Genomic DNA, 144,179 nt, shown 5'->3' with positions numbered 1-144,179 from the left:
CAGTTAAAGTGGTACAAAATATCCGGAGTCCTGCTCCATCTACAACAGCTGGGGATAGATGCGTCTTTCTGTTGGGTAACAGGGCACATGGGTATTGTGGCGAATGAAAGTGTAGATGTAGCAGCCAATGTTATGTCACTGTGCCATCCCCTTGCATCCTATCACCTCACTGTTAAGATACAGAGTCATGCGTCGATGGGAAGACGAGTGGCTGGAAGGAACAGATCATAAGTTACGTCTAGTAACGCCCACGACGCGGCCGTGGCCGCACCTTTTAGCCACCAAGATGGGATGAGGTCCTACTTACTCGTCTTTGCATTGGCCGCACTCCTCAGATGCATGGCTTACTACTCCAGCGAGAAGACCCTCCAGTGTGTGGTGCTTGTCGCGTAAGATTAATGTACGCCACATCTTACTACATTGTGTTTTTTTCTCGAACGAGAGGGTAGTGGCAGACTTTCCGGCATATCTGACCTCTGCTTTAAGTGACATTGGAACGAATTTGGGTAGAGTTTTAAGGTTTTGTGATCTGTTTGTTTCCTAACACATTGTGGAGATGTTCTTAATGTGCCATCGGTTTTAGCCATTTTACCCACAATCATTTCTTTTGATATCTGCAAGGACGCTGATAACTTCGTGTTGAGCGCCTGTACACCCCAAAAAACATCACCACCACCAACAAAAAAAAAAAAAAAAAAAACAAGGAAACATGCCCCATTCTCCTTACCATGAAATCCTCAATGAAGTCACCACTCATGATCATACTTTATTTAACAAACATAGGTGTGGTACTGAGTCAAATGCTTTTTGGAAGTCATGAAATACTGCAGAATAAACACTCACGAGAACAAGATAGTAGAGTTACTGCAATCTCAAAAACAGTTCCCAAATACACTACTGGCCATTAAAATAGCTACACCAAGAAGAAATGAAGATGATAAACGGGTATTCATTGGACAAATATATTATACTAGAACTGACATGTGATTACATTTTCACGCAATTTGGGTGCATAGATCCTGAGAAATCAGTACCCAGAATAACCACCTCTGGCCGTAATAACGGCCTTGATACGCCAGAGCATTGAGTCAAACGAGAGCCTGGATGGCGTGTACAGGTACAGCTGCCCATGCAGCTGCAACACGATACCACAGTTCATCAAGAGTAGTGACTGGCATATTGTGACGATCCAGCTGCTCAGCCACCATTGACCAGACGTTTACAGTTGGTGATAGATTTGGGGAATGTGCTGGCCAGGGCAGCAGTCGAACATTTTCTGTATCCAGAAAGGCCCGTACGGGACCTGCAACCTGCGGTTGTTCATTATCCTGCCGAAATGTAGGGTTTCGCGAGGATCGAATGAAATATATCGTTCACTGTTCAAAGTGCCGTCGATGCAAACAAGAGGTGACCGAGACGTGTAACCAATGGCACCCCATACCATCATGCGCTTTCAATGTGCGTTCACCGCGATGTCGCCAAACACCGATGCGACCATCATGATGTTGTAAACAGAACCTAGATTCATTTAAAAAAATTGACTACTTGTCATTCGTGCACCCAGGTTCCTCGTTGAGTATACCATCGCAGGCGCTCCTGTCTGTGATGGAGCGTCAAGAGTAACTGCAGCCATGGTCTCCGAGCTGATAGCCGATGCTGCTAAGTTCGTGCAGATGGTTGTTGTCTTGCAAACGTCCCCATCTGTTGACTCAGGGATCGAGACGAGGCTGCACGATCCGTTACAGCCATGCGGATAAGATGCCTGTCATCTCGACTGCTAGTGAGTGATACGAGGCCGTTGGGATCCAGCGCGGCGTTGCGTATTACCCTCGTGAACGCACCGATTCCATATTCTGCTAACAGTCATTGGATGTCGACCAACGCGAGCAGCAATGTCGTGATGCGATAAACCGCAATCGCGATAGGCTACAATCCGACCTTTATCAAAGTCGGAAACGTGATGCCACGCATTTCTCCCCCTTACACGAGGCATCACAACAACGTTTCGCCAGGCAACACCGTTAACTGCTGTTTGTGTATGAGATATCAGCTGGAAACTTTTCTCATGGCTGCACGTTGTAGGTGTCGCCACCGGCGCTAAACTTGTGTGAATGCTCTGAAAAGCTAATCATTCGCATATCTCAGCATCTTCTTCCTGTCGGTTAAATTTCACGTCCGTAGCACGTCATCTTCGTGGTGTAGCAATTTTAATGGCCAGTAGTGTAGTTAAGTGTGTGAAAGAATTTCGAGTAACCCTCCATGTAATTTGTAGACGAGCGAACAAGAACATATGGAAAATCCAGTGAAAAACAGTAGGTACGTGGACCGAATTGTATGTCGATCAAAATTTGTGACCAACTGAATGCCTCGCCCAACGTGGTAGCAGCGTTTGTCGCTGCTGAGCAGAGATAGGAGACATCAAGATGTTGGTGCTGGGACGCCAGTTGCTGCTGAGGGCCTCCATAGTAATGCAACAGGCCCCCATTAGCACGTGGCCCTCCAGCTCTGGCCGAACGACGTTGTAAGGTAACTGACAGCGCTATGAGGCAAGCAGACTTTTGTAGCAGATGGCTCATCGGCTCTGATCAACTACAGAGATATCAGGTAGCTGCCAACAAAATGAGGCAAGGGGACCTTTGTAGGAGGTGGCTCTCCAGCTCTGACCTAACAACGACATCTTCAGGTGTCTGACAGCACAATGAGGCAAGTGTACCTTGGTAGCAGGTGGCTCTCTGACACTGTTCGACAACGGCATCATCAGGTACTTGCTAGCATCGTGAGGCAAGTAGGGTTTAATGTAGATGGCTTATCACCTCTGACCAAACAACGGCATTATCCGGTACCTGACAGCGTAAAGCTGAAATACTAAACACCTTTTTCAAAAGCTGTTTCACAGAGGAAGACCGCACTGCAGTTCCTTCTCTAAATCCTCGCACGAACGAAAAAAAATGGCTGACATCGAAATAAGTGTACAAGGAATAGAAAAGCAACTGAAATCACTCAACAGAGGAAAGTCCACTGGACCTCATGGGATACCAATTCGCTTCTACACAGAGTACGCGAAAGAACTTGCCCACCTTCTAACAGCCGTGTACCGCGAGTCTCTAGAGGAACGGAAGGTTCCAAAAGATTGGAAAAGAGCACAGGTAGTTGCAGTTTTCAAGAAGGGTCGTCGAGCAGATGCGCAAAACTATAGGCCTATATCTCTGACATCGATCTGTTGCAGAATTTTAGAACATTTTTTTTGCTCGCTTATCATGTTATTTCTGGAAACCCAGAATCTACTCACAAGGGGAAGGCCTCAGACGCGGCCAACCGATTCGGCTACAATTTGGCAGGTCGCTTGTGTACAACCTAAAACGAAGGAATCTAAGATATTTTGGGTCAACACTCCCGCGTTTTTGAGAAAATCCCACCTAAAGGTTATGACGAGCAATCGACTGAAAATTGGAGGGATCGATGGATAATTGTAAATAGAGCATTTTTCATCATCAGGTATGGGGTCCGAAAACACATACTTTTTCAGAAATTGAGGTAAGAAACCTTTACAACTGCCGTTTCTGTACCCACATGGTAAACGCTTTTTTGCCGACAGCACCGATACCGCAACGGCTAAGGTAGCTGACTGGGAATTTGAGAACCTGGGTTCGAATGTCGAAGAATCGTAGCGGATGTTCTTCTTTTCGTTTGTATTTTTCCATATGTCAAGGATAGGAGGGTTAATAAGGTAAGTAAATCAATAAGGAATAATTGTAATAAGGTGGGCAAATAAATTTCTCAAACCTCTTGGGATAGCAAACAACTAAAATGCTACTCCAGGTCACTCTACAATGGCTCTTCCAGTCATTGTTTCGTGTCGTCACTTCTCTTCGAACAAATAGATGGATGGTACTTGTCCTATAAACATTCGAAACAAATGTACTCACGGTGCAAAGAACATCTAATGAATGCAATCTTTCGACAGCTGCACTGCTCCTTCCGAAGAGTAGGCGGAAAACAAACTCGGTTTCCATTTTAAAATATGTCTTTTTCGGGAATTAATTTTGATGTGTACCACGCATACGATATCATTGCCTGAAAAATCGGTGCTGAATGTTGGTTATGAATTATGCTGTGAATAGTTATTGCATCCGTGCGAGTGTGCAATTCTCGCTAGGTTTCCAGAAGCACACTGCAATTCTGAAGCTTGGAAATAAAGTTTTTAACCTGGCGATAGAAGTAAACATCACACGGCTGGCACACAGGTGTGCAGTTTGGCGGTATTACTTTTACTGTGCACGTCGTTTGACCCTCGCCATCTACGAACATTGTGTCATGTATTGTAGTATTAATTTATCAAATGGTTCAAATGGCTCTGAGCACTATGGGACTTAACATCTATGGTATGTTTGGCGTCTCGGTTTCGAAGGTGGAATAGGCATCACGTGGAACATCCAACGGATCGCGTTCAGCAGCACTCCTTGTTATTTAGGCGTCGCCCTTGATCGCACACTTACTTATAGACATCATGTAGACAAGGTCAGGGTCAAACTATCAACAAGAAACAACCCCCTGAGTAAGTTCACCTCCACAAAATGGGGTGCCGACCCATATACTTTACGTACGTCGGCACTTGCACTCTGCTACTCGGTTGCTGAATACGCTGCCCCAGTTTGGGAAAGATCAGCGCATGCGAAACGAGTGGATCCTCTGCTGAACGATGCCTGTCGCGTAATTACGGGATGCGTAAGACCCACCCCGGTTAGCCAACTTTATTTGCTTAGTGGCATAGCTCCACTCAACATCAGACGAGCTATAGCAAGCGAAGCAGAGCGCCTCAAGCAGCTGTGCGACCAGCGCCATCCTCTTTTCGGACAAAACCCTCCACACACACGTCTAAAATCAAGACGGAGTTTCCTCACCTCAGTTCAACCGCTCGAAACCTCAAAACAAAAGGCCAGATTGTCAAAATGGAAAGCAACACTGCCTACGGGAGACCAGGCACCTCTAATCTCACCCAACGAACAATTGGCCTCTGGAAATGAATTAAAATGGCCATTATGGAGAACCCTCAACCGCCTACGAACTGGGGTGGGCAGATGCAACGTAAACATGTGTAAATGGGGATACCGAGACGGGACGGACACGTGCCAGTGCGGACAGACCCAAACAATGGACCACCTCCCGGAATGCAGCAACATGTGGGAAGTGTGCAGGAAAGAAGATCTGGCAAACGCTTCGGCAGTGGCAGTTAAATGCGCTGAATTTTGGCGGGACGTGATATGATATATGTACTATGTTTGTCTTCATATTGTAATGTGACTCCCCATTTTGGGTTTGTTTTACTTATACATATGTGTATTGTATTTATATTTGTGTGTATATGTAATATGTTGGTTGTCTATGGCTTGGACACGATTAAATAAATAAAATAACATCTATGGTCATCAGTCCCCTAGAACTTAGAACTACTTAAACCTAACTAACCTAAGGACATCACACAACACCCAGTCATCACGAGGCAGAGAAAATCCCTGACCCCGCCGGGAATCGAACCCGGGAACCCGGGCGTGGGAGGCGAGAACGCTACCACACGACCACGAGCTGCGGACCTATTAATTTATCCACTCCAAGAATCGAATATTAGACAAAACTCGTTATCAGAAACGTATGGTTTTAAAACATTCTCAAGAAATGTTCTGTAAATCGTATTCGTTAGTTTCCCGGATTTGGAGCAGGTAATGTAAACATTTTTCAACGAGTCGGTTAAACGATTGACCTCTTCTATAACCCGAGGACCAAATGTAACATTCGTTTCTTGTAAACACAGAAAAACTTTGGGTAACACTTTTCCAGAGGCTGTGATGGCATATTCCGCCGTGTACGAATGTGTTAGTTTGTTTTTACTACCAGCTACGACAAGGGTTCGTTTTTCTCCCTTATGCGATGACGTGCGTAGAATGTTCACCCGATACTCGCATCCTGTTTGATCGGTGTTGATCACGTAATCACGATTAAAACCGGTCATAAGTGACGCCGTTTACGTGCTGAAAAGAGCCGCCACATTCTGTATATCTTCTGTATTTTGTACATCCTTATGAGACAAGTATTTAGTGACGTGCCGTTGACGAATTTTATGCTCCGATTTGAAATTTCTCGTCCAAGGTAATGATGCAGCAAACGTAAAATCCTTGTTGGTCGTATATTGAAGCGCTGCCCCTGCAGCCCACTGCTGAAGTATTCTCGTTGTTACATTCTCGTTACGTCAACGAGATTAGACAAATCGGTCGTATGTCCACTTATTTATTGCCTGGTATTTATCGTATCTTGTTCCTCCTTTAACGATATCACTTTCTCACAATTTCAAGTCCTTCTTTCTTTTCAGCGCTGTTGTTTCTCCATTCGTTTGTAGTGTTTGTAAGTTCCAATGTGGATGATTCCTGGCTAACGCTACCGCCTTTACTTTTACTTCAAGGGGTATAGCGCCGTAGTTTAAGCGTTTAGTAACCGGTTCGTAATACTCATCGGGAACAAATGAAGCACATATTCCAAGTGACGTGGAGATTTCCAAAGTATTATGACCATTTTGCGATTCACTAGTCGGTATATCTTCCACTGAATCACCTTCTGCTTCGTCTTCATGGTATAGTTCTTCATTATCAATTAAAATCATTTCGTTCGTCAGCTCAAAAAATCGCTCGACGATAGCCGCTCCCATCAATCTGGAACGCCAAGAAACAGAACTGCCTGCTTCCGGTAGTGCATTGATAATGCATCTGTGTTGCAACACTTTTACAAACCAAAACACAGCGTCGGTAACTTCCCGCTTGCCATCGTCTGTGATAGGCTCCCAACTACATATTACAGCGCTAGTCGAAGGGTGTACCTCTTCCATTATTCAGATTATGCACCTGAAAGTTATGGCACGACAAACAATAGCTAGTTACTATGGCATAAACAGACGAGCTAATTACTACAAACTACATACAGTACTCGTCGTATGTTACTTACGGAAGAACACTGTATTCATACACAAAACGTATTTCATTCGGCGCATTAACGATGGAAAAATCAATACATGTATCGGCGAGGTTCGCGGCAGCCTAATGACGGAAAACAACTCTTTCCGATTGACTTTTATAAGGCTCGTGCTGGACACTTTCACTCTACCAGGTTCACAAGTATGATATGACGAAGAGGCACCCGGGACAACATAACTCTCCCCGCGTGCATTCTGACCCCGTGCCGCGCTGTAAACAAGCGTCGCGCGTTTGGCTATCTGTGATCCCTCGTGAGGAATTTGCAGCACTCTTACTCGGAGTTGTTTGTGTGTGACAAGCCTTAAAAGTTTGATACTTTACGTTTGGGAAATTAGTTTGCCTACCTTATTATTATCATTCCTTATTTATTTACTTACCTTATTAACCCTCCTATCCCTATCAATTGAGATATGGAAAAATACAAACGAAAAGAATAACATCGGCTAGGTGTAGTCGAGATTCGTACCCGGTTTTTCCGACTCGCAGTCAGCTACCTTGGCCGTTGCGCTATCGGCACTGTCGGCGAAATGCGTTTACGATGAGGGTGCAGAAGCGGCAGTTGTAAAAGTTTCTTTCCTCGATTTCTGGAAAAGTTTGCGTTTGCAGACCGCATGCCTGACGAAGAAAAATGCTCTAGTTACAATTATCTATCGATCCCTCCAATTTTGAGTTGATTGCTCGTCATAACCTTTAGGGGTGATTTTCTCAAAAACGCGGGGGTGTTGACTCAAAATATCTTAGATACCTTCGTTTAGGTTGTACACAATCTATCTGCCAAATTTGAGTCGAATCGGTTGACCGTGTCTGAGGCCTTCCCCTTGTCAGTAGGAATCAACGTGGATTCCGGAAACAGCGATCGTGTGAGACCCAACTCGCTGTATTTGTCCATGAGACCCAGAAAATATTAGATACAGGCTCCCACGTAGATGCCATTTTCCTTGACTTCCGGAAGGCGTTCGATACAGTTCCGCACTGTCGCCTGGTAAACAAAGTAAGAGCCTACGGAATATCAGACCATCTGTGTGGCTGGATTGAAGAGTTTTTAGCAAACAGAACACGGCATGTTGTTCTCAATGGAGACAAGTCTACAGACGTTAAAGTAACCTCTGGCGTGCCACAGGGGAGTGTTATGGGACCATTGATTTTCACAATACATATAAATGACCTAGTAGATAGTGTCGGAAGTTCCATGCGGCTTTTCGCGGATGATGATGTAGTATACAGAGAAGTTGCAGTATTAGAAAATTGCAGCGAAATGCAGGAAGATCTGCAGCGTATAGGCACTTGGTGCAGGGAGTGGCAACTGACCCTTAACATAGACAAATGTAATGTATTGCGAATACATAGAAAGAAGGATCCTTTATTGTATGATTATATGATAGCGGAACAAACACTGGTAGCAGTTGCTTCTGTAAAATATCTGGGAGTATGCGTACGGAACGATTTGAAGTGGAATGATCAAATATAATTAACTGTTTGTAAGGCGGGTGCCAGGCTGAGATTCATTGGGAGAGTCCTTAGAAAATGTAGTCCATCAAGAAAAGAGGTGGCTTACAAAACACTCGTTCGCCCTATACTTGAGTATTGCTCATCAGTGTGGGATCCGTACCAGGTCGGGTTGACAGAGGAGATAGAGATCGAAAGAAGAGCGGTGAGTTTCGTCACAGGGTTATTTGGTAAGCGTGTTAGCGTTACGGAGATGTTTAGCAAACTCAAGTGGCAGACTCTGCAAGAAAGGCGCTCTGCATCGCGGTGTAGCTTGCTGTGCGGGTTTTGAGAGGGTGCGTTTCGGAATGAGGTATCCAATATTTTGCTTCCCCCTACTTATACCTCCCGAGGAGATCACGAATGTAAAATTAGAGACATTCGAGCGATCACGGAGGCTTTCCGGCAGTCGTTCTTCCCGCGAACCATACGCGACTGGAACAGGAAAGGGAGGTAAAGACAGTGGCACGTAAAGTGCCCTCCGCCACACACCGTTGGGTGGCTTGCGGAGTATAAATGTAGATGTAGATCATGAGGTAAGCAGACGTTGGTAGCAGGTGCCTCTCTGGCTGCTTTTAACGATGCTGACACCATGAGGCAAGTGGGTCTTCATAGTACGTGGCTCTCCAGCTCAGACCCACCTTCAGCATTGTCAGACACCTGACAGCATTATGAGGTAAGTGGAACTTAATACCAGGTGGCTCCTCAGCGCTGATCAACAACATCGTCATGAAGTAATTGTTAATCCCGCAAGGCAAGTGAGTCGCTGTAGCATGTGGCTCTCTAGCTCTGACCAAACTGTGGCGTTATCAGGTTACTGACAGCACCATAAAGTACATGTTCCTTGCCAGCCGGTAGCTCTCAGGCTCTGATCAAACAACAGTATTATCAGGAAGTTGCTAACACCATGAGGCAAGTGAGTCTTTGTAACAGGAGGCTCTCCTGCTCTGACCAAACAATGGCGCCATCGCGTGCCTGACAACAGCGTGATGCAAGCTGAGCTTAGGCGCAGGTGGCTCTTTGGTTCTCACCAAACAACGGCTTTATCAGTTCTTTGCCAAAACCATCAGGCAAGCAGGTCTTTGCAATCGGTTGCTCTTCAACTCTGACGAAGCACTAGCGTCATCAGGTACGTCAGTAACACCTTGAGGCAAATGGGGTATGTAGCTTGCTGCTCTCCACATTTGACCAAACAACCGCATAATCAGTACTGGACTCTTTGACTAAAGCACACTCACAAATGAACACACACCACAGCAAGAGCTAGATTGTACGTTCGGAGCGCTACGGAGAAAGTAAGGAGTAAATACGGCCGATTGCTGTCGCTGCTCGACGGAACTACTGCTAGACCACCACACCAAATGTGGTTTTGGCCACGCTTCCTGCTCTCTCAAAGCATTGCCAATTTCTCGAGTTACAGCGCCTGTTCGGTAGGTGGCAATGCAATCGTTTTCACAACTTAACTTTAATTCATTGTAATTCAGAAAATTTGTACAAAATGTTTATAAAGCTTGCTGCTCTCCACATTTGACCAAACAACCGCATAATCAGTACTGGACTCTTTGACTAAAGCACACTCACAAATGAACACACACCACAGCAAGAGCTAGATTGTACGTTCGGAGCGCTACGGAGAAAGTAAGGAGTAAATACGGCCGATTGCTGTCGCTGCTCGACGGAACTACTGCTAGACCACCACACCAAATGTGGTTTTGGCCACGCTTCCTGCTCTCTCAAAGCATTGCCAATTTCTCGAGTTACAGCGCCTGTTCGGTAGGTGGCAATGCAATCGTTTTCACAACTTAACTTTAATTCATTGTAATTCAGAAAATTTGTACAAAATGTTTATAAAGCTTGCTGCTCTCCACATTTGACCAAACAACCGCATAATCAGTACTGGACTCTTTGACTAAAGCACACTCACAAATGAACACACACCACAGCAAGAGCTAGATTGTACGTTCGGAGCGCTACGGAGAAAGTAAGGTGTAAATACGGCCGATTGCTGTCGCTGCTCGACGGAACTACTGCTAGACCACCACACCAAATGTGGTTTTGGCCACGCTTCCTGCTCTCTCAAAGCATTGCCAATTTCTCGAGTTACAGCGCCTGTTCGGTAGGTGGCAATGCAATCGTTTTCACAACTTAACTTTAATTCATTGTAATTCAGAAAATTTGTACAAAATGTTTATAAAGTACACACAGAAACTTTCCTTGTGAATCAGTGTATCTATTAGTCAAAATTGGATCAAAATAGGCACAGAAGATCCTGAAAGTAGCCTGCGTATACAAACGGATGCGAACAAGCAACTTCAATTTATACACACTCTAACAACCCTACCACAACAATGGTCAAAAATTAATTATGATTGTAGTGTTGCTCACGCTGCTAAATATTGCATTTTCGGGCAACAACAAAGTTATATTATGTGGCAGGTGTCATTAGAGCGCAGTTAAATAATGTCATTTCTTGAAATAATGGATAAACTAGGCACTCATCTTTTCGTGTTTCCCACGCTGGTCTCGTTGTGAACTCATGGCTCAATCGTCGAAAATCTAGGTAGTGATGATTCCATGCTCGGATGCAAAGAAGCCCAGGTGTTATTCTGCGACATTCAGACGTTTTATAGATGTGTTTCATAAACCATTCTTGAAGATTAAACTTTTTCAAGTTAGGACAATGGTGATGTAAAATAGTAATCAGCACTCCGAATTTAATTTACACTTTTTTTTTTTACTTTTGTTGCAACATCACTTCACAATTTAAAACATACTTGAAAATATCTTCCTCACTGTTAAAGTTCACATTTCATAAACTGACTACAATTTGCGTCTTTTCAACATGACGACTAAGACATGACTCTCTAATAACCGCTTACGCGCCCAAAAATCAGAGTTACAAGTACGTCAAATATTATAGTGACAAAAGAAAGAATACACATAAGAATAATATCATTGCAATATAAACATATCGATGTATCAAAGTACCTATACGTTAATGAAATCAAATCTGAATGTTGTCACAGAAATATGTTAACTATTTTACAGAAATACAGTAGAATATTGCTGGTATCGAGAGGATGAGGTGAGGTGCCGTAATGGTTACGTAATTCAAGTACCATTACAACACACACACACACACACACACACACACACACACACACACACACACACACACATGTACACGGTTTGCATTTGGAAGTCTTGTTGCGAGAGTGTGTCATTTTGCCAAATACACATAATATATACACTGCAGTAAGTAGTTATAAGGACGAGTATTAAATGAAAACAGAGACTGACACATAATTTCTGAAAATAGATCTGGATTCAGCGGCTAATTACCAGAAGCAATGTATATTTTTCTTGTAATTGAGAAATAATATTTTGGCAATACCTAGCAAGAAGCAAGCTTAAACGGTACAAGTAAAGCAAAAAAATTCACGTAATTGCTAATTTGTAATTATCTCAGAAGAAGAAATATTTCTCCTGGGATTCTCGAAAGTCACACAATTCCCAGGCTCGATATCTTGCCAGTGTCGATATCTATAGCACGCAAAAATCGTAGAGATTCTCGATTCCCGGGAGAATCTGTATACAAAATTAAGTTTGTACTTGAATCCCCCTCAGTGCACCAGTCCTACTGACACTTATCCTCATTTTTTTAGTCCGTACTTTATTACAGACAATGACATCATCCGCGAAAATTATTGATATTGAATGCAAATCATTAGCATACGACATAAACAGCAAGGGTCCAAACACACTCCCCTGAGGCACACCTGAAGTTACTTCTACATCTGTCGACAACTGTCAATACATGGAAACATACTCCGTTCTTCCTACCATGAATTCCTCAATCGAGTCACCCCTCATGGTTGTTCTTTCGATTAGGAATGGAAGTGTGGTACTGAGACAAATGCCTTTTGAAAATAATGAAATACTGCAAGAAAGCACGCTCACGAGCTACAATCTCTAAAACAGGGTTTCGAAATAGTTAAGTACGTGGAAGAATTTCGGAAATTTCGATGTACCCATCACTTCCTATTCAAAAACTCATTCTGCGGATGTGCTAACACGAAAATAATGAAAATCCAGTGAAAAACGGGAGTGCTTGGAGCGAACTGTACGTCTTTCAAAATTTGTGGCCAATTGAATGCCTCAGCCAACGTAATTGCAGCGGTTGTGATAACTGAACCAAGCAAGGAAGCAGAAGGACTTGGGTTCTAGAGCGTCAGCTCCTTATAGTGGTCCCTTATAGAGAGGCGAGGCAACTCCAGTTGCAGTTGGCTGCGATCAACAATAGCGTCATCAGGCAGTTACTAACGTAATGTAGCAGGTGGCTTTCCACCAGCTACCAGACAACGGTGTCATCATGAATGTGACAGCACCATGAGGTAAGTGGAACTTGATAGCAGGTGAATCTCCAGCTCTGGTAAAGCAACTGTGTCATCAGGTACCTGACAGCACCATGAGGTAAGTGGACATTAGCAGCAGATGGTTTCTGGTTCTGATCAACAACCATCAGGTACCTGGAAACACCAGGAGACAAATTAATCTTCCTATCACATGGTTCTCTGGCTATGATCAACAACAACCTCGTGAGGTAGTTGCTAAGACAATGGGACAAACAGATCTTCATAGCAGGTGGCTTTCCAGCTCTTACCAGACGATGGCATCATCATGTACTGGGTGATCAAAAAGTCAGTATAAATTTGAAAACTGAATAAATCACGGAATAATGTAGATAGAGAGGTACAAATTGACACATATGCTTGGAATGACATTGGGTTTTATTAGAACCAAAAAAATACAAAAGTTCAAAAAATATCCAACAGATGGCGCTTCATCTGATCAGAATAGCAATAATTAGCATAACAAAGTAAGACAAAGCAAAGATGATGTTCTTTACAGGAAATGCTCAATATGTTCACCATCATTCCTCAACAATAGCTCTAGTCGGGGAATAATGTTGTGAACAGCTCTGTAAAGCATGTGCGGAGTTATGGTGAGGCATTGGCGTCGGATGTTGTCTTTCAGCATCGTTAGAGATGTCGGTCGATCAGATACACTTGCGACTTGAGGTAACCTCAAAGCCAATAATCGCACGGACTGAGGTCAGGGGACCTGGGAGGCCAAGCATGACGAAAGTGGCGGCTGAGCACACGATCATCACCGAACGACGCGCGCATGAGATCTTTCACGCGTCTAGAAATATAGAGTGTTTTTTTTGTTCTAATAAAACCCCATGTCCTTCCAAGCATGTGTGCCAATTTTTACCTCTCTATCTTATTCCGTGGTTTATTAAGTTTTCAAATTTATACTGACTTTTTGATCATCTGGTACATGAGAGTTCCCTAAGGTAAGTGGATCGTAGTAGCAGGTGGATCTCCAGCTCTGATCAAACAACAGTATCATCGGGTATCTGTGAACACCATGAGGAAAGTGGACCTCGGCAGCCAGTGGCTGTGTAGCCCTGATGAGTAATGAAGCCATCAGGCAGCTGGTAACACCATGAAGCTGTTAGGTCCTCTAGCTCTGACTAAGGATGGTGCCATGAAGTAGCTTCTATCACCATAACGCAAGTGGATCTTCATGACAGCTCTCGCCAAACAATGGCGTCATCAGGTACTTGGCAGCACCATGAGACAAGTGGACATTGGTAGCAGGTGTCCCTCCTGCACTGATTGACAATGGCATCATCAAATAGTTGCTATTCACATGAAACATGCACATATTCATAGCAGGTGGCTATCCAATGCGATCACACAACAGCTTCATCAGGTATCTAACACACCACGAGGCCAACTTTTCTTGGTAGAAGGTGGCTCTCTGTCTCTGATTAAATAATGGCATTATCAGGTGGCTGCTAACACCATGAGACAAGTCGGTCTTTGTAACAGGTGGCTCCTTTGCTGTGATCAAACAACAGCATCATCAGGCAATTGCCAACTCCGTTAGGGAAGGTGGTTTTCGTAGCAGGTGGGTCTCCAGCTCTGACCAGACAGTGGCGTCATCAGGTACCTGACAGCAACTTGAGTTAAGCAAAACTCGGTAGCTGTTGGCTTTCTGGCTCTGATCAACAATGGCATGTTAAGTAGTTGCTAACACTATGATGCAAGTGGGTTGTTGTAGCAGGTGGCTCTCCAGTTCTGACCAAACTACTGTGTCATTAGGTACCTGACAACAACGTGAGGTAGGACCTCGGTGGCAGGTGACTCTCTGATTCTGATCAACAGCTGTGTTACCAGGTAGCTGCTAACACCATGAGACAAGCAGGTAATCATTGGAGTTGACTATCCAGCTGTCACCAAACAACTATGTCACACATACTTGACAGCAGCATAAGTGGAGCTGGCCTTGGCAGCCATTTGCTCTCCAGCTCTGATCAACACTGGCTCATCAAGTGACTGCTAACATGATGAGGCAAGTGGGTCTTTGTAGCAGGTGCTCTGCAGCTCTGACCAGACAACGGCGTCATCAGCTACCTGCTAGGAACACAAAGCAAGCAGGGCTTGTACAAGATGGCTAATTTGTAATAAACCAGACAAAAGCATCATCAGGCGCCTACTAACTCCATGAAGAATGTTTACCTTGGTATTAGGTTTGTCTCTAGCTCTGGGAAAGCAATGGCGTCACTATATAAATCTGCAGGCTTTCGTGGCCGTTGTGGTTAAAATATTCTTGGTTGTTAGGCCACGTCATACTTCCTTCTAAAATAATCGACGTTCCCACCCCTCTGCTGGGATCTCCTTCAGGATGTTTATGTGTCCACTATTGCTAGAACACTTTTGCTCAGCAAAAACGCAGGAAAACGCCCCCTATATAAGAGAACGCGTCACTGGTCTCTGACACTGTTCTAGCAATAGTGGACACCGAAAAATCCTGAAGAAGAACCTGGCAGGAGGGTCTAAAAGTCGATTGTTTTAGTTGGAAATATGACGCGGCCTAACAACCCAGAAGATTTCTAGCTGCTAACATCATGTGGCAAGTGTTCCTTTGTAGCAGGTGGTTGTCAGGCTCCGACAAAACAACGGTGTCAGCAGGTTCCCCCTAAGCCACACGGAAAGTGGGCTTTGGTACCAAAGTTCTCTTTGCTCTGACAAAGCTACGAATCATCAGGTAGTTGTTAAAAGGCAGCTGCCATGAGCTGAGAATTTGGTAGTAGGTGGCTCTGTGACTCTACCCAAAAACTGCGTCGTATAAATCCGGTAGTTTCCAACGTGAGTTGAGTGAGTGATGCCTCTTTGGGCGAATGTGCGAACTATCCTTGATCCCAGGATCACCAAAAAATGTCAAACATTTTACGCTTGTGCAGACTGTGTTAAGGTGGGATGCTGCAGGTATAATCAATTCGTAAAAGCCTTAACAGCGATAAGGTCTTGTTACCCAGAGTAACTGTAGTGTTAGGAAACTGTGTTAAAGTATGTCAACACAGTTCAGGTCTAAAACAATGCAATCGATAAAACACTGCTATAATTACAATGTAAATGAACCATTTTCTTATCCCTTCGTATAATTACTGTGTTTAAGGGTTACTGTCAGTAAGTATGGTAGTCTATGTCCACTAGAGGCCAACAGCACATTGCCATCAGCAGAAGGGAGATCTTTCAGAATAACACATCTACCTCCTTTTCTTTCCAATTTTAGCGATTTTAAAACTCGTCTGCTGAGAACGGTCTTAGCGACATGTAATCTTCTGTTATGGGTCCTCCTTCAACTCTGAGTTCCCCACTAAGCTAATAAGGTCTCCTATACTAGCTGTAACGTAACTATTAGCAAGAACTCACGTGGGTGAAAGCACAAATTTTAAGAAAAAGGGAACATGGGTTGGAAGACGAGTAATTTGCGAGAGAATTCGATATGTGATTGAAAATGGCTTGACTTCAGTAATGTCGTAGCTAGCAAAAATGTATTTGAAATATAAACTTATCAATCAAGTCTCCATCTTATTGGCTTCAAATTTCATGCGTAGTCCATTGTCGGGAAATGTGGTAGATAAATGATGGGGCATTGGCCTCATATTTTGCTGCTGATTTAGGACGACACCTAATGTGTCAGTACATTTCAGTGTGGGTAGACATGTAACTTGGCATGATTCTTACCAACCGAAATCGGGACCCTTCTGACCAGACCACAGTTTTCTAGACGTCTAGGGTCCAACCGATATGGTCACGGGCCCAGGAGAGGTGCTGCAGGCGATGTCGTGCTGTTAGCAAAGGTACTCACGTCAGTCGTCTACTACCGTATCCCGTTAACGCCCAATCTTTCCGCATTGTCCTAACGGATACGTTCGTCGTACGTCCCACATTGATTTCTTCTGTTATTTCACGCAGTGTTGCATGTCTGTTACCACTGACAACTCTACGCAAACGCCCCTGCTCTCGATCGTTAAGTGAAGGTCGTGGGATGCTGCGTTGTCTGTGATGAGAGGTAATGCCTGGAATTTTATGTTCTCGACACATTCTTGACACATTGGATCTCGGAATGTTGAATTCCCAACCGATTTTCGAAATGGAATGTCCCATACGTTTGTGGGATGAGAAGTTCCCCCTTTATAAGACACCTTTCCTGTTTCGGTTCACCCATACGTGTTTCAGCACTTTGGTTCTATCGTCAGTGAGTCTGAATCACGTTTTTTGTGGGTAACTTACAATTTTGAAGTTGTGGTTCGTTCTGCTGTGATGTTGGCAAAGTAAATAGGCTTACTTCTTAACCTATAGTCGCTTGGCACTGCACTTTTTTCAATTTCTCAAAACATAGGCGGTGTTTTCGTTGCCATTATGTGTTGTTGTTGCTGTGTGGTATTCATTTGTTTCGTAGCGTGTTTTGCTGAGTGAGGCGCGCGAGTTTGAATTGTATTTGTTGTCAGTGGTGTATGGTTCGCGTGGGTTTGCGTGTGTGTGTGTTGAGTACTGGGGCAGGGAGATAGATAGATAGATAGATAAGGAGAGAGAGAGAGAGAGAGAGAGAGAGAGAGAGAGAGAGAGAGAGGTAGAGAGAGAGAGACAGAGAGAGAGGGAGGGAGGGAGGGAGAGGTAGAAAGACTTTATTTTCCCATGAGTAGTTTTGGTGTGGTTGTTACTTGTATAGTTCTTATATTGTGGCGAAGAGGGTTCTGCTGCACAGTGATGTGTATTCATTGAGTACTTTCTTTGCTTGGGCTATTGATTTTTGGATGTGATAGTTTTCTTCTATCATTAATTTTTGGTATAGGATGATACTAGTTTTTAGGATGTGTAAGTCAGTTTCAATGTCTGTTGTGTGGTGATTGTGTGCTACCAGGTGGTCAGCAAATATTGAGTGTGAGCTATTGCTTTTCAGTGCTCTGAGCTGTTCTGTGTACCTGGTTCTGAAATTCCTACATGTTTGGCCCACATATACAGATTGACAGCAGTTGCAAGTATGTTGGTAAATACCGGACTGGCTGTATTTCTCAGTGTTGGAACTGACACAACGGACACAACAAGAAGATCTGCACCACAAGATGATTACCCATACGTTTGCCTCCAAGTACCATTCCATGTTCAATGCTAATTCAGGTCGCGCGCCCATAATCACTTCGAAAACCTTTTCACATGAATTTCTCAATATAAATAACCGCTCTGCCAATGCACTGCCCTTCTGTACTTTGTGTACATGACACTCCCGCATCTGTGTATCTGTACATCGCTGTTCTATGGTTTTCGCCACCTCAGTGTAACGACAAATTTCGCAGTTTTCCTATCTGTGCACCTGTAACATCACATCAAGGAGGCCTAAGATCTAAAGTAAATAAAAAGGTACATAACGTAGACAATAATATCAATTATGTTTTTCTACTGTAGAATGTCATGTGTTGTCTCCTTTGCTCCTGAAATGATGCTTGATGAGGTGGAGCTTTACTGGAAAACTTCTGAAAAGATCAGATTATGAAACGTTATGTATTGAGCCACAAGAGGAAGACAACTTAAAGTACAACTAAGCCCAAAAGTAATGAGTTATATTAGCTGGACAATAATGTCGATTGCGTTTTTCTAGTGCAGAACGTGACACGTTATCTTTGTGCCTCCTGAAATGGCGCTCAGTGACGCGAAAAATTACTGTTAGCGTATTTATCTCGCGTGTTATGAAAATATGCAATTTAAGAGATTAAATCACATTAAAAATCTTTCCATCGTTGGATATTATGAGTGCCGATGTCTGTGTGTGTGTGTGTGTGTGTGTGTGTGTGTGTGTGTGTGTGTGTGTGACGTGGTAATAACATTGTGACATTTAATCTGAGGACCTACAATCGTGTTTTACGCAGCAGATGTACTTTACCTGTAAGTTACAGAAATAATGTCAACAAAATGAGCCAGACGTGTTTTGTACTGTTATAGAACAGAAGTATCGACAATTTAAACGTGGGAACAACGTTGTGGCAAGTAGTTTTAGAGTGCGTTTTGCTTTGCACGAGAGTGGGTGCAAGAGTTGCACTACAGTCGTATTTTAGAGTCAAATGCGGTACCGAGGACAATTGACCAACTGCACACGGTACACACTGTTGGCTGTTTCCTTCTTAACTGCCAGTAATGTTCTCGTATTGGTTGTGAGAGCAAAATGTGTGTGTGTGTGTGTTCAAAAATGGCTCTGAGCACTATGGGACTTAACTGCTGTGGTCATCAGTCCCCTAAAACTTAGAACTACTTAAACCTAACTAACCTAAGGACATCACACACATCCACGCCCAAGGCAGGATTCAAACCTGTGACCGTAGCGGTCGCGCGGTTCCAGAACCGCTCGGCCACCCCGGCCGCCTGTGTGTGGAAGGGGGGGAGGGGGGGGGGATGCACCAGCTCCGCTTCCTTGAGTCTCGTTTCGTTATCCAACGTGCTTCTGGAACTAGGCGTCCGGGGCATGTGGCGTCACAAGTGCATGGGAGGTGTTCAGGGGTATAAATGCAGATATTTTCATGATGAATGAATGAGGCCAGTGCAATGAACGACATTACATCAGTATTTAATTCATTTACAGACTAATAATTACAGCTGTTCCGAATGGTATGTTTTTAGGTTGGGTATACCTCCGAGTAATGGTGGCACGAGCAAGCATTAATGTTTATTTTTTCCTGGGCAGCACGTTGGGCAGTAAAGTGCGGACGTGTGGAAACAAAACTGATAGTCTCAACTGACAGACATAGTGCATTTTGTGGTGCAGTTACTACCATGCAGGAAACGTCGGATATTAAATTATATGATGTATTTGTGGCAAGACTGTTAGACGCAGAGATAAAAAACAACTAACACATGAAGTGGGTACATATTAAAGAAGCAATTATCAAAATAACTGCACTATACCGCTAACATATGAGCCAGATATACTACTGCTGTGCCATCCTCTACCAATAGTGTCATTTGGATATGGCAGAGACAGAGAGCTGTGGGGGCAGCACACGGTTCTCCCGGCCGTTGCCAGCGTTCCACATGTTGGAAGTGATCCTTCTCACTCCGGTAGCTCCTCAGTCAGCCCCTGGATACTGGGTGCACCCTATTTGACTCCTACCGTCGCTGTGGGGTGAATCTGGCTTCTCTGTATGGCAGTCGAACACGCTGTCCATTTAGCTGTGGAGGTGGACTGCTTTTTCTGTGTGTTTCGTGACAACTTTTGGTGAATATCTTGTATGTTACAAAGAGCATGCTGATAACCTTCCTGAGTTTTATGTTCTGTCTGTCCAATGCGTCCTCTCAATCTATTATGACAGCATTGACCCATTATTGGGTTCGAGCTGGTAAGTGCTTTACTTTTTAAATTTCTTTCAATTTTCTGTGTATGGCACGCTTTTAGGAAAACAGCTTCTGTAGTGTCCAACACAGCCGATAATTTTAAGTACTAGCACTCTACTCGTGCCTGTAACTACGTCAATAATAACAAGGCGGATTAGTCTTCCACAGTTGACGCAACTGGAACAAATACACTCCTGGAAATTGAAATACGAACACCGTGAATTCATTGTCCCAGGAAGGGGAAACTTTATTGACACATTCCTGGGGTCAGATACGTCACATGATCACACTGACAGAACCACAGGCACATAGACACAGGCAACAGAGCATGCACAATGTCGGCACTAGTACAGTGTATATCCACCTTTCGCAGCAATGCAGGCTGCTATTCTCCCATGGAGACGATCGTAGAGATGCTGGATGTAGTCCTGTGGAACGGTTTGCCATGCCATTTCCACCTGGCGCCTCAGTTGGACCAGCGTTCGTGCTGGACGTGCAGACCGCGTGAGACGACGCTTCATCCAGTCCCAAACATGCTCAATGGGGGACAGATCCGGAGATCTTGCTGGCCAGGGTAGTTAACTTACACCTTCTAGAGCACGTTGGGTGGCACGGGATACATGCGGACGTGCATTGTCCTGTTGGAACAGCAAGTTCCCTTGCCGGTCTAGGAATGGTAGAACGATGGGTTCGATGACGGTTTGGATGTACCGTACACTATTCAGTGTCCCCTCGACGATCACCAGTGGTGTACGGCCAGTGTAGGAGATCGCTCCCCACACCATGATGCCGGGTGTTGGCCCTGTGTGCCTCGGTCGTATGCAGTCCTGATTGTGGCGCTCACCTGCACGGCGCCAAACACGCATACGACCATCATTGGCACCAAAGCAGAAGCGACTCTCATCGCTGAAGACGACACGTCTCCATTCGTCCCTCCATTCACGCCTGTCGCGACACCACTGGAGGCGGGCTGCACGATGTTGGGGCGTGAGCGGAAGACGGCCTAACGGTGTGCGGGACCGTAGCCCAGCTTCATGGAGACGGTTGCGAATGGTCCTCGCCGATACCCCAGGAGCAACAGTGTCCCTAATTTGCTGGGAAGTGGCGGTGCGGTCCCCTACGGCACTGCGTAGGATCCTACGGTCTTGGCGTGCATCCGTGCGTCGCTGCGGTCCGGTCCCAGGTCGACGGGCATGTGCACCTTCCGCCGACCACTGGCGACAACATCGATGTACTGTGGAGACCTCACGCCCCACGTGTTGAGCAATTCGGCGGTACGTCCACCCGGCCTCCCGCATGCCCACTATACGCCCTCGCTCAAAGTCCGTCAACTGCACATACGGTTCACGTCCACGCTGTCGCGGCATGCTACCAGTGTTAAAGACTGCGATGGAGCTCCGTATGCCACGGCAAACTGGCTGACACTGACGGCGGCGGTGCACAAATGCTGCGCAGCTAGCGCCATTCGACGGCCAACACCGCGGTTCCTGGTGTGTCCGCTGTGCCGTGCGTGTGATCATTGCTTGTACAGCCCTCTCGCAGTGTCCGGAGCAAGTATGGTGGGTCTGACACACCGGTGTCAATGTGTTCTTTTTTCCATTTCCAGGAGTGTAGTTAGATGTTTAATGTTTCTCTGTGGATTCCCTTCTTAATGATTCATCACTACTGCGTTTCAGAAAATATACGCAACATTTCTGTGTGACTCGCCGTGATGGAGACGGCTTTACTCGTACGCCGTATTCTACCTTAGGGAAGCATCTGCCAACCTTGCACTCACAAGAAAACAAGCAACTTTAGAAGTGCCTTGCCTGTGTTCGTATTAGGGGAGAGTTGGGTAAAACCCGGTACAAGCATCAAGCCGACTATCTCCTGATCTCTGTGGCTAATGCTGACATAGGTCTGATACCGCTCTGCAGTACTAGCGGCCGCCACCTCGGGGATACGTAGATACTCTTCATTAGCAGATGCCTGTTTCTTTTCCCTCTACACTTTTTAACGTGTTTGCTGCAATTTTTTCCAATTTTTGGGCTCCTTGAAGCGATGTTTTGAAGAGGAACCGTACCTAATTAAAATAGCCAATTAATTAACTCGATTAACAATGTTTTTCAGTGTATTTCAATGTTCGTGTAATGAACACAATGAGAATGCTAACTTTCTAATGCCATTTTTTGTTCAGTTTTGTACTGTGAGGCAAAATCTGGTACACCAGGAGGGGCGAAACCGGGTTGGCCCGAGGCATAGCGCCACCAGAGAAAGTATCGGTAGCTGCGACATTTCAAGAACACGTCTGTCAGGCCATTGTGCTCCAAGACAAGTTTGTCGATTTTATACAACGGAAATATTTCCAGACCCACAAGATGAATTGGTGGCTGTTCTTGGGACTTTGGAAATGACATCGGACTGATTGGTTGCTGTTGATCCAGCTTCTGGTACGCCATCGCCATTCTCTTACTTAGCTAAACTAGCAAAAGGTTGACTTGGTAGAAACCTTCTGGTACGCCATCGCCATTCTCTTACTTAGCTAAACTAGCAAAAGGTTGACTTGGTAGAAAACGCAAAGAAAATCACCAGGAGGAAAAAGCGCGAAACAGTGATAATGGCCTCCCCTTTACACAAAAATTATTTGGGAGCACGAAAGTGAATGAGCTCAAATGAAAACTTTTTTATGTCGAACAACCAAAAGGGCTAAACGGTAAAAAGGCGAAGAGGTAAAAAACGACAGTTGAAAAGACTTGAGTGGCTAAAATAAAAATAAAGACAAGTTTCTTCGATTTCGTTAGGTGAACAAGACTGAGAGAAGCAGGCATATTTCTAAATAATTTATATTGAGACCCATTAGCAAAAGATTAGTGGATCCACTATGTGAAGAAGAGAACTACTTCGTCTGCCATTTCTATTCTTAATAACACATGTTTTTGTTCTTTATTACGACCGATTATTTTGACCTGGGCCTATATTACTGCAATATTTTGAAAATTTGAAGTCCTTTATCAAAAACCAGTTTTGGTAGTTAAAGCAGATTTATTGTATCCCTTGACAGTATTTTGAAGGATTTCTATGTTTTCATAACATTTTTTTCAATAGGCTAAAACTTTTTTCTTGTTTTCAAGATTTTTCCATTCTATTAAATAGGTGCTGTAGTAAATTAGTGTATATAGAAAGGACAGCGATCCAGACATTTTGAGGTTCTACCTAACCCGTATCGTTGTACTGAATGTATCCGTGATCAAATTTCGATTATCCTCTGTTTTAAAACAACATAAGAAGAGTAGCCTGCTTCGTGTCAGTCTCTTGTCTCACGTCTTGCAGAGTGTACGCCATTTTGTTCCTCTCTGAAATGCTTTCATTAATTATAGAATTAATTAGAAAGAGCTATGTTTTTCTTTATTAGAAAATGTACCACTATCCTTTACTAATAACCTGTGTGGTCTCTTTCTATGTATCAGTTCTTAATAACGCTGAAAAGCGATTGCGTCACTGACGCATCGATAGTGAGCGATCCGCACGCCACTGCGTGCACGTTCGTATTTTTCAGAAGTCGAAACTTGCAATGTAAATTTCTTGTTACGAAGCCCGATTAATGTTTTTCTTGATGTCATGCACACTATTCTGCTGCAGTATACAACGTATTACCTCTATCCGCCGTCACCAAGCGTTTCTTGTCTCCATTAACGACTCAGCACCCGACTACAAAGAAAAAATGATCCAGCAGGTAATAGCGCCATTTTAGTCCAGTAGGATGCTTCAGAATTAACGAACCTTGACAATCAAATGATCAGGTTCTTTTATTGTACTTGTGCTGTGCTCACTCTGATGCATCCCATTTCGCAACAATTAGCTTTCGGAAGAATTAAGTACAATCATTTCACTTCATCAATTATTTTTAATTGCATACGTTACATACCCCATATTACCCCACAGCTACGTCGAAATCAGGTACTTTGAACCTGACGACATTATTTTTTATGCTGAGTTGGTTTACCTTGAGATGAAACCGCAGTAGTGTTGTGTTGCTGAACATATAAGAAAACTGAATAACTTTAATGTGCAAACTTTCTGATCACCGAAAATAATTTCTTCTTCTTCTCACGGGTTTTAGCCTCATCAACAAGTTTCCTCCATTCTGCCCTCACCAGCGCGGTTCTCTGCCACGCTCAGACTCTCAGAGATTTTATATCTTCTTCCATATCATCTATGCACCGCTTTCGTGGCTTTCCTCTTTGCCTTCTGCCGGTTGGCCCCATTCAAAAATCTTTCTAGTTGTTCTTCCAGTATCCATCCTGAAGACATGCCCAAGCCAGGCCATTCTTATACTTTTCATAATTCTTACGCTGTCACCTCCTTGTATGAGGCGGTCCAGCTCAGTATTCGTTCTACTAGATCTCCACAAACCATTATTATCCTGAACTGCCCCATAGATCTTACGCAGCACTCTATGTTCAAATATCCTGAGCTGTTGCTCATCGACACTCGTTAGCGTCCATGTTTCGCATCCGTAGGTTACCTCTGGCCTAATCATGAGCTTATATAGTTGCAGCTGCAGCTACCTATTTAATAACCCAGAGGCCAACAATATCTTAAACGTGTGGAAGCATCTATTACCACTTAGGATGCGCAGTTTTATTTCAGCTGACATGGAATTTGTGCTGTTAATATTAGAGCCAAAAGAGTCAAAGTTCTGCACATGTTCAAAATTGAAACCGTCTGCTGATAGTCTATCCAAGTTATTACTTTCCTTCCTTATGAAATTCTTGTGCTTAGCCTTTGTTTCATTTACAGAAAAGCCTCTAGATCCTGTGACTCCTTGACTCTTGAAGCAGCCATGCGAAAGTTTCAGATATCTGGTTACATGGGCACAAAGTCGACTCAGATATACGCATCTCCTGATGATGTAGCAATTATTAGTAGAAGAAGGGATTCACTAGAGAGGACCGAAAGTAATTTGCATGAGCTAAAATTTAAAGTACCCAGTATTCCCCTGACTGTAGAGTTGTCGCGCCAGTCTTTGGCTCCTAGATGACACAGGTCGAAATTATAATGGAAAATTTACCTTGCTAATTACAAGTAGCTCAGTTGTCTTAAATTAAGCAGTAACTCTTGAGAAAGTTTCGCTGAAGAGGCTGCACAGCACAGTGGCGACTGCGTCGGGGTCTGTCTGCCGTTTCATCTCTGCGTTCGCTTTTATCAGAGATGACTCGGCAGGCAGTCCTCGATGCTTCGCCCAGACCACGCCGAAGATGTCTCCCGGTGGACGGGAGCGCCTCACTCACTCACTGGACACTGCCTCTCCAGCAAGCTGCGGTCAGGTAAGCGCGTCTCACGTTGGTGTGACGTTTCCTGGAAAAGGAATGTCGTGAGGTTTAAAGATGTACCTTCAGTGACACACTCTTCTCCTCTAAAGCTGTTACTGGACAACACTGCATATTTCCTGGTTGTGAATCCGTTAAATTACCCGCGCTTTTTGTCAGTCTGAGATCGACTGCAGACTTCGGACCTACTTACACTGAAGAGCCAAAGAAGCTGATACGCCTGCCTAATATCGTGTATGGCCCCAGCCAGCGCGCAGAAGTGCCGCAACGCTACAGTCATGAAGTGGTGCAGCAGGGAACTGACACCATGATTCCTGCAGGGCTGTCCACAAATCCTTATGAGTACGAAGGGGTGGACATTTCTCCTGAACATCACGTTGCAAGGCATCCCAGATATGTTCAGTAATGTTCATCTCTGGGAAGTTTGGTGGCCAGCGGAAGTGTTTAAACTCACAAGAGTTTCCTTGGAGTCACTCTGTAGCAGTGGACGTAAGGGGTGGCGCATTGTCCTGCTGGAATTGCCCAAGTTCGTCGGAATGGACGATGGACGCGAACGGATGCAGGTGATCGGACAGGAGGCTTACGTACGTGTCACTTTTCACAGTCATATCTAGACGTATCAGGGGTTCCATATCACTCCAACTGGACGCGCCCCACACCATTACAGAGCGTCCACCAGCTCGAACAATCCCCAGCTGACATGCAGGGCCCATGGATTCATGAGGTTGTCTCCATACCCGTACACATCCATCCGACAGATATGACACTCGTCCGACCAGGCAACATGTTTCCAGTCATCAACGGTCCAATGTCGGTGTTGGCGGGCCCAGGTGAGGCATAAAACTTTGTGTCGTGCAGTCGTGAAGGTTGCACGAGTGGGCTTGGGCTCCGAAAGCCCATATCGATGATGTTTCGTTGAATGATTCGCACGCCGACACTTGTTGATAAATGATTCGCACGCTGACACTTCTTGATGGCCCATCATCGAAATCTGCAGCAGTTTGCGGAAGGATTGCACTTCTGTCACGTTGTCGTCTTTGGTCCCGTTCTTGCAGGATCTTTTTCCAGCCGCAGCGATGTCGGAGAAGTGCTGTTTTACCGGATTCCTGATATTCACGGTACCCTTGTGGAGTGGTCGTACGGGAAAATCCCCATTTCATCGCTACCTCGGAGATGCTGGCTCCCATCGCTCGTGTGCCGACTGTAACATCACGTTCAAAGTCACTTAAATCTTTGTAACTTGCCATTGTAGTAACAGTAACCGATCTAACTACTGCACCAGACACTTGTTGTCTTAAATAGGCGTTGCCGACCGCAGCGCGGTCTTCTGCCTAAAACATATCTCTTTATTTGAATACCCATGCCTATACCAGTTTCTTTGGCGCTTCAGTGTACGATCACTCCAGATGAAAGTTACTTATAAACCGTAATCTAAAATTCTGCATAACAAAAGGGTTCTAACGTGACATAACGGACACTTGCATTCAGTACATGCAAGTGCTCGAAATTATCCGTCCCTTTTCATATGGATCCCACTGCTTTACTAGCTGTCTTCCTGTGGTTCAAGTTTTCGTACGCTCAAAGAAGAAGAAGAAAAGAAACGAAATGTCTGTGAGTGAAGTATAAGAGAAATATTCTGGATTTGTGCTCTGGCATATTTAGCATCGAGAGCTCCGACGCAATAATGAGGAAATATCGGGTGTTGTTCAAAACATCGAGACATGTCAATCCATTTTTACTCATCTGTCCTGAAGCCACGCGGAACGAAATGCGGAGCGCCAAATATGGAATTATGTGCTGTGCCTATTAAAACATTGTTTTGTGTAAAAGAAGCAAAGCTACATCCACCTATGTAGTTAGTTGTTTATTAAAGCTTTTACCATTAGTGTAAAAAATTAAAGAGCACTGTTTTCGGACTTCCTTGTGTTCTGCGCTGGTCAATCTTTCTCATTCGATCTAGAGGAAACTATTCGATAAAATAAATTTATTTCTACACATCTTACAATGTGACAGCAAAGCTTGATAATGAACTGGCTTTGTTTTCGTTGTTGCCCACTCTTATTGTGATACGTCGAAGGAAAGTGAAACATAGCGCTAATTTTGAAAGGTTTGCAGTAAAAAATGTCACTGGCTAGTTTATGTTTGATGCGTTTTAGAGCATACACTGCTGCGTACCAAATGTGGCTAATACATCGAATTTGTTTTTAATGCAGTAAGGAGATCTACACCTCTTTCCAGTCACTAATAAATGAGTGATATGCATCGGCGTTTGGCCGCAACGGACTAAGTGACATTGTGCGTCCTCTATCTGCTTCGTGTGTGGTTTACGAAGTTAGCTACAGTCACACTGCAAGCGAACATTGCAGTAAGAGTTACTTTTATTTTAAAACTAGGGACAGACATCCGCAGAACCATGTTCCGTATCAAACTTAAGCAAAGTGGGCAATGGGAATTTAAAAACGGTTTATTTTCGTCCTCAGGGGAAAGAGAAGGACTTGAGAACTTATCCAGGAATTTGCGTAATTTTGTTTCAAGTCAGGTTTCACACTTCTCCCTGTTACTTACTTTTATAGAATTAATGAGCCAGCTGAAGTCTGCTCAGGTGTTAAAGCATGATCTGACGTTACATGAACTGTGGCGATGGCTTCAGTCAGAAGCAATTCCAAAAGCTCTGCTACGTCCTTATTCCGTCTTCCTGTGGACTGAATCTCTTGCTCTAAAACAAGAGCCAAGAAGCCCAGTTAATTAGCATAGACGTTCCTCAACCTTTCCACTGCTTCAGAATCTGGTGTCTTCATTTACTTTGTGTTTTTCCGACACTTTTGTTGAGTCTTCTGGCCCACAGGCGAGAAAAACGTAAGAGAAAACTACCATCAACTTCGAAATCTTTAACATCGTTAAATAATGAGTAAATATTGACGATAAATTTTGTTTATTTACCTCTTTGGATTTAGGTATTTGGCTACTTGTTGTTTCTTAGTTGACCTGCACAGTACGTAGTGAATTGGCAGATTAACAGCCAGTGATATGGAACAGTGTGCTGTGCAAGTTTGGGCTGTATGCGTGAAAACTGTTTCCCTCAGACGATAGATGAGGACTGGAAGAACATCGCAAACTGATTCCTATCCCGTGAAAATATCTCGAACTGCGTAAGGACAACCTATAAGCCAAAGACGAGTGGGTCAACGTTGTAAAATTAAAAGGACTTCTTCTCTAATGTTCCTCTAGCAGTGACCGACTCATATTACAGATTCGTTTTTTGTCGAAAGTGGCTCGTTTGGAAAAGATTCAGATGGAACAGTGTTTAAAAAAGTGATTGGTGTGGAACCGTCTGAACGAAAATACATTGTACATACCAGAGCCCTCCGGCTTACCAAACGCCAGTAAGATAGATTCATGGTGCGGAAGCATTTGGGCTCGCACAACATGTACTACGATAACTTGGAGGTAGAACGTTGTCACATGAGAACAGAATTTTGACCTACCGTTTGTCACTGGTTCATAGGTACGTTGACTGTTCATTCGCCTTATTGTCAAACAAATGGCATGCGTGCAGCCATAAATGAAGATGAAATTCTATTTTATTGTTGGCGTAAGGAAACTGTGTTGTGTTCAGCATAGTTATTTGTGTGAGAGAGATCAGTACAAAACTGAGGAAACTCGTTCATTAGCTGTGAAAGGACTTAAGTCTGCCACAGACTTGGATGAAAGAAGAACAGAAGTGTCAGGAATGATAAACAGAGCTGTAATTGCAAATTGCTTTGGCAAGGCAGCAAAATCTGATGTGTTACATAAAAAAGGCAATCATCTGCATTATTCTTTATACATACAATTTTATTTACTTGCTTGTTATTATTGGTAGTTGTACCCTAAATTTAAATTAAAGATATAACAAAAAACTAATTTGCTACTGTTGACCCTTACTGAACTATCCAGAAATCCGGTTTAGAGCAGTGCTTACTGAAAGTGGAAAGATTAATGTTCTGTTTTCAGTACTGTATCAGTCTCTCCAATAATTTTATTGTCCAAGACAATCATTTATCTTAATTCATCAGATGCAAAGGAATCGATACCATTACTGCCGATTCTTCATGAATCGAGAGTGAGAACAGTACGGTTTGCCACACCTTGTAAGAAACTGTGATGCATACTGCCATCCGTGTTTGATTCTTATCGGTTATTCATTGCATTTGTTGTGCATCTTTACAATAAAATAATTAAAAATTACATATTTATCTTCATACCAATAATAAGTATATTAGTCAAGTTTCCAAGCATCCGATCATCAATCGTCACGTCAGAAATCACATTATTGTAAATTTTCGGAAATATTTTATTTGCCTTGCCCGTAGCTCCATTTACGTATTTCTTGACCAAGTTATTGGATTCCATCATAACTGCAACTGAGTTAGTGTTTTTGCTAGATTTTCTCAGAGGAAGCAATACGTAACATACTAACAATAAGAACATGTAGTTTCTGAAAATTTGTCACTTGAATTTCTAAATAAAAATGGGTAACCCATCTGGGGAATCTACGAGGGTGGTTTGAAAAGCTCTCGGAACGGAATAGAAAAATAGTACTTACATCAATGAAACTTTTTTATTTTTCAATGTAGTCTCCTTGTAGATTAATGCACTTGGTACAATGATGTTCCAGTGCCTTGATCCCATCTCGAAAATGCGTTTCCTCCAGGCCTGCAAAATAGTTGTCAATCCCGGCTATCAATTCTTCGTTTGAAGTGAACCTTCGTCCACCAAGAAAAATTTGTAGTATTGGGAAGAGATGGAAGGGTGACGGAGGCATATGAGGTGAATATGGCGGGTGTGGCAACAATTCATACCTTAGTTCGTGTAATTTTGCCATGGCGACGGCACATGTGTGCGGGGCGCGTTGTCTTGATGCGGCACCCATCTTGCAGATAATTTTTTCATTTCTAATTCTTCAGTTAAAATATGATTTACACTTTCAGATGACATCTGGCAAGCGTGAGCAATTTCACGCACTTTCAATCGGCGATCCTCCATGACCATTAAGTGCACTTTTGCGATTATTTCCGGGGTAGTGACACATCTTGGCCAACCACTGCGCGGATTATCATCTAAGCTCTCCCGACCAAATTTAAATTCATTTGTCCGCAGCTGGTGGTCGTGCGATAGCGTTCTCGCTTCCCACGCCCGGGTTCCCGGGTTCGATTCCCGGCGGGGTCAGAAAAAACAACACATTCTCTCTCCCAGCTTGGCTCTGCGAAGCCTGCATTATGAAGGACACTTTGCCCCCCCCCCGCCCCCCCCCCCCACTCACACTCACGCCGGTGAGAACATAGCAATGCCTTGTTGTCTGTCTGCTCCGTTAGCAGCAGTGGCCGCCTGTTTTTGGCTGGCCCCAGACGGCCGGGGTGGCCGAGCGGTTCTAGGTGCTACTGTCGGGAACCGCGCGACCGCTACGGTCGTAGGTTCGAATCCTGCCTCGGGCATGGATGTGTGTGATGTCCTTAGGATAGTTGGGTTTAAGTGGTTCTAAGTCTAGGGGACTGATGACCTCAGAAGTTAAGTCCCATAGTGCTCAGAGCCATTTGAACCATTTGGCTGGTCCCTATTCGCACACCTGTCGCACCGCCCGTGTAAACTGCCCAACTAATTCTCGCGGCCCACAGCACTGCCACAGCAGTGTGTCAATTTACCACGCTGCTGACATTCCGCAAATATTTCGCTTGTGCGCAGCCTTAATTATTTGTTAATAGACGTCTTGTCACTAGCCCCTACAGTGTTGCCACATCAGCTGCCGCTCGGTTAAAAGCGACACGAAAATACAGCGGGTCACTGCACCACAAATGCTGAACTGCTTTTCACAGGGCTATGTTGGAAGCGGCCGCCAACAGCTATGACGTGAGCGCGAGGTGCTGTGTCCACAGCTGATTTTAAGTCACCCGTAATTGAAGAGCGGCACAGGACGCGTATTTTCCGTCCGGTCCACTAAGAAACTTATTGCCGCAGTTTCGCCGTAAATTATTTCATTGTGTATAAAAATTAAATGACATTCGGAGCTATATTGTTTCTCTGCTCGTCGCATTTTACGTGTTAACTGACCACACAGAACCGCCGTCTGTGTGCGGCCTGCGACCTTCAGCTGCGACGATCAGGCCGTGTAGTTGAAGTGCGTGTTGTTAAGGGCCCTCACACGCGCGGTTTTAACTGCGTGACTGAGAGGGACGCCTTAAACAGGCGCAGAACCTCGGCGCGCAGGTGTGTGGAGCCAAGTTCAGGGCCACGGTATTACTCACGCGCAAGTCGGCGTTCAGCGAGTGTCACGCGCACGCACGTGCGTGTAAATCCTGAAACCATCGGGCAGGTCCCCCGCTCTAGCGTGGCGCGTGGAGTTTCGTCAAGTTCTAAAATGTTGCGTGCCGTGTGCGGTGGTGAGTACGTTAGTTGCAGCCATGTTTCGCGCGAAAACTGATCGAACAAGCATTACTATCGGTACTTGAGCTGTAGATGTTGCAGCTATGGACGTGAGCATAAAGAGACGTGGTAAAATTACTGCCACAATTATACTTCTTTGATTAAAGAGCTGCAAGACAATTACCAATTATCGAAACTATTTAAGAATATATTGCTGGACACCGTCAAAAGCAAAATAAGTTGGAATGAGATAGGTAGCATTTCTGCAAAGGAACGTGTTACAGTTGTTCTCTGGTTTTTAGCAACGAGTCACTCCCTCGAAGATTTAAAATTTGCCGCGACCGTTTCCACATCATCGCTGTCGAGTATAATGTTATGATGCGTGCCGCCAAAGGTCGTGAAACTGAACAATTAAAAGTGTTAGTTATTGTATTAATATTTCTTATTTAAGATGTTGTTGTTGTTGTGGTGGTCTTCAAAAAATGGCTCCAATGGCTCTGAGCACTATGGGACGTAACTTCTAAGGTCATCAGTCCCCTAGAACTTAGAACTACTTAAACTTACCTAACCTAAGGACATCACACACATCCATGCCCGAGGGAGGACTCGAACCTGCGACCGTTCCGGAAGCGCGGTTCCAGACTGTAGCGCCTAGAACCGCTCGGCCACCCTGGCCAGCTTGTGGTCTTCAGTTCTGAGACTGGTTTGATGCAGCTCTCCATGCTACTCTATCCTCTGAAAGCTTCTTCATCCTTCTGAATCTGCTTAGTGTATTCGTCTCTTGGTCTCCCTCTACGATTTTTACCCTCCACGCTGCCCTCCAATTTGTGGTCCCTTGATGCCTCAGAACATGTCCTACCAACCGGTCCCTACTTCTTGTCAAGCTGTGCCACAAACTCCTCTTCTTCACAAATCTATTCAATACCTCCTCATTAGTTATGTGATCTACACATCTAATTTTCAGCATTCTTCTGTAGCACCACATTTCGAAAGCTTCTATTCTCTTCTTGTCCAAAATATTTATAGTCCATGTTTCACTTACATGGCTACACTCCATACAAATACTTTCAGAAACGACTTCCTTACACTTAAATCTATACTCGATGTTAACAAATTTCTCTTCTTCAGAAACGCTTTTCTTGACATTATTTAAGATAGTGCTGAAAATTACGTGGAAGAAAATTCACACAGACATCCAAGTAAATTTTTTAGTGATGTCACTGGTTAAAAACAGGTTAACGGCCTCGCCACTGTTGTATAATTACGATATTTGTCTCAAAATGTGTTAATGGAAATATAGTGCCTTGATACGCTGCAGAACATTGTGATACACTGCAGATGTAGAAGTAGACGAAGGAGAAAAAATGTTGAAGCACGGAGCGGCGCTGGTAACAGTCTGTCTTTCCACATGTTATTGGCACACAATTCAGTACGTGTAGTGAATGCTGTTTTGTCAAAAACTGACATTTTGAGCCCGTGGCTGTGTACAAAATGTAGGTTGACTCTTACGCAGAAAGTTACAGCAACCAGCCACATTTACAACGCTATGTATTTATTTAAACAGCCCCGTTACCAGTTTCGAACAGACAGGTTCATCTTCAGAGTGTTAGTTCACGTTTTACATTACATTTCGCCTTTTGTTTGACCATATGACGAAATATATAAGTATTACAACAGGGGACATTATTATTTTCATTGTTTTTTTTTTTTTTGCACTTTCAATTGGAAAGCCGGTGAATGAAATTTTGAAGAAAGGCTGCATTGGCTAACTCGGTTTCTTCATTGAGGAGATTTTGTGGTGTTTTGCTTTTATGCCCGCATCTCGTGGTCGTGCGGTAGCGTTCTCGCTTCCCACGCCCGGGTTCCCGGGTTCGATTCCCGGCGGGGTCAGGGATTTTCTCTGCCTCGTGATGGCTGGGTGTTGTGTGCTGTCCTTAGGTTAATTAGGTTTAAGTAGTTCTAAGTTCTAGGGGACTTATGACCACAGCAGTTGAGTCCCATAGTGCTCAGAGCCATTTTGCTTTTATGTACATATATTTCAATCTCCTCAAGCGACGTTTCTACGTGCACATCCATCCCAACCCATTTACTGCGCTTTCAATTCACGCCATAATATGTCCATTATTGCGATATATCTTTTATGTACATCTGCCCTTATAATTTACTGTTGTTCCAATGTATACCATAATAATTACGTAATATCACTGCAGTAACACTTTATAACTGACTGCCTTATTTGTTTATCTTAATTTTAATCAGTTCTCTGTCAATGTAAATAGTAAGTAGCGTAACATTAGCTATTTGTAGATTTCTACTGTCCCATACATGTACATAATGAAATATCTCTGAGAGAGGAAGTCTTGGGCATTGTTATGGTTGTAATATCGCTATCTTTGTATACATACCTCCATGTGGTGAAACTTCTTAGTATGTGAGTGGTGTGACGGCCGGAGTGGCCGTGCGGTTCTAGGCGCTGCAGTCTGGAGCCGAGCGACCGCTACGGTCGCTGTTCGAATCCAGCCTCGGGCATGGATGTGTGTGATGTCTTTAGGTTAGTTAGGTTAAATTAGTTCTAAGTTCTAGGCGACTGATGACCTCAGATGTTAAGTCCCATAGTGCTCAGAGTCATTTGAACAGCCGGCCAATGTGGCCGTGCGGTTCTAGGCGCTACAGTCTGGAACCGCGTGACCGCTACGGTCGCAGGTTCGAATCCTGCGTCGGGCATGGATGTGTGATGTCCTTAGGTTAGTTAGGTTTAAGTAGTTCTAAGTTCTAGGGGACTGATGACCACAGATGTTAAGTCCCATAGTGGTCAGAGCCATTTGAGCCATTTGAGCCATTTGAACCATGCGAGTGGTGCTTTATATTATGTGCATACATATACACAAAAAACTGCATTATACATTTTCCGCTGCTGCAAGACGGTGAGCAACCTGTACTGGAACACAATGGCGAGGATTCTTCATCGTAAGTAACCGAAACATCTTCCGATTATTAATACTAATTTGTTTACATCACTTAAAATCTTTGTGAGGCACAATTACAGTTAAAAAGACGTTGTCTCACATTTTGTTTTGGTTGTAGAGCTCCACCACCCCAAGGAAATTTCGTCAGATAGGGAAAAGTGAAATCTAATGTAAAACGTAAACTAGTCGTCTTAAGATGAACCTGTCGGTTCGAAACCGGTAACGGCGCTGTATAAATAAATAGCATTGTAAAAAGTGGCTGACTGCTGTAATGTTCCGTGTCAGAGTTAACCTATACGTGTAGTGAACGTTTTCAGGAACCCTTGGCAGCTTTTGATGCACAGTAAATAAAAACAGGTCGTAGCACCACAAAGTTGGTACACAAATATAATCGACAAACCTGTTACTACGCTTACGTTCACGAACTTTCTTCTCTTACTTTCGTAAGGGCTATTTTTTGATGATGTTATTCGATGTGCTAATATTTGTAAAGTAAAATTATATATTTGAAGAATTGTGCTGAGAGAAACGTATGTTAGGCAACAGTATCTGTGTCTGCGGTGGCAGCACTGTGGAGTCGCAGAACCTTTGACAGCCAGTAGCGGATGGCTACGGTATGCAGCAAGATGATATTTTCGCTGAGTGTACAGTGTAATGCACGGACGCACTTCTGGAACTATGTGAGTTGCAGGGTTTATTTCGAGGAGGAATGATGACGGAGAACACTGTTTGATAGTATACGGACATAAAAAAGGTTTTGAAATGAAGGACAAGTTATTATTTCATGACGTTACCTCATTTTAATGTTATTTTTGTAGATTTGTATTGCTGGATCACTTCACCCTCGTCACAGTCGAGTTTTTGATAATTATTCTGTTGATCTGTCTTCTGAGTTAGTTTACTGCATCACAGTTCCAGAAGTGCGCCCATGCTCACTGTACACTCTAATAATCCGCGCCTGCTGCACACCGCACCTCTCCGCTACTGACTGTCAAAGATTCTACGACTTCAACAGTGCTGCTGCCATCGCAGACACAGATACTGTTGCCGAACAACTGTTTCTCTGACCACAGTTCTTCGAATAGATCATTTTCCTTTACAAATACTAATACATCCAATAATATCATCAAAAAATAGCCATCTTTTCAAACGAGCCTCAAACCTTTTTATTTATTTTGCAACTAAATCACGGTTCGCTTCGAGGAAAATTGGGTTCCAAAACGCAATAAATTTATCATAAACTTCAGTTTTTATATCCTTGGGCCGTACTCACATGCCTCTGAGCACTATGGGACTTAACATCTAAGGTCATCAGTCCCCTAGAACTTAGAACTACTTAAACCTAACTAACCTAAGGACATCACACGCATCCATGCCCGAGGCAGGATTCGAACCTGCGACCGTAGCGGTCGCGCGGTTCCAGACTGTAGCGCCTAGAACCGCTGTGCCACTCCGGCCGGCTTTTGTATCCTTACTTGTATTGTGTTTGGAACGCACTTCCCACAAGCACTGTTGCCTTTTGGATATATTTATAAACTTCGTCAGAAAGTCCTTGGTCCAGCAACGGGAATCCGCCCTGATGGTGTTGCGTGGCCGCAGATTACGGAAAAGAGTCTGCGAAAGACTGCTCAGTTGTCCCGCCGCGTGCTGCACGTAGGCAACTGAAGGATGAGCCGGCAACAGGGCGCACAGCGGCACGCGTGATAACGCCACACGGCTGGAGTGTGCACGAGCGACATTCTGGTCAAAATCGACTATTCGAAGTGCGTGCGCCTCTCGTGCCTTGCAGTTAAATCAGCAATCAACCACGACGCGAGTGTGTCTATCACGTCACTGATCTATATGGACTATGCCGAGCGTGGAGTCCCAAATTACCGGGCATCCTGCAGACTGCGCATGTGCAGAAACAAGGGACCTTGGCGATATCTACATCTACATCAATACTCTCCAAACCACCGTGATGTGCATGGCAGAGGGTACATCCCATAGTCCCGCGCCCGGGTTCCCGGGTTCGATTCCCGGCGGGGTCAGGGATTTTCTCTGCCTCGTGATGACTGGGTGTTGTGTGATGTCCTTAGGTTAGTTAGGTTTAAGTAGTTCTAAGTTCTAGGGGACTGATGACCGTAGATGTTAAGTCGCATAGTGCTCAGAGCCATTAGTAGACATTACATCCCATAGTACCAGTTATTAAAATTTCCTCCAGTTCCATTCACATATGAAGAACGGCAAGAATGAATCTTTGAATGCCTCTGAGCTTGTAGTAATTATTCTGATCTTATCCTCACGATCCCTAAATGCCGGTTGTTGAAACTTTGTTAATAGACTTTCTCGGGATAGGTTACGTTTATCTTCAAGAGTCTTCCAGTTCAGTTACTCCAGTGTCTCTGTGACAACCTGCCACAGTTTAAAGTTTAAACACACCTGTAACCATTCGTCTGCCCTTCTCTGTACAAGTTCAGTAACCTTATTACTACTATATGGTATGGGTCCCACACAGTTGAGCAGTATTCTAGAACCGGTCATTCAAGTGATTTCCCGACAGAGTGCTACACCCAGTTATTTTTATGAATTGCTCGATTCCAACAGTGACTCATTGATATTATAGTCTTAAGATATTACGTTTTCTTCGTTTCGTGAAGTGCAAAATTTTACATTTCTGAACATTTAGTGCAACTGCCGATCTCTGCGCCATGTTGAAAACTTATCAAGGTCTGACTGAATACTAATGCACCTTCTTTCAGATAGTACTTCATTACAGATAATTGCATCATCAGCTAAAAGCCTGATTTTACAATTAATATTGTCTGCCAGATCGTTAATATACAACGCGAACAGCAAGCGCCCCAAGACGCTTCCCTGGGGCACACCCGAAGTTACATCTACATCTAACGATGACTCTCCATCCAGGATGACATGCTGTGTCTTCCCTACCAAAAAGTTCTCAGTCCAGTTACAAATTTCACTTGACACTCCAAATGATCGTACTTTTGACAATAAGCATAGGTGTGGTACAGATTCAAATGCTTTTCGATAAGCGAGAAGTACTGCATCCACTTGGTTGCCATGATCCAAAGCTTTCAGAATGTCTTGTGAGAAAAATGCGAGTTGGTATTCACGTGACTCATATTTTCGAAACCCATGCTAGTTACCGATCGAGGTGGCGCAGTGGTTAGCACACTGAACTCGGATTCGGGAGGACGACGGTTCAAAACCTCCGTCCGACCATCCTGATTTAGGTTTCCCGTGATTTTCCTAAATCGCCGATTTCCTTCCCCATCCTTCCTTTATTGAAACTATATCTTTATTGAAACTATATCTTCTCTGTCCCCCCCCCCCCCCCCCCCCCCGCCCTGAACCATGGACCTTGCCGTTGGTGGGGAGGCTTGCGTGCCTCAGCGATACAGATAGCCGTACCGTAGGTGCAACCACAACGGAGGGGTATCTGTTGAGAGGCCAGACAAACGTGTGGTTCCTGAAGAGAGGCAGCAGCCTTTTCAGTAGTTGCAAGGGCAACAGTCTGGATGATTGACTGATCTGGCCTTGTAACAATAACCAAAACAGCCTTGCTGTGCTGGTACTGCGAACGGCTGAAAGCAAGGGGAAACTACAGCCGTAATTTTTCCCGAGGGCATGCAGCTTTACTGTATGATTAAATGATGATGGCGTCCTCTTGGGTAAAATATTCCGGAGGTAAAATAGTCCCCCATACGGATCTCCGGGCGGGGACTACTCAAGAGGATGTCGTTATCAGGAGAAAGAAAACTGGCGTTCTACGGATCGGAGCGTGGAATGTCAGATCCCTTAATCGGGCAGGTAGGTTAGAAAATTTTAAAATGGAAATGGATAGGTTAAAGTTAGATATAGTGGGAATTAGTGAAGTTCGGTGGCAGGAGGAACAGGACTTCTGGTCAGGTGACTACAGGGTTATAAACACAAAATCAAATAGGGGTAATGCAGGAGTAGGTTTAATAATGAATAGGAAAATAGGAATGCGGGTAAGCTACTACAAACAGCATAGTGAACGCGTTATTGTGGCCAAGATAGATACGAAGCCCACACCTACTACAGTAGTACAAGTTTATATGCCAACTAGCACTGCAGATGACGAAGAAATTGGAGAAATGTATGATGAAATAAAAGAAATTATTCAGATAGTGAAGGGAGACGAAAATTTAATAGTCATGGGTGACTGGAATTCGAGTGTAGGAAAAGGGAGAGAAGGAAACGTAGTAAGTGAATATGGATTGGGGCTAAGAAATGAAAGAGGAAGCCGCCTGGTAGAGTTTTGCATAGACCACAACATAATCATAGCTAACACTTGGTTTAAGAACTATGAAAGAAGGTTGTATACATGGAACAACCCTGGAGATACTAAAAGGTATCAGATAGATTATATAATGGTAAGACAGAGATTTAGGAATCAGGTTTTAAATTGTAAGACATTTCCAGGGGCAGATGTGGACTCTGACCACAATATATTGGTTATGACCTGTAGATTAAAACTGAAGAAACTGCAAAAAGGTGGGAATTTATGGAGATGGGACCTGGATAAACTGAAAGAACCAGAGGTTGTACAGAGTTTCAGGGAGGGCATAAGGGAACAATTGACAGGAATGGGGGAAAGAAATACAGTAGAAGAAGAATGGGTAGCTCTGAGGGATGAAGTAGTGAAGGCAGCAGAGGATCAAGTAGGTAAAAAGACGAGGACTAGTAGAAATCCTTGGGTAACAAAAGAAATATTGAATTTAATTGATGAAAGGAGAAAATATAAAAATGCAGTAAATGAAGCAGGCAAAAAGGAATACAAACGTCTCAAAAATGAGATCGACAGGAAGTGCAAAATGGCTAAGCAGGGATGGTTAGCGGACAAATGTAAGGATGTAGAGGCTTATCTCACTAGGGGTAAGATAGATACTGCCTACAGGAAAATTAAAGAGACCTTTGGAGAGAAGAGAACCACTTGTATGAACATCAAGAGCTCAGATGGAAACCAGGTTCTAAGCAAAGAAGGGAGGGCAGAAAGTTGGAAGGAGTATATAGAGGGTCTATACAAGGACGATGTACTTGAGGACAGTATTATGGAAATGGAAGAGGATGTAGATGAAAATGAAATGGGAGATAAGATACTGCGTGAAGAGTTTGACAGAGCTCTGAAAGACATGAGTCGAAACAAGGCCCCGGGAGTAGACAACATTCCATTGGAACTACTGACGGCGTTGGGAGAGCCAGTCCTAGCAAAACTCTACCATCTGGTGAGCAAGATGTATGAAACAGCGAAATACCCTCAGAGTTCAAGAAGAATATAATAATTCCAATCCCAAAGAAAGCAGGTGTTGACAGATGCGAAAATTACCGAACAATCAGTTTAATAAGCCACAGCTGCAAAATACTAACGCGAATTCTTTACAGGCGAATGGAAAAACTAGTAGAAGCCGACCTCGGGGAAGATCAGTTTGGATTCCGTAGAAACACTGGAACACGTGAGGCAATACTGACCTTACGACTTATCTTAGAAGAAAGAATAAGGAAAGGCAAACCTACGTTTCTAGCATTTGTCGACTTAGAGAAAGCTTTTGACAATGTTGACTGGAATACTCTCTTTCAAACTCTAAAGGTGGCGGGGGTAAAATTCAGGGAGCGGCAGGCTATTTACAATTTGTACAGAAACCAGATGGCAATTATAAGAGTCGAGGGACATGAAAGGGAAGCTGTGGTTGGGAAGGGAGTAAGACAGGGTTGTAGCCTCTCCCCGATGTTATTCAATCTGTATATTGAGCAAGCAGTAAAGGAAACAAAAGAAAAATTCGGAGTAGGTATTAAAATCCATGGAGAAGAAATAAAAACTTAGAGGTTCGCCGATGACATTGTGATTCTGTCAGAGACAGCAAAGGACTTGGAAGAGCAGTTCAATGAAATGGGCAGTGTCTTGAAAGGAGGATATAAGATGAACATCAACAAAAGCAAAACGAGGATAATGGAATGTAGTCGAATTAAGTCGGGTGATGCTGAGGGAATTAGGAAATGAGACACTTAAAGTAGTAAAGGAGTTTTGCTATTTGGGGAGCAAAGTAAGCGATGATGGTCGAAGTAGAGAGGATATAAAATGTAGACTGGCAATGGCAAGGAAAGCGTTTCTGAAGAAGAGAAATTTGTTAACATCGAGTATAGATTTAAGTATCAGGAAGTCATTTCTGAAAGTATTTGTATGGAGTGTAGCCATGTATGGAAGTGAAACATGGACGATAAATAGTTTGGACAAGAAGAGAATAGAAGCTTTCGAAATGTGGTGCTACAGAAGAATGCTGAAGATTAGATGGGTAGACCACATAACTAATGAGGAAGTATTGAATAGGATTGGGGAGAAGAGAAGTTTGTGGCACAACTTGACCAGAAGAAGGGATCGGTTGGTAGGACATGTTTTGAGGCATCAAGGGATCACCAATTTAGTATTGGAGGGCAGCGTGGAGGGTAAAAATCGTAGAGGGAGACCAAGAGATGAATACACTAAGCAGATTCAGAAGGATGTAGGTTGCAGTAGGTACTGGGAGATGAAGAGGCTCGCACAGGATAGAGTAGCATGGAGAGCTGCATCAAACCAGTCTCAGGACTGAAGACCACAACAATACAACAACAACAATCCTTCCTTTATCCGGTGGGACCGATGACCTCGCTGTTTGGTCCCCGCCCCGCAAATCAACCAACCAACCATGCTGGGTGGCATTGAGTAGGTTATTCTTTCAAGATACCTCATTATGTTTGATCTCAGAATCTATTCTAAAATTCTACGACAAATCGATGACAAGCACATTGGACGATAGTACGGTAGTTCCGTGGATCACTTGTTCCCTGCTAACCTATTCTGGCCGAGCTCACTAGTGTTATAGAAATGGGTTTTGTGCTTTCTTGTCTCCTTAATCTGTATTGCGTTGTTTGCTAGCGTTCTCTCACAAGATAGGTGAGATATCTGTATGTATAAAAGCATTTACGTTTTACAGAGGAAACGGAACGTAAAGAAATAGGAACGTAAAGATAAAGGTGTTTAATGAAAGTCGGAACTATTTTTAGAGAAAAGTAATTTTCGACACTTTGGCACTTAGCAAGAAAACAAGATACAAAGGATAAAGCAAAAAGGTGCAGTTTACTGCGTTCTACATGTTGTTTAATGTGTTTGCGAGTGTATATATTCTCGAACAAATAAGTGTATACGCAGGGGCGGTGGCAAGAGTGGGGCTATGGGTGCTATAGGCCCCCCGTCCCCAATGGAGTATCATATACAAGGGATAGAATGACTTCAGAAATCAGCGAATATATTACTTCAACAGATTCATAAGGAGTGTTGAAACTACGGAAGAAAAAGTGGGTTGATGAAACTAAAAGATCTGAAACAGAAACTGAAGATTTAAAGAAATGTGACAACTAGTTCCCAAATGTTTATGTTTTACGTCAAATATCTGGGACTATTCCTGTCACCGCAAGCACTCCTGAACGAAGCTTCTCTACTTTGAGACGAATAGAGACTTATTTGCGTAACACAATGGGGCAGGCGAGACTAAATGTATTGGCTCTTGCAAATATCCATAAAGAAAGAGATACGGACATTGGAAATATCATTGACATATATAGTAAAAAGAAATAGAGACGAATGAGCATGACAAATTGAGCAGAAGACGGAAATAACCAGTGAATTTTGTTACAGATTTTTTTTTTATATTCGTGTCAAGTTCAAGTTTTTACATTCATGTCATCTTCTACATCCATAAAATTAATGAAAAATTATTTATTGTAAGTTGACCTTTTCTATGGTTTATGTAATTTATAAAATATCCCATGTTAAAATAAGTTTTTTTTTACCCTGAACCTCAAAACAGTTACGAAAAACTACTTTAAGCAACACCAAATTTTCCCAATTTGTTGGTGAAGGACTCTCCTTTTGTTAAGCGATATTCCATTCCCCCCAAACCCCCTCCCTCCGTTAACCCCCCCCCCCCCCCCCCCCCTTGACTGGCTTCTACAGTCGCCTCTGCGTATAAGTTCTGGAATGTTCGGATGACACGTTTCATATTTTTTCAGTTCTCAGGAGTGCATGAATTTACCACGCGACCTTTGACAAAAATGTCCGCTATGAATTCTCCTTTGGTCGCTAAGAAACTTATTATCGTTTCTTGTCCCTAGATTATGTACTATATTTCGATCTTTTCATAAAAAGGATAGTCCCTCATAAACTCACTTTCACAGTTCAATTGTCAAACTTCAAGGCGGGCAGATCTCGCATCATACTCAAACACACGAGACTCAGTACAGGAATAATACGTCGCGGGCGCTGCGGTAGACTCACTTGTCTCGAGTAGTCAGCTGAGGCAAGATAGTCGATCGTGCAAAAGGGCTTTACGTCTATACTCTGTTCGTCACAAGAATAAACCTGATGTAATCATTACGCGATGTATTCTTCCGCGTTTGCTTGAATCTCATTGGATTTCGTTTCACCTAGAGCGGAAGCCAAGCTGTGACCAGTACAGTCAAGTACGATCGTAAGCATACGTTTTACGACGTGTTACATGCACATGGACTGACGATAATGCGGGACAACGGCTTTACCGGCTCATTAAAACTTGGACAGCACTGGCCAGCCAGCAGCCCAACTAACCTGCAATGGTGAGCAGTCGCAGTTCAGACGTAAAAAGAGACGAGCAAGGAAACGATGTAGCTTCGAATGTCATTTAATTTTTAAACAGAATGAAATAATATTCGGCAAAACTCCAGCACTGCCGCGTGCTTCTTAGGTGACCATACGGAAAGCACAGCATGCTCTCGTTCTCACCCAACATGGTATTCTAATTACAAACAAGAGTGATGAAATTTCCAACTTAAACACAGGCTAATTTTTGTGAGTGAGCTGTGTGTGATGCATAAGCATACTATAGGTATTTCACTGTACTGGTGAATACTGAAGCCACCGAAGGTATTAGTTACAGTCAGTCGTCGGTAATCTCTTAGCTCCTCCCTTTTCCGAATCCGAGAAATACATTTAAATTCTGGAACTGTCGCCTGCTACCTTGACAACGAGCCTATTAACGAATCCTCGAAGCCAACCAGGCGCCGCATTTTCTCCTCTTCTTGTATGACAAGCCGTTCTATATCCCGCCGGTGTTCGACAGTGACACGTGGAAAAGCTGCGTACTTTAGTTTCAGTACGTCTGGCAGCTTAATAGTCTTGTTATTTATCGGGCCAATTCCCGTAACTTGGCACCAGATCAGTTATGGTGGGTTCGTACTGTAATGGTACTGTGGCATATATAAACATGCAGCATTTGAAATGTGTGCTCGTTGCGCCGGCCTGTGTGGCCGTGAGGTCCTAGGCGCTTCAGTCTGGAACCGCGTGACCGCTACGGTCGCAGGTTCGAATCCTGCCTCGGGCATGGATGTGTGTGATGTCCTTCGGTTAGTTGGGTTTAAGTAGTTCTAAGTTCTAGGGGACTAATGACCACAGATGTTAAGTCCCATAGGGCTCAGAGCCATTTGAACCATTTTTGTGCTCATTGCGGTGAAAAAGATTCTTTTTCATGTTTCTATGACACTTATTTACATCTGTGGTATAAAACGATGGACATAGTCCAAAGAAATAGAGTATATGGTTTTTCATTTCTGCCTTGAAAAAGTTAAATATTAACAGTTTTTCATAAAATATCCATAATTAAGAATTTATATTTGAATTGAAAACAGGAATTTCGCGTGCAAAATGTAATTAGAAACAAGAAGACGTACATTATTGACGATGAATTTTACAATTATGACACGTAGGTATTTGAAACTGAACGAGGAAAAAAATGACACGGGGCAGATTAGAACCAGTGAACGGGGGAAAAAAATGACTCGGGCGAGATTAGAACCAGCGAACTATGAACTGCAATTAGCTACCAATCTGTTACGCTGACGATTATCTCTGTAAATTTATGAAAAACATTAAGAACAACAATCAGAGCACAACAGTGCGGAGGCTGTGACTGTAAACGATTTTTGAAATAAAAACTACATAGCTAATGCGTGACTAAGAAAAACGTTGATGGCTGTTAATATATTTGAATACCGGTATCTTAAAAGTTTCATTTAACGTAACTTAGTAATAATACATCTAATACGTAAGTAGGACCTACTTCCAAGAGCGTAACAACACTAGAGTTTGTGTGCTACGGCTTCTGACCAATCAAAGCATTTGTGTATGTTTACATCAGGTTTATTCTTATGGTGAACGGAGTATAGATGCGCTGTCGCGCAGGAACGCCAGCACGTGACCGACGGCTTGACTTCACGCCTGCGAGCTCACTTGAGACTACATTTAACACCGGCATTCTTGCGCGTGATCTGCCTGGCTCGTCTGAAATGCTTCCGTAAACTATCAAACATTTTGCCAAACTTAATTGTGCTTGCCAAATATCTGACCGTGCACGGTGCAGTTTGACGTGTTTGTCAAGCATAGATCGTGTTTGACGCGTTTGAGAGAAATTTTTATGAACAAAAAGTTTGACAAGATGGGGGACGTTGTTTGTGTTGACGCATCGCCGCAAATGTTTAGTGAAAAACTGTTTTATTGCGATTTATGTCAGTGTATCGTGAGTTCCCACTACTATGAAAACTACGTTCAAGTATAAAAGCAAAATAGCGGTGACAATTGTAAGCTACCGCTTCTGTTTTGCTCTTTTCTGCTGATGGTTAAGCCTGCGAGCCGAACGTATAAGTGAAAAATTTTGCACAACGGCTTTTATAACGCTAATTTTTCGCCCTGATACTTATACGCTCTCCAGAAGGGTAAGCTTATCCTTTGCTCTACACGTGACGTTAACTAGTCGTATGCAAATCTGGTTGATTTCTAACCATATCCTCAGTATATGCTAGAATGTTCAGACGTGCTGACCTACAAACACTGCCTCCGCCAGGCGGTTGCAAACATGAAATACACAAAAAAGTAGATAATAAAATGACAAAGGAAAGTACTAGCTATGAAATGATACACTCAGTAGTGTTACATTCTTTACTCTTTTGCAATTCACTCTATTCAAGATTACACAGTAGGAGCAACATTATAGTTCTGCCTATTCACATTTGGTAATCGCTCTGTCTGGAAATGTCCTGTGATATATTCGCGGTCGTAAATTCAAGCGCGGAATACTGACATCAGCTATGGCAATTGCAATTATATTTAGAACTACACTCGCGACTAGTAACGTGAAGCCGCAGCATAGAACGAAAAAGACACGTGATCAGCCATTTTCTTTACCTCCCTAACCGCCGTTGCGAACGCACGACCACTCCAGTGATCTAACGCTTATCGCTGCAAACGTTTTCGCCTCAGCGAGATAACATAAATTCTACCTCACCAAAAGCTTCCGAGGGCACCTCCACGGCTGCCGTGGGAAACCAGACGATCCTCAGGCTCTCGCTACAAGTCCTCTGTCCCAGTAACGAGGTCGCACACCTCGCCAGGACCAACCTCTCTCCTCGACGCTCCAGGAACAAGTCTTTCTCAGTCGCTACGCTTTTTCGTAGCTGCTGTTCTTTCTTCTTCCTCCTTTTAATGTGTGTGGCCAATCATGTTGCTGGAAGGCGTTCGTTTCCGAGCAGCGACCAATCTAATTTTTGCAACCGACCGAAGCTTCTAGAAGCTTCCAGACTGTTCCAGAAGCTTCCGCTCCGGCCGTTGGGAAAACCACCTACAGGCCGCCGCGCGTTTTGTGGGCGAGCCCCTGTGTCCCCTCCTTGTCCTCGGCCACGTGGCTCCTGCTAGCCGCGGTCCGCCCGCCTAGGGTTTCCAGTAGCTTACGGGCGCTGTTGTCTTCAGCTCTCAGGCCTGCCTGCCACGCTTGTGTCTTTCCCGTTCTCCTGCCAGCCTCCCGTCTCCGTGCTCTTCACTATCGCCCAACGTGCAGATATTCTGCTACAAATTAAGATCCCTAGCCGATGTCAGTATCGTTAATGGTTTCCTGTCTCGATGTTTATACTATTAAAGGATCTTCTTTCCGGAGTGGTAGTTGTAGTGTCGCTCAAAATGATGCCACCTTACACAATTACCAAAATGGTAATTTTCCAGCCATATACTATGCATGAAAAGGCTGTGAACATAATCAATATTTTACACAGTGACATACAAGCGAAGTAGAATGAAATAAAAGAAATCGAAGTTCTCCGGTTCCTCCACGAACGATGGGAGCTATATGTTCCTACGTTGTGGTATTTTAATGACCTGTCATTAGAGGACCAGGCAGAAGAGAATAAATTTTCGCATACTTGCGTCTCCTTTTTCAATGCGAGGGTGAAGTAACGCTAAAAAAGTTATTAAACGTTTCATTGTCCATGCGCAGGAAGTTGATATAATCATCAGGTTCTGAGTGAAACATTTCCATTGACAGGTTTGCAGTTGGATATTTCTCAATTTAAACCATTCCTGGACCAGCGTCTTGTTTTCTCCTACTTTAAACACAGTGCCAGAGACAACGTTAGAATTGCTTTACCTGCATTTTTTAGCCATTCCCACTAGTGCCAAAATACAGCATACACGAAAAGTGTTTGCTTAAAGAGGCAGGTTAAACTGACAAGCTTTCTTGGTACGTGTACGGGCTTGTTTGGTACACCCGTGGCTAGAAAAAGAGCCGACTTGTTTGACAGGCAAGTTTGCTCTTCCAGCACGGACTTAATAATATTTAAAAACTTTCATTGTCCATTCCATGAAAGTTTATATAATCGTCGGGTTCTGAGCATATTTTAACGGGTAAATCTCTCATTTTAAGCCGTTCCTTGGACCAGAGTCTTGTTTCCTTCTTTTTCTTCTTTAAACACGAAGCCGACGTCAATGGCGGGACTGCTTTGTCTGCATTTGTGGCCGTACTCGCTACGCTCGAAATACACACAAACACGAACAGTGTCTGCTTCAAAGTGAGGCTAAACTAAAAAACATTGTTTGAGCGTGTCCCGGCTTGCTTGGAAAATCCGTGGCTAGATGAGAGCGATTTTGTCATACACGTTTGATCGTTGAGGGGGGGGGGGGGGGGGGCTTTTAAATCGCGCAACCAAGAGTGTGCGTGTTGCATCGGGTTGGTCACACAAAGGGCGGGTTTGCCTCTGCAGCTTTTTCAATACACGGAGTGCACTCAATGGAAATGATGGAAACAAAATCTTACCGAACAACTCACTGTACGATACACGCGATGGAGATTATAAAAACATTTCGAAGAAGGCCGAACCATTGAGGGCTATATCTGCTTAACTATTTCAAAATGATAAATACTAATGCAAAAATTTTAATTTCCACACTTGGAATAGTTACAGAAAACAGAGTACAGTAGGAAGCAATGGAAATCAATTAGTCTATATCAAATCTTAAAGTGTCTGAAAGACATTATTGCAAGTATTTAAGCAACAGTGTGATCAAAACGGAAAGCAACGCGTAGAAAATATACAAGCACAATATACTGATCAGTGAGAGCATTATGACCAACTACCTCATAGCCCCTATGTCCATCTTTAGCACAGATAACAGCGGCGACGTGTCGTGGCATGGAAGCAATCACCCCACTTACATGCTGGTCCCAAAACCAGATATCGTAAACCGATTTCCCAATATCGCTTCTGGTTGGTCATACACACACTCCAAAATCGATTCTGGAAACCCGTTTCTGGCTGCCGGTTTTCCACTACTGCAATCGATTTTCGCTCTCATGTAAACGCACAATCGTTTTTGAAACGTGCCGATGGCCGAAACGATATTCCTAAATATCGATGTATCGGACTCCAGATGTTTTTATAAATATGAACAGTCGTAGTGCGAGGGTACAAGCTGGGTGACATCTACTGTGAGCACTTATTGTTAGTATCGATTATGAGCGGACTTCCGTTAAATAAGAACGCTGTCCTTCCATGTGCGCCGCGATTTTTGTCCATTGACGTCGGTTAATCTATAAAAACACGTGCAGTTTTTAACTAACGATCAATCTTTAATAGAGAGGTTGGCAACTAACTCTTAAGTCAATATCGATAGTTAATTAATATTTGCGCATAATTTTGTGCATTACAGGAAATACGTGGAATACATCACGAATACATGTCAGAGCTCACCGAAAATGCATTTGAAAATGAGAAGAATTTCCCGAAAAGCGTCGTGCAAAATACAAATATAAAAAAATTCCCAGGCTTTCACCAACCATTTCTGTCGGTTGTTGTTGTTGTTGTTGTGGTCTTCAGTCCTGAGATTGGTTTGACGCAGCTCTCCATGCTACTCTATCCTGTGCAAGCCTCTTCATCTCCGAATAACTACTGCAACCTACATCCTTCTGAATGTGTTTAGTGTATTCATCTCTTGGTCTCCCTCTACGATTTTTACCCTACACTCTGCCCTCCAATATTAAACTGGTGATCCCTTGATGCCTCAGAACATGTCTTACCAAGCGATCCCTTCTTCTAGTCAAGCTGTGCCACAAACTCATTTTCTACCCAATCCTATTCAATACCTCCTAATTAGTTATGTAATCTACCCATCTAATCTTCAGCATTCTTCTGTAGCACCACATTTCGAAAGCTTCTATTCACTTCTTGTCCAAACTATTGGCCGTCCATGTTTTACTTCCATACATGGCTACACTCCATACAAATACTTTCAGAAACGACTTCCTGACACTTAAATCTATACTCGATGTTATCAAATTTATCTTCTTCAGAAACACTTTTCTTGCCATTGCCAGTCTACATTTTATATTCTCTCTACTTCGACCATCATCATTTATTTTGCTCCCCAAATAGCAAAACTCCTTTACTACTTTAAGTGTCTCAATTCCTAATCTAATACCCTCAACATCACCTGACTTAATTCGACTACATTCCATTATCCTCGTTTTGCTTTTGTTGATGTTCATCTTATATCCTCATTTCAAGACACTGCCCATTCCATTGAACTGCTCTTCCAAGTCCTTTGCTGTCTCTGACAGAATTACAATGTCATCGGCGAACCTCAAAGTTTTTATTTCTTCTCCACGGATTTTAATTCCTACAACGAATTTTTCTTTTGTTTCCATTACTGCTTACTCAATATACAGATTTAATAACATCGGGGAGAGGCTACAACGCTGTCTCACTCCCTTCCCAACCACTGCTTCCCTTTTATATCCCTCGACTCTTATAAATTTCTGTCGAATCGAATCAGATTTCACAGGTGTCGAGAGACGGAGAATTCGATACGGTCCCTACGCTCTGAGTAACTTCTCGTCCGATTTACAAATACTGGCATTACACTGAGGTGACAAAAAGTCGCGGCATACCTCCAAATATCGAGTCGGACCTCCTTTTGCCTCCGTACTGCAGCAGCTCGACATGGCTCCGACTCAACAAGTCGTTGGAAGTCCCTTGTGCAAACACTGAGCCAAGCTGCCTGTGAAGCTGTCGTAATTGCGAAAGAGTTCGTGCTACAGGATTTTGTTCACGAACTGGCCTCTCGGTTGTGTCCCATATACAGGGTGTTTCAAAAATGACCGGTATATTTGAAACGGCAATAAAAACTAAACGAGCAGCGATAGAAATACACCGTTTGTTGCAATATGCTTGGGACAACAGTACATTTTCAGGCAGACAAACTTTCGAAATTACAGTAGTTGCAATTTTCAACAGATGGCGCTGCGGTCTGGGAAACTCTATAGTACGATATATCCACCATGCGTAGCAATAATATGGCGTAGTCTCTGAATGAAATTACCCGAAACCTTTGACAACGTGTCTGGCGGAATGGCTTCACATGCAGATGAGATGTACTGCTTCAGCTGTTCAATTGTTTCTGGATTCTGGCGGTACACCTGGTCTTTCAAGTGTCCCCACAGAAAGAAGTCACAGGGGTTCATGTCTGGCGAATAGGGAGGCCAATCCACGCCGCCTCCTGTATGTTTCGGATAGCCCAAAGCAATCACACGATCATCGAAATATTCATTCAGGAAATTAAAGACGTCGGCCGTGCGATGTGGCCGGGCACCATCTTGCATAAACCACGAGGTGTTCGCAGTGTCGTCTAAGGCAGTTTGTACCGCCACAAATTCACGAAGAATGTCCAGATAGCGTGATGCAGTAATCGTTTCGGATCTGAAAAATGGGCCAATGATTCCTTTGGAAGACATGGCGGCCCAGACCAGTACTTTTTGAGGATGCAGGGACGATGGGACTGCAACATGGGGCTTTTCGGTTCCCCATATTCGCCAGTTCTGTTTATTGACGAAGCCGTCCAGGTAAAAATAAGCTTCGTCAGTAAACCAAATGCTGCCCACATGCATATCGCCGTCATCAATCCTGTGCACTATATCGTTAGCGAATGTCTCTCGTGCAGCAATGGTAGCGGCGCTGAGGGGTTGCCGCGTTTGAATTTTGTATGGATAGAGGTGTAAACTCTGGCGCATGAGACGATACGTGGACGTTGGCGTCATTTGGAACGCAGCTGCAACACGGCGAACGGAAACCCGAGGCCGCTGTTGGATCACCTGCTGCACTAACTGCGCGTTGCCCTCTGTGGTTGCCGTACGCAGTCGCCTTACCTTTCCAGCACGTTCATCCGTCACGTTCCCAGTCCGTTGAAGTTTTTCAAACAGATCCTTTATTGTATCGCTTTTCGGTCCTTTGGTTACATTAAACCTCCGTTGAAAACTTCGTCTTATTGCAACAACACTGTGTTCTAGGCGGTGGAATTCCAACACCATTCTACGTGTGCAGCTAAAAGTGCGACGGACTATTAGTACGACGATAAATGTAAAATACCTGCGCGAGAGATATACTCTGTGGAATTTAAGCATCTCCTTGCGAACTCGATAACAGAGATATACAGGCTGTATTAAGCTACGGCAAAGAGATAATTATTCCATGTTGGACATTGGAAGAAAGATGTTCTATGTCGGATTGAGAGCAGATTGTTGGAAGCCGCCATTAAGGCAGTAATCTATGTTTCATAGTATTGAAGAAAACAAATACATGTAAAAGCACAAAAGGAGTATCAGGTGTGTAGATTTCATAACCCTTAACCATTTCAAAAGAAATATTCAGCGATTATAAAGACGCAAGTAGTTAGGAAGTGTTGTGTGGTTTGATGGTGCGAACCTGCAGTTTTACGCGGTTTTGGGATTCGTCGAGAATATTTCTCCGAAGACCTAAATAATTTCACGAACTGAAGTTGGACGCCACATTCCATACAAATGACAGTATAGCACTGGGCTGCACCAATCTTTCCGTAGAGCGATAAATTATCTTTAGCCATTTCAGGTGGAGAAGTTCGAGCAAGGAGACTCAACGAGATGTGGTGCTGCGAAACGCATATGGTATTACCGTATTCTTTACCTTAGGGAGAACAATAAGCAATATAGACTTCATAACCAATGCAAACGTAATTAAAATGACTCAACTTAAATAAAAGGAGCAAACAGTGAAAAGCAATCGCTAAACCAAACTGTAAATAAAAATCAGTTAATAATAATACGCAGTCACATTAATAAAACGCTCATTAAATAATAGAGAGAATAAAAATAAGAACTTTAAATCATCTCAGATATATTCACGTTCATATGGCAGATGCTAAAACGGGAGTATATGAAAAGACCGAACACAGAAGAGTGGAAGAATATGAGCTACCAGTATGAGAAGGCAGGAAACTTTCCTAACCATGTGGGATCCATAGACGGAATACGTAAGAACCGTTAAACCATGAACATCAGACAGTGATTATAATTATTAAAAAGTAATGTTCTGTTGTACTAATCATCTTAGCTAACAGCAATTTTTGTTTCAGATTCATAGATATAGGAGGCAGTAATTTATTGAAAGAAACTGAATTAGGGTGAAAGTTTACAATGAGACTTTGAACTTGCCAGATGAAGCACCACTTCCAAATGATCCTTGTCGAATGTGAAGCCCTTATGCGTTTGTGGCTTGCGAGGCTTTTACAGTGAGTGATAACGATACCATACGCCGCAAAAAAACTTGGACAATAAACAAGAAGTCCTTAGTTACAGGCTATCACAAGCACGGCGTTATGCACACTGTGCGCTTGGTTTATCTAAGAAACTGAGACTTTTCCATCGTCCTGTCGATGTTAATGTGTATGTGGAGGATGCTGTTGTTGCTTGTTGTGCACATCAGAATTTTCTGAGACAACGTGACGGTTACAATTTTAATAATACACTGGCATGCATAATGGTAAGTTTTCCTGCCCAAGGGACAAAAAGAAGTAATAGCGGTCAATTTATCAGAGACGATTTTGCTTATCACCTCTGTTCCCCTCAAAGATCTCTACCATAGTAAGATCGTTACGTTAACATACTCGAATGAAGTCATGTTTTTTTTTATTTTTGTTCGTTTAAAAATTGGCTCGTTGGCACGTTATTCGTGAATGCATTTCAGTGTACACTGATTATAGATATTAATGAAATATTTACTGTCAGTGCCGACGAAAATCTGATTTCTGCTTGTCATCTATCCCACCCCACTTTTCTCCCTGAACAGCCGCTGTAATTACTGGATTTCCTATTTTTATCTAAGTTTTTGCTCTCTTCGTCCCGTGTGCTGTAAGCCATGAGCGTTTCGGCAATTCCGTAATCATTATTTCGCTGTCCAGACGCTGCGTTTTGACGCTATGTAAGACACAACAGGACGGTTACAATCAGAATGATGAAGACTGTCTGCAAATTGAACAGCGCTCTCTCGGAGATCCCAATCCGTATACCAGCTGTTTCATATGTAAGATTGCAAGCAGACTGTTCCACGGTGTTATAACCACTTTCCCGCAGCGAGCTTGTCAAATCAGTGGCGACACACTGCGTAGACACGTCTGAAGACTGTTAATTTTTCAGTAAACGCGTTACACTGCACGAAACACAGCAATTATAGTTCGATTAAAATTACTTTATAGCTGACGTCTGTCAGTTGCCGCTACAGTGTTGCCAACCGATGAGCAGTCCTGATCAGCACTTGGGTTGTAAATTATAGACGATACGGGCTGTAAGTAGGCTGTTTAGGTTTTTTTTATTGGTAATGCCACGTAGCGCTCTGTTTGAAAATCACTTGCTGTGCTGTATGCAGTCTGTGGCTGGTTTGCATTGTTGTTGGCTATTGTAGTGTTGGGCAGCTGGATGTTAACAGCGCGTAGCGTTGCGCAGTTGGAGGTGAGCCGCCAGCAGTGGTGGATGTGGAGAGAGAGATGGCGGAGTTTTGAGAGCGGATGATGTGGACGTGTGTCCATCAGAGACAGTAAATTTGTAACACTGGATGTCAGGAACTGATATATTGACTTGAACACTATTAAGGTAAATACATTGTTTGTTCTTTATCAAAATCTTTCATTTGCTAACTATGCTATCAGTAGTTAGAGCCTTCAGTAGTTAGAATCTTTTATTTAGCTGGCGGTATTGGCGCTAGATGTATTGCAGTAGTGCTAATAACAAAGATTTTTGTGAGGTAAGTCATTCATGAAAGGTATGGGTTATTGTTAGTCAGGGCCATTCTTTTGTAGGGATTATTGAAAGTCAGATTGCGTTGCGCTAAAAATATTGTGTCAGTTTAAGCACAGTCAAGTATAATTTTTCTAAGGGTACGTTTCATTTAGCCCCCATGCTCCCCATAAAAATTTTACAAATTGTTTTGGGCAGTGGCCAATACAGATTTGAAGAAATTTTTCGTAATTGCAATAACAAAGATATCAAATGCACACACTTATTGATAAAATGTTGATCAAATGCAGAGGAGAGAGCATTGAAGGCCTCTATTAGGGGAAGACTTTTCTCGTGATAGGAGAAGAAACGGAAGTCGATATAGAACTGACAGGGGATCCAGTGTTAAAATCGGAATATTAAAGAGCTTTGAAAGACTTACGACCGAATAAGGCAGAAGGGACAGATAACATTTCATCAGAATTCCTAAAATCACTGGGGAATTGGCAACGAAAAAAGCGACTATTCGCGTTGGTGTGTGGAACGTGTAAGTCTGGGATATACTATCCTACTTTCGGAAGAAAAAAACATCATGCAGACTATTCCGAAGATTGTAAGTGCCGACAAGTGCGCGAATTATCGCACAATCAGCTTAACTGCTCACACATCTGAGATTAGTATACAGAAGAATGGGAAAGAAAACTAAAGTTCTGTTGGATGACGATCATTGGCTTTAGGGAAGGTAAAGGCTTCAGAGAGGCAATTCGGACGTTACCGTTGACAATGGAAACAAGACTGAAGAAAAGTCACAACACGTGCGTGGAATTTGTCGATCTTGAAAAAGCGTTCGACAATGTAAAATGGTGTAAAATGTAACTTATAGGGAAAGGCTGGTAATACATAATTTGTACAGGGACCAAGTGGGAACAATAAGAGTGGCAGATAGTGAACGGAGTGCTCGGTTTAAAAGGGTGTAAGACACGGATGTAGTCTTTCGCCCCTACTGTTCAGTCTATAACATCGAAGAAGCAGCAATGAGAACGAAAGTTCACGCGTGGACTTAAAATTCATGATGAAAGGATACAATGATAAAATTCACTGATGACATTGCTATCCTGAGTAAAAATGATGAAGAATTGCAGGATATGACGAACGAAATAAACAGAGTACAGAATATGGATTGAGTGTGAAACGAAGAATAGACGAAGGTGACAGGAAGTACAGAAATAAGAACACCGAGAAACTTAACATCAAGAATGTTGATCACGAAGTAGATGTAGTTAAGGAATCCGGCTTCCGTGCAGTTCGCTGATGACATTGCTATCCTCAGTAAAAATGATGAAGAATTGCAGGATATGACGAACGAAATAAACAGAGTACAGAATATGGATTGAGTGTGAAACGAAGAATAGACGAAGGTGACAGGAAGTACAGAAATAAGAACACCGAGAAACTTAACATCAAGAATGTTGATCACGAAGTAGATGTAGTTAAGGAATCCGGCTTCCGTGCAACAAAATAACCCATGACAGTCGGAGCACGGAGGACATCAAAAGCAGACGGGGGATTCCTGGGTAAGAGAAGTCTACTAGTATCAAACATAGGCCTTAATTTGAGGAAGAAATTTCTGAGAATGTCCGTTGAAGCACAGCATAGTGTGATAGTGAAACATGGACCGTGGGAAAACTAGAAAAGAAGAGAATCGAAGCATTAGGTGGATTGATAAGGTAAGGAACGAGGAGGTTCTGTGCAGAATCGGAGAGGAAAGGAAAATGGTGAAAACACTGACGACGAGAGGGGAAAGGATGATAGGAGATCTGTTAAGATGAGGGAGCTGTAGAGGGCAAAAACTGTAGAGGAAGACAGAGACTGGAATACATCCAGCAGATGATTGAGGAAGTAGGTTGCAAGTGCTACTCTGAGATGAAGAGGTTGGCACAGGAAAGGAATTCGTGGCGGGCCGCGTCAAGCTAGTCAGAAGACTAATGACTCAAAAAGAAAAAAAAAAAGGAAAAAAGTGGAGGGATTGACGGAGGACATGGAAAAAGTTCAAAGAAGGCAGCTCGTTTTGTATTACCGCGAAATAGGGGAGAGAGCGCCACGGATATGATGCGGGAGTTGAGGTAGCAATCATTAAAACAGAGACGTTTTTCGTTGCAAACTCAACCACGAGCTTTTGCCTCCGAAAGCGAATTGTTGACTCTTCATATACATGGGCCCTCGTTATAAAATCAGAGCTCACGCTGAAAGATCAAATTTTCCAGGTGCTCTGCGAGACTTCAACGGCCGAAAAATTGAAAGTGGTTCTGTAAACCCTGTTCAAATGGTTCTAAGCACTATGGGACTTCACATCTGAGTTCATCAGTGCCCTAGACTTAGAACTACGTATACCTAACCAACCTAAGGACATCACACACATCCATGTCCGAGGCAGGATTCGAACCTGCGACCGTAGCAACAGAGCGGTTCCGGACTGAAGCGCCTAGAAATGATTGTCCACAGCGGCCGGCCCTGTGAACCCTGCGCCAAGCACTTTATTGTGAATTGTAGAGTAGTCACGTTGATGTAGATGAAATTGGTACGCGTAGAAGTTATAGAGTCTTGTGACATCGTAGAAATCTCTTCTAAACTCACTGTATTTCGCGTTAATACAACGTAATTGACCGTCCAGGGCCCGCTGCAGAGCAGACTTGGCTGGAGTGCGGGGCGATTGCTACTCCGCTCGCCAACGCGTCTGTGCGCATGCGCGCGGCGGCCGCTTCCGCCGCCGGCCACGCCCCCTGTCACGCAAGCGGCGTGCTGCCGCACGTCGTACACCGGTCCCCTGCTGGAAGACTGCCCGCCACAAAAGCGGGAAAGAACCACACAGAAAAGTCTGAGAAAGTAAATCACACGAGACTGAAGTGCAGACGATTTAGGTACATCTCAGAGAATATGGATATTTTGCCACTCACTGTGAAGTGAACGTAATTAACAGGCAACTGGTACGATAAGATACACTACTGGCCATTAAAATTGCTACACCACGAAGATGACGTACTACAGACGCGAAATTTAACCGACAGGAACAAGACGCTGTGATATGCAAATGGTTATCTTTTCAGAGCATTCACACAAGGTTGGCGCCGGTGACGACACCTATAACGTGCTGACATGAGGAAAGTTTCCAACCGATTTCTCATACACAAACAGCAGTTGACCGGTGTTGCCTGGTGAAACGTTGTTGTGATGCATCGTGTAAGGAGGAGAAATGCGTACCGTCACGTTTCCGGCTTTGATAAAGGTCGGATTGTAGCCTATCGCGATTGCGGTTTATCGTATCGCGACACTGCTGCTCGCGTTGGTCGAGATCAATGACTGTTAGCAGAATATGGAATCGGTGGGTTCAGGAGGGTAATACGGAACGCCGTGCTGGATCCCAACGGCCTCGTATCACTATCAGTCGAGATGACAGGTATCTAGATGACAGGTATCTTATCCTCATGGCTGTAACGGATCGTGGAGCCACTTCTCGATCCCTGAGTCAACAGATGGGGACGTTTTCAAGACAACAACCATCTGCACGAACAGTTCGACGACGTTTGCAGCAGCATGGACTATCAGCTCGGAGACTATGGCTGCGGTTACCCTTGACGCTGCATCACAGACAGGAGCGCCTGCGATGGTGTACTGAAAGGTGGCTACACTGAGTCACAGCGCCAGAGATTGCGCCAAAGAGTTTTATTCCCCCGCCTTCACTGGCAGTGCTTGTTCAGAAGTTGCTGTGGGAAGAAGGAGTTCTGAGGTTGCCGTGACTAGTTGTGAGCATGTCGTGTGCAGTTGTTCTGATGGGCTAGACAGCCGATGTTGTTCGAATGGGGATGTTGTAATGATCAGAGTGTATTTTTCGTCAATATATATGAAGGTAAAAAAAACATTTTTTTTATTTTTTTTAAATTTCCTAACTAATAATGCCTCTTGATCACAGGTTCAGTCAACAAAGCATCTGGCTTGTGTTCATGTATTAGAGTGTAATTCTAGTTTCTATGTGCAATCCTAGTATTTCTGCTTTATTTTTTTAATTACTTCATTGTAAATGGCGTTTAAAGCATCTTGTCGTATTGAGGAAGAACCGTGCGAGATGTGTACGTTGAATCACACTTCCACACACAGAACAGCTACACTTGTGCCTTGTTGTTTCGTAGCTTTTATAGTTGCTGGGGACTTAATTAATTAATTGTGTAACGGAAATTTCCTTTCTTTCTTTGTTGTTATTCTATGCAGTCAGATTGCGTACTAATACTAGTCAGGGCCAACCGGTTACGAGACTTCGTAGCCGGACATACAGCGACTAAAATTAAAATTATTTGCAATATATTTAATTAAGCCCCCATGCACGTGGCGACCGCTGCTTCGGATCGTCCCTTGGAATTCTTTTGATAGTAAAAATAGCAGACAGTAGTATTGTTGTAGTAATTTGTAGTTTAGTAATTGTAGTCTATATTGCATGTGTAGATTTGGTAATTGAACACTTGTAGTTGTCTTGTCATTCTTCTAATGGTATTTTTGCAGAATTTAATTTTTGATGTCTTGTATACGGGTTTGACAATTTTGTGCAATTATGAAGATTTCAATTGTTCGTTAATCGTGTTTGAGGGAAGCATTTCGTGTGAATGGTATTGTTGGAGATAAAGTGTCATTGTGTGTAATTTTCGTATAGTGACGAGTTTTGTATGTTTTGTAAATGATTACGTGATCGATGAAAAAGGCAAAAATGATGGATAGTCAGAATGACGAAATTGTTGACATGGCGAACTCGCCAACACAGGAGAACAGTATGATGAATAATGAAGTTGAAAACAATTTAATAAGTCGGGAAAATAGTCCGGAACCATTTCAAAACTTTTCACAATCAAAAAATTTTCAGAATACGAGATTAACGACAGAAGATTCTGGAATTGTATCGAACACAGATAGCTTTACAGCTATGACGAAGGAAGCTGGTTTTGCGGGAAATGTTAGGGGCGAAAAGAATTTCGAACCAGTCAATGTGGAGCAGTTGATGAGTGCAATATCAAATTTGGGATCTGAATTAAAAACAGTGGGATCATGGCTGGACTTACAAATAGGAACAATTAAAACTGAGATGGGAACAATGGAAACACGGTTAGACTCACTGGGATCACAGTTAGGATCTGAATTAAAAACACAGATGGGAACTTTGGCAACACGGTTAGACTTACAAATAGGAACAATTAAGACAGATATGGGAACATTGGCAACACGGTTAGAAACTGATATGGGAACAATGGAAACACGGTTAGACTCACGAATAGGGACATGTTTTAAAAACATGAAAGATGAATTAAAGAAAGAAATTAGAGAAGTACAACCGATTTTGAATGCTCACAATAATAGGTTAATTTCAATAGAAATCAGACAAAAGGAACAGGATTGAGAACAGGAAGAAAGAGATCGCGTGATAGTACAAAAATTTTCAGAGTTAAATTTACAACGTGCACACGATAAGGAAGAAATATTTGAAAGAATCGAGGAATCCGTACCAAATGACAGAATAAATAACCTAACACAACAATATGAACAGTTAACTACTAAATGTGTCAATACTGAAACCCGAGTCGCGACACTTACGGAAGACGTAAATAAACAGAAAGAACAAATAGGTGACTTATCGGAAAGAGTTGATGAGATTTCAGATAAACTGACAGTTTAAATGGGGACAGAGATTCAGATGATACAGCTCCATTGCCATTTGCAGAAACCGAAGAGTACCTGAACATAAATAAACATGTTGAAAATCAGGGAAAATTTAATGAAAGCGTTAAAAGGGAATTTGAGGCGTTACGAAAGCAAGTCAAACAAATTGAAAGCGAAATCGTAGGAAAAGACGGTAGAAGAAATTTGGAATCACCGATAGCAGCGGGATTTGAAGATAATAATGTATTTCATTTACGAGATGCAAGAGAGCGCCAGGCGCGCGAACTTGACAATAATCGACTTTCGGACTGGGATAGACACGGTAGGTCTTTGTCGTCACGAGGCGAAAACTTTGACTATAAACACTTTTTAACTGTTCGGAAATTTAAGATCTTTCGCAATTCTAAGAATGACATACATCCATGTTCATGGTTAGATCAATTTATGTACGCACTTCCACCAAATTGGCCACTAAGTCACAAACTGGAATTTATGTGTGGATGTTTAGAAAACGAACCGGCGACGCGGATGCGCGCACTTATTAGAGATTGTAATAATGTAAATGATTTTTATCATGCATTTCTATCGGCATATTGGTCCGAAAACATGCAAGACAGAGTCAAACATAGTCTTATTATGCAGCGTAATTTTAAACAGTCTGAGTTCCGCACGCCAGCAGAATACTTTGAAGACATGATTCGAAAGAATCAGTTCCTTTCCAACCCTTATAGCCCGACTGAATGAATTCGCATTTGCTTAACTAAGCTGCCACAATCGATAAGACAAATTGCTTTAGGCGGAAGATGTAAAGACGACATTGAGAATTTTAAGACTTTGCTACAAGAACTTGAGTATGACAACGACGACGGGACTTCTTGTAATTTTTTTAGTAACAGTAATTACAATAGATTTTCAGAGAAAAGGGATAGTGATCGGAACGGGCGTTATATGGGTAATTTTGAGAATGACAGACGAAGCAGACAGGACAATAGATACCAGCCTTATGACAATAACAGACGTTCCAACAGAAATTACACAGACAATTATAATAACGGTAATTCCTACCGGAATGATCAATCATACGGAAACAGTAATGGGTATCATCAAGACAGAAATTATTCATACCATAATAGAAATTCTTACTACAGAAATAACCAGGGTAGTAGATCTAACAGTAATTTCAGAAGTGACAGTCGAAATTACACAAGAAGTAGTCATGCAGACAGACAGGAAAACAGAAATTTTTATAACAGACACAACCAAGAATTTACATCTAACAGACAGGAGGGACCTAATTGGTACCCTCCGCGTGACAGAAATTCCGAGAGACAAGTGCAAATCGTAGAAATTGATCCGCGAAATGACGCGAATAATCAAAGACGTGACGCAAACAATCGACAATGACTTGTAGCTTCGGCTTCTGGCAGCAATATAGACGGTTCAGAAAGTAATGACACTACGACTTTACAGTACGTACGCCTGGAAGACATGAGAGACATTTTGCTAGACGAAAAGGAAAATAATGTAGACGCATTTTTACATCCAGTTATTGAAGTATGTGTGAGTAAGAATAAGTTCACTGCGGTTTTAGATTCAGGGAGCCCATTGAATGTTATTAGTGAATCAGTTTTTCGTATATGTGTAAGAACTATTGCTTGTCCTGTGTTACCTGTTTCTAAAACTACAATTCGAGGAGCTATTTGTGGAAAAAGTGTGGAAGTCAAACAACAGACCAACTTAAATTTCATTTGTCAAGGATATGAATTTTCTGCTAATTTTATTATTGTTCCATTACTCAGTACACAAATTATATTAGGTATGGAGTTTCTTAACACACATAAGGCAATTTTAAACTTTAAAGAAGGAAGTGTGAATTTGACTGTTGCCGGAATGCCGAGATGTTTGAAATTTTTCGAGTGTTTAACAAAATCTGAATCAGACACAAAATGTTTAAGGATTCTTACTTATGATGTTTTCGCTGAGTATTATGACGACAATGTGTTCATTCATGACAGCGACAATAGATACAGAGACGCGATGGATGATATAATTAATAGCGAAGAATTAATTAATGAAAAGGTTAAGAAAGCTGAAGTGCCAGATGACGTTGCAAGAGAAGAACTGCACCAAATTTTGACTTCACATGCTACAGTATTTAATCACACAGGAACTATACAAGGCTTACAATATTTATTTAAAGTAAAAGAACACACACCATTTCGAAGAAAAACGTACGCTATTCCTTTGGCTTATAGAGACAAGGTTAAGAGTGAACTTCAATGCATGTTAGATCAAGGCATTATAGAGCCAGCAGTCAGTCCTTATACCAGCCCTTTACATGTCGTTCTTAAAAGGGATGGGTCAATTCGTTTGGTTCTGGACTCCAGACAGATCATCATCATCATCATCATCATCATTTATTGCCTTATCGGGCCTTTAAGGCCTACAGCAAGAAGAACAAACGGAAAATTAAAGAAAAAATGACTTACAAAAGTACACTATACAGTAGTAAAAAGTTACATATATACATTACAGCTTAAAGAAAAACGAAAAATAAACAGGGCATTCAATCAAAGGTTTAAAAGGCAAGAGGGATACATTACAGAAACAAAAAACACACACGCAGTGTCTGTCAATTACACGAGAGGAGGGAGCTGTTGCAGATGGCAGTCCATCTCATCCGGTCTTTGGCGTCCTCCTCCACGGCTGCTGGTTCCACTTCTTTCAGGATCGTTGTTATCCTATCCTTCCATCGAGTTCTTGGGCGTCCTCTAGGGCGTTTTCCTGTGGGTTGAGAGTGGAGGACTCTGTTTGGAAGGGATCCGTCTGCCCGTAGGATGTGGCCAAACCATTGGAGTCTCTTCTGCGCCAATATTCGTCCAATGTGTGGCTTTCCATACCGCTGGTATAAATCTTCTTTTTTTCTTCGTTCCCATTTACCTTCCATGGCATTGTAGATGGGTCCATATATCTTCCGAAGTACCTTCCTTTCAAATGCACATATTGCTTCTTCTGTTGTTGCTGATGTTGCCCAAGTTTCACAGCCGTATAAAAGTACTGGTCTCACCAGTGTCGTGTATAGGTGGATCTTGTTTTTTTGCGATATCAGCCGAGATCTGAAAAGATTGTTCAGGCTAAAGAACATGCGATTAGCATTTGTTATACGTTGCTGTACTTCTTTCGTTACTTCACTTTTATTTGTTAGTATGGAGCCCAGGTACTTGAACTCTTCAACTCGTTCGAAGGTATGCCTGTCGACATCAATGGAAGGAGGGAGATCTCGGCGGCGTGATACAACAAGATATTTAGTTTTTTCATCGTTCACCACCAGCCCAATTTTCTCTGCATTGTGGAGGAATCGGGAAGTATCACTGCGTACTTGCTCTAGAGTGTCGCCAAGGATCACAACATCATCAGCAAATGCCAAGATTGTGTCTGCTCCCACCATCTCCATCTCTCTGGTTCGACAAGTGTCACGGCTTACTTTTTCCAGGGCCAAATTGAATAATATTGGCGCCAATGGATCTCCTTGTCTCAATCCATTTTGTATACTGAATGATGGTGATAGTTGATTACCAAACCGCACTTGGGCCGTAGACTGAGAGTAGCAAGCAGCAATTAAGCGGATGTATTTTGATGGGATGCCAAGTTCCTCTAACGTTTCCCATAACGTGGCGCGGTCAATGCTGTCATAAGCTTGTCGAAAATCGATGAAGATGAGGTGTAGATCCTTATTGAATTCGTAGAATTTTTCTATCAACTGCCTCAGAGTAAATATGTGATCAATTGTCGATCGTCCAGCAACGAACCCACATTGATAGGTCCCTACAATTCCTTCAGCCAGTGGTTTCATGCGGTTTAGTAGCAGTGTTGTAAAAACTTTGTAGCCAATTTCAAGTAACGAAATCCCTCGGTAGTTGGATACATGAGTAGCATCTCCCTTCTTGAATATGGGACATATGATTGCTCCCTTCCATTCCTCAGGAATTACTTCTGCTTCCCAGATGGTAGAAATTAATCGTTTCAAAGCACCCACCAGTGTTTCCCCTCCCAAGCGAAGCATCTCAGCTGTGATACCACTACCTCCTGGAGCCTTGTTGTTCTTGAGTGCTTTTAGGGCAACACTGATTTCTTCCTCAGATGGTTCAGGGACTTCAACTCTGTCAAAACGGGCATCCGTCTGTGTTGTCCCTACTGGTGGGTTGTCGGGATTCAATAGGTTTTCAAAATGTTTTTTAAATAGGGTTGCTTGCTCTTCTGGCGGTACAACTTCACCCGTCTCATTCGTTAGGACCAATGTACGTTGTCTGTATGCGCCTCTGGCGAATCTTGAGGCCTGGAAAAACGAGCGTGACGACTTTGCTTCTTCGACTGCAATCAACAGACTTTTGTGGTGGTCCCGTTTCTTCTTTCTCATGAGTTGGTCCGTATTACGCCTCGCTTCGTAGTAAGCTACCCTTGCTTCTTCCGAGAGTTGCTGTAGCCATTGTATCCTCTTCGCTGATCTAATCTCAACAGATTCTCGACATTGTTCATCGAACCAAGGTTTACTTCTTTGTTTTGCATCGCAAACTAGTTCTTCATTTGCACTTTCTAACACTGCATTCCTCAGCAGCAGCCATGCGTTCTCCACACTGGTAGGGTTCTCTGATATTGTGAGATGTTCTGCAATTTTTTCTTGATAGCGCTGTCTCACTTCTACATCTTTCAACTTATTCTTGTCGAAGCGGACCATCATTTCAGAATTTCTTCTCCACATGGTTGAAAGTTTCAGACGTAGTTTGACTACCACTAAGAAATGATCTGAATTCATATCTGCCCCGCGAAAGGATCTTACATGTTCGACACTACAATGATGTCTTCGGTCAACAAGAACGTGATCGATCTGGTTCATCGTACTTCCATCTGGGGATATCCAGGTTACTTTATGCACTGCTTTGCGGGGGAAGTATGTGCTTCTAACGATCATTCTCCTTGTATCGGCAAAGTTAATTAATTTGATACCATTCTCGTTGCTTGTTTCATGGATACTATCAGGCCCTATCGTTGGTCGATACTGCACTTCTCTTCCCACTTGGGCATTGAAGTCTCCCATTATCAACTGAATTGAGTGTCTTGGGAGTTTGTCTACTACATTCTCTAGTTCTAGATAGAAGTTATTCTTTGTTTCTTCATCGGCATCCTCTGATGGGGCATGACAGTTGACTAGGCAGATCTTATATGGTTTAGCGTGTAAAATCATCCAACAGATTCGGTCGTTTACAGGAGACCATTTGTTGACAGCCGATATCATTTTATTGTGTACAGCAAAACCAACTCCAGAAGTCCAGGCTGGGCTTAGCTCATTGCTGTTAAAGAGCGTGTGAGTATCTCCAATCTTCATAACACCCTGAGGAAGTCTTGTTTCTTGAATTGCTGCCACTATGCATTGATATTTACTCAGTTCTCCTCCAAGTTGTTTCATTCCCCCCGTCATGATTGACCTTACATTCCATGTTCCAATTCTAAATCCAGAAAATCCATTTACGTATCCAGTTTCGTCACCATTTTGATCCGTCCAGTTTTTCCTTTTGTCTTTTTCTTTAACCAGAGTCTTTTTTTTTTTTTTACAGAGGATGGGGGGTTGGCCCATCCTCTAACCCTCCTCCTTTCTCATCCGGGCTTGGGACCGGCAATGGCGGAGTTACTCCAGACAGATAAATAATATTATTATTCCTGAAACTGACCGTCCACAAAATTTAGATGAACTTCTTCAACATTTCCATGGAATTAAAGTTTTATCCACGATTGACATGCGCGCAAGTTTTTGGCAAATAGAACTCCACCCTGATTGTAGAAAATACACCGCCTTTTAGGCCTTTGGTAACTGTTACCAATTTCGGAAATTACCGTTTGGACTTAACTGTATCTTCAGCAGCATTCCTTCGTAGTTTAAACGAAATTTTACCTGTTTATATTCGTGACAATATTATTTCATATGTTGACGATATTCTTATTGCTAAACGTTCTTAGAATGAGCATAACAAAATTTTGGATTCATTATTACGTATTTTTGCAAGAGTTGGCATTACAGTGAACTTGGAAAAATCTGAATTTGGTCGTTCTCAGGTGAAATTTCTCGGTCACATTATTTCTACAGAAGGTATTCTTCCTGATCCAGAGAAATTAGACGCTATTCGTAATTATGCTGTACCTACCACAAAACGTGATGTTCGTAGTTTCCTTGGTGTCTGTAATTTTCTTAGACGCTTTGTTAGATTGGACAATGTGGCTACACCTCGTTTATGTGAACTATCTGGGAAGAATTCTAATTAGTGTTGGGATGAGGAAGCTCAATCAGAATTTGAACAACTTCGTGATGCTTTAGTTGCTGCTCCACTTCTTTCGCATCCGGATTTATCTAAAGACTTTTGTTTGGCGACGGACTCATCATACAAAGGCCTAGGTGCACATTTATTTCAAGAGATAGAAGAAAACGGCGTTGTAGTACAGAAGACTATTGCATTTGGAAGTCGTGTTCTCTCTAAATCAGAAAAGAATTATTCGATTACGGAACTTGAAGCCTTGGCTGTTGTATGGGCTTTCACAAAATTTCGGACATTTTTGTTTGGCAGACATACTAAGGTTTACACCGATCATCGAGCTCTGGAATTTCTTATGTCAACAAAATTAACTCATGGAAGATTGTCACGATGGGCGCTGTATCTACAGGAATTTGATTTTAGTATTGTTTACATACAGGGTTCTTCAAATATTATTGCTGATGCTTTATCACGTGCACCTATGGGTTTGAAACAAAGTGCTGAAGAGGACTGCAAAGAAAACAATTATTGTTTGATGTATATTCAAGGTGTTGCGTTTGAAAATTTTATTTCGTCTTCGCTCCAGGACATCGCTAAGGAGCAAAATAAGGATCCAATCTGGAAGGACATAAGAAGCAGTGGAGGAGAAAGGAAAGCGTAGCGATCAGACAGTATTATTTAGTTCGCAATGATATTCTTTTTAAACGAAAATCGGTCGACATCTCTGTTTGGTTAGTTTGCATTCCTGATGAGTGGGTTAATAAATTGATTTGGTATACACATTTCAGTTATGCACACTTTGGTCCCAGAAAATGCTTTCATAAATTACGAGAAAATTGCTACTTCAGTAATATGGAAAAACGTATTCGATCTGTTCTTGCCAAATGCAAATTATATCAAAAGGCTAAGCCGCCAACAATTTCTCACAGAGTACCGTTGTCTCCTATCATTCCAGCGAAATTAAAGGAGATGGCTGCAGTCGATTTGTTCGGTCCAGTGGTTCGTTCTACTAATCGTTTTGCGTGCATTTTGGTGGAAGTGGAATTGACATCAAAATATGTGTGTTTTACACCTTTACGCAAAGCAACAGCTCGTTCAGTATCTAATGCCTTCATCAAACATTTTCTTAAAGAAGTGGGTCATGTTGATAGGGTTATATCAGATAATGGATCACAGTTTCGCTCTAAAATTTGGCTTCATACTTTACGGCGTCGTAAGATTAAACCAATTTTCATTTCACTTTTTCACCCTCAATCTAACGCTTCAGAGAGATGGATGAAGGAAATCAATAAATTGTGTCGACTTTATTGTCATCAGAATCACATAACGTGGGATCAGTATCTTCATATTTTTCAAAACATTCTGAATGAACTCCTTAATGATTCAACTTCTTTACCGCCTATATTGATATTAAAAAATAAAGCACCGACAAATCGCGTTTCTGAAATCGTTCCTTTTCCGCCTACACGGAAACTGCGGCATTCTGAAGTTGTCAACCTGGCTCTGCAAAATATTGCATCTGCGGCTGCTAGAAGAGAGAAATCAGCTAAACGTCCTGGTCGTTTAAAAACCTTGTCAGTTGGTCAAAAGGTGTTAATTAAGTCTCACCGTTTGTCTCACAAAGGAAAAGGCTTGTGTCGCAAATTTTTTCTGCTTTATAACGGTCCATATAGAGTTCGCAAAATTATTCATGATAACACTGTCGAAGTAGAAACTCTTAAATCTCAGCGCTCTAAGGGAATACATCATATATCGAACGTTAAAATTTTTGTGGAATGACATACTTTTGAGAAACTAACAGTTATACGTAAACACACGGAGAGTACAAGGATACCGCGCCGTCTTCCGGCGGTGGCACATACTTAAAGCAACAGTCAAGTCTGCGCGGCGCACAAGGCAGTCGTTGACCGCAAACAATTACTTCCTACGCCACGCGTACCTACAGCTGATCGAGCGCTCAGTGCGAATGCACTGACAGCCGTAAACAAATACACAGTCTAATTTCTCTGATTAAATTCAGTATAAAGCTATAGTGACTTGATAAATTATGTTATTAACGTTCAGTATTTTTCTGGATACGGTTATATAAAATATTTAAGAACTTCAGGTAAATTCTATGTGTGTCCGACGTTAAGAGGACTTGCTATCGAGAAAATTTCAGGAAGAATGTAATTTCGAAGAAGAAACTAATAAACTAAAAAGGTAACTATTAATTGAGTCTATTTTTCAGGTAACATATTTCCACTTAGGTACGTACTTTAGACGTAATTTGCTGCTCGCGATTACGTGATTTATACTTTGTGCTAAATTTTATGTTCTATGAATTTACTTGTGAAGCGACGTGCTTGCGTACATTTGCTGATTTTGACAATGTTTTATTAATGAACAGGGTTGTTACTTACGTATATTATGCATCGCTTGGCTGCACTGCTTTTTCACTGATGTCACATTTTTTTTAAATTATGTGCCTGCTGTACTTATTTATTTAAATTATAATTGTCACCTGATTAGTTGTGCTGATATGGCTGTGTATTCTTCTGTAGCACCACATTTCGAAAGCTTCTATTCTCTTCTTGTCCAAACTGGTTATCGTCCATGTTTCACTTCCATACATGGCTACACTCCATACAAATATTTTTAGAAACGACTTCCTGACACTTAAATCTATACTCGATGTTAACAAATTTCTCTTCTTCAGAAACGATTTCCTTGCCATTGCCAGTCTACATTTTATATCCTCTCTACTTCGACCATCATCAGTTATTTTACTCCCTAAATAGCAAAACTCTTTTACTACTTTAAGTGTCTCATTTCCTAATCTGATCCCCTCAGCATCACCCGATTTAATTTGACTACATTCCATTATCCTCGTTTTGCTTTTGTTGATATTCATCTTATATCCTCCTTTCAAGACACTGTCCATTCCGTTCAACTGCTCTTCCAAGTCCTTTGCTGTCTCTGACAGAATTACAATGTCATCGGCGAACCTCAAAGTTTTTACTTCTTCTCCATGAATTTTAATACCTACTCCGAATTTTTCTTTTGTTTCCTTTACTGCTTGCTCAATATACAGATTGAATAACATTGGGGAGAGGCTACAACCCTGTCTCACTCCTTTCCCAACCACTGCTTCCCTTTCATGCCCCTCGACTCTTATAACTGCCATCTGGTTTCTGTACAAATTGTAAATAGCCTTTCGCTCCCTGTATTTTACCCCTGCCACCTTCAGAATTTGAAAGAGAGTATTCCAGTTAACGTTGTCAAAAGCTTTCTCTAAGTCTACAAATGCTAGAAATGTAGGTTTGCCTTTTCTTAATCTTTCTTCTAAGATAAGTCGTAAGGTTAGTATTGCCTCTCGTGTTCCAACATTTCTACGGAATCCAAACTGATCTTCCCCGAGGTCCGCTTCTACCAGTTTTTCCATTCGTCTGTAAATAATTCGCGTTAGTATTTTGCAGCTGTGACTTATTAAACTGATAGTTCGGTAATTTTCACATCTGTCAACACCTGCCTTCTTTGGGATTGGAATTATTATATTCTTCTTGAAGTCTGTGGGTATTTCGCCTGTCTCATACATCTTGCTCACCAGATGGTAGAGTTTTGTCATGACTGGCTCTCCCAAGGCCATCAGTAGTTCTAATGGAATGTTGTCTACTCCCGGGGCCTTGTTTCGACTCAGGTCTTTCAGTGCTCTGTCAAACTCTTCACGCAGTATCTTATCTCCCATTTCATCTTCATCTACATCCTCTTCCATTTCCATGATATTGTCCTCAAGTACATCACCCTTGTATAAACCCTCTATATACTCCTTCCACCTTTCTGCCTTCCCTTCTTTGCTTAGAACTGGGTTGCCATCTGAGCTCTTGTAATTCATACAAGTGGTTCTCTTTTCTCCAAAGGTCTCTTTAATTTTCCTGTAGGCAGTATCTATCTTACCCCTAGTGAGACAAGCCTCTACATCCTTACATTTGTCCTCTAGCCATCCCTGCTTAGCCATTTTGCACTTTCTGTCGATCTCATTTTTGAGACGTTTGTATTCCCTTTTGCCTGCTTCATTTACTGCATTTTTGTATTTTCTCCTTTCATCAATTAAATTCAATATTTCTTCTGTTACCCAAGGATTTCTATTAGCCCTCGTCTTTTTACCTACTTGATCCTCTGCTGCCTTCACTACTTCATCCCTCAGAGCTAACCATTCTTCTTCTACTGTATTTCTTTCCCCCATTCCTGTCAATTGTTCCCTTGTGCTCTCCCTGAAACACTCTACAACCTCCGGTTCTTTCAGTTTATCCAGGTCCCATCTCCTTAAATTCCCACCTTTTTGCAGTTTCTTCAGTTTCAATCTGCAGTTCATAACCAATAGATTGTGGTCAGAATCCACATCTGCCCCTGGAAATGTCTTACAATTTAAAACCTGGTTCCTAAATCTCTGTCTTACCATTATGTAATCTATCTGATACCTATTAGTATCTCCAGGATTCTTCCAGGTATACAACCTTCTTTTATGATTCTTGAACCAAGTGTTAGCTATGATTAAGTTATGCTCTGTGCAAAATTCTACAAGGCGGCTTCCTCTTTCATTTCTTCCCCCCAATCCATATTCACCTACTACGTTTCCTTCTCTCCCTTTTCCTACTGACGAATTCCAGTCACCCATGACTATTAAATTTTCGTCTCCCTTCACTACCTGAATAATTTCTTTTATCTCGTCATACATTTCATCAATTTCTTCATCATCTGCAGAGCTAGTTGGCATATAAACTTGTACTACTGTAGTAGGCATGGGCTTTGTGTCTATCTTGGCCACAATAATGCGTTCACTATGCTGTTTGTAGTAGCTAACCCGCACTCCTATTTCTTTATTCGTTATTAAACCTACTCCTGCATTACCTCTATTTGATTTTGTATTTATAACCCTGTAATCACCTGACCAGAAGTCTTGTTGCTCCTGCCACCGAACTTCACTAATTCCCACTATATCTAACTTTAACCTATCCATTTCCCTTTTTAAATTTTCTAACCTACCTGCCCGATTAAGGGATCTGACATTCCACGCTCCGATCCGTAGAATGCCAGTTTTCTTTCTCCTGATAACGACGTCCTCTTGAGTAGTCCCCGCCCGGAGATCCGAATGGGGGACTATTTTACCTCCGGAATATTTTACCCAAGAGGACGCCATCATCATTTAATCATACAGTAAAGCTGCATGTCCTCGGGAAAAATTACGGCTGTAGTTTCCCCTTGCTTTCAGCCGTTCGCAGTACCAGCACAGCAAGGCCGTTTTGGTTAATGTTACAAGGCCAGATCAGTCAATCATCCAGACTGTTGCCCCTGCAACTACTGAAAAGGCTGCTGCCCCTCTTCAGGAACCACATGTTTGTCTGGCCTCTCAACAGATACCCCTCCGTTGTGGTTGCACCTACGGTACGGCCATCTGTATCGCTGAGGCACGCAAGCCTCCCCACCAACGGCAAGGTCCATGGTTCATGGGGGAAGACCTGTTTATTATGTAAGATATATATATATATTTGCTGCTTTGCGAATGGATTGCATATTTACACATTTCTGTTTTGTTGTCATAACTGCTCTTTGATTTGGTATATAGAAATGCTGATATACGGTGTACGAACATAGAGTTTAGGTCACACTGTGGTATTAATTATAGATTGTTCGCTTGGAGGAGCCTCGTTGTAGGGATTGTACTGCATCCACTTGTTGACATTCTGTTCTCTACTGGTATATTTACTCGCTATTGCATGTTTTGCTTACGCTCAGTGCCTTATATTTTAAGATAAGAAAATGAACTGCTATAATGCTACGAACGACATTGGTACAAGAAACTTCATTGAAGTCTCATGAGCTGGAGGTTTTATAGAAGCTGTATAAATTTATGCTAATAGGAAGGAAGCTAACGACATGACATACCAACACTATGTTTAGACCATTGACAGTTATTACACTGCATTCTTCGTGAGCAATTGAAATAGCAAGTGACACTTGACACAAGAAATACTCCACATGTTTGCTTCTGTTTTGCCATGATTCTTGAAGTGGCATACACACTGTGAAGTATTACGATCATTCACACTCCGTACTTGTACTTACTTACTGAAAGTTATTCGAACTAAAGACCGTTAGAGGTCATGTATGCATTTCTTTTATTTAATGATGGACAAGGTAACCAAAATGTATTTTATAATTCATAATGAGTAGAAGATTTGGGTCAGATGGATTACACAGAGGTTGTGTGTGGACATTGTGTCTTCGGATTGTATGGGATGATGAATTGAAGTTTGCACTAGGATTTTATCTGTACTTGTTCGAGGAGACTGACTAGAGGAAAGAGTTGTTATGGAAGTGAAATGACATTGGTGATAAGGTTTATATATATATCGACGTATTGAAGAGGTATTATTGAGGTATTGAGACTGTGTGAAGTTGATGATTATTGGAGTTTTGGTGGACAAGAGGTAAGGTAAATGATACTGATGATAAGGTTTATATGTATCGATGTAAGAGGTATTATTGAAGTATTAAGTTTATGTGATGCTGATGACTATTGGAGTTTTGGTGGATAAGAGGTAAAGTAAGTGAGGAGCATATTTTTTTGTTGGTTTATATGGAACAAGGAGGATGAATATGGCAGACTAGAACACTCAAGTGGAAGGAAGATTGTCTACACACACACTTTGTTAAATCACTAAGCAGTATATACTTTTTTTTTTGGAGAGAGGAAGTATTTGCATATCTTGGCACACAGACAGTTGTTCATCAACTGTACATTTTGATCTGGCTTGGCAAACATTGATCTTGACATGATGACTATGACGTTGATTAACTATTATTGACTGTTATACACTGCTGCCACTACTACTTGATACACATGTTGAACATCAAATCTTTGACAGAACTGCATTTACACAGTTAACACTATTCAATTTCACAGTAATACTTAATGTGGATGAAAGGTGAGTGAGTGTGTTTTCCTTTCCTAATCACAAATAATTGGTACCGACCTACCCCCAAATGTTATCTTACTTGTTTGTTGTGGCTTGCACTGACACACACAAATGTTATAGGTTTACTGATATTTGTGTATTTGTAATATTTAATATGACAATTATCTGATATCATTTGTATGTTTATTATAATTTGTATGTTTAGTGTCAGAGCATTTAGAATAATTTTGTAAAAGCAATTGTGTGTGCATTCAAACTGTTGTTCATGCCTGCACCTGTTCAATATTAATGGGTGCCACTTAGAAATGTTTAATTTCTGCTGATGAACTCTGATGAACTGTCTAATTAGTGATAGTGAATATTATGGACTGTTACCTGCACTTGTTCAACATGATGGGTGCCACTTGGAAATGTTTAATTTCTGCTAATGAACTCTGATGAACTGTCTGATTAGTGATAGTGAATATTATGGACTGTTACCTGCACTTGTTCAACATGATGGGTGCCACTTGGAAATGTTTAATTTCTGCTAATGAACTCTGATGAACTGTCTGATTAGTGATAGTGAATATTATGGACTGTTACCTGCACTTGTTCAAAATGATGGGTGCCACTAGGAGATGTTTAATTTCTGCTAATGAACTCTGATGAACTGTCTGATTAGTGATAGTGAATATTATGGACTGTAACTTGCACCTGTTCAACATTGCTGGGTGCCACTGATCGAACTGCTTCTACTGATGATGTCACTTGTTGGTGTCTGCACCTGTTCAAAATTGCTGGGTGCCACTGATGGAACTGATCAAATGGCTCTGAGCACTATGGGACTCAACTGCTGAGGTCATTAGTCCCCTAGAACTTAGAACTAGTTAAACCTAACTAACCTAAGGACATCACAAACATCCATGCCCGAGGCAGGATTCGAACCTGCGACCGTAGCGGTCCTGCGGTTCCAGACTGCAGCGCCTTTAACCGCACGGCCACTTCGGCCGGCTGGAACTGATCCTACTGACATAATGTCACTTGTGGGTGTCTGCACCTGTTCAACAATGCTGGGTGCTACTGATGGAACTGCTTCTACTGAAATGATGTCACTTGTTGCTGTCTGCACCTGTCAACATTACGGGGTGCCACTGACGGAAATGCTTCTACTGAAATGATGTCACGTTTTGGTGTCTGCATCTGTTCAACATTGCTGGGTGCCACTGTTGGACCTGTTTAATTACTGCTGATGAAATGTTATGAGACTGCTATTTGCACCTGTTGACCATTGCTGGGTGCTACTGTTGGAACTGTCAACTACTCTGAAGAGTGCTATTTGTTTATTGAACTATTGACGAGATTTTATGTAAATATTTGTATACACTGATTTTTTTGTGTATTTACTGTTCATGAATGGTTATGAGACTCTTACCTACACCTATTCGTCATTGCTGGTGCCATTGATTGAATGATACTTGTGTAAACTATTATGTTATGTACAGTCACATCTATGCAAGCATTTGAATTCCTTACTGTATTTTTTATATTGGGTTATTGAAGGGTCAGTGCAAAGCCAAAATTTATCTAGTTATGTGATATTTATTTATTAATATTATCTTTTATTTTTGTCTGTATTTTTTTTTGGCGAATTTGGTGGTATTTTCACCACCAATGCTGGCAAAAATACCATCAAATTCTAGCCCGTGGAGGAGGGGCATATGAAAGGTGGCTACACTGAGTCACAGCGCCAGAGATTGCGCCAAAGAGTTTTATTCTGCCGCCTCCACTGGCAGTGCTTGTTCAGAAGTTGCTGTGGGAAGTAGGAGTTCTGAGGTTGCCGTGACTAGTTGTGAGCATGTCGTGTGCAGTTGTTCTGATGGGCTAGACAGCCGATGTTGTTCGAATGGGGATGTTGTAATGATCAGAGTGTATTTTTCGTCAATATATATGAAGGTAAAAAAAAACATTTTATTTTTTTTTTTTAATTTCCTAACTAATAATGCCTCTTGGTCACAGGTTCAGTCAACAAAGCATCTGGCTTGTGTTCATGTATTAGAGTGTAATTCTGGTTTCTATGTGCAATCATAGTATTTCTGTTTTTTTAAATTACTTAATTATAAATGGCGTTTAAAGCATCTTGTCGTATTGAGGAATAACCGTGCCAGATGTGTACGTTGAATCACAGTTCCACACACAGAACAGTTACACTTGTGGGTGCACGAATGGCAAAACGTCATTTTCTCGGATGAATCCAGGTTGTGTTTACAGCATCACGATGATCGCATTCGTGTTTGGTGTCATCGCGGTGGACGCACATCGGAAGCGTGTTTTCGTGATCGCCATACTGGCGTATCACCCGGCGTGATGGTATGGGGTGCCATTGGTTACACATCTCGGGCACCTCTTGTACGCATTGACGGCACCTTGAACAGTGGACGTTACATTTCAGATGTGTTACGACCCGTGGCTCTACCCTTCATTCGATCCCTGCGAAACCCTACATTTCAGCGGGATAATGCACGAGCGCATGTTGCAGGTCCTGTACGGGCCTTTCTGGATACAGAAAGTGTTCGACTGCTGCCCTGGCCAGCACATTCTCCAGATCTCACACCAATTGAAAACGTCTGGTCAATGGTGGCCTAGCAACTGACTTGTCACAATACGCCAGTCACTACTCTTGATGAACTGTGGTATAGTGTTGAAGTTGCATGGGCAGCTGTACCTTTACGCGCCATCCAAGCTCTGTCTTACTCAATGTCCAGGCGTATGAAGGCCGTTATTACGACCAGAGGTAGTTGTTCTGGGTGCTGATTTCTCAGGATCTATGCACCCAAACTGCGTGAAAATGAAATCAGTTGTCAGTTCTAGTTTAATATATTTGTCCAATGAATACCCGTTTATCATCTGCATTTCTTCTTGGTGTAGCAATTTTAATGGCGAGTAGTGTAATAGGAAGAGAAATCTGTCATTGAAAAAGCAGTACCAGAAGTTTATTACGGGATTTAACCAACAAAGCATCTTTGAACTGCCGGATTAAAACTGACCTTGAATTAAACGTTATAAGGAGGACACACACACACACACACACACACACAGTATGAAACCGAAATACTAGATTCAGCACATTGCAAAACTGCAAGTAGCCGTCCTAGCGATGACTTCCTGAAGGCCTCAACCGAGTGGAAATGATTTAGTACGCCGCAAGAGGGGTAATGACGGGACAATACACCTCGTGGAATCTGTTAACATGTTGGCGCACAGACGAACCGCGGACGGTCACATAACTCGAATGAAGTCGGCGAAAAACCGACGCAAAATGAGAGAGAACAACAGGATGCTGCTGGTTTTATAGACTCGTGGTTCGGGTTCTCCGTTGAGCCAGGCCCTCGCCTCCTGGCGTTAGTGCCAACAAAAAGCGTTGAGTGACCTGAAATAATCACCCCCGACTCCCATACACTAAGGCAGACATTACATTATCACGTTTATTGGACAAAGTAGCACTTGCAACCTACGTCCTCAATTATTTGCTAGATGTCTTCCAATCTCTGTCTTCCTCTACAGTTTTTCCCCTCTACAGCTCCCTCTAGTTCCATGGAAGTCACTCCCTCATGTCTTAACAGATGTCCTGAAATCATGTCTCTTCTTCTTGTCAGTATTTTCCATATATCCCTTTCCTCGCCGATTCTCCAGAGAACCTCCTCATCCCTTACCTTATCAGCCCATCAACATTCTTATGTAACACCACATCTCAAATGCTTCGACAAGTTTGATCTGCCCAATGCATTGGACGTAGTGTAGCAGGGAACTTTTGTCACAATTCGCCTCCCGCCCAATTTATTTGATCGAATCTAGCTCCTCGTCTTATATTTGATCAAAGAAATCGTTCGTCTTCTGTTTACTGCAATGAGAAATACAATCGCTGGGGGCGCTACTATCCCTGCAGCTGTCTGGCATCTAATGTTAATCAACACGGCTTCGAAATTTACATGGTGCGTTCCATCTACAAGGAAACTGTTTGAAATATGCAAGGTAGATGAAGCACTGTCTAACTTCAGACATCCCTGTTACAAAAATAGAATAAAAAGAAGCGAGAGCTATAAAAAAAAATTGCGGATGCCATTAGCCGTGAAGTACGGCCAGTATGTACCCCCGAGGATATAAAGGAGAAATCCTACAACTTCTGTAGAAATAAAAATATTTCTTAATGCCTGTAGTGTGTACTAAATACTTACTTGCCTTCAAATGTTCCTCGTTCAGTGATTCATAAGTAGCTTCACACGTTTCTCACATCATTTTCGTCAATGTGCAAAGCGGTATTCGAGAGATATACTATAAGCTAGAGTAGCTTTCTCCCGTTGCAAGAATTCGCAGTCTTACAGGAAGCCTCCATTTTACGGATATGGTATTTATGAGGTGGCTGTTTTCCTTCGTAATGTTAGGAGCTACTTTCCTAAGCTTATTTTTAAATGTAGCCTCGTCCATTCGCAAATGATTTTCGTACGACTTTAAGTCCTCGACTTAACTCCCGCTCCTCTTCGAAAAGCAAACGCACTACAATTGTACCAGACGCATCTGCAGAACGCGCGAGGGTTGTTCAATAAAGAACGATCATAATTCTTTTGTCAACATACCTTTACTCTTCCTCATAATTTTAATGGTCCTTCTCAAAGTAGTCTCCCATAATTGCGATGCACTTGTACCAGCCTTTCTTTTTTTTTATGGGACAGTCCCTAAGCTTACACACTACCTAACCTAAATTATACTAAGGACAGACACACACACCTCCGCCGGGGCCAGCCGCACAGTCCATGACTGCAGCGCCTCAGGCCGCTCGGCTAATCCCGCGCGGCCCCAGCGTTTCTGCCAGTCTTCAAACACATGCTGGAAACCATTTCAAAATCGCCTCCGCAGCCTATCACCACTCCTTCTGATGACTGATAATGCCTCCCATGCAGTCGTTTCTTCATGTTATGAAATAGAGAAAAGTCACATGGGGCGAAATCCGGACTATACTGAGGGTGAGGGATGCACTTCACGCTGATTTTTGCAAGATATGCAGCAACAACACTGGCAATATGCGGCCGGGCATTATCGTGGTGCAGGGTCGAGCCTGCTTCACGGAAATGTGGTCTTTTGCGCCTGATACGGACTTGCAATGTTTTCAGGACATCCCTGTAGTATTGTCCAGTTACTGATGTGTGTGCAGGTACAACACACTGATAAACCGTACCATGAATACCGTACAATGAGTTGACCCTAACTTTCCCAGTAGAAGGAACCGAATTTGCTTTTTTGGCGGTTGGTGATGAAGGAGATTTCCACACCGAGATTTGCTGTTTGCTCTCAGGATCAAAATGATGTAGCCAAGTTTCATCAGCAGTGATTACATTTGAAAGAAACTCCGGATCTTCCTCTAACATCAACTTTAACTGCATGCAGACCTGCACGCGAATCTCCTTTCGTCCGGGAATCAACAGTCTTGGAACCGATCGCGCACAAACACGTGTCATGTATAACCTTTTTATCACCAACGTGTGAGTGGCACCCAATGAAATGTTCAGTATATCAGAAAGTGATCTTAAGGTAATTCGTCGATCCTCTTTCACAATGACAGCACCAGTTTTCTTCCGTAAGAACAGTAGCTGGAGCACCGGGTCCACCTTCCTTTGAAATTCTACATCTACATCTACATCTACATGGATACTCTGCAAATCACTTATAAGTGCCTGGCAGAGGGTTCATCGAACCGCCTTCACAATTCTCTATTATTCCAATCTCGTATAGCGCGCGGAAAGAATAACACCTATATCTTTCCGTACGAGTTCTGATTTCCCTTATTTTATCGTGGTGATCGTTCCTCCCTATGTACGTCGGTGTCAACAAAATATTTTCGCATTCGGAGGAGAAAGTTGGTGATTGGAATTTCGTGAGAAGATTCCGTCGCAACGAAAAACGCCTTTGTTTTAATGATGTCCAGCCCAAATCCTGCATTATTTCTGTGACATTCTCTCCCATATTTCGCGATAATACTAAACGTGCTGCCTTTCTTTGAACTTTTGCTATGTACTCCGCCAGTTCTATCTGGTAAGGATCCCACACCGCGCAGCAGTATTCTATAAGAGGACGGACAAGCGTAGTGTAGGCAGTTTCCTTAGTATGTCTGTTACATTTTCTAAGTGTCCTGCCAATAAAACGCAGTCTTTGGTTAGCCTTCCCCACAACATTTTCTATGCGTTCCTTCCAGTTTAAGTTGTTCGTAATCTTAATACCTAGGTATTAAGTTGAATTTACGGCTTTTAGATTAGACTGGTTTATCGTGTAACCGAAGTTTAACGAGTTCCTTTTAGCACTCATGTGGCTGGCCTCACACTTTTCGTTATTTAGGGCCAACTGCTACTTTTCACACCATTCCAATATTTCTTCTAAATCTTTTTGCGGTTTCGTTTGGTCTTATGATGACTTTATTAGTCGATAAACGATGCGTCATCTGCAAGCAACTGAAGACGGCTGCTCAGATTGTCTCCAAAATCGTTAATATAGATCAGGAACAGCAAAGGGCCTATAAAACTACCTTGAGGAACGCCAGAAATCACTTCTGTTTTACTCGATGACTTTCCGTCAATAACTTCGAACTGTGACCTCTCTGACAGGAGATTACAAATCCAGTCACATAACTGAGACGATATTCCATAAGCACTCAATTTCACTACGAGCCGCTTGTGTGGTACAGTGTCAAAAGCCTTCTGGAAATCCAGAAATACGGAATCGTTCTGAAATCCCTTGTCATTAGCACTCAGCACTTGATGTGAATAAAGAGCTAGTTGTGTTTCACAGGAACGATCTTTTCTAAACCCATGTTGAGTGTGTGTCAATAGACAGTTTTCTTCGAGGTAATTCATAATGTTCGAACACAATATATGTTCCAAAATCCTACTGCTTATCGACGTTAACGATATGGGCCTGTAATTTAGTGGGTTACTCCTTCTACCTTTCTTGAATATTGGTGTGACCTAGGCATCTTTCCAGTCTTTGGGTACGGATCTTTCGTCGAGCGAACGGTTGTGTATGATTGTTAAGTATGGAGCTAATGCATCAGCATACACCGAAAGGAACCTAATTGATATACAGTCTGGACCAGAAGACTTGCTTTTATTACATGAATTAAGTTGCTTCACTACTCCGTGGATATTTACTTCTACGTTACTCATGCTGGAAGCTGTTCTCGATTCGAATTCTCGAATATTTACTTCGTCTTCTTTTGTGAAGGCATTTCGGAAGGCTGTGTTTGATTCTCTCCCCTCTTTAAACATTTTAAACCACGTTCCAGCTGTGCTGTAGGGAAGAACAGAGAGTCCATAGGCCCCCTGCAACATTGTATAGGCCTCAGCTGAAGGTTTGTTGAGACGAAAGCAGAGTTTTAAGGCCGCATATTGTTCCTCGCGTGTTACGTCCATTGCAGCGGTAGGCGACACTGAACATGTCTAGCCTTGTCCGCCTCTCACAGGCGGGAACCAGGAGTACCAAAAATGAAATTACTACGGCGTGTTTGTTGCACATTAAGCTAACAGAATATAATAAGATTAAATTTTAGCGCGAGAAATTATGACCATAAAAAATTATGATCATTCTTTATTGAACAGTCCCCGTAGTAACAAGTTGATGTCCGCTATTCCGAAACTTTCGCGAAATACCGGATGACAGTATAATACCACCTTTTTGCGCCACGTCAAAGATCTTTGTCCATTATTCGATGAAATTTCTTTGTCCAATAAATTTGATAGTGTAATAGCCCCTAAGCTTAAGGACAGCGTCTGCTATAGTTGGCAAAACGCTGCGAAGTAGTGCCGAAGGCAGCGGAATTCAGTGTTCGGGGCTCTCGGTGGCGGGCTGGCGAGACTAGAGTATCCCTCCGCCTAACGACAAACATTGTTAGCAGCCTTTTTACCGCCCTAAGAATTCCAAGGAGCTATCCCATCCTTGTCTGTACCATTACCATTTACTCTGAAACGGTACAGCAGTTTCCGCTCCATAAGAAGCAGGTTTCGCTGCTCGCTCGAATCGGTTGTACGTGAATGTGAATCTGCACATGAACTTTCCTAATCCTCCTCACACCTTTCCATAAAGCGTGGCCATATCTTAGTTGGGAAGTAGTTCTGTAGTATAGTAGTGCCAACCTTACTCCTGGGTAGGGATCAGAGAGACAGCACAGGCAGGTAAAAGTCAAAGACGTTCCAGTGTCACAAGATTTGGGGTGGAGAGGTTGGTCACGGCCAAGTGGTTCGACCATCCCCTCCACCGGGTCCCTGGAAGACCTCCGGGTGCCCGCGATATTCGGGGAGTGTTACAGAAGACGGGTAAGTAAGTAGACGTGCCCTCAGTGCGTCTGTCTCGATGTTCACGCGGGGAAGAGAGGCATTTGAATATTTGCAGTAATTCCTTTATTTTCAGCTTCGGATTGCGTAAGGAAATGAATGATCTCGTTTAGTTTCGGAAATTTGACCCCCCTGTGTTAATGTATCTGGTCCCCAGTTTGCCCGTTATCCTCCTCACATAGTGGAAGTCCCATGTAAAATATTGGGAGACTTTGGTGGTATACATTTGGCCAACGCAATTCCGTCTTGCCTGTAGAAATGAGCGTGCAGATTAGTATATAATATACCCGAGCTATAAGTTGTAAAATTGTAATATCTGTAAACTGGAAGATTTGCTGTAAAGTCGAGTGATAATGTTTAAAATAAATAGGTAATTAATTGTCATCAATCTCTAACATACCCTAAAAACCACAATGAAGTCAAGTTAAAGGATTTCATTTAAAATAAAAGATATAGAATGCAGGGACCCACACATCAGCGTGTGATCCCTCCAGCCCTTGCCTAGTACCGTACAGAAAGGACACGCTCTCTAGGTAGCGCTCTCAAGCTCCCATCCCCAGTTATCCGTTGCTCAATTTTCATTCAGGGTTTGACGACATCAACTTTCATCTGGCGTCCCTAGGCAAGGAGGTTCGACGGTAATCTTTCAACTCAAATAAATACGCTATCAATGTCATAACCATGCGATGAAGGTAGAATCAGAGAGGGGGGGGGGGGGGGAGGGAGTGACTAGCTGTGGGGTCACTAGCTGCTGTGACAGTTAGCTATTAGTATATTTAATTAGTCAGTTAATTTCGATATTTACACAATAACTTTTCAGGAGAGGATGGCACTTGCTCTTTCGCGCCCGTTTTTGAAACAAAGTGCTAGAATATCTGTGTGTGCGACACAGTTAGTGCCATCTTTGTCTTCGCATTCTTTACGGGTACGAATATTCGAAGGGACCAATGAATACACAGACCAGTCATGTTGCCTTAGGGGAAGTCTTCAGAGTATATTTCATAAACGATTGTATTGCTACGCGTCACCGAAACTACTAATGTCTGATTTTCCACAAGACTAGAAAAGTAGTGAAAAAAAACACGTTCTGTTATAGATTTCTCCGATAACGAAATCCTTCGGGGATGTAGTGTACTGCAACAGTGTGATATCGTTTCGGTGGCTGCGTAGTTTCCAATTATTCGTCTGTCAACTACGGCAGCAAGCATTGCTGCATTTGTGAAATCAAGCAGCTCAGTAGCTTTCTCGTAAATACAAGTTACACGTTCTTCTTGGAGGTATGTTTCGTCTCAGCAACTAAATGAAAGGTCGTCTGTTTTTTGCCGTACGCGTTTCGCTTATGAAACATCTTCAGTGGCCTGTAATACATATTTATTTTTATAGACATGTAATAAGTGCATTGCGTAGGGCAGGGTAAACGATACTTGCGTTCTTGCGGGCTCGAGATTTCCCGATACGCGGCAGCGTTCGATACAGTATCGAGCTTGGTCGAAGAATCACGTGACATTTGACTCGCACAGCGAGAGTGCAAAGGATTCGAAAGAGAAAACAAACTAGCCACAACAATAAGCTATGGTTATGCTTAATATTTCGTGCTACACTGGAGGAAACACTACTAATTTCTACCACTGCACAAACTCCTAATGTGATGGAACAAACTTTCAATAGAAGTCCTCATACAGCGCCTGATATATAAAAATTTCTGCCGATTTTCATGTAAAGGTAACAGATGAAGACACGGATGAAAATGCCCTCCAAAAAAGAAAGACTTGCCTGAACACAGAAAAATATTTTAATCTCTTACCGAGTAGGTTGCAAATGAGCCATTCAGTCCCTGTTCACATATTATAATAACAAATAAAAACGTTACCAGCTTTTAATCACTTTGAAAAGAAGACGGCTAAATTCAGATGGAACAATCACGAAAATTAATCAAGAATCAAATACCAACGAACCAACATATCGTAATAAAATGACTGTAATTTTTATTGCGAAAATGAATTACAGCGGCAAGATCTGTCTCGGAAATAGTGCTATCAGATGTTTCTAGATAGTGGGGCGAGCGAAAGCTCGACAACTGGACAGAATCGTAATAGAAAACTTTTACTGATTTATTAATTGCCGTTGTTACGGATGACCTGCATCCTAATAGATATTTCAGCTCCTGTCGCACAGCTACTTTTATTATTAAAATCCATAGTGGGATTACAAACGCTAAAGCACATCGTTCTGGTAGTACCAACAGAAGTCCCTAGATCGCAGGCGATCAAAAGATCGAACACAACCCGAAATTTACCGAACTGTGAAGCTAGCTGTTCGAACAGTTCTCGTCGTGGTCAAACACAGTCCTACACCATTGCATAGTGGTTACAAATGTGTTACTATGTTACATTTTCTCATTGTTTTTAGCTTAGAGACAACTTGTGCAGCACAAGTTTCTTGAGGTTAAAGGAAGCGAAATGCGTGTGGCAAAAACCAAACTGCCTTTCAAGCACAGCCGTAGGCCATTATGTAGTTAATACAAATATGTTGCGTTTTCTCATGGTTTATTCACGTTGGAAGCAACTTTTGCAGCATAATTTTCGGTAAGTTAAAGAATGCGAAGCGCACACGTTAAAATACAACTTGCATTTCAACACAGACCTACGACACAGTATATGATGCTTCATGTGATGGATATCAAGTTAGAGACAACCTGCGCAATTTAAATTACATTGGATCTATTGGACACTACACAGAATAGACTGTATGGTAATTAAACAACCTGCCACCTTATGTAGTTCTCATACATTATATCCAGGTGATTAAATATTTCAGCTGCGAAAGGCAAAGCCTATGTCTATTCTGTTTTAAATCGGACTAGAAATGATAAAATTGACCTCTCATTTAAAAAAAAATCATTAATAATTTGTACATCTGTCAGTTAATATAAAAGAAAACAACTCACCTTTCATATAGTTAGTTCTGTGGTGTTTACTGGTTTTCGAGTTAAAGTTCGATGACGTTTGCGTTAGTTTCCAAACGAGACAATATGTCTGCCGTATAACTCCAGAACCTTGTACTTGATTTCAGTGAATTACGATTCATTTTGAAACTGAATGTCTGTTGTTGATGGGAGTATACATCAATATCATAAAAATAATTAATACAATTACTAAAATCCTTTATTTCATATGTTGTTGTTGTTGTTGTGGTCTTCAGTCCAGAGACAGGTTTGATGGAGCTCTCCATGCTACTCTATCGTGTGCATGCTTTTTCATCTCCTAATAACTACTGCACCCTACGTCCTTCTGAATCTGTTTAGTGTATTCATCCTTTGGTCTCCCTCTACCATTTTTACTCTTCACGCTGCCCTCTAGTGTTGCCAACTTAGTGGATTACCCACTAAAATTGCTGGTTTCTTCCTTTTAGTGGCGAAATATTACTTCTAGTGGCTGGTGGATTTTATAGTGGTTTAGTAGAATTCAATTTCAGTTACTGAAAATGCGATCTCTCAAGCACTAAGCCATTTATATGTTTCGAAATATGTTACTTCTACTTTATTTGATTTCAGGAGTATTTAACTTTTACTGAGAAGACAACACTGATGCATTACAATGTGACATCAAACTAACCGTCACACTAGATAGATTACACGTGGGGATTCCCTGTAGAATGAACAGTATTTAGTAGCCACCTCGTTACATTTCATTTCACGAGCGAAGGCGGCTTGCGCAGGTGCAGGGAGTGCAGCAACCGGTTTCAAACAATGGGTACTCACTTATTTCATTGTCGTTTCGAATAACCACTGAGCGCTTGTTGGCTCACACAGGGTGCGTCACGTCAGATGCGCAGAAAAATTAACTCGACTGTCGTCGTTCGTGGCGTGCACTATACAATTGCATGGTATTATTTCACGACGTCATACGTGTATAACATTGCCGAAACCACAATATACGCAAAAGTTTCGGGATTCTTCGCTTCAAGACCCACATTTAAAAGATTGCTTCAAGTAATTGAAAAGTACTACGGGTCAGGTAGCGACGTGCAAATTTTGTGGTACCGTTTTAAGGAGTCACTATGGAGATTTGAAGTCTCGTGGGATGTCAAAGAAGCATCTACAAAATAAAAACGGAAGCAACCTTTTCTTTTATTAACTAGTCATTCACTGGTCAGTTTTACATCTTTGACAAAGTAAATGTATTAGGTTGTAATTATGCTGCCTAAAATTGCTTTTAAGTCAGAGCCCATTGGAAATAACAAAAGGAAGAAGCAAGACTTTCATTATTCACAGCCATGCATACTAACATGCCTGTAGTCGACCATCTGTAACAGGTAATAATCACAATCATGAAGAAGATATCAAAAAAGTTCAGCTGCACCGAACGTCGTGCACCGCATTTCACTGACGTTCTAAAACAAGATTGCAAAGATCAATCATTTAGCTTATTAATTGATGAATATACTGGTGTTGCTATACATAAATACTAGGGAGTGATTATAATTTTTTATAGTAAATTACACCAAAAAATAGTATGTATTGACCATTGCTGAACTGCACGAGTGTAAAGCTGCAGCTATTGTCTCTGCTATAAAGAAGACACTTCAACGATTCGATTTACGACTAGAAAATTTAGTGGACGTTGGTACAGGTGATGCCTCTGTCATGGTTGGTGTGGTGTCACCGCCAGACACCACACTTGCTAGGTGGTAGCCTTTAAATCGGCCGCGGTCCGTTAGTATACGTCGGACCCGCGTGTCGCCACTATCAGTGATTGCAGACCGAGCGCCGCCACACGGCAGGTCTAGAGACTTCCTAGCACTCGCCCCAGTTGTACAGCCGACTTTGCTAGCGATGGTTCACTGACAAATTACGCTCTCATTTGCCGAGACGATAGTTAGCATAGCCTTCAGCTACGTCATTTGCTACGACCTATCAAGGCGCCATTATCATTTGCTATTTATCTTGTGATGCATGTACAGTCAGACCGATGTTCACCAATTATGGATTAACGTTAAGTATTACAGAAGCTACGTACTTTTTTTACTACACTCAACTCCTTTAACTGTTCCAGACCTCACGTGAGGTTAAACGCGTGCCTTTCGGTCTCCCGTCCATTGTGGATTGGCTGTCTTGCCAGTCCACAACAGTTGGAGTAAATAACGGAGTGTTAACGTAATTGAAGGAAGAGGTACCACACCTGGTTTTAATAAGTTTCTTGTGCCATTCCTTGCAACTGGCTGTTTCAGCTGCTGGAAAAGAAGTTTTACAGAGAAACTGAGCCTTTTTAATTAATGAAACATGTGATTGGTTCAGTCGCTTCTCTTCCAGATAGTCTCTTCACAAGGAGCTATACAAAATCAACGATGGACAGAAACCGTTAAAAATAATTCAAGCGTGCCAGATAAGGTGGTTATAGAATCAGCTGTATCAAGAATATACATGCAATGGTCAGAGCTAAAAACACATTTTTTCGTAGCTAAAGTGCGCAAAAGGTGTCAAATGGCAGAGTGTATGTATGCGAACGAGATTAATTACGCGTATATTTCATGTTTATATCCCATATTAATTGAAAAATAAACAGAGTCAATAAAAAGTTCGAGTCGAAAGATAGAGATCACACTAAACTCTTTGATGAATTGACCAACCTAATACATATGTTTGTCATCAATGTTACACTACCTGCAAATAAAGTTAATATTTTTACTCAAAATATTCATGACTTCTTCGATCGAAAATGTTATCTGTGATTCCGCTTTGAAAAGCAGTGGCTTGAGTGAGAGAAAAAGGATTATCACGGGAAGACAAAGAAATGTTGCGTAATCGGTACATAACATTTGTAGAAAGTCTGAATGACGAAATAAAAAACATGTTGCCAGAAAATTTGACGTTGATGACAAAAAATTACAGAATATGTGTTGGCCAAGCTCTTAATCACAACGAAGAAAGTCTAATTGATATAATGGCTCAGTTCAATAAAAGTGTAGAATTTATAGCAAGAGTGGATGATCAGTTGCGACAAATTCATTTGTTGAACTGGAACGAGACCAAAGGTACAGAAAGATTTTGGAATGAAGTATTGCATTTCAAAGATGCTCAAGGGGAATCCAGATTTGAGGAATTAGCGACTTTTGCGACTACTCTCCCAATACTGCCTCATTTCACTGCGGATGTTGAAAGACTATTTAACGGTATGAATGTAATGAAAAAGTTGAGGAATAGAATGAAGTTAAATCTTTTATCTGCTATATTAAGAATACTCTGACTTTTGAGGTTGGAAGTAAAATGCTACAATGAATATGAAAGTCCAATAAACGTTGTTAAACAAATCGGTACCACAGAATCGTATCAGTCTGAAACCGACGACGATGATGAGGTTGGTTTGTGAGATTAAAGGGACCAGACTGCGACGGTCATTGGTCGATGATCAGGCAAACAAAAATGATTAATCTGAAGAAGACGAATTCATTTAAATAACTTTTGCTATAGAAATTTTTGTATATTCCTGACCTTGACTTGCTGATTATTTATTGTGTGTTCATTTAATAAATGTGGATATTTTCTTACTTAATAATAAAAGTAACTAGTTACTAATATACTTATTGTTTTCTTTCATAATAATTAAAAACAATTTTAGTAGAAATTTTAGCAATTATGAGAGTAGTGGCACATTTGTTAGTGATTTTCTTGTGGGTTTTGCACTGTTGGCAACACTGCTGCCCTCCAATACTAAATTGCTGATTCCTTGATGCCTCAGAACATGTGCTACCAACCGATCCCTTCTTCTAGACAAGTTATGCCAAAAATTCCTCTTCTACCAAACTCTATTCAATACCTCCTCATAAGGGTCGTGATGTACCCATCTAAACTTCAGCATTTTTCTGTAGCACAACGTTTCCAAAGCTTTTATTCTCTTCTAGTCTAAACTATTTATCGTCCACCTTTCACATCCATACATGGCTACACTCCACACAAATATTCTTTCCAACGAGAGTGGAAGGGAACAGTAGAACAACCATAGACAATATTTTTGTTCATTCGTCATTATTAGAAGGGCATTCTGTTAGCAAAATGGTGAATGGCCTTTCAGATCATGATGCACAAATTTTAAGTCTAAAAGATTTTTGTGCTGCAACACATGTTAAATATAGTTACCAACTTTTTAGGAAAGCTGATCCAGTTGCTGTACAGACTTTTGTAAACCTTATCAAGGAACAAGAGTGGCAAGATGTTTATAGTGCTGATACAGTAGACGATAAATATAATGCTTTCCTTAAGACTTTTCTCGTGCTCTTTGAAAGTTGCTTTCTGTTAGAACGTTCAAAACAGGGTACTAGCACAAACAGGCAGCCTGGGTGGCTGACTAAAGGGATAAGAATATCTTGTAGAACAAAGTGGCAATTATATCAAAACGTTAGAAACAGTCACAATCTAAATGCAGCAGCCCATTACAAATAGTATTGTAAGGTGCTTAAAAAAGTTATTAGGAAGGCAAAAAGTATGTGGTATGCAGATAGAATAGCTAAGTCTCAGGATAAAATTAAAATCATATGGTCAGTCGTAAAGGAAGTGGCTGGTCTGCAGAGACAGGTCGAGAATATAGAATCAGTGCGTAGTGGGGATGTCCGTGTTACTGATAAGTCGCATATATGTACAGTACTTAATAATCACTTTCTGAATATAGCAGGTGAACTAAATAGAAACCTAGTCCCAACAGGGAATCATATAGCGCTCTTAGAAAAAAGTGTTCCGAGACTGTTACCTGAAATGCTCCTCCAAGATACTGACAAGAGGGAGATTGAGTTAATAATTAAATCACTAAAGACCAAGAACTCTCATGGATATGACGGGGTATCTAGCAGAATACTGAAGTATTGTTCCACGTATGTTAGCTCAGTACTTAGCCATATCTGTAACTTTTCCTTTAGGAGTGGTCGGTTTCCTGACCGATTAAAGTACTCGGTAGTGAAGCCACTTTATAAAAAGGGAGACAGGGATAATGTTGACAATTATAGACCTATTTCTATGCCATCGGTGTTTGCTAAAGTTATCGAGAAGGTTGTATATACAAGGTTACTGGAGCATTTAAATTCACATAATTTGCTGTCAAATGTACAGTTTGGTTTTAGAAATGGCTTAACAACTGAAAATGCTATAGTCTCTTTTCTCTGTGAGGTTTTGGACGGATTAAATAAAAGGTTGCGAACGTTAGGTGTTTTCTTTGATTTAACGAAGGCTTTTGACTGTGTTGACCACAAAATATTACTGCAGAAGTTGGAACATTATGGAGTAAGGGGAGTAGCTTACAATTGGTTCGCCTCCTACTTTAAGAACAGAAAGCAGAAGGTAATCCTCCGCAATATTGAGAGTGGTAATGATGTTCAGTCCCAATGGGGCACTGTTAAATGGGGCATTCCCCAAGGGTCGGTGCTGGGGCCACTGCTGTTTCTTATTTATATAAATGATATGCCTTCTAGTATTACAGGTGATTCAAAAATATTTCTGTTTGCTGATGACACCACCTTGGTAGTGAAGGATCTTGTGTGTAATATTGAAACATTATCAAATAATGTAGTTCATGATATAAGTTCGTGGCTTGTGGAAAATAATTTGATGCTAAATCACAGTAAGACTCAGTTTTTACAGTTTCTAACTCACAATTCAACAAGAACTGACATTTTAATCAGACAGAATGGGCATGTTATAAGCGAGACGGAACAGTTCAAGTTCCTAGGCGTATGGATGGATAGTAAGTTGTTGTGGAAAGCCCATGTTCAGGATCTTGTTCAGAAACTAAATGCCGCTTTATTTACCATTAGAACAGTATCTGAAATAAGTGACATTTCATCACGAAAAGTAGTATACTTCGCATATTTTCATACACTTATGTCATATGGTATTATTTTTTGGGGTAATTCTTCTGATTCAAAATGGGTATTTTTGGCTCAAAAACGGGCTGTTCGAGCTATGTATGGTGTAAGTTCGAAAACCTCTTGTCGACCCCTATTCAATAGTCTGGGAATTTTGACATTGCCCTCACAGTATGTATTTTCTTTAATGTCGTTTGTTGTTAGCAATTTTAGCTTATTCCCAGGAGTTAGCAGCTTTCACTCAGTTAATACTAGGCAGAAATCAAATCTGCATGTGGAATGCACTTCCTTGACTCTTGTGCAGAAAGGAGTGCAGTATTCTGCTGCATCCATTTTCAATAAGCTACCACAAGAACTCAAAAACCTTAGCAGTAGCCCAAACACTTTTAAGTCTAAACTGAAGAGTTTCCTCATGGCTCACTCCTTCTATTCTGTCGAGGATCTCCTGGAAGAGCTAAAAAATTAAGCAAATTCCAGTGTTACATTCTTGATTTTCTTTATTTAAACTAACGGCTTGTCGCCTGAATATGTTTCGTATATTTCATTTCATTCTGTTTCTACAATCGTGTTATAATTTCATGTATTGACTCGTTCTATGACCATGGAGACTTCTCCTAAATGTGGTCCCACGGAACAATAAATAAATAAATAAATAAAAAATACTTTGAAAAAAGACGTCCTCAAACTTAAATCTACACTCGATGTTAACAAATTTCTCTTCTTCAGAAACGTTTTCCTTCCCATTGCCAGTCTACATTTTATATCCTCCTTACTTCGACCATCGCCAGTTATTTTGCTCCACAAATAGCAAAACTCAGCGACTACTTTGTCTCATTTCCTAATCTAATTCCTCCAATATCACCTAATTTAATCCGTCTACATTCCATTATCCTTGTTTTGCTTATATCAGCCTTTCAAGGCACTGTCCATTCTGTTCAGCTGCTCTTCCGGATCCTTTGCCGTCTCCGACAGAAATACAATATCATCAGCAGATCTCAATGTTTTTATTTCTTCTCCATGGATTTTAATTCCTACTCCTAATTTTTTTTGTTTCCCTTACTGCTTGCTCAATGTATAGATTGAATATCAACAGGGATAGGCTACAACCCTGTCTCACTCATTTCCCAACCACTGCTTCCCTTTCATGCCCCTCGACTCTTATAAGCGCCATCTGGTTTCTGTAAAAATTGTAAACAACCTTTCGCTCCCTGTATTTTACACTTGCCACCTATAGAATTAGAAAGAGAGTATTCCAGTTAACATTGTCAAAAGCTTTCTCTAAGTCTACAAATGCTACAAACGTAGGTTTGCCTTTCCTTAACCTATCTTCTAAGGTAAGTCGTAAGGTCAGTACTGCCTCACGTGTTCCAACATTTCTACTGATTCCAAACTGATCTTCCCTGAGGTCGGCTACTGCCAGTTTTTCCATTCGTCTGTAAAGAATTTGTGTCAGTATTTTTCAGCCGTGACTTATGAAACTGATAGTTCCGTAGTTTTCATGCCTGTCAACACCTGCTTTTTTTGGGATTGGAATTATTATATTCTTCTTGAAGTCTGGGGGTATTTCGCCTGTCTCATACATCTTGCTCATCATATGGTAGAGTTTTGTCAAAGTTGGCTCTTCGAAGGTTACCAGTAGTTCTAATGGAATGTGGTCTATTCCCGTTGCCTTGTTTCGACTTAGGTCTTCCAGTGCCCTGTCAAACTCTTCATTCAGTATCATATCTCCCACCGTCTTGACCTACGTACTCTACCATTTCCATAATATTGCCCTCAATTACATCGCCTTCCACTATTTTGCTTTATCTTCTTTGCTTAGAACTGCTTTTCCATCTAAGCTCTTGATATTCATACAAGTGGTTTTCTTTTCTCCGAAGGTATCTTTAATCTGTCTATCTTGTTGTTGTTGTTGTGGTCTTCAGTCCTGAGACTGGTTTGATGCAGCTCTCCATGCTACTCTATCCTGTGCAAGCTTCTTCATCTCCCAGTACCTACTGCAACCTACATCCTTCTGAATCTGCTTAGTGTATGCATCTCTTGGTCTCCCCCTACGATTTTTACCCTCCACGCTGCCCTCCAATACTAAATTGGTGATCCCTTGATGCCTCAAAACATGTCCTACCAACCGATCCCTTCTTCTGGTCAAGTTGTGCCACAAACTCCTCTTCTCCCCAATCCGATTCAGTACCTCCTCATTAGTTATGTGATCTACCCATCTAATCTTCAGCATTCTTCTGTAGCACCACATTTCGAAAGCTTCTATTCTCTTCTTGTCCAAACTATTTATCGTCCATGTTTCACTTCCATACATGGCTACGCTCCATACAAATACTTTCAGAAAAGACTTCCTGGCACTTAAATCTATACTCGATGTTAACAAATTTCTCTTCTTCAGAAACGCTTTCCTTGCCATTGCCAGTCTACATTTTATATCCTCTCTACTTCGACCATCATCGGTTATTTTGCTCCCCAAATAGCAAAACTCCTTTACTACTTTAAGTGTCTCATTTCCTAATCTAATACCCTCAACATCACCCGACTTACTTCGACTACATTCCATTATCCTCGTTTTGCTTTCGTTGATGTTCATCTTATATCCTCCCTTCAAGACACCATCCATTCCGTTCAACTGCTCTTCCAAGTCCTTTGCTGTCTCTGACAGAATTACAATGTCATCGGCGAACCTCAAAGTTTTTATTTCTTCTCCATGGATTTTAATACCTACTCCGAATTTTTCTTTTGTTTCCTTCACTGCTTGCTCAATATACAGATTGAATAACATCGGGGAGAGGCTACAACCCTGTCTTACTCCCTTCCCAACCACTGCTTCCCTTTCGTGTCCCTCGACTCTTATAACTGCCATCTGGTTTCTGTACAAATTGTAAATAGCCTTTCGCTCCCTGTATTTTACCCCTGCCACCTTTAGAATTTGAAAGAGAGTATTCCAGTCAACATTGTCAAAAGCTTTCTCTAAGTCTACAAATGCTAGAAACGTAGGTTTGCCTTTCCTTAATCTTTCTTCTAAGATAAGTCGTAAGGTCAGTATTGCCTCACGTGTTCCAGTATTTCTACGGAATCCAAACTGATCTTCCCCGAGGTCGGCTTCTACCAGTTTTTCCATTCGTCTGTAAAGAATTCGTGTTAGTATTTTGCAGCTGTGGCTTATTAAACTGATTGTTCGGTAATTCTCACATCTGTCAACACCTGCTTTCTTTGGGATTGGAATTATTATATTCTTCTTGAAGTCTGAGGGTATTTCGCCTGTTTCATACATCTTGCTCACCAGATGGTAGAGTTTTGTCAGGACTGGCTCTCCCAAGGCCGTCAGTAGTTCCAATGGAATGTTGTCTACTCCGGGGGCCTTGTTTCGACTCAGGTCTTTCAGTGCTCTGTCAAACTCTTCACGCAGTATAGTATCTCCCATTTGATCTTCATCTACATCCTCTTCCATTTCCATAATATTGTCCTCAAGCACATCGCCCTTGTATAGACCCTCTATATACTCCTTCCACCTTTCTGCTTTCCCTTCTTTGCTTAGAACTGGGTTTCCATCTGAGCTCTTGATGTTCATAGAAGTGGTTCTCTTATCTCCAAAGGTCTCTTTAATTTTCCTGTAGGCAGTATCTATCTTACCCCTAGTGAGATAAGCCTCTACATCCTTACATTTGTCCTCTAGCCATCCCTGCTTAGCCATTTTGCACTTCCTGTCAATCTCATTTTTGAGACGTTTGTATTCCTTTTTGCCTGCTTCATTTACTGCATTTTTATATTTTCTCCTTTCATCAATTAAACTCAATATTTCTTCTGTTACCCAAGGATTTCTACTAGCCCTCGTCTTTTTACCTACTTTATCCTCTGCTGCCTTCACTACTTCATCCCTCAAAGCTACCCATTCTTCTTCTACTGTATTTCTTTCCCCCATTCCTGTCAATTGTTCCCTTATGCTCTCCCTGAAACTCTGTACAACCTCTGGTTCTTTCAGTTCATCCAGGTCCCATCTCCTTAAATTCCCACCTTTTTGCAGTTTCTTCAGTTTTAATCTACAGGTCATAACCAATAGATTGTGGTCAGAGTCCACATCTGCCCCTGGAAATGTCTTACAATTTAAAACCTGGTTCCTAAATCTCTGTCTTGCCATTATATAATCTATCTGATACCTTTTAGTATCTCCAGGGTTCTTCCATGTATACAACCTTCTATCATGATTCTTAAACCAAGTGTTAGCTATGATTAAGTTGTGCTCTGTGCAAAATTCTACCAGGCGGCTTCCTCTTTCATTTCTTAGCCCCAATCCATATTCACCTACTACGTTTCCTTCTCTCCCTTTTCCTACACTCGAATTCCAGTCACCCATGACTATTAAATTTTCGTCTCCCTTCACTATCTGAATAATTTCTTTTATTTCATCATACATTTCGTCAATTTCTTCGTCATCTGCAGAGCTAGTTGGCATATAAACTTGTACTACTGTAGTAGGTGTGGGCTTCGTATCTATCTTGGCCACAATAATGCGTTCACTAAGCTGTTTGTAGTAGCTTACCCGCGTTGCTATTTTCCTATTCATTATTAAACCTACTCCTGCATTACCCCTATTTGACTTTGTGTTTATAACCCTGTAGTCACCTGACCAGAAGTCTTGTTCGTCCCGCCACCGAACTTCACTAATTCCCACTATATCTAACTTTAACCTATCCATTTCCCTTTTCAAATTTTCTAACCTACCTGCCCGATTAAGGGACCTGACATTCCACGCTCCGATCCGTAGAACGCCAGTTTTCTTTCTCCTGATAACGACATCCTCTTGAGTAGTCCCCGCCCGGAGATCCGAATGGGGGACTATTTTACCTCCGGAATATTTTACCCAAGAGGACGCCATCATCATTTAATCATACAGTAAAGCTGCATGCCCTCGGGAAAAATTACGGCCGTAGTTTCCCCTTGCTTTCAGCCGTTCGCAGTACCAGCACAGCAAGGCCGTTTTGGTTATTGTTACAAGGCCAGATCAGTCAATCATCCAGACTGTTGCCCTTGCAACTACTGAAAAGGCTGCTGCCCCTCTTCAGGAACCACACGTTTGTCTGGCCTCTCAACAGATACCCCTCCGTTGTGGTTGTACCTACGGTACGGCTATCTGTATCGCTGAGGCACGCAAGCCTCCCCACCAACGGCAAGGTCCATGGTTCATGGGGGGGCTGTCTATCTTATCCATAGTGATATGTGCCTCTACATCCTTACGTTTCTCCTCCTGCCATCCCTGCTTAGCCATTTTGCACTTCCTGTCGATCTCAATTTTGAGGCATTTGTATTCCTTTTTGCCTGCTTCATTTACTGCATTTTTATATTTTCTCCTTTCATCAATTAAATTTAATATTTCTTCTGTTACCCTAGTATTTCTACTAGCTCTCGTCTTTTTACCTCCCTGGTCCTCTGCTGCCTTCACTGTTTCATCTCTCAAAGCTACCCAGTCTTCTTCTACAGTATTTCTTTCCTCTTTTCTTTTCAATCTTTCCCTAATGCTCTCTCTGAAACTCTCTACAAGCTCTGGTTTTTTCAGTTTGTAAGTAGGCTGTTTAGGTTCTTATATTGGTAACGCCACGTAGCGCTCTGTATGAAAATCTCTGGCTGTGCTGTGTGCAGTCTGTGGCTGGTTCGCATTGTTGTTCGGTATTGTAGTGTTGGGCAGTTGGCTGTCAACAGCGAGTAGCGTTGCGCAGTTGGAAGTGAGCCGCCAGCAGTGGTGGATGTGGGGAGAGAGACGGCAGAATTTTAAGAGCGGACGATCTGGACGTGTGTCCGCCAGAAAGAGTAAATTTGTAAGATTGGATGTCATGAACTGATATATATATATTATGACTTTTGAACACTATTAAGGTAAATACATTGTTCTCTATCAAAATCTTTCATTTGCTAACTATGCCTATCAGTAGTTAGTGCCTTCAGTAGTTAGAATCTTTTATTTAGCTGGCGCTCGCTGTATTGCAGTAGTTCGAGTAACGAAAATTTTTGTGAGGTAAGTGATTTGTGAAAGGTATATAGGTTATTGTTAGTCAGCGCCATTCTTTTGTAGGGATTATTGAAAGTCAGATTGCGCTGCGCTAAAAATATTGTGTGTCAGTTTAGTGATGGTCAGAATAAGTAAAGAGAGAAATGTCTGAGTACGTTCAGTTTTGCTCAGTTGTTTGAAAAGCAAATAACGTAAGGGGTTTACCAGCACAATCATTCATAAATTTTTCCAAGGGGACGTTTCAAGTTCATCCAGGTCCCATATACTTAAATTCCTGCCTTTTTGAAGTTTCTTCATCTACAGTTCGTAACCAATAGATTTTGGTCAGAGTCCACATCTGCCCTGGAAATGCCTTACAATTTAAAACCTGGTTCCTAAATCTCTGTCTTACCATTATACACTCCTGGAAATGGAAAAAAGAACACATTGACACCGGTGTGTCAGACCCACCATACTTGCTCCTGACACTGCAAGAGGGCTGTACAAGCAATGATCACACGCACGGCACAGCGGACACACCAGGAACCGCGGTGTTGGCCGTCGAATGGCGCTAGCTGCGCAGCATTTGTGCACCGCCGCCGTCAGTGTCAGCCAGTTTGCCGTGGCATACGGAGCTCCATCGCAGTCTTTAACACTGGTAGCATGCCGCGACAGCGTGGACGTGAACCGTATGTGCAGTTGACGGACTTTGAGCGAGGGCGTATAGTGGGCATGCGGGAGGCCGGGTGGACGTACCGCCGAATTGCTCAACACGTGGGGCGTGAGGTCTCCACAGTACATCGATGTTGTCGCCAGTGGTCGGCGGAAGGTGCACGTGCCCGTCGACCTGGGACCGGACCGCAGCGACGCACGGATGCACGCCAAGACCGTAGGATCCTACGCAGTGCCGTAGGGGACCGCACCGCCACTTCCCAGCAAATTAGGGACACTGTTGCTCCTGGGGTATCGGCGAGGACCATTCGCAACCGTCTCCATGAAGCTGGGCTACGGTCCCGCACACCGTTAGGCCGTCTTCCGCTCACGCCCCAACATCGTGCAGCCCGCCTCCAGTGGTGTCGCGACAGGCGTGAATGGAGGGACGAATGGAGACGTGTCGTCTTCAGCGATGAGAGTCGCTTCTGCCTTGGTGCCAATGATGGTCGTATGCGTGTTTGGCGCCGTGCAGGTGAGCGCCACAATCAGGACTGCATACGACCGAGGCACACAGGGCCAACACCCGGCATCATGGTGTGGGGAGCGATCTCCTACACTGGCCGTACACCACTGGTGATCGTCGAGGGGACACTGAATAGTGCACGGTACATCCAAACCGTCATCGAACCCATCGTTCTACCATTCCTAGACCGGCAAGGGAACTTGCTGTTCCAACAGGACAACGCACGTCCGCATGTATCCCGTGCCACCCAACGTGCTCTAGAAGGTGTAAGTCAACTACCCTGGCCAGCAAGATCTCCGGATCTGTCCCCCATTGAGCATGTTTGGGACTGGATGAAGCGTCGTCTCACGCGGTCTGCACGTCCAGCACGAACGCTGGTCCAACTGAGGCGCCAGGTGGAAATGGCATGGCAAGCCGTTCCACAGGACTACATCCAGCATCTCTACGATCGTCTCCATGGGAGAATAGCAGCCTGCATTGCTGCGAAAGGTGGATATACACTGTACTAGTGCCGACATTGTGCATGCTCTGTTGCCTGTGTCTATGTGCCTGTGGTTCTGTCAGTGTGATCATGTGATGTATCTGACCCCAGGAATGTGTCAATAAAGTTTCCCCTTCCTGGGACAATGAATTCACGGTGTTCTTATTTCAATTTCCAGGAGTGTATAATCTATCTGAAACCTTCCATCGTCTCCAGGCCTCTTCCACGTATACAGCCTTCTTTCATGATTCTTAAACCAAGTGTTAACTATGATTAAGTTTTGCTCTGAGCAAAATTCTACCCGGCGGCTTCCTCTTTCATTCCGTACCCCCATTCCATATTCACCTACTAGTTTTCCTTCTCTTCCTTTTCCTACTGTCGAATTGTAGTCTGCCGTGAGTATTAAATTTTCGTCCTACCCTTTATTAGCTGAATAATTTCTTTTATCTTATCATACATTTGCTCAATCTCTTCGTCGTCTGCGAAGTTAGTTGGCATATAAACTTGTACTACTGTGGTAGACGTGGGCTTCGTGTCTATATTCGCTACAATAATGGGTTCACCATGCAGTTCATAGCAGCTTACTTTTTATTCATTATTGAACCTGCTCCAGGATTACCCATATTTAATTTTGTATTTGTATCCCTGTATTCACCTGACCAGAAGTCTTGTTCCTCCTGCCACCGAACTTCACTAATTCCCACTATATCTAACTTTAACCTATCCATTTCACTTTTTAAATTTTCTAACCCACCTGCCCGGTTAAGAGAACTGACATGCCACGCTCCGATCCGTAGAACGCTAGTTTTATTCCTCTTGATGACGCCGTCCTCCTGAGTAGTCCTCGCCCGGAGATCCGAGTGGGAGACTACTGTACCTCCAGAGGACACCATCATCATTTAACCATATAGTAAAGCTGCATGACCTCGGGAAAAATTAAGACTGTAGTTTCCCCTTGCTTTCAGCCGTTCGCAGTACCAGCACAGCACGGCCGTTTTGGTTAGTGTTACAAGGCCAGATCAGTCAGACTGTTGCCCCTGCAACTACTGAAAAGGCTGATGCCCCTCTTCAGGAACCACACGTTTGTCTGGCCTCTCAACAGATACCCCTCCGTTGTGGTACCTACGGTACGGCTATCTGTATCGCTGAGGCACGCAAGCCCCCCCTCCGTCGGCAAGGTCTATGGTTGATGGTGGGAAGGGGGGGGGGGCGGGGTTCTGTATCTGAACAGAAAGTATGTTATACAAGCTGTAACAAAAGCTTTTTTGTTAAAACCTGTACATCATAATTTCTGTTCAGGTGCAAGAAACCGACTGAAGAGACTAATGCTGAACTTGTAAGAGGCAAAGCACCTGGAAAATGATCTCCAGTGTCTCGAAAGTCGCGGGGCGTAATTTAAAATTAAATAATTTTATGCCGGAAGGCGGAATGTGATAAACATTTAAAACTCGTCCTCGTTGGACGTTAGCACCACTCATAGATTGCGCCTTCGGGTGCGCGACTGGTGCCTACAAGGGAGTGCGAGGACCGGTCTACGATCGTGGAACTTGTCATCAGTATGTCGCAAATCCCTCCAGCTGTTATTGGCGGTACACCAACTCTGATGATGTCGGTGCTTCTTTATCCAAGTAGCGCCTCATCTGGCCTCTCCGAGTTGAGTGGGTCCCGTGCCAGACTTCCCTACCTTCGAAACGTCCCAGCAGGTACTAGGAATGGAACCAGGGTCTTTCGTACCGAAGGCAATGACGTTAACCATTAGGCTATGGAGGCGGTCATCCCCCTTGTTTAGTGATCAGACGTTTATGGAAAAGGATAACAAAAGGGAGGAGTTATTTCATTCCACGGTGTGCCAGATAGTGAAACGTGGTCGTCTGCTGCCATAGCCCATTAACGTCAAATTTCGCCTTACTGTCCTAACGGATACATTGATTTCTGCGATTATTTCACGCAGTTTAGTTGGTCTGTTAGCGCTGACGACGCCACACAAATGCCGCTGCTCTCGGTCGTTAAGTGAAGGCTGTCGGCCACTGCGTTACTCGTGGTGAGAGGTAATGCCTGAAATTTTGTATTCTCGTTTGATTCTTGACACTGTGACTCTCGGAATATTGTTATGTTATGTTACGTTAACCGTGGACCTAGTAAAGACGTAGAGGCTCCGTCCCCGCCGCAGCCGCAGTAGTCTGCAACCCCGCAACGACTACCGCAGTCCACTTCTCCCCTCCGCCGCCCCACACCGAACCCAGGGTTATTGTGCGGTTCGGCCCCCGGTGGACGCCACAGGGAACGTCTCACACGAGACGAGTGTAACCCCTATGTTTGCGTTGTAGAGTAATGGCGGCGTACGCGTACGTGGAGAACTTGTTTGCGCAGCAATCGCCGACATAGTGTAGCTGAGGCGGAATAAGGGGAACCAGCCCGCATTCGCCGAGGCAGATGGAAAACCGCCTAAAAACCATCCACAGACTGGCCGCCTCATCGGACCTCGACACAAATCCGAACGGCGGATTCGTGCCGGGGACCGGCGCTCCTTCCCTCCCGGAAAGCCGTGCGTTAGACCGCACGGCCAACCGGGCGGGCTCGGAATATTGACTTCCCTAACGATTTCCTAAATGGAATGTTCCAGGCGTTTTGCCCCAAGTACTATTCAGCAGACATAAAGAGGTCGGAAACCGTTTCAAATGAATCACCTGAGTGCAAATGACAGCTCTGTCAGTTCACTGCCCTTTTATACTTCGTGTACGCGATACTGCTGCCATATGAATATGTACATAACTTATCCCATGACTTTTGTCACCCCAGTGTATTTGCAAGAATGAGGACTCGGACGTGATGAGTGGGTTCAAAAGCTGAAAGCAGTGACTTTATTTTTTGACGAAAAGCGTGATTCTGTACTTGTAGAAGCAGCTGAGACAGCCATGGGGATATGAAATATATTTGATATTTCAGCAGAAAGAATAATGGGAAGAAAATCTCTGGTGACATATAGATTCTGGCTCAAATTTGGAGCAGTGGATAGGCTAACATCAGAATTTTACGTACGTAACAAATGAATATTGTCGTACTTCAGAAGCTATGTGCCTCCCTTTAGATTCAAATACTGTTGAAAGCAGAAAAAAAAATAATTCATTGTCGAAACATTCGGTATGGAGAGTATACAGAACGGAAAATTGGCTACAATCCATACGCCAAAATTTAGGACGCGTGTGTGAAATCTCCCTTATTGAAACCATGTAAAAAGCTGTGTTTGAAGCCGAAGGCGAACCAGCACGTTTTTTTTTATTTTTATTATTATTCGCCGTGCAGTGTAGCTGCTGTGCTCATTAGTCGACCACAGTATAATTGCACTTTGCACTGAGGGCTCTTCAGTCGGTTTATCTAGAGTCAGCGCGTAATCTGGCCTGACAGTACATGCGCAGCTGACCTGAAAGCACTCACAGTGCCACGTGTTTTCCACAGTCACCCCTGTACTTGTTCACTGTAACGTCACCGCGTGTTTCCAATAATAGCCAACAGTACTTGCAAGGAAACAATTGTTTGATGTACTGCAAAATTTAGAAACATAAGGCAGTAGTAAGAGAAAAATCACGAAGCAGTTCCCACGAAGTGGCTGATAGCATTACACAAGAAAATTGAGTTTTCCGATTTTCTTCCTGTGAACAATAAAATCTCATTGAACTGTAAAAATTACTGTACTAAATAAAGCGAAGCTACGTGAACACCTTGAGTTAGTTTCTCAATAGAGCGTCTCCTTTCCCTTTTAAAAATAGAAAACGATTTGTTTCGTATTTTTGCGTTTACTTCATTACTGTAATATCCATTTTTCTCATTCGTTTCTGAGGAAGCTAAATGCCACAGGAAATTGATTTCTTTCGTATCTGTATCACAGGTTGTTGATGAAGGGTATTTTTTTTTTCGATATTGTTCGAGTTTTCTGGTACTCTATACCATAAAATTTAAAGGGTTTGCAGTGAAAATCTGGGCGCTGGCTACTTTACGTTCGTTTCATTTTAGGTAACCATCGTCCTCCTGAATGCGAGTCCAGTGTCCTAACCACTGCGCCACCTCGCTCGGTCTCTTAAACTAGCGATTGCGATTTGTTGTTGTACTTACTCCTGGAAGAAAATGATGAAGACATCCCCCACCAGCAGGTACATAATGCACAAGCTGAAACAAATCTCGTATTTAGAACAAAGCATGACAAAAGTTTTATTATGACACTAATCAATCGTCATTTATTAAACGGCTATTATTCGCACTACATAATATGCTAGAGAGAACTTACAGGTTTGGGCCACATTCAGAGCAACGTATAAATTAAATTTTAATGCAGGCTACTGCCTTCCTTTAATGTAATATGTATGCATTACTTTCATGTTGAAAACGAAAGAAAATTCCACCACTGATATAAACACCGAAACTCCTGCATGTTTCATAGCAGCTGCGTTCTTTTGGAACTGAAGTTGATTTATCAGCTCAGTCCCAGAAAAAAATGTAATAAGTAAAAGAAAACTGTTGCAAGGAAGAGAGAGATATCCACAAAACAAAGTATCTTTACTGTTATCTGAAGCTAAAAGCAATGGCAATTCACAGCTTGCACATGCGAACACTAATGAATCTAAAAGATGAGTTAGCGTTTTACTAGCGTTTACTTTCGTACAAGTTTTAATTTGGTCGGTTAAATTAGTTTAGTTTCACTAGAATGTCTGTTTCGTGCCGTAGTAGTAAGCAGTAATCGTTTGACTTTTACTCGGTGTCAATACAGCGTCGAACTCAACGCTTGCTGGACTTTATACACATCAATAAGACCACCCTTCGCTGACCTTTCTGTATACTCTCTTTTCTATGATGTAGCTACGACTGCTGAAGTGCATCGTATTAGACGTCACATTTCCTCATTCTAATAAGAAGTTCATCCAGAAGAGAATTTTTTTCAACAAATACTGTGTCAAACGCTACTTGGAAAACAAGTATATTTAAATTAAAGCTAATAAAGAGTTACCGGATATCGGCTATGAGGCAGTAAAAGTTACGTAATCTTGCGGCTTCATCAATTAAACAAAAAATAAATGTAAATTTTGAGCACCTAAGTGAACAATTTACAAGAAAAAAACCAGCAGATTTTAAATAAACGAAATGTATGTACTGAAACTTCTAACATTAAAATTTTTCTGTATCCCTATTTTGTTATACTTGTACCGGCACTTGTAAAATTTTACAGATTCGGAGGAAAAATTGACTTTAGATAAGTAATTTTATTTCATAATTATAACTGTGGGTCTAAAAAATAAACGGTTTTAAAACTTGAATTTGTTACAGGTTCTAAGGGGGCGCAATATTTTAAATTTTCCCGGCCCCTGAGACCCAACAGTACGTTCATGCTCGTAGGCATTCTGAGCTCCATACGTGAAATGAGCGAGAAGCAATCGTACTACGTAGAACAATAGTGCCATGCATTTCACAGCAATTTGCGTTGGATGTAGCCATAAATGTGCGTACACTTTATTAAACACGTGAAAGTTTTGCCTCTCGCAGCTGAAACATTTAATCAACGACATATAATATTCGTAAACGTCAAAATACTTGTTATTGTTGGTAAGCAATTTTTTGAAACTTCGAGTGTATCAATACTCCTCTGTCTGTTATCTCTAACTTAGGTAACGTTTTGTAAAACGTCAAGAACGTCAATGTTACTATGTATGTTAACTATAATGTAGGAACCATATGTGTCGCCGTTGTTCGCTGATGACTAATGCGTATCGTGAACTCGCTGCTGCCAAAGTTGGTGCTATCTGACAGCTGGAACAACACTAGCGCCCTTAGCGGTGTGGAAGCCAACCATGAGTTTAATATTTATTTTTAATTGATTCGCTTAGATGCAAAACTGTCCATGTCCACTTCTTAAAAAAAATGAGTTGGCAACTTTGGATTGTAGAGCATGACATTTTACATATGCTTGAAATGCTATTTATGCTCAAAACTCTCCTTGTCCTATGGAAAACAGCTCACGAAAAGTGTGGTTAGATTCAAAACTATCCATGTCCATCAGTAAGTTGGGTGCAAAACTTGCCTTGCCCCTTTTGACAAATCGCATTGAAGGCTGGGGTCATATGACTGTAATGCAAGATGGTTACCATAAGCATGTAAACATTGTACTTGTGTGGTATCTTACAGCTGTTTATTCTGAAAGTTATACACATTCTCAGAATGCTATAAAAGTCCAAGGGGAACCTAATTATAATTCTGAAATCAGCCTACCACTGTCCGTATGCAAACGTGGGAAACATTTAGGACACACAAACTCGAGCTGTGTTACGAACACGGTTGTTCCTATTAATGAAAAGAGTTGGATTGTTTTGTGGAAGGAGACCAGACAGCGAGGTCATCGGTCTCATCGGATTAGGGAACGACGGGGAAGGAAGTCGGCCGTGCCCTTTGAAAGGAACCATCCCGGCATTTGCCTGGAGCGATTTAAGAAAATCACGGAAAACCTAAATCAGGATGGCCGGACGCGAGATTGAACCGTCGTCCTCCCGAATGCGAGTTCAGTGTCTAACCACTGCGCCACTTCGCTCGGTAATGAAAAGAAACTGGAGGATGTTTCAAAACTCCTCGAGAAACACTATAGTGAGTCCTGGAGGGAACGTGAATCCTTGTCATGGTACATGACATTAATAAGTTCCAGCGGGTCAGGGGCATCAGTTGAATCAGAATGCCTAGCAGGAGAAGATGAAGACATTGTTCCAGATATGATGTATTAAGTGAATTGCAGTTTGTCAGTTGTCACATCATGTACCTTCAGAAATATTAAAAGAAATTAAAACTGAATACACAGTTTTATACTCACTCCACACCCTCTCCTCATGTACAACTAGTCAGGTTCAAAACTGCCCATATCCACTTCAGTTGCGTGCAAAAGTGGCCATCTGCAAAGTCAGATGCAAAACTGTCCAAGTCCATTTTTATTTTGCTTATATCTTACATGCATTGATATCCTGATGTTTTATCAATAGCCCAAATGGTTTTGTACTAATCCATACTTACGTATACAACATACAGTGTAGGGCAGTGTGTATTTACCCAGTGAAAACAGTTTTTCCACTTTTTCTCAATACCGGTTATGGAGGACATGGACAGTTTTGCATCTAGGCGACTCAATTATTTTTTACTTAATTATCGAAGCAGTTATTATATTTTTGCGTTCCAGACGATCAAGAGTAATGAATTATCGTGAAATAAATGTAAAAACAGCTGAATATCACTGATTCGGTGACGTTACAACTTATTCATAAAGAAATACCTTCGACTATGTGTATAATTGCACGTTATTCCACTGTAACAAAGAGAATATAAACACAAATGTATTACGGGAGAAGCAAAATATATTTCTGTTGTTATCTGTTGCTATTATGGTAAGCACTTTTCTTGACACGTAAGAATTTTGTATGGAGTCTAATGATTTAAACATTCTTACATAACGCTAGATTTTCTAATACGCGAATATATTTATAGATGTAATTATTCTTGCTTCAAAAGCGAACGTATTGAAGATTCTTGTCTTTCGTGGCTCAGATGTAGCAGCAATTGTGAAAATGGTTTCTTCTGGGTGTGAAACAGTTTTACTGCTTTCGATGTTTTAAGGTCAGGTCCCATGCAGTTTGCTAGCCGCTTTTTTTTTTTTGTTTTGCTCTTAGAAGAAAACGACGATCTTTAGTAAGTATCTGTAGGGTACAAGAGATCCGCAAGTAAATTGTCCTGTAATGTACAATTTCGTATCTCACAAACTAAAGAAAGACGAAATTAGTGTCAATTTTTAGGTAGTGCCGATTTTTATAGCATTCCATACGCTCCCTATTGTAAGAACTGTATCGCAAATTAACATAAACGACTCTATTCGCACTATCCGATATCATACTCAGAAGTTGACCTTTCTGTTAGGTTGGAGCGCTGCTGTCGTACTGTACAAGAAAACAGAGGAATATCGTGACACAAGGTCGTGCTTGTACGTTTTGGGCTGTGGTGATACAACATTGTGTAAGTAGGCTGTTTATGTTTTATATTGGCAACGTTACGTAGCGCTCTGTATGAAAATCACTGGCTGTGCTGCGTGCAGTCTGTGGCTAGTTTGCAATGTTGTCTGCCATTGTAGTGTTGGGCAGCTGGATGCGAACAGCGCGTAGCGTTGCGCAGTTTGAGGTGAGCCGCCAGCAGTGGTGGATGTGGGGAGAAAAATGGCGGAGTTTTGAAATTTGTAAGACTGGATGTCATGAACTGCTATATATATTATGACTTTTGAACACTATTAAGGTAAATACATTGTTTGTTCTCTATCAAAATCTTTCATTTGCTAACTGTGCCTATCAGTAGTTAGTGCCTTCAGTAGTTTGAATCTTTTATTTAGCTGGCAGTAGTGGCGCTCGCTGTATTGCAGTAGTTCGAGTAACGAAGATTTTTGGTGAGGTCAGTGATTTGTGAAAGGTATAGGTTAATGTTAGTCAGGGCCATTCTTTTGTAGGGATTTTTGAAAGTCAGATTGCGTTGCGCTAAAAATATTGTGTGTCAGTTTAAGCACAGTCTTGTATAATTGTTCAAAGGGGACGTTTTATATGATCCTGGCAGGGTCGCCATATAAAACGTCCCCTTTGAACAATTGAATTTCTGTGCTTAAACTGACACACAATATTTTTAGCGCAACGCAATCTGACTTTCAAAAATCCCTACAAAAGAATGGCCCTGACTAACATTAACCTATACCTTTCACAAATCACTGACCTCACCAAAAATCTTCGTTACTCGAACTACTGCAATACAGCGAGCGCCACTACTGCCAGCTAAATAAAAGATTCAAACTACTGAAGGCACTAACTACTGATAGGCATAGTTAGCAAATGAAAGATTTTGATAGAGAACAAACAATGTATTTACCTTAATAGTGTTCAAAAGTCATAATATATATAGCAGTTCATGACATCCAGTCTTACAAATTTCAAAACTCCGCCATTTCTCTCCCCACATCCACCACTGCTGGCGGCTCACCTCAAACTGCGCAACGCTACGCGCTGTTCGCATCCAGCTGCCCAACACTACAATGGCAGACAACAATGCAAACTAGCCACAGACTGCACGCAGCACAGCCAGTGATTTTCATACAGAGCGCTACGTAACGTTGCCAATATAAAACATAAACAGCCTACTTACAATTGTTATGTTCTTATAGATCTGGAGAATCTCGACTTCGGCCATGTCTCAACCATGTACGTTACCACTACTTCCGCAATCTTCCAATGTTGAGGAAACACGAAGGCAGCCCACAGTTAACGACGAAACATGGCAACAGTTTCGTTTCGCCGCTTTATGCAATACATTTCGTACTGTGTCCCCAATGCAGCATGCTTAATCTGTATATTACGTAGTCCCTTACTATTTTTTTCTTCTAAAACGATATTTAAATCCTTAAAACTCTGTGGCGAGTGGTGATTCAAATACTGCCTCGTGCTTGCTGTGAATTCAAATTTTATTGTGCTGATAGAGTAACTGAAGTCTCCAATTGTAACTAATGAAGTCTCTGTCTAGGTCCTGATCTTCGCAGTGGGAAGTAACTACAAAATATTTAGATATTTCGAAAATCCGGCGGTCGATAAAATATTCGTACCCAAAGAATCACACTAGTTAATTCGAGACCACGAGGTGTTGCTCGGAAAGAGTTTTCTTACTGTGCGCATAATAGCACCAATCCACGCGTTGCGTCTTAAGTCTATCTGTTGAGTTTCGGTGGATGCGATGTGTATGTGTGCGTGTGTAAAGCGTGGTGTCACGATGAGCGAAGGGAGAGGGTGAAACCCTTTGCTGCCACATAGCTTACTCCTCTCGAATAACTCCAGGAGGGCCACTGAATTCTATGTCCCTTTATAACTTACACAGTGTTACGTGTCCTCAATCGAGGAGTCACTTCAGAGACATTTGGCATTTAATCCAATGTATCGATGCAAAGTCTGGTGATCAGTAGCTTTACATCGCCACATGTCTTCCCCCTGCCGGCGAAATACCAGTGGTGAAAATTTCTGTCAACATCGAGATTCGATCGGGCTATTGTTCAGTGGGTGCCACCAGAAAGGCGCGCGTTAATGACATCGGCTGCAGAATTACTACTTTATTTACAATGCAAACATTCTAATGAGATTAGTATACATCGGAATCATTACTTATTAAATTTAATATACTTTATCAACTTAACCATTTTTCCTCTAATCTTTAAGTAGGATAATATTTCTCGCAGTGCCATTTTAGGCATCGTTTTCAAAACCTTATTAGCAACTGCATTATAGAACTTTCATGTACCGTATATACTTGAATCCAAGGCGAGATTTTTTCCCGAAATTTCGTGCTCAGAAGCAGGGGCTCGTCTTGCAATTTTGGCATCTGATGAGGAGTTTTTCTTTTCTTTACCGAATACAACTTCGTTCCTCCATTAAACTGTAACTCTACTATCTGCCACACCTACCACTTTACCGTACGCATGCACTTTGGGCACAGTTGTACAATAGCAAACTTGTTGTATAAATTGTTTGAATTTGGTGATCCCATTCCCAAACAGCATAGTAAAGTGGGGGAGCGCGGGGCTCGTGGTTACCGAGGTAAGTTGTTCCGAATCAAATAACTCTGCGAGGGAAAGATTCCGCCAACGGGCGGAGGAGCAGACAGAAGTTCAGGATACTCTCTTGCCGTTGTGCTGGGAAACTGCCCCTAAAAGCCGGAAGAATCAGCAGTGATCAATGGGATGAGCAGGCACAAGGCAATGGAAACCACTGCATTAAGACACGTAATGTGTATCCACAGGATATGTGGCATGTAATTGGGGAAGTGTTGCGATGATCTCTCCGTTGTCAAAAGATTCCGGACTTGTCCCTCATTCGGATTACCGGGACAGCACTGCCAAGGGGGAGGTGACCATGAGAAAAGGACTGAATAACCAACGAAAGGATAAAAGTCTACGAGACGGGGCGTTGAACGTCAGAAGTCTGAATGTGGTAGAGAAGCTACAAAATCTGAAACGGGAAGAGCTAAAGCTCAGTCTAGACATTGTGGACGTCTGTGAAGTAAAATGGAAAGAAGATAATGATTTCTGGTCAGATGAGTATAGGGCAGTATCAACAGCAGCAGAAAGTAGTATAATGGTAGTAGCATTCGTATTGAACAGGAAGGTAGGGTAGGGAGTGAGCTACTGCGAACAGTTCAGTAAAGGGAGATGAGAATTAATAGTCATGGGGAATAGGGGAAGGAGTAGAAGAAAAGAGTACAATAGAATATGGGCTTGGTAGCAAGAATGAAAGAGGAGAAAGACTAATCACGCTCTGCAATAAATTTCAGATGGTAATAACGGATGCTCTGTTCATGAATAACAAGAGGGGTAAATATACTTGGAAAAGACTGGGATACACAGGAAGATTACTTCATGTTCAGGCAGAGATTCCGAAATCAGATGTTAAATTGTAAGGCGCGTCCAGGGCCAGATATAGCCTCAGATCACAATTTAGTAATGATGAAGAGCAGGGTGAAGTTTAAAAGACTAGTCAGGAAGAACCAATGCGCAAAGAACTAGGGTTCAGTAATACTACGGAATAAAGTGACACGCTTGCAGTGCTCTGAGACTATAGATACTGCGATAATGAGTAACTCAGTACACAGTTCAGTTGAAGAGGAGTGGGCAGCTATGAAAAGAGCAATCATAGAAGCTGGAAAGAAAAACTTAGGGACAAGAAAAGTAACAGCGAAGAAACCACGGGTATTAGAAGAAATACTTCATTTGATCGACGAAAGAAGGGAGTACAGAAATGTTCGGCGAAATACAGGATACAAAGAGGCAAGTCACTTGGGAATGAAATAAATACGCAGACCAGGGGAGCTAAGGCGAAATATCTGCTTGAAAAATGTGAAAAAATCGAAAAAGCTGTTGTTGGTGGGACTGACTCAGCATAGAGAAAAGTCATAACAGCCTTCGGTGAAATTAGAAACAAGGGCGGTAACAATAAAAGTGTAACGGGAATTCCACTGTTAAATGCAGAGGAGAGAGCGGAGAGGTGGAAAGAGTAAGTTGAGGGTCTCCATTACAGGTAGGACTTACCTGATGACGTGATGGAAGAAGAAACAGGAACTGATAGGGAAGATAGGGGATCTATTATTAGAATCGGAATTTAGAAGATCTCTGGAATACTTAAAACCAAATGAGGCAGAAGGCATAGGTAAACTCCACCGGCGTTTCAAAAAATCGTTGGGAGATGAGGCAACAAAATTGTTATTCGCGTTGTTGTGTAGAGTGCATGATACTGGCGATATACCATCATACTTTTGCAAATCATCCACACAATTCCCAAGATTGCAAGAGCCGACAAGTGCGAAGATTATAGCACATTCAGCTTAACAACCCATGCATGCAAGTTGCTAACAAGAGTAATACACAGAAGAATGGTAAGGATGGTAAGGAAAACTGAGGATTTGTTAGATGACGATCATTTTGGCTTTAAGAAAGGAAAAGGCACGAGGGAGGCAGTTCTGACGTTGCGGTTGACAATGCAAGGAGGCGGAAGAAAAATTAGACATGTTCATAGGAGTTGTCGACTTGGAAAAAACGATCGATAATGTAAAATGATCCAAGATGTTCGAAATTCTGAGGAAAACGGGTGCAAGCTATAGGGGAAAGACGAATAATAAACAATATGTAGAAGAACCAATAAAATAACAGTGGAAGACCAAGAACGAACTGCTCGGATTAAAAACGGTGTAAGACAGGGATGTAGTCTTTCTCCCCTGATGTTCAGTCAGAGAGGCAGTGACAGAAATAAAAGAAAGATTCAAGACTGTAATTAAAATTCATGGTGAAAACATATCAATGATAAGATTAGCTAATTACATTGCTATCCTCAGTGAAAGTGAGGAAGAATTACACAACTTGCTGAATAGAATAAACAGTCTAATGAGTACACACTTTCGATTGATATTGAAACTAAGTACGGCGAAAGTAACGACGACTTGCAGAAATGACAGAGACATTAGAATTGGTGACTACGATGTAGACGAAAGAATCCTTCTAGCTTGGAAGTAAAGAAACTCATTACGGACGAAGCAAGGAGGACATAAAAAGTAGAACAGCACAGGCAAAGAGGGTATTCCTGGCGGAAAGAAGAATATAGGCCTCAGTTTGGGAAAGACATTTTCTGAGACTTTGTGGTTGGAGCTGAGCCTTGTTTGGAGATGAATCATGGACCGTGCGAAAACCGGAAAAGAGGAAAATCCTGGCGATTGAGATGTGGTGCTACAAAAAGATGTTCAAAAGTAGGTGAACTGATAAGATAAGAAAATACAAAGGGAGAGACAAGTGGGAAACCTTGGAAAGAAGAAGGGAGAACACAGTAGTACATATCTTAAGGAACTAAGGAGTAAGTTCAATTGTATTTGAGGAACCTGTAGAGCGCAAAACCTGCAGGTCAAGAAGGAGATTGGAATATATCCAACACATGATTGATGGCGTAGCGTACAAGCGCTATACCACAATCAAGTGGTTGGCACATGACAAGGGAGAGGTATTCGTGGTGGACTGAAACAAATCAATCAAGAAACCGATGAAAAAAATTTGTACTCTGTATGGTCCCAACGTTTCGAGCACTCGCCTGCAGAATTCACTGTGACTGTGGCAAAAGTCTCAATTTACCTGCACACATCCGAATCTCTACCGCTTCTGTTAATAGAGAGTGCCACAAACACAAAGCATGGGATAAGATTTTTGTGTGGTCAGGGCTCAGCTTGGGGCATTTCGCGGTGAAACTTCCTCTGTCGCTTATTATAACACTTGATTGTTAGAAGCAAATTTGATCAGTGAGTGAATGTAGGCCTACTACGAATCAGCCGTGCGGAGTGGCCGCGCGGTTAGAGGCGCCATGTCACGGATTGCGCGGCCCTCCCGCCGGAGATTCCAGTCGTCCCTCGGGCGCGGGTCTTTGTGTTTTTCTTAGCATAAGTTACTTTAAGTAGTGTGTAAGTCTACCTCAGCAGTTTTGTCCCTTAGGAAATCACACGCATTTGAACACATCTGTGTGTTTCGTGAGGGACCGCCGTGGCAGTGTCGGGATTCACTGTTGCCATAGTTCCGGGTGAAATGAGTTCCGGAACTGTGGTCACGGTGAGTTCCTATTCTGCTTCCAGCTTCTGATCTACAGTGGACGCACTGGCTGTTGATTATGCTAAAACTCATATTACAGGCTGTGAAAGAAAGTGTCGACTCCAACTTGTCCCCTGCTGACATGCAGGGTCCATGGATTCATGAGGTTGTCTCCATACCCATACACGTCCATCCGCTCGACACAGTTTGAAATGAGACTCGTCCGACCAGGCAACATGTTTCCAGTCATCAAGAGTCCAATGTCGATGCTGACGGGCCCAAGTGGGGCGTAAAACTTTGTGTCGTGCATCCGTCAAGGGTACACGAGTGGGCCTTCGGCTCCGAAAGCCCATATCGACCATGTTTCGTTGAATGGTTCGTACGCTGACACTTGGTGATCGTGCAGTACTGAAATTCCACCATTTGTCGAAGGGTTGCACTTCCGTCACGTTAATCGATTCTCTTCAGTCGTCGTTGGTGCCGTTCTTCCGGCCACAGTGATGTCGGATATTTCATGTTTTACCTGATTCCTGAAGTTCACGGTCTACTCACTAGTGTAATGATCGTAAGGGAAAATCCTCACTTCATCGCTACTTCGGAGATGCTGTGTTCCATCGCTCGTGCGCTTACTATAAGACCATGTTCAAACGCACTGAAATCTTGATAACCTGCCATTGTAGCAGCAGTAACCGATCACAACTGCACGAGACATTTGTTGTCTTATATAGGCGTTTCCGACCGTAGCGCCGTATTCTGCCTGTGTACATATCTCTGTACTTCAATAGGCATGCCTACACCCTTGTTGGGCAGTTGGCTGTTAACAGCGCGTAGCGTTGCGCAGTTGGAGGTGAGCCGCCAGCAGTGGTGGATGTGGGGAGAGAAATGGCAAAATTTTGAGAGCGGACGATCTGGACGTGTGTCCATCAGAAAGAGTTAATTTGTAATATTGTATATCATGAACTGATATATATATATATATATATATATATATATATATATATATATATGATGACTTTGGAACATAATTAAGGTAAATACATTGTTTGTTCTCTACCAAATCTTTCATTTGCTGACTATGCTTATCAGTAGTTAGTGCCTTCAGTAGTTAGAATCTTTTATTTAGCTGGCAGTAGTGGCGCTCGCTGTATTGCAGTAGTTTGAGTAACGAAGATTTTTGGGAGGTAAGTGATTCATGAAAGGTATAGGTTATTGTTAGTCAGCGCCATTCTTTTGTAGGGATTATTGAAAGTCAGATTGCGTTGGGCTAAAAATATTGTGTGTCAGTTTAGTGTTGATCAGAATAAGTAAAGAGAGTAATGTCCGAGTACGTTCAGTTTTGCTCAACTGTTTGAAAAGCAAATAATGTGAGAGGTTCATCAGCAGAGTCATTCATAAATTTTTCTAAGGGAACGTTTCACCCTTTCATGGTAAGAGTTTGTGAATATTCCGTCTGATACATCTCAGTATGTTAATGCACATCTGATGATGAAAATTTCAGGATCTTTGAGACCATATGAACGTAGTCCAAAATAAAAACTCTCAAAAAACTTTTATCGCCATGTTCTCGTCCAGCAAAGTTTTTGTTTCTTTGATCAGAAACGTCGTTCTCAAAAGTATTTCGCCCGGCGGCCACTGCTACGTGCGGTCATGTAAAAAAGAGCCGAAGTAAATCAGAATTATCTGTAGAGTCCAGTATGACGTGCTGCGTCTCCAAACGTGTACACGACAGTGAGGCTTGTGCTCTCTGCCACATCTCTCAGCATGTCTTTGGGTTTTATACTACTGGCCATTAAAACTGCTATACCACGAAGATGACGTGCTACAGACGCGAAATTTCACCGACAAGAAGAAGATGCTGTGATATGCAAATGATTAACTTTTCAGAGCATTAACACAAGGCTGGCGCCGGTGGCGACATCTACAACGTGCTGACATGAGGAAAGTTTCCAACCGATTTCTCATACACAAACAGCAGTTGACCGGCGTTGCCTGGTGAAACGTTGTTGTGATGCCTCGTGTGAGCAGGATATGCAAATGATTAACTTTTCAGGGCATTCACACAAGGCTGGCGCCGGTGGCGACATCTACAACGTGCTGACATGAGGAAAGTTTCCAACCGATTTCTCATACACAAACAGCAGTTGACCGGCGTTACCTGGTGAAACGTTGTTGTGATGCCTCGTGTGAGGAGGAGAAATGGTACCATCACGTTTCCGACTTTGATAAAGGTCCGATTGTAGCCTATCGCGACATTGCTGCTCGCGTTGGTCGAGATCCAATATGGAATCGGTGGGTTCAGGAGGGTAATACAGAACGCCGTGCTGGATCCCAACGGCCTCGTATGACTAACAGTCGAGACGACAGGCATCTTATCCGCATGGCTGTAACGGATCGTGCAGCCACGTCTCGATCCCTGAGTCAACAGATGGGGACGTTTGCAAGACAACAACCATGTGCACCAACAGTTCGACGACGTTTGCAGCAGCACGGACTATCAGCTCGGAGACCATGGCTATGGTTACCCTTGACGCTGCATCACAGACAGGAGCGCCAGCGATGGTGTACTCAACGACGAACCTAGGTGCACGAATGGCAAAACGTCATTTTTTCGGATCTGTTTACAGCATCATAATGGTCGCATCCGTGGTTGGCGACATCGTGGTGAATGCACATTGGAAGCGTGTATTCGTCATCGCCATACTGGCGTATCACCCGGCGTGATGGTATGGGGTGCCATTGGTCACACGTGTCGGTCACCTCTTGTTCGCATTGACTGCACTTTGAACAGTGGACGTTACATTTCAGATGTGTTACGACCCGTGGCTCTACCCTTCATTCGATCCCTGCGAAACCCTACATTTCAGTAGGATAGTGCACGACCGCATGTTGCAGGTCCTGTACGGGCCTTTCTGGATACAGAAAATGTTCGACTGCTGCCCTGGCCAGCGTATTCTCCAGATCCCTCACCAATTGAAAACGTCTGGTCAATGGTGGCCGAGCAAATGGCTCGTCACAATACGGCAGTCACTACTGTTGATGAACTGTGGTATCGTGTTGAAGCTGCATGGGCAGTTGTACCTGTGCACTCCATCCAAGCTCTGTTTGACTGAATACCCAGGGGTATCAAGGCGATTATTACGGCCAGAGGTGGTTGTTCTGGGTACTGATTTCTCAGTCCCTATGCACCCAAATTGCTTCAGTATGTAATCACAGGTGAATTCTAGTGTAATATATTTCTCTAATTAATACCCGTTTATCATCTGCATTTCTTCTTGGTGTAGCAATTTTAAAGGCCAGTAGTGTATTTTAAACTTTGCAGCGGTTGAATTGTGCTTTGATCCCCAATGTTGCAGAGTGGCCACTGCAGACTAGAGAGTGACGTGTGCGGGAGGAACTGTGGGCCGGGATCTTCATCACAGTGGCAGGCGCACAGTCGAGAATGTTTACCCGACAACAGCATTCTTTATTAGTCGCTGTTTCCGAACGAGAGGTCGTTGACCGTGGCGGGGGGCCGGCCTCAGCTAGCGGGCAGCGAGCGAGCTGGCTGGGGCAGCGGAATGCTGCGGCAGCGTAACGGATGCTCCCGGCGACAACGCGCGTGCTGACGCAAGCCGGTTGTCAGCTCTACAGCCGAGACCCTACCGCTAACACGGCGTATTTTATATCCTGCGCCCCGTTTCGGTGCCCTTCATGGCAAACCATCCTGGGCTTACATTTGAACAAGATAATGCCCTCTCGCACACGGTGAGAATTTCTAGTGCTTGTCTTGTACGAGGGTGAGTCAAATGAAAACCTTAAATTTGTAATAACAAATCGAAATTTCACGCTGTTGTCCTGTAAGTTGGTAACCGTGCTACAAACAGCGTGCAGAATGGCCTGTAGGTGGCAGCATAGTGCAGATCCACACCTTCGACCATAGGTACTAGTAGACTGGCCTTGCTGTGCAGAAGCTATAGGGCTGGTGTGGCTCCAACATAAACCACGTGACTGTTGGCAAAACCCGGCGGGATTTCAAATCAGCGGTCTGCCATCCTATGTTTGTATCGTATTTTACCCACATTTCTCAATTTACTGCCAATTGACTGCGAAAAATTATGTCAGAGCTACATTTGACCTGGATTTGTTCACAGTACCATTTATAATATAATAATTTATAATATAATACCATTTTTAATATATAATAATTCCAATCCCAAAGAAAGCAGGTGTTGACAGATGTGAAAATTACCGAACTATCAGTTTAATAAGTCACAGCTGCAAAATACTAACGCGAATTCTTTACAGACGAATGGAAAAACTGGTAGAAGCGGACCTCGGGGAAGATCAGTTTGTATTCCGTAGAAATGTTGAACACGTGAGGCAATACTAACCTTACGACTTATCTTAGAAGAAAGATTAAGAAAAGACAAACCTACGTTTCTAGCATTTGTAGACTTAGAGAAAGCTTTTGACAACGTTAACTGGAATACTCTCTTTCAAATTCTGAAGGTGGCAGGGGTAAAATACAGAGAGCGAAAGGCTATTTACAATTTGTACAGAAACCAGATGGCAGTTATAAGAGTCGAGGGACATGAAAGGGAAGCAGTGGTTGGGAAAGGAGTGAGACAGGGTTGTAGCCTCTCCCCGATGTTATTCAATCTGTATATTGAGCAAGCAGTAAAGGAAACAAAAGAAAAATTCGGAGTAGGTATTAAAATTCATGGAGAAGAAGTAAAAACTTTGAGGTTTGCCGATGACATTGTAATTCTGTCAGAGACAGCAAAGGACTTGGAAGAGCAGTTGAACGGAATGGACAGTGTCTTGAAAGGAGGATATAAGATGAACATCAACAAAAGCAAAACGAGGATAATGGAATGTAGTCAAATTAAACCGGGTGATGCTGAGGGGATTAGATTAGGAAATGAGACACTTAAAGTAGTAAAGGAGTTTTGCTATTTAGGGAGTAAAATAACTGATGATGGTCGAAGTAGAGAGGATATAAAATGTAGACTGGCAATGGCAAGGAAAGCGTTTCTGAAGAAGAGAAGTTTGTTAACATCGAGTATAGATTTAAGTGTCAGGAAGTCGTTTCTGAAAGTATTTGTATGGAGTGTAGCCATGTATGGAAGTGAAACATGGACGATAACCAGTTTGGACAAGAAGAGAATAGAAGCTTTCGAAATGTGGTGCTACAGAAGAATGCTGAAGATAAGGTGGGTAGATCACGTAACTAATGAGGAGGTATTGAATAGGATTGGGGAGAAGAGAAGTTTGTGGCACAACTTGACTAGAAGAAGGGATCGGTTGGTAGGACATGTTTTGAGGCATCAAGGGATCACAAATTTAGCATTGGAGGGCAGCGTGGAGGGTAAAAATCGTAGAGGGAGACCAAGAGATGAATACACTAAGCAGATTCAGAAGGATGTAGGTTGCAGTAGGTACTGGGAGATGAAGAAGCTTGCACAGGATAGAGTAGCATGGAGAGCTGCATCAAACCAGTCTCAGGACTGAAGACCACAACAACAACAACAACAACCATTTATAAAATCTGACAAATACATCGAGCGCCCCTCTGGTGGGCAGCGGGACGAAATTACTATAAACTATCAGTTAAAGTAAAATGTCGTTAAAATTCTTTTAAACAGTAAGAGTGGGCTCGTGTCAAATCTTTAAATATTGGATTCGCCGCGTTTTGAGCTGTAGTCACTTATAAAAGAAAATGGGATATGGCAATTATGTCAACTATAGGTGCCAAAATTGTCTAGGAGCATGTCCATTTTAGAGTATCAATTTTAGGTGCACTTCAAAGGTTCAGTTGCTACTATTTTTAAAAAAAGTTTAAACTATCAGTTTAAAAAAATGATATTTTAGATGAAAGGTGAGACTTTGAAGTTTCAGAAAATAATTTTGGAGCCTACATTTATTTAACAGTATTAGAAGGTAAAAAAAATTCTCTTCATGTGTCGACTATAGATGCTCTTACCTTATTATAATCTCACTTGTATATACAAAAAGGCGCGTATGTGCAGATGGCTTAAAGTTTTCCCGTTTCAGGGCCTGTATCCAAAGCTGACTTCGGTTTTCATCCTTAGTGAACCTATGAGTAGGAACGAGAAACAGTTATACTTACTTCTGTAACCGAATTATCACAGATACTTTCTAAAATGTAATATGAGTCTGACTTGACAGGCATCACTTTCAACACTTTAATTTACGTGATACTCTATTTCAAGTGTAAAGAACATATAAAAGTCACTTCAGCAGATTTCAATAAATGCATCTGCACTATCATAGAAACACAAGTGAAATGTAATGCCATTTCCCCCGACAAAACGCTGAGTACAGCCATAAGCGCAACACGAAACAACCATGTTTTGCAAACATTCACCTGACTAGCCCAGAGATGTTTGAGCCACGAAAATGACGTCAGGGCCAGTCTATTATATTTATGGTCGAAGATGAACACATACCGTCGCAGTATCAGTATAAAGATGGCCGCCCCACTTGCGACTTGCACCAGGGAAGAACAGCGTTCTGTTATTCGGTTTCTGCGTAGTAAAAGTGTCAAACCTATTGAAATTCATCTACGAATGAAGGTTCAGTACGGTGACGCATGTTTGTCACAGCAGCAAGTCTACGAATGGAGTTGGAAGTTCGCAAATGGTGTGACTTCAGTGGAAGATGCTCCTCGTCCAGGTCAGGCACAACGAGTTGTGACTCCACAGAACATTGCAGCAGTTGAAGCCATAGTGAAGGAAAACCGCCGAGTGACACTGAATGACATTGCAGCATGTTTACTGACTAGTCGTTGGTCAGCACACCACACTGTGCATGATGTGCTCCAGTTTCACAAAGTGTCTGCTAGATGGGTGCCACAGTAAGCTGACTCCTTAAATGAGAGAACGACGTGTTGATGCTTGTGAAGAACTTCTTTGGCGCTTTGAACGAGAAGGTGATGGCTTGCAAGAATCGTTACTGGGGACGAAACCTGGGTTCACTTCCAGCAACCGGAAACGATGGTTCAAATGGTTCAAATGGCTCTGAGCACTATGGGACTTAACATATATGGTCATCAGTCCCCTAGAACTTAGAACTACTTAAACCTAACTAACCTAAGGACATCACACAACACCCAGTCATCACGAGGCAGAGAAAATCCCTGACCCCGCTGGGGATCGAACCCGGGAACCCGGGCGCGGAAAGCGAACCAGAAACGAAGAGAGCGAGCAAGGAATGGCGCCATTCCTCATCACCAAAACCAAAGAAGTTTCGAACAGACCCATCAGCAGGGAAGGTTATGCTCTCTTTTGGGACGAAAAAGGAGTCATTTTGGAGCATTACATGCCTAGAGGGACCACTGTCACCAGTGCATCATACACAGATCCCCTAAAAAATCATCTGCGGCCTGCAATCAAATCAAAGCGACGTGGATTGCTGTCAGCAGGGGTCCTATTGCAACATCACAATGCAAGGCCCCACACTGCCCGTACAACAGTTGCAACAATCACAGACCTGCACTTTGAATGTCTTTCTCATCCACCATACTCACCAGAATTTGTCCCAAGTGATTTCCATTGTTTGTACCACTCAAAGACGCAATGGGAGGAAAGAAGTTCCGTTCTAATGAAGAGGTACGCCACACGGTGCGTGAGTGGTTGAGTGGACTACCAAAAGAGCTTTTTCTAAAGGAATTTACGCACTTTGTAAGCGCTGGAGGACTTGCATTGAGCGTCGGGTAGATTATGTTGAAAAGTGATACAGCTTTGTACCACTTCTGCACAATAAATAATATTTTTTTTTAAATTTAAGATTTTCATTTGACTCAACCTCGTACTTGCCAAACCCTACATTGGCCAGCAAGGTTGCCGGACTTCTCCTCAACGGAGAACGTAGCATTATAGGCAGGACTCTCAAACCAGCTCGGGATTTTGGCGATCTGAAGTGCCGGTTGGACAGAATTTGGCAGGAAACATCTGAGGAGGACATCCGGCAACTGTACCAATCAGTGCCAGAGGTGGTCCACCACGTTATTGACTTTCTCAGTTTGGGAAGCTCTTTTTCTTAAATTACTTTCAGTTTTTTCCTGAAACTGTAATCATTTGTTTGTCTGTACATTACATCTACCAAGTCCCGTCCCATTCGGATAATATCCCGGTGGCATGAGTTTCCTGGTTTTTTTATTTTGTTTGTGTTTCGGTGTCTGTATCCAGATGCGGATTTCGGTCCACAGTTAACATTCCACCGCTAGTCGGCACTTCTGTCAGGGCTCTGCAGTCAATGTTCGTGGCGTAAAATTAAAAAATCCAAGATGGCGGCAGCCGTACTCCCCTTATCTATAATGTGACAAGCCACGCCTCCTTATCTGTCTCGAGACATGCCACGCCTCCTTACATGTGACGTGCCATACCCCTCCCGCTCCCCTCTCCCCTACCTCTTGCCCCCATCCCTTTTCTCTTCACTCAGAACCAGAATAGTATTAAAACCAAACAGTGTGTCACATTGTTGTATTTTAGTGGGCATTAAAACGAAGTTACAATGTAGTCCCACAGCAGGCATTTGGGCAGTGTTCAAACGTATCCGAATGATCAGAATTTTTCCACCCCATTCAAAAGTCCTTGTTCAATAAGTTCCATAAAGAATTTATCTTGTAGTATTTCCAAGTCTAAAATACATAAGCAACACACACAAAAACGCACAAACGTTAGGCTGCATTAATGAATGTTGTAAGTTCTGCCTGTGTAGCAGACTTGGTACAAGGCACAACAGAGCTACAAATTAATTGCTTTCCATATCGCTTGTCACATGATTGATAAGGAGGTGTGACTTGTCACATGAGAGATAAATGTGGTGTCACATGTCATGTTACAGACAAGACGGGCTTGGCTGCCGCCATCTTGGCTTTTTTAATTTCCCGCCACCCACCAGCGACTGCAACGGTGCGACAGAATCGCTGACTAGCGGGGTACACATCAACTAAGACCTGGCGTCCCCAATAGTAGTTTAGTGGTTTTGTATCTCTGGCAACACGAATTTTTATTTACACCTATCCCGTAGAACGGAAGACAGTTTAGCAATCACAGCACATGCTTTTCTCACCCTGTATTGAACTTGTTTTGCAGGTAATTGCAAAGGAGTAAATAACAATCAAAGCACTGGAAAATAACACCGAAATTCTTGATGTTGATATTGTGCTTTTTGTACTGCTGACGTATTTTGCAGACATTTTAAATGTTCAATTAAAACTGTGGCATTTGAGAAGCATCATGGAACATTTTAGATGTGGAAAATAGTTGATTTGATGCTCTGTGTCTTATACCTTGTCTCGTCCACAGGTCTAACTTTTAATGTTAACTTCTGTAGTTTTGTCTGTAAGTTCATGGTATATACATTGTTTATGCGTGTGTGTTTGTGTGTGTGTGTGTGTGTTTTGCTGATATTTTTTAGATCTGAAAATGCTGCAAGATATATCATTTATGCAATTATTTAGATGAATAGTTTTGAATACAGCGCCCACGTTCAGATTTTTCAGGTACTTCTGAACAGAGCCAATACGTCTGGTCTGGGGTAATTTTATTTTGATGGCTGCTAAAATACTAAGCTATGATGCACTGTTTAGCTCTCCTCTGTAGCTGACCAGCTCATAACTTCCTCATTGCCACGAGATGTCGCTCGAAACGCCAATTAAATATGGACCAGACAACAAATCACGTATTACATATTCCTCATTACTATGAACAACAAATTGTAAATAAAAGCCTTTCTTGTGAATCATTATATGTGTTGTTGTTGTGGTCTTCAGTCCTGAGACTGGTTTGATGCAGCTCTCCATGCTATTCTATCCTGTGCAAGCTTCTTCATCTCCCAGTACCTACTGCAACCTACATCCTTCTGAATCTGCTTAGTGTATTCATCTCTTGGTCTCCCTCTACGATTTTTACCCTCCACACTGCCCTCCAATGCTAAATTTGTGATCCCTTGATGCCTCAAAACATGTCCTACCAACCGATCCCTTCTTCTAGTCAAGTTGTGCCACAAACTTCTCTTCTCCCCAATCCTATTCAATACCTCCTCATTAGTTATGTGATCTACCCACCCTATCTTCAGCATTCTTCTGTAGCGCCACATTTCGAAAGCTTCTATTCTCTTCTTGTCCAAACTGGTTATCGTCCATGTTTCACTTCCATACATGGCTACATTCCATACAAATACTTTCAGAAACGACTTCCTGACACTTAAATCTATACTAGATGTTAACAAATTTCTCTTCTTCCGAAACGATTTCCTTGCCATTGCCAGTCTACATTTTATATCCTCTCTACTTCGACCATCATCAGTTATTTTACTCCCTAAATAGCAAAACTCCTTTACTACTTTAAGTGTCTCATTTCCTAATCTAATCCCCTCAGCATCACCCGATTTAATTTGACTACATTCCATTATCCTCGTTTTGCTTTTGTTGATGTTCATCTTATATCCTCCTTTCAAGACACTGTCCATTCCGTTCAACTGCTCTTCCAAGTCCTTTGCTGTCTCTGACAGAATTACGTCATCGGCGAACCTCAATGTTTTTGTTCCTTCTCCATGAATTTTAATACCTACTCCGAATTTTTCTTTTGTTTCCTTTACTGCTTGCTCAATATATAGATTGAATAACATCGGGGAGAGGCTACAACCCTGTCTCACTCCTTTCCCAACCACTGCTTCCCTTTCATGCCCCTCGACTCTTATAACTGCCATCTGGTTTCTGTACAAATTGTAAATAGCCTTTCGCTCCCTGTATTTTACCCCTGCCACCTTCAGAATTTGAAAGAGAGTATTCCAGTTAACGTTGTCAAAAGCTTTCTCTAAGTCTACAAATGCTAGAAACGTAGGTTTGCCTTTCCTTAAACTTTCTTCTAAGATAAGTCGTAAGGTTAGTATTGCCTCACGTGTTCCAACATTTCTACGGAATCCAGACTGATCTTCCCCGAGGTCCGCTTCTACCAGTTTTTCCATTCGTCTGTAAAGAATTCGCGTTAGTATTTTGCAGCTGTGACTTATTAAACTGATAGTTCGGTAATTTTCACATCTGTCAACACCTGCTTTCTTTGGTATTCGAATTATTATATTCTTCTTGAAGTCTGTGGGTATTTCGCCTGTCTCACACATCTTGCTCACTAGATGGTAGGCCGGCCGAAGTGGCCGTGCGGTTAAAGGCGCTGCCGTCTGGAACCGCAAGACCGCTACGGTCGCAGGTTCGAATCCTGCCTCGGGCATGGATGTTTGTGATGTCCTTAGGTTAGTTAGGTTTAACTAGTTCTAAGTTCTAGGGGACTAATGACCTCAGCAGTTGAGTTCCATAGTGCTCAGAGCCATTTGAACCACTAGATGGTAGAGTTTTGTCATGACTGGCTCTCCCAAGGCCATCAGTAGTTCTAATGGAATGTTGTCTACTCCCGGGGCCTTGTTTCGACTCAGGTCTTTCAGTGCTCTGTCAAACTCTTCACGCAGTATCTTATCACCCATTTCATCTTCATCTACAAAATGTGTTATCAAATACATTATCAAAATCTCTACAGTATTGGCTGAGATTAGCTATAATGTACACACAGAAAACTGAGATGTAGGACATTAATTTATAATAAAGGGTGCTCAGAAACAGCCTGAATAGCTTGTAAAGGTGTTGCAGGGCAGGTCGTGCTGACAAATAATTCTTGAGAAAAAGTTGTATACGTTGTGAAATTTTTGAGCTAATTAACATTGAAGTTAGTCGATCACGATGTTGAGTGCGCAAATTCATGTGGCTCGCCAAATACGATTAGTGTTAGTTGCTCTCATATCTCTGATGATGACGCACGAACTGCTCGTCCTTAGGCTCGGGTTCCACCCTTACTGCCGTCCCGTGTGCAGTTTTCCATCGCTATCTTGTTCGTTTTAGCCGACCGCTGTGGCCGAGCGGATCTAGGCGCTTCAGTCGGGAACGGCGCTGCTGCTACGGTCGCAGGTTCGAATCCTGCCTCGGACGTGGATGTATGTGATGTCCTTAGGTTAGTTAGGTTTAAGTAGTTCTAACAAGGGAAGCTCCCCATCGCACCCCCCTCAGATTTAGTTATAAGTTGGCACAGTGGATAGGCCTTCAAAAACTGAAAACAGATCAATTGAGAAAACAGGGAGAAGTTGTGTGGAACTGTGAAAAAAATAAGCAAAATATACAAACTGAGTAGTTCATGGGAAGATAGGCAACGTCAAGGACACTAGGAACGCAGGAGCGCCGTGGTCTCGTGGTAACGTGAGCAGCTGCGGAACGATAGGTCCTTGGTTCAAATCTTCCATCGAGTGAAAAGATTAATTCTTTATTTTCAGTTTATGTGACAAACTCTTATGTTTTCATCACGTTTTGGGAGTGATTATCACATCCACAAGAAAACCTAAATCGGGCAAGGTAGAAGAATCTTTTTACCCCTTCGCCAAGTGTACAAGTTAGGTGGGTCGACAACATATTCCTGTCATGTGACGCACATGCCGTCACCAGTGTCGTATAGAATATATCAGATGTGTTTCCCTGTGGAGGAATCGGTTGACCTATGACCTTGCGATCAAATGTTCTCGGTTCCAATTGGAGAGGCACGTCCTTTCGTCTACTAATCGCACGGTTTTGCGATGCGGTCGCAAAACACAGACACTAAACTTATTACAGTGAACAAAGACGTTAATGAACGAACGGACAGATAATAACTATGCAAAAATAAAGAAAATAAAATTTTTACTCGAGGGAAGCTTTGAACGAAGGACCTCTCGCTCAGCAGCTGCTCACGCTACCACGGGACCACGACGCTCCTGAGCGCACTTCGTCCATGATGTTGCCTATGCGACCGTGGACTACTCAGTTTGTAAATTTTGCTTATTTTTGCACGGTTCCACACAACTTCTTCCTGTTTTCTCGATTGATCTGTGTTCAGTTTCTTCAAGGCCTATCCACTGTGCCAACTTATAACTAAATCTGAGGGGGGTGCGATGGGGAGGTTCCCTTGTAAGTCTAGGGGACTGATGACCTCAGATGTTAAGTTCCATAGTGCTTAGAGCCATCTGAACCATTTTTGTTCGGTTTTAGGAAACCAAACGAAGTTTGGCGACACCATATTTGGCGGGGTGCTTCAATTTGCGAGCGCAACGGCCTGATTGGCTAATGTCAATGCTAACTAACTCGGAATGACATAAAGTATCGGATCTTTTTCTTAGCAATTGTTTCTCAGCACAACCTGCCCTGCAACACCCTTACAAGCTTTTCGGACTATTCCTGATCACCCTGTAGTTCAAACAGTCTCGAACCATCGATGTCCGAACGCACTACATAATTAGACTTAAGCATGTAAAATTTTCACGTCCTTCCAACGCCGACTTCTGTGTGTGCCCAGTCAGACATTCTGTGTTCGACTCCTTCGCACGCGCGAAGCTGTTACCACGCTTCGAGCGGATGATGGGGTTCTCCAGTGCTGGGCGAAGAAATCGAACAATTTAACAGAACAACCATTCTTGTGATGTGTGAGTGTGCTCCTCCGAGATCTTCGCGGATGAAAGTCGAAGGTGAGCTCCCACTGTTATTGCCGCCACACACCCGTCAAACAAGTTTCTCCTTCCACTTTGCTTTGTGGCAACAATGAGACAAAACGCCACGCGAGCTTGTCTACGAAACGATGTAATGTGCATTGTCGATATTCTAGGGTTGTGATTCGTCTAACGAAAGGCTGTTTTTATTGTGCCATATGTGTTTCGCTTCTTTTTATTTGTGAAACAACTTCAGTTGCCGGTAGTACTGTTAATTTTTAAGGTACCGCACCTCAGTCGCGTAAAAGGGAACCCTTAGGAGCCTATAGGTTCAATTTGTTGTTCATCCGTCTGCTTGTGTGTCTGCCCGACTGTTAAGAACCCTTTTTCTCAGGAATGGTTAGATGTATCAAGTTGAAATTTTTGTCACGTATTAATGTCTACGGTCTTTGGGGGCGTAAAAAGAGGACGCTTGTAAGTCAGTGCAATCAAAAGATACCGCCAATTGTGTCACATATTTTGGTACTCGCAGGCTCAGACATGAAAGCCTACAGGATACTTACCGTTAACCCAGAGTCATGAAATTTGCCGAAAAGCAAGCTTTCACACATAAACCAAAGGAAACAATACGAAAATTGTTAATTTGTTATTATACCACATACAAAAAAAAATTTAGTCGTTTGCCATCGTACAGTCTGTCTATCCATCCATCTGTTAAGATCCCTTTTTCTCAAGAATGGACAGCCGTATCAAGTTCAAATTTATGTCACATACCAAGGTCTGTGGTCTCTTGAAGATGTAAAAACTCCAAGCTTCTACGTCAATGTAGTCAAAAGGTACGGCCGGTTATGTCACATATTTTGATGTCTTCCCAGTATCGATATCGATAGCAGGCAAAAATCGTTGAAATTCTTGATTCTCGGGATCCATGAACTATCTACATACATAATTAAGTTTGCATGGAATCCTTGGTGTGCGCGTCCTACTCGCAGTTATCCGGCATTTCGTATGTGAATTTGGGTTATATATGAATTATGGGTTTGCTACCACGAGGGCTACTCGGAAAGTGAGGAACGATCATTCGCGAAATGGAAACCACTGTGAAAATCCGACGAGGCTTTTCACAGACGTTTTGGGCAGTGTCTCTAGTATGGCTGTCAATCACATCAAGATGCTCTTTTCAATTGTGAGCGAGTAAAGGTGCCTAGAACAACAATGTCTCCCAGTAAGTAGGAGGGCCCGCTGAGAGGCTTCGCCTTAATGAATGCAGCCCACCTAACACAACTGCCACGCACTTCCTTCTTCCCGGCAATTCTCAGCCGGACTCTGCAGGGGCGGTGAAGACGCTCCTGCAGCCTTTTCGATGGGAAGTGTTCGATCACCCACAAGACAGCCCTAATCGGCTCATGCTGAGTATCATCTCTGTTCACATGAAACGCTGGATATGAAGACAACACTTGGGCGCAGTCCAGACCAGCATAGAGAATTATCGGAAAGCACAGGGGGCTGCCTTCTATGACGATGGTGTTGGACAAATGTCTAAGTCTGAATGGCGACTACGTAGAGAAGTACCTGGAAGGTGTAGCTAAATGTGCATAGAAAACGGTTTTGATTTTCACTGTGGTTTCCATTTCTCGACCGATCGTTCCTTACTTTCCGAACAACCTTCGTATATTACCGTTTTTTGTTATTCTTTCGGTGTTTGGCGAGAAACAACTTTTTGCAGCACAAATTAGGGCTTACATGTAGCATATAGAGAGAGACACAGAGCAACAAACACATCCCATTCACAGTTACAAACTCCTATACAAAAACCAGACAAAAATCAAGGAGCTGTTGTGTACCATCTAGAACTTCAGTGCTGCAAATCAGTGTATCTGGGAATTACAGGCAGAAATTTCAGATCTAGGTACGAAGAACACATAAGTAGCTGGAAATATGAAAAGAGGCGTTCTGTCTTCGCTCAACACCTAATAAACTGTGGACATGAACCATCTAACACGGAACAGGGCATGAAAACTGTTAGGAGGAACGATCCCAACAGAAAACTTCTGATATTAGAAGGAAACTTTCGCATAAACAGAACCATTGCAGTGAACAACAAAGTAATAAATGACCAAATCAATATAAGCAATAACCCTTTGGTCATATTAGCCCCTAAGACAACAACAGAGATGAATAGCATACTTAGAAAAAGAATGAAAAAAAAAGAAAGCGCGAGGGCGCGCGCGTGCACACACACACACACACACACACACACACACACACACACACACACACACTCACGCGCACACACACACAGACAACAAACAAAAGAATAGTAAACTATGTAAAGACACCACAACACAAACAAGGAATGAAAGGGAAGTGTTAAATGAAAATATGTTCACAATAACGTATAAAATCGGACATCCTGGGTACACAGACATCTGAATACAACTTTAGGATGGCACATAGGCAGTAACAATGTCAAAAATCATAAATAGAAACACATACTAATTGAACATCACTGAACTTGTGCTACCAACAGTTGTTTCTCGCCTAACATAAAAAAATAAGAAAAAACGTAATATAAGAGCGATCTTTCTCTTTTCAAGATCCAGCCGGTCGCAAAATGGAAATCATAGTAAAAGCCAAAATGTTTCATTGGTAACATTTAGCTGGACAACGGCCTTGCCGCAGTGGATACACCGGTTCCCGTGAGATCACCGAAGTTAAGCGCTGTCGGGCGTGGTCGGCACTTGGATGGGTGACCATCCAGGCCGCCATGCGCTGTTGTCATTTTTCGGTGTGCACTCAGCCTCGTGATGCCAATTGAGGAGCTACTCGACCGAATAGTAGCGGCTTCGGTCAAGAATACTATCATAACGACCGGGAGAGCAGTGTGCTGACCCCACACCCCTCCTATCCGCATCTTCCTCGGAGGATGACACGGCGGTCGGATGATCCCGATGGGTCACTTGTGGCCTGTAGACGGGACTGGTGGTAACATTCAGCTGCACCTTCCAGCTACTTCTCTGGATAGTTGCCGCCGCTCTGACTTGGACGTTTGTAGTGGCGTGGTACAAGTTTCCAATACGGTCATCGTAGAAGGCAACCGCGTGTGATTTACGCCAGTTTTCTACGTTGGTCTCCAGTTCATTGTCTGTGACAAAATGCTGCCGTCATATCCACCGGTTTGTGTGACTAAAGAGATGAAAATCAGAGGGAGCCGAGTTAGGGCTGTATGGTGGGTGATCAAACGCTTCCTATCATGGACGCCTGTACGTCTTGCGTCAAAGTTCCTGCAGCATTGCCGCTCTTTACAGTCACTCATGACAGTTACGTTACGTCGGTCGCATGGAAATCAGGCGGAAGCTCTCAGCACTCACTTTACACTTGGCGATAGACTATTGTTCCAGACAACTTTTAAGTGCTGACTGTGCCCTCAGAACTGAAAAGTGCGACATGACGCGATAGGTGGGCATACCAGAGATACTGCGCAACGTATCTGGCAAAGCTTCGTGTGATATTCACTGTGATTTTAATTTCGCCACCGATGGGACCTTAAAAAAATAGCCTTCATGATAACAAGCCTGTAACTATTATATAACGGAAATCGTATTACAGGTCACTGAAGATGCGTCACAAATAGAAAGAAGCGAAACTTATATGGCACAATATAAACAGTCTTTCATTTAGTTGCATTAGACGAACTATAGCCCAAGAACATAGAAGCAGCTAAGGACCGACGGAAAACCTTAAAAGCGACGAAATTACTAACGAACACATGAGACCTTGTCACGTTGCTCCACCGAAAAGTTTTAGCACAGATACCTTTTCGCACCTAATACACAATGTATAAATACTAAGTACATACTATGTATACTGCTAACTCTGACCCAATGAAATATTAAAATATTTTCCCAACACAACAAAACACATGTAATCAAGTAAATGAGGATTTTATCCTGCTGAAAAATGTATTGGCACACTGTACGACGTTTGTTACTGTGTTTGTGCAATCGGAGTTGACGAACGGTTCAGTCGTTTGCCCGATGGTCAGTGTATCCGAAAGGGAGGGACCATTTCGTGTCGTTTCGCAAAAAGGCCGATTATTGCATTCGTGGAGCAATTGCTATCGTGAAATTGGTAAAAGAGTCTCTGTAAATCATACAACAATGCGGACAATCATCAAAAAGTTTCAAGACACCGGTACAACAATGAACAAACGCAGATCGGGACGTCCACGAATTTTTGCACAAAAAGGGCCCCTTAAAACTGACGTGTCGTTCGTTTGGACATACAGTGAACGCCCAGTAAACAGTCAGTGCTCAAAATGCAGGAAATATTCATGGCAGATCTCCCAGAAAGAAGCCATTTATTTCGGTAGGTAAAAAAATCGGAGAAAACGCTTGCGGTTCGCCAAAGATTATGTCAATAAATGGATTGAATTTTGGGATACTGTGCTATTTTCTGACGAATCCCAGTTTAACTTGTTTGGATATGACGGAAAGGGAAAAGCACGGCGGAAACCAAATACAGGGCTCCAATTACAAGTCCTACCTACAGTAAAACATGGAGGAGGAAGCATAACGGTTTGGGGGTGCATGGCAGCTTCTGGTGTTGGTGACTTGGCACTTATTCAAGATGTCATGGATGTGTTGAGAGGCCATTTATTTAGCAGTGTACAGATTGGATCTTGATCTTTCATCAGCACAACGACCCTAATCATACGCCTCTGAGAACTCGGGAGTGGTTATTATATAATGCTCCAAGAAGGGTTTTCACTCTACCACAGAGCCCCACTATGATCGAAGACCTCACCAGAATGTTACTCGCAATTTAGTTCACCCCATGCTAAGACGTCTACATGCTTTCATCAGTGCATGCTGGCCACTAAAATTGAGTTACGTTTATTAGAGAGACGTTTACATATTTTTTGGTGAGTGTGTCAATACTTTTTTGATGTGTCGGGCAAATTATTTCTTTTTGTAAACTAATGCGAGGGTTGGAAATTTAGTAGTGGTAACTACTTATTTACAGCTCGTACAAGATAGATACGTGTTTCAAAGTTTTACTGACCTTCAGTCACCAGCTATGTGGAAGACGTAAGATATCTTAGCAGTGCCAGTTGTGTTGACAGTTCGAGCGGTGTGGTCTGTTGCCCGACGAATTTGTAGCAGTTCTGAAGCGAAGGCCGTGAAGTGTTTCCTTCAGTTTAGAAATCGGGTTGAAGTTACGAGGGCTTAAGTCAGGGGAGTGCAGTAGGTGGTATAGCACTTAACAGCCCCAACAGTCAAACAAATCAGTAACAGCTTGCACTGTACGTGCTTGGCATTGCCCTGCAAAATGATTGTCAGGTCCTGCAGAAAGTGTCATCATTTCTGTCTCTAAGCTGGTCGTAGGTTGTGTTCACAAATGAACAAATGGTTGAAATGGCTTTAAGCTCTATGGGACTTAACATCTGAGGTCAATCAGTCCCCTAGACGTAGAACTACGTAAACCTAACTAACCTAAGGACATCACACACATCTATGCCCGAGGCAGGATTCGAACCTGCGACCGTAGCTGCCGCGTTGTTCCGGACTGAAGCGCCTAGAACCGCTCGGCCACAGCGGCCGGCCAAAAATAAACATCATAGAGACAGAAGTGATGACACTTTCTGCAGGACCTGATCATCATTTTGCAGGGCAATGCTCAAGCACACACAGCGCAAGCTGTTACTGATTTGTTTCACTGATGGAGCTGCTGAGTGCTATACCACCTATTGCACTCCTCTGACTTAAGCCCTCGTAAGTTCAACTCGATTTCTAAACTAAAGGAAACACTTCACCGCATTCGCTTCAGAAATGTTAAAAGTTCGCCGGCCAATAGACTGCGCCGCTCGAATTGCCAACACAACTTGCACTGCTAAGAGTATCCTACGACTTCCACATCGCTGGCAATGGGTTGTACACAATGCTGGTGAATACTTTGAAGGTCAGTAAAACTTCGGAACATGTATCTATTTTGTACGAGCTGTAAATAAATAGTTGCCACTATTAAAGCTCCAGCCCTCGTATTTTTGTTCTGAGAAACCAGTTATACTAGAAGAAACTCACGCTTACTACTGTACATTTAATTAAATGTAACATTGTCTTGGCACAACCTGTATTTGTTTGTAATGTATGTATAATGGTAGATGTGTCTGCCTCTGTAGCTGAGCCATCAGCGCGTCTCGCTGCCATGCTGGGGGCCCGGGTTCGCCTCCCGGCCGGCTTGGAGATTTTCTCCACTCGGGACAGGTTGTTGTGTTGTCCTCATGATCATTTCCTCATCATCGACGCGCAAGTAGTCGTAGTGGTGTCATGTAAAAAGAGTTACCTTAGGCGACCGAGTACCTCAAATGGGATATCCCGGCCAATAATGTTATACGATCATTGTTTCAATGGTAGGTGTGCCAATATTCGTGGTGCCACTGTAGAAATTCTCGCACGTTTTGCATGTGGATGCGTGCATCCAAGTCAAAGGTTATTTTCCACTCACCTCGGTGCTTCTAAAGACGTTTATCCCTTACAGCAGAAGCAGCGTACTGCCATACATTCTTTTATATGTACACTCACATTCTATAACGAAAGGGCTGCTGTAAGAATTTAGCAATTGTTACATGTGCAATAATGTTGCGGAATCTTGGTTACATATGCAGATGATGATAGCAACCGAACGTATCGAGACAATTTCGCACGAAATACACAACTATAACAAAAAATACAGTACTCGCACCATTTACGAGGGTCACTCCAAAAGAAATGAACACTATTTTTTATAAATCCATCTTTTATTCTACATGTTTGAAAGTTTTACTCTGTGTAGATACATCCACATAATTTCCATCCTTCTTAACTGCCTTACGCTATCTCGGAACCAGCGCCTCTATACCCGCACGGTAAAATTCTGGACCAGCCTGTTGAAGCCACTGTTTGGCAGCGTGCACAAGGGAGTCATCATCTTCAAACCTTGTTCCACGAAGAGAGTCTTTCAGTTTCCCAAAGAGATGATAGTCACATGGAGCCAGGTCAGGACTGTAAGGCGGGTGTTTCAGTGTTGTCCATCCGAGCTTTGTGATCGCTTCCATGGTTTTTTGACTGACATGTGGCCGTGCATTGTCGTGCAACAGCAAAACATCCTGCTTTTGCCGATGTGGTCGAACACGACTCAGTCGAGCTTGAAGTTTCTTCAGTGTCGTCACATATGCATGAGAATTTGTGGTGGTTCCACTTGTCATGATGTCCACAAGCAAGAGTCCTTCGGAATCGAAAAAAACCATAGCCATAAGTTTTCCAGCAGAAGGTCTGGTTTTGAATTTTTTTTCTTGGGTGAATTTGTATGATGCTACTCCATTGATTGCCTCTTCGTCTCTGGTGAAAAATGATGGAGCCATGTTTCATCAGATGTCACAATTCTTCCAAGAAATTCTTCTCCTCCATTCTCGTACTATACCAAAAAGTTCGGTGCATACTGTTTTTCTTGTTCCTTTGTGAGCCACTGTCAACATCCTGGGAACCCACCTGGCACAAACCTTTTTTAACGCCAACATTTTCTGTATTCTGCAAACACTTCCTTCCCCTAACCCAACGTAGCGTGACAATTCGTTCACTGCGATGCATCTGTCAGCAGTCACCAATTCGTTAACTCTCTGCACATTGTCTGGAGTGTGTGCAGTAGGAGGCCTGCCGCTCCGAGGACAATCCTCAATATTGCCGTTCCCGCTTTCATCACCTAACCTGCTTGCCCACCGACTAACTGTACTGCGATCGACTGCTGCGTCTCCATACACCTTTTTGAACCTCTTGTGGATGTTTCCCATTGTCTCGTTTTCACAGCACAGGAATTTTATGACAGCACGTTGCCTCTGACTAACGTGAAGTGGAGCAGCCATCTTGAAGACATGATGTGACGGCGCCACTCACGGGAACCGGTTGAACTAATATTGAAAACAAGCGGAAAGGATGTATCTACACACTGTAAAACTTTCACACATGCAGAATGAAATCTGTATTTTTACAAAAATAGTTTGCATTTCTTTTGGAGTGACCCTCGTAGTTACTTAAATGAAAAATATTCCTAATGTTAAAGATCTACACCGTGCATAGATGCTCGCCTACGAATTAACATTTGATCTGTAGCGCGTTTGTCAGCCCCACTCTTTCCCTTTCCGACTGTGTCGTGAAGTCGCACAGGGCGTCTCTGTTGTGTACCACAAGGCAATCAGGAGGCGGAATTTTCTTCACCTGTGTACAAGCGAATCTTTAAAGCAACCAAAGGGACACGTGAAACATATTGCTGGGTCGCCTTTCACACGGTCGCCCACGCATCCATCGAGTGATAACGACGAAGACTGGTACACACGTTATAGGGTTCTACGTAGGCAGTTCCACTTTGTATCGCGTTACACAACTCTGCATGGTTAGTGACAGCCAAAACAAAAATATCAAACTAATTTTCCTCAGTCACCAACGTCTTTTCCTGTCTTATCAGATCAGTTTCATACAAGATAGGGCAAATTGGCGTTAGGTACTACAGATGGTTGGAAGGTTTGTGTTGGTGGAAACCGCTAGGTAAAAAGTACTGGCAGAGAATAGTCCCACAAACTGGCGGACGGAGATTTCTCTCCATTTCCGTAGCTGACTTGAGTGGATTCTCGATACTGACGCCTAAAATGCATCGATTTTGCTTGCAAGAATTCTCATAAGGCCTTCCCGCTAGATTATTACTAGTATGAAACCCTTATTTTCTCGTAATTTAATGCAGTTTTGGCAAATTTTAGCCACGATTTCATTACATCGATAATGCATAGGACAGTTAACTTGAACAAAATGGACAACACATTAATACACTACTGACCATTAAAATTGCTACACCAAGAAGAAATGCAGATGGTAAACGGGTATTCATTGGACAAATATACTAGAACTGACATGTGCTTACATTTTCACTCAATTTGGGTGCATAGATCCTAAATTACCCAGAACAACCACCTCTTGTTGTAATAACGGCCTTGATAGGCCTGGGCATTGAGTCAAACAGAGCTTCGATGGCGTGTACAGGTACAGCTTCCCATGCAGCTTCAACACGATACCACAGTTCATCAAGAGTAGTGAATGGCGTATTGCGACGAACCAGTTGCTCGGCCACCATTGACCAGACGTTTTCAATTGGTGAGATATCTGGAGAATGTGCCGCCAGGGCAGCAGTCGAACATTTTCTGTATCCAGAAAGGACCGTAAAGGACCTGCAACATGCGGTCGTGCATTATACTACTCAAATGTAGAGTTTCGCAGGGATCGAATGAAGGGTAGAGCCACGGGTCGTAACACATCTGAAATGTAACGTCCACTGTACAAAGAGCCGTCAACACGAACAAGAGGTGACCGAGACGTGTAACCAATGGCACCCCATGCCATCACGCTTGGTGATACGCCAGTATGGCGATGACGAATACACGCTTCCAATGTGCGTTCACCGCGATGTCGCCAAACACGGATGCAACCATCACGATGCTGTAAACAGAACCTGGATTCAACCGAAAAAATAACGTATTGCCATTCGTGCACCCAGGTTCGTCGTTGGGTACACCATTGCAGGCGCTCCTGTCTGTGATGCAGCGTCAAGGGTAACCGCAGTCACAGTCTCCAAGCTGATAGTCCATGCTGCTGCAAACGTCGTCGAACTATTCGTGCTGATGGTTGTTGTCTTGCAAACGTCCCCATCTGTTGACTCAAGGATCGAAACGTGGCTGCACGATCCGTTACAGCCATGCGGATAAGATGCCTGTCATCTCGACTGCTAGTGATACGAGGCCGTTGGGATCCAGCACGGCGTACCGTATTACCCTCCTGAATCCACCGATTCCATTTTCTGCTAACAGTCATTGGATCTCGACCAACGCGAGCAGCAATGTCGCGACACGATAAACCGCAATCGCGATAGGCTTCAATCCGACCTTTATCAAAGTCGGAAACGCACTTCTCCTCCTTACACGAGGCATCACAACAACGTTTCACCAGGTAACGCCGGTCAACTGCTGTTTGGGTATGAGAAATCGGTTGGAAACTTTCCCCATGTCAGCACGTTGTAGGTGTCGCCACCGGCGCCAACGTTGTGTGAATGCTCTGAAAAGCTAATCATTTGCATATCACAGCATCTTCTTGCTGTCGGTAAAATTTCGCGTCTGTAGCACGTCATCTTCGTAATGTAGCAATTTTAATAGCCAGTAGTGTAACAGTGTGAGAAATCAGGCAGTCTTTAATTGTGATTATGATTAATAATAGAAACAGCGTCACGTGGCGCAGGAGAGACGGGAGGAAACAATAGAGAATGACGGGATAAACAAAGAGAAATTATTCACACAACACTTCAGAAGCGCACTAAAACACCATCCTTTACAATGGCTACTAACCACGCATCTGCAATAAGCCCACCAGGTAGAGTTTTCTCCAGTCCATGGGAGAGTTTTCTCCATTCCATGGGAAGCCACGAGTTCGCAAAAAGTACATCAATTATTTTAATTCGGAATTTGTATAGAGATGCGGGTATTAATTCGGCTCGGAAAGCTGGTATTATGCCCTGAGCGGACAGGTTAGTCACTGGTAGGCTAGAGGCGCCATGTCACGGATTGTGTGGTCCCTTCCGCCGGAGGTTCGAGTCCTCCCTCGGCCATGGGTGTATGTGTTGTCCATAGCGTAAGTCAATTTAAGTAGTGTGTAAGTCTAGGGACCAATGACCTAAGCAGTTTGGTCCCTTAGGAATTCACACACACACACACACACACACACACACACACACACATGTTCCCTGCTTTTTTAGATTGCACACACTAAGGAGGTTCCTGCGGTATCAGAATTAAAGATGAAGTTGGTTCACTACCCCGTATGTCTTTCTTTAGTACTGGGGAATGGAAAACATTTGTTATTTAATTCCTGGAACAAAAACAAACCTAATGGTCACGCGACCGCTCGTGGTGATTACGTGGACGAAGAGTACCGTCTTTCACGAAGATTTACGAGACTTGATTAATACTGAGAATGAACGCATTGTTAAATAATTGGAGGAAGAGGATGCATTTGAATTTACCGGACTAGACATGGCTTGGATACCATTAAACACCACATGGGGGCCTTTAGACAAAGAATCAAGTTGCGAACTAATTTATGCAAAACTAAATTAACATTGGCCGAAGCAAAGAAAGTCACAAAGGATTCATTCTGCGGATGACTTCAGATAAGCATGTCCGCACTGAACTTTTAGCTACAATGGCAGCAATTCCGTTCAGAACAAAGCACCCTCGCAGATATCTATCTACACTCGTGAAATACACTACTGGCCATTAAAATTGCTACACCACGAAGATGACGTGCTGCAGACGCGAAATTTAACCGACAGCAAGAAGATGCTGTGATATGCAAATGATTAGCTTTTCAGAGCATTCACACAAGGTTGGAGCCGGTGGCGACACCTAAACTTGCTGACATAAGGAAAGTTTCCAACCGATTTCTCAAACAGCAGTTGACCGGCGTTGTCTCGTGAAACGTTGTTGTGGGAGGGGAAATGCGTACCATCACGTTTCCGACTTTGATAAAGGTCGGATTGTAGCCTATCGCGATTGCGGTTTATCGTATCGCGACATTGCTGCTCGCGTTGGTCGAGATCCAATGACTGTTAGCAGAATATGGAATCGGTGGGTTCAGGAGGGTAATACGGAACGCCCTGCTGGATCCCAACGGCCTCGTATCACTAGCAGTCGAGATGACAGGCATCTTATGCGCATGGCTGTAACGGATCGTGCAGCCACGTCTCGATCCCTGAGTCAACAGATGGGGACGTTTGCAAGACAACAACCATCTGCACGAACAGTTCGACGACGTTTGCAGCAGCATGAAGCTCGTAGACCATGGCTGCGGTTACTCTTGACGCTGCATCACAGACAGGAGCGCCTGCGATGGTGTACTCAACGACGACTCTAGGTGCACAAATGGCAAAACGTCATTTTTTCAGATGAATCCAGGATCTGTTTACATCATCATGATGGTCGCACCCGTGTTTGGCGACATCGCGGTGAACGCGCATTGGAAGCGTGTATTCGCCATCGCCATACTGGCGTATCACCCGGCGTAATGGTATGGGGTGCCATTGGTTACACGTCTCGGTCACCTCTTTTCGCCTTGACGACACTTTGAACAGTGGACGTAACATTTCAGATGTGTTACGACCCGTAGCTCTAACCTTCATTCGATCCCTGCGAAACCCTACATTTCAGCAGGATAGTGGTTGGTTGGTTGGTTTGGGGAAGGAGACCAGACAGCGTGGTCATCGGTCTCATCGTATTAGGGAAGGATGGGGAAGGAAGTCGGCCGTGCCCTTTCAGAGGAACCATCCCGGCATTTGCCTGGATTGATTTAGGGAAATCACGGAAAACCTAAGTCAGGATGGCCGGACGCGGGATTGAACCGTCGTCCTCCCGAATGCGAGTCCAGTGCCTAACCACTGCGCCACCTCGCTCGGTGGCAGGATAATGCACGACCGCATGTTGCAGGTCCTGTACAGGCCTTTCTGGATACAGAAAATGTTCGACTGCTGCTCTCGCCAGCACATTTTCCAGATATCTCACCAATTGAAAACGTCTGGTCAATGGTGGCCGAGCAACTGGCTCGTCACAATACGCCAGTCACTACTCTTGATGAACTGTGGTATCGTGTTGAAGCTTCGTGGGAAGCTGTACGTGTACACGCCTTCCAAGCTCTGTTTGACTCAATGCCCAGGCGTATCAAGGCCGTTATTACGGCCAGATGTGGTCTGGGTACTGATTTCTCAGGATCTATGCACCCAAATTGCGTGAAAATGTAATGTCAGTTCTAGTATAATATATTTGTCCAATGAATACCCGTTGATCATCTGTATTTCTTCTTGGTGTAGCAATTTTAATGGCCAGTAGTGTATAACGAAAGAAATAGGAGCCACGATGAATTGTACCTAAGACGTGCATCCAGAACCTATGCGTAGTGACGCAAGGACAGAACCACCAATACTCACCCCTCCGATCAGACTGAGGTCACACCTTGTCGCTCCAGATCACTGGGGATGGAGCGTCGGTGGGGTAAGCAATTTAATTTCGCACTGCGTTTCTAACTGAAATTCTCCACTTGATTTCGTTGCGTCCATTTCCAATGTTGTTCCAGGAGATGTGAGGTTCACCATTCAAACAGCTATTTAAGGTTTGCCTCGGAAGCATTTTACCCACAACAGACAATGTTTTCAAGAGCAACGGCTGGTACTTTTGGTCTGGAAGAGCTTGTACGCTATGGTATTACATGTTTTTGGCAGGTAGATACTGTGGGTAGGGTTTGTCTGGAGATCGAATCGCGCCACCTCGTTGATAGTGTGGACACTTATGCTTCCTTCTTGCCTTTTGTTTGTTACCTCTTTCCTCTCACTCTTCGCCTTTTTGACTTTGTTTTCTACTCCAGCTGTGCAGCCTGCGATGCCCGAAGACAGTGGCGTCGGAAACGCCCAGAGCAGTTGTAGTCCGTGTTGTTCCACGCCGGATATAGCTGCTCTGTCCGTCTCCGGCGCCACACCTGGCTCCAAGAAAGGATCCCACCTAATCCAAAGATGTTCGGCGCAAACAGAAGGTCATTCAGTACTCGGCGTGGTCACCCCCAGTGGCTAATGGAAAACTCGTCTGGTTCACTGAACCTGTGTACTCCCAATGTTTCTGAAATTGCAGCACCAATAAAGACATACGAGGCCGCTGTAACTGATTAGGTACCTGGAATATAAAATTGGTTTAGGTTACAGATATGTATAAAACACTATTTTATAAGGGTCCAGTTTGTAGAGCGAAACTGGGCGACGCTAAAACAAATTTACCAACTATCACTAAAGCATCGAAACAATTTTGTTGCAGAGGCTGCTTCTGAGTGTAGTTCACAGGAATGTAGACGCTTCATAGATAGGTCGAAAACAAATCACAGTGGAAATGTTGACCAAACACACTTACGATGCCTCACAAAGTACACCAAATTCCTTACGTTTGTGGTCATATTGTACGTAGTTGCATTACAATTCTTGACGATATTAATGTTCCGTCGTTGCAACTACAAAAATGCGTGGGTTTTTTCACCAGACGCGTTTCGGTTTTTTGAGGTAAAGCATAATCAGTGGTCTGTAGTTAGTTATTTACATTTTGATTTGCTTTAAGATCGAAAGCAATTTGTTAACAATACCTCGCTCCTCTAACTTACTGTACTCTTTACACTATGTCCACTAATCACGGTTTCTCCCTCCCCCACCCAAAAAAGATAAAACCTGCATCACTATTCTTTCCCTACTCTTACATAGTATACAAACACACAGCAACATAAATAAATAGAATTACACAATAGAATAACGAAGAACAAAATACAGATTGTAGGTCACAGACAAACTACTGGCAAAGTTGTGTTTGCAACACAACAAAACAGAAACAACAACACATACTTAGATGTGTAAAAACAAACAGAAAACAGTAGTGTGCGAAAAAGTGTGCCGTGAAACACATAAGAAGTACACAACGCTGCAGAACAACTAAAAATTAGAAGCAGGAAAATGTTAACGATGTGCTAGCAGACGGCATTTTCCGATGCAAGCGAGAAATCAAGTGAGTACAAACTAACTTATTGCTAACGAACTGTTTTCGATCTTAAAGCAAATCAAAATGTAAATTACTTAATTACAGGCCACTGACGCTGCTTTCCCTCTATAAAGCGAAAAGCGTCTGGTGAAAAAAAAAACAGGTATTATTGTAGTTGCAACGAATTACACTAAATTTGCTGGAATACAACGGAAACAAATATGAAATGTGTGGCGACGCTGCTACTTTCACCACGTCACATCGAAGTTGATCTTGTGAAAGGGCCATTGGAAACCGCACCTATTAACGTGAAACAGACACAGCTCCCTGCACTAACAATTTTATTGAGAAAGAGTAAACATGCCGAATAGCTACTTACGATACTTCAAATCCGTGTTTACAACAACTAAAAATGAGTGTTTATTTTACCGAATGCGGATAGTTTTATTCGTCTGAAATTTCATCAGCGGTCTGGACTCATGCATATTTACCGTTTTTGATTTCTTTTGTAGATCTAAAAACAGTTCGTTTAATGAGCCGTTGAGGTGTGAATCTTACTTACTGCATTTTCCTTTTATTTCTGCTTAAAGTCAAATTTGTCATCTCCATGCCCATTATTCAGATATTTCTGTGTTTAGCTCTTCTTGTTTCACTTTGAGTATTTCACATTTCCTCACGTAAACACGACTAAATATTGCACTAATAATGTGTAATTGCATTCCTATAGCCAAACGGAAGTCTTTGTCTTGTAAATAATAGATTTCAGCTATCAGTCGTCCTTTTTAAATTTAAAGAAAAATTTAAAAGGACGACTGATATCTGAAATCTATTATTTACAAGTCAATATAACAGTCGCTGCGTGCAACAGCCTTCTGAATGGAAGGTAACTTGAGGAAGTCTCTGTATTTAGTGTGCGTAGTGTTGCCAATTCATGTGTTCGATTCGGTTTAGACCTTACTTGACGATATTCTTTTGATCTATGCTGCCACATGTGTACAATATCGTTTTATTCATGTCCTTTCGTACTTAATTTGGATGAGTGGAATAAAGGGGTAGTGTAGGTGTTAATAGTGTAGACAGAGTGTGCGTTTGTGGGAAAGAGCTTAAGAACAGCACAAGATGGTGAACAGAGAGTGCAAAAGTAGGAGAAGAGGGAGTGGGGTGTTTATGGGATGGAGAAGGAACTATGAGACGAAATGGGGAGATAGCAGAGACAGAGAGTGGAGGCATAAATGTGTAGCGCTGCAAACCTAAGCGAAGCTAGGTCAAAAACACGTCCCACATGCAGGAGTATCTGGAATATGTGCGTCCACCCGACACGCTCGTACGTAATCAGAAATCGGGCGAAAATCTAAGAAGTAAAAATGACACTTCAATAACCTCTGACACGAAATGTTTTAGAGATCTGGGCCTCAAACGAAAAATGTAAATATGTTTGATTGTAGACCAATGATATTGTCTCAAATAAAAAAAAAAAAAAGACGAAATGCGTGTCCAAAATAAATAAGCAATTTTAGTACTTGTAAAGACATATTTGAATTACGTTAATTAACCATGGAAACACAAAAGAGAACATAGCGAATTTCATGTCAAACATACGGAAACATGAATTACAGTTAATGTTAATATAAAACACATATCCTTCCCAGAGGATACCAGAGATGTGGTCTGGTGACGTCACTTTCATAACAAGTGCTGCGGATTACCGCCTGTAAAACTCTGTCTCGATCTCCTCCCTCTCATGTGAGCAAAGGTTTCGCAGAACTTGTAGTCCATTTCACCGTCGACAAATTAAGTTTTATCATTATGGACGAGAGTTCATGGCAAGTAGTAACAACGGGGCCAAATTCATCCATGTGTGTTTTTAAATCCACAAGGGCAGCAGCTTTCGGAAACTGTGAACGGTTACTGTCTGCCAGTGTGCTTAGCGTGGCAGAAAGTAAGAAGAGGCTGTACGTGAAAAGGAAGACGATTAAGTCCATAAAGGATTCTTTCTCTAGTAGTGATAAGTTCTTCTGACACATCGTCGGGCCGCGCGGGATTGGCCGAGCGGTCTTAGGCGCTGCAGTCATGGACTGTGCGGCTGGTCCCGGCGGAGGTTCGAGTCCTCCCTCGGGCATGGGTGTGTGTGTTTGTCCTTAGGATAATTTAGGTTAAGTAGTGTGTAAGCTGAGGGACTGATGACCTTAGCAGTTAAGTCCCATAAGATTTCACACACATTTTTGACACATCGTCGGAGATGCTATACGAGAAACAACTCATCAGGTCCCTAGAACAAAGACTCTCTCGTATTTAGCTACAAAGCTTGAGAGGAAGGTGGGCATTCTGATGCACTTGAAGTATGTATGTATCGTTTTGTTACACCCTGCCTATAGGGAAACGCTGTCCCAGTGAATATTGTTGACCATCCGATCTGCTGAGCGCTGTTGGCAAGTGGGGTGTACTCAGCTTGGCTGGTTCAAATGGCTCGGAGCACTACGGGACTCAACTTCTGAGGTCATCAGTCCCCTAGAACTTAAGAACTACTTAAACCTAACTAACCTAAGGACATCACACACATCCATGCCCGAGGCAGGATTCGAACCTGCGACCGTAGCGGTCGTGCGGTTCCAGACTGTAGCGCCTTTAATCGCTCGGCCACTCCGGCCGGCGGTGTACTCAGCCCTCGTGATACAAACTGCGGAGCTACTTGACCGAGAAGTAGCGGCTCCGGTCTCGTAAAGTGACATACGGCCGGGAGAGAGGTGTGCTGACCACGTGCCCCTCCGTATCCACATCCAGTGACGCCTGTGAACTGAGGATGACACGGCGGCCGGTCGGTACCGTGGGCCTTCATGGACTGTTCGGACAGAGCTTAGTTTTAGAATGTTGTTGAAGTGAAATTGCTCAGCCACGGTCAAAGACCGTTTGCAAGCAAGATTCTCATGGAACACGCTGGCTGCAGTATCAGCATACGAGTGTAGCCAAATGAGTAAAGGAATCGTCTCTGGAAAATTAACTTGTCATGTCGTGCAGGGCAAGCTGGTGAAAAGGTGATATGTTAGTGAAACCAGTGAATAGAGGAAGAAAGTGCCCAGCAAGGAGCAATCAATGGGCCACGTTGGTTTGCTCCTATCACGAGGTGTTAGTGTTCTGTCTGCAAGGTCGGAACCGACTGTACAGTGTTGGTCCCATGCAGGAGCACTGCAACGAGTGTGCATCTGGCTTCGTCGGTGGCTAGTTTTCATCTGCTGCGGGTGGGACTGGAGTAGTGTTTCCTTCATAGCCCGACTCCGTTTTGCAGTGTCTCAACACTGAACCGCTGCCGGTCCACTTCTTTAAGCATCACTGAAACTACGTAAACATTCCGTTTCATTTCGTCATAAACTGTTACCCTTTGGTGGTTATATGAGTTGACTGACTCCAGTTGCAGTTCACTGATATTGTCGTCATCAGATACTACTCTATTGCCATTTTTACATTCCTAAGCATTTGAATTACCTTGCCAATTCTTGCAGCACTTTTAAATTTTATTAAGGACTGTCTACCACAACTTACCGTCCAGTAATTTCCACAGTTTGGAGCCTGACGTAGTTTTTGAGTAACTGCATTTTTGTTCCTTCCCTATATTTATCTATTAATTCATAACACATTGACTAGACTTCAAGAAACACATCTTCTTTTTATAATGTCACTAAGTGTATCACATAGGCCAAGAGCCTTGCCACAATGGTAACACCAGTCCCTATCAGACCACTGAAATTAAG

General features: G+C 42.7%; 1 pseudogene; it reads left to right on the top strand.

The window, feature by feature from the left end:
- Positions 1–128,467: 128,467 nt before the first annotated feature.
- LOC126263844 (5S ribosomal RNA) lies at positions 128,468–128,585 on the top strand (annotated as a pseudogene).
- Positions 128,586–144,179: the final 15,594 nt, after the last annotated feature.

The sequence above is a fragment of the Schistocerca nitens genome, chromosome 6 (assembly GCF_023898315.1).
Source record: "Schistocerca nitens isolate TAMUIC-IGC-003100 chromosome 6, iqSchNite1.1, whole genome shotgun sequence".
Classification (NCBI taxonomy): Eukaryota; Metazoa; Arthropoda; class Insecta; order Orthoptera; family Acrididae; genus Schistocerca; species Schistocerca nitens.
This window is presented reverse-complemented; position numbering and strand designations above follow the sequence as displayed.